At 38.2% G+C, this 114,719-nt stretch overlaps 4 protein-coding genes and 1 non-coding gene across 7 annotated transcripts; all 5 read right to left on the bottom strand.

Moving 5' to 3' along the window:
- Nucleotides 1-4,032: 4,032 nt before the first annotated feature.
- On the bottom strand, nt 4,033-45,922 carry ift172 (intraflagellar transport 172). The gene is made up of 48 exons (XM_008397204.3): nt 45,758-45,922; nt 45,287-45,430; nt 44,358-44,470; nt 43,999-44,038; nt 43,550-43,615; nt 43,224-43,303; nt 42,799-42,886; nt 42,050-42,264; nt 40,994-41,117; nt 40,819-40,914; nt 40,569-40,730; nt 39,814-39,867; nt 39,594-39,697; nt 39,208-39,293; nt 38,199-38,311; nt 35,455-35,622; nt 33,872-34,008; nt 32,119-32,226; nt 31,288-31,372; nt 30,131-30,223; nt 29,832-29,909; nt 27,877-28,125; nt 26,863-26,941; nt 26,664-26,784; nt 24,782-24,926; nt 22,356-22,445; nt 22,132-22,229; nt 21,896-22,031; nt 19,958-20,074; nt 19,227-19,369; nt 19,023-19,116; nt 18,639-18,703; nt 17,740-17,920; nt 17,550-17,659; nt 16,680-16,809; nt 14,011-14,109; nt 12,911-13,020; nt 12,767-12,830; nt 11,948-12,034; nt 11,257-11,373; nt 11,036-11,146; nt 10,828-10,947; nt 9,690-9,785; nt 9,374-9,433; nt 8,556-8,648; nt 7,319-7,472; nt 6,295-6,386; nt 4,033-5,337 (listed from the first exon to the last, which is right to left on the bottom strand). The coding sequence occupies exons 1-48, from the start codon at nt 45,794-45,796 to the stop codon at nt 5,248-5,250; spliced, it is 5,244 nt and encodes a 1,747-aa protein (XP_008395426.1). The 5' UTR covers nt 45,797-45,922; the 3' UTR covers nt 4,033-5,247.
- A 376-nt stretch (nt 45,923-46,298) lies between these two features.
- On the bottom strand, nt 46,299-46,370 carry trnaa-ugc (transfer RNA alanine (anticodon UGC)). The gene has a single exon. It is a non-coding gene; the product is annotated as a tRNA-Ala (tRNA).
- A 1,321-nt stretch (nt 46,371-47,691) lies between these two features.
- On the bottom strand, nt 47,692-66,915 carry dnajc5ga (DnaJ (Hsp40) homolog, subfamily C, member 5 gamma a). 2 transcript variants are annotated; one of them, XM_008397202.3, is made up of 7 exons: nt 66,743-66,915; nt 57,678-57,805; nt 57,264-57,477; nt 56,507-56,663; nt 55,503-55,681; nt 55,020-55,063; nt 47,692-53,106 (listed from the first exon to the last, which is right to left on the bottom strand). In XM_008397202.3, the coding sequence occupies exons 2-5, from the start codon at nt 57,794-57,796 to the stop codon at nt 55,506-55,508; spliced, it is 666 nt and encodes a 221-aa protein (XP_008395424.2). In that variant the 5' UTR covers nt 57,797-57,805; nt 66,743-66,915; the 3' UTR covers nt 47,692-53,106; nt 55,020-55,063; nt 55,503-55,505. The 2 variants fall into 2 exon arrangements, with proteins under 2 accessions (XP_008395424.2, XP_008395425.1); XM_008397203.3 differs by lacking the exon at nt 55,503-55,681 and having other exon boundaries at nt 66,743-66,912.
- A 1,068-nt stretch (nt 66,916-67,983) lies between these two features.
- cad (carbamoyl-phosphate synthetase 2, aspartate transcarbamylase, and dihydroorotase) lies at nt 67,984-94,892 on the bottom strand. The gene is made up of 44 exons (XM_081602381.1): nt 94,493-94,892; nt 92,999-93,138; nt 92,202-92,331; nt 91,948-92,090; nt 91,068-91,209; nt 90,798-90,969; nt 88,773-88,958; nt 88,578-88,687; nt 87,936-88,078; nt 87,061-87,192; nt 86,738-86,971; nt 85,655-85,876; nt 85,388-85,576; nt 85,099-85,223; nt 84,856-84,989; nt 84,080-84,192; nt 83,770-83,934; nt 83,604-83,689; nt 83,278-83,524; nt 82,508-82,606; nt 82,211-82,435; nt 81,954-82,136; nt 81,406-81,624; nt 81,008-81,175; nt 80,743-80,925; nt 80,452-80,556; nt 78,969-79,214; nt 78,804-78,885; nt 77,733-77,899; nt 77,459-77,623; nt 76,495-76,626; nt 76,213-76,414; nt 75,618-75,808; nt 74,433-74,573; nt 74,268-74,357; nt 74,043-74,184; nt 73,310-73,503; nt 73,147-73,221; nt 72,320-72,532; nt 70,007-70,132; nt 69,782-69,937; nt 69,493-69,594; nt 68,731-68,825; nt 67,984-68,641 (listed from the first exon to the last, which is right to left on the bottom strand). Exons 1-44 carry the CDS (start codon nt 94,581-94,583, stop codon nt 68,542-68,544), a joined length of 6,705 nt encoding a protein of 2,234 aa, XP_081458507.1. The 5' UTR covers nt 94,584-94,892; the 3' UTR covers nt 67,984-68,541.
- A 16,343-nt stretch (nt 94,893-111,235) lies between these two features.
- uts1 (urotensin 1) lies at nt 111,236-114,468 on the bottom strand. 2 transcript variants are annotated; one of them, XM_081602213.1, is made up of 2 exons: nt 113,376-114,468; nt 111,236-113,211 (listed from the first exon to the last, which is right to left on the bottom strand). In XM_081602213.1, the coding sequence occupies exon 2, from the start codon at nt 113,206-113,208 to the stop codon at nt 112,765-112,767; it is 444 nt and encodes a 147-aa protein (XP_081458339.1). In that variant the 5' UTR covers nt 113,209-113,211; nt 113,376-114,468; the 3' UTR covers nt 111,236-112,764. The 2 variants fall into 2 exon arrangements, with proteins under 2 accessions (XP_081458339.1, XP_008395422.1); XM_008397200.3 differs by having other exon boundaries at nt 113,409-114,464.
- Between the last annotated feature and the right edge of the window lie 251 nt (nt 114,469-114,719).

Genomic DNA, 114,719 nt, shown 5'->3' with positions numbered 1-114,719 from the left:
TGCTGTATAAGAACGCACATTATGGCTGCTGGATAATGGAGGGTAATGCTCTGAATGTCCGCAGTGCTGCTGCTGCTGCTTAAAGGACCATACCGGCGTTTTTAAACCGGATCTGGCAACATTAAATACACATACCGGGCATGCATTGCATTTAAAAAAAAACGTAATGCATCTTTCCGCTCTGCCAGTAAGCCATTATTAGTTTCCACTGTGGGATCAAAATCAATTTGTAGAGATTTTACACCTGCAGCAGACAGACAATCAATTTCAGAGAGCATTGAATCCATACTGGCAACTCTGGAGCTGCTTTTTTTTTTTGGTTTTGTTTTATTGCATTTAAATGTAAATGCAAATTTTTACAGAAAACAATCATCGTTTTAATCTCTCTAAATGTTAAAAACGTGAGGCACATTGCAGCGTTTTGTTTGACTAAGAATAAAATGAACATTTCATGGATTATTGGGCGATCGGTGAAACTGTTTGGAGGTCAGATCAAAAACACACATTCAAAACGGGAACATTTCAGTTTTTATGTGAACTGTAGAGGTCAGGGTTCATGAGATTAAACCTTTTCAGGGTAATAATGCACCTCAAAGCATTAAATGCATTCAGAGAATCTGAACCTGTGTGACAAGTAGAGCTTGGATCACACAAAAGTATCACCGTTTTATCATAAATCCTTAGAAATGAATGAAAATTATACATTAAAAAAACATTTAGCCAGTATTTTTGGCTTTAGAATCATGACTTATTATAAAAGCTGCATGTGCAAATCAAAAATCTTTGACATGTTGAGGCTGGTTTTGGTTACGGGCGGTCAAGTAAAAATATAAATGTGAGCTGAATGTCCTGGAAATGCTAAATGTTTGCAGAAAACGGTTAAAATTGGCTGAAGTGATGGAGGACTTTGGGTTTTCTCTCCTCGTGTTCACAGCGGACCTTGATTTAAATGTCCATACAATTAAGGCACGCGGTGAATGCCAAGAGAGGGACCAAAAATCAACAATCGCAGAAATATACAAAGTAAAACAACCACTTTAATGCGACAACTGGATGCAGTACCACCCCAAACCACTAGATGGTGTGCTAATTTTACTCAACGGTAGCGTAGATTTTTTTTTAGCGTTTCGCTCATTAATTTAGGGAAAAAACAAAACTTTTAGTTAATTTGAAGGTTAGTCTATTAATAAACAGTGAGGAAGAATAGAGGCAGGGCTCATTTCTGTACTTATAAAATTTGCATATCTAATGAGGAGATGCTGCAGAGAAACATTTAATCAATTAGCAGATACTAAATGTTTTCTTTTAATTCATATTTTGAGGAAATAATTTTTTGGGGGGAAAAGCTTAGCTAACAAAAATCGCAGCCTGTGGAGATGTTTTTTTTCTTCTGTGGTGTTTTACGATCACAGCGCCCTCAAGTGGTCAGTCTGGACAACTGAATTTTATTTTAATGACGGTTTCTTATTTTAATTCAAAACTTAGTGTTGCTTTAAATACTAACAAGTAAATTTAAATATTCTTGCAGGACAAAAACCAAAAAAAATGTTGACAGCAAATATAGAAAATTGCTGTAAATTGTAAAATGTAGCTGCTTTTGTTACTCCGATAAATACAATTTACCTGCAGGAGTTTTCTTACAGTTTGTTCAGCGACAATAATCTGGATAATTTGATGAGAATTAAGAGGCTGGAAAGGGAAAAGAACAAAAGAAAAATTCGTTTTTAGTCGAAAATACACAACTGAATTAAATTATTTGTGAGTTTCGACATTTTTCCTTGTACTTCATGAGATAGTTTAGGTGCAAAGGCAACAAAATGGGAGTAAGAAGTGATGAAAAGGCGACACATCGGCACAAAATGGCGGGAGAAATTTGGTATCATTCAATTGCACATTTTGCCAGAATGTGCAATATATTTCCTCGATGAATCTTTAAATCAATGCAGAGACCTCTAGTCTTTTATGTTTCATGGATTAACTATACTTAACACAGATTAGCACATTGTAACCAGCTGAATTAGGCTGATAGAGGCTAAACGTTGGCAGTCGCTCCGTTTCATGCAGCTTTAAAGTCGGCTTGCCAAACTGGGAAATGCTTGGATTTGAATCCATTTGAGCTGAAAATTGAGGAGTTAAATCCCCTGGTTTGTTGGACTGGAGACATTTAGAGGTAAAACCATGATGGAAACGTCAAGATGGAAACTATTTTTGGTTATTCTGACGGCCAGTGAGGCGACTTAAGTAGAAAAGGACTAAATTAACACTTGTACAGTTAGAGCTGGTTGCCTCATCCGCTCTGCTTTCACATCCGTTCTCCATCAGAACCATCTCTGTTTGGGTTTCTGCTCTGTTGCGTCCCTCTTACATCAGCCTCCTAAATCCAGAGAAATACGGCATAATTCGTCATCCAAGAACGAACTGCAGCCCTGCAGGTCAGCAGAGATTTGCTTAATCGTCTGTAAGCGAGACAAAAAGCTGTGACAAATAACCAACGTAAACTAATTTCTGTCAAAATAAAAATGGAATAAAAACTGCTCAACACAGAGCCGGTTGGATTATGAGCTGCAGGAATCCGTAATAATTCATTTTTTACTTTGCATTCGTGTTTATGATGCTTTTCTTCAGAGCTGCAGGGAATAAAGTTTCCTAATGGAAAAATGACAGACAGTGAAGAGGCTGCAGAAAACTCCAGTTTAAAGGTAATAAATAATAAAATAAACAAAATCATCCATCCATCTTCAGTATTTATGTAAACTATGAGTAGATAGTGAAGAATATGTTTAGTAGGTGGGCAGGAAATCCAAGTTATTACCCTGTAATGCATTTTCCTCAAACACTTGCAGACTTGATTATTGATCGCGGATGTGCAGGAGAGGCTCTGCTGGGAAACGAGGTAAAAACGATTATTATGTTTACATGGGACAATTTACGACTCCACCGTATTACCCTGGGTTCTGTCAGACTATTTGGACAAATTCTGTGCTTGAAACAAGAAATATACTCAAAATATTGATCCTTTATGTTCTTTCTTTGATAAACGTTGCTGCACAAAGCAATTTTACACATTCATGACGCACAAGGAGGATATAAAAAAGTTATTTCACTGTGCATACAAAATAATCAAATTGTTCCATCACCACATTATAAAAACCTGAAGTTACATGTTTATATTTTGAATTTGCAGTTTTCAGATTGATTTCTCTCGTTTTTCTCTGCATGGACTTTATCTCTCAATAAAGCACCAACATGTTATATTTGACTTATAATAAATAAAATGAACAAATCTGAAAACGTGTTTTCTGTCTTTTGTTCTAGTTTCATAAGAGAATTTACTGTTTCATATAAAAACAAACTGATTGTGCAGTTTGGTTTTAGAAAATGTTGTTTACATTTTTACTGTAAGTACAAAAGGAAACCAGACTTTTAAAAGTCCAGATTATTGGATGGCCACAGCTTCTAGTGCAGACGTTAATATGCATCAGTATGTGGATGTTTTATTAGTTTTTACTTTTTATTTGTCCTCTGACAGCTCAAAGCGAACATTTCTGGTTTATGTGGGTTGTGGTAATAATCAATAACAGCTCTCCAAATATTTCCCCTGCATTAGAACAGAATCAGCAGCTAAAATGTTCCTCTGTGTCTGAGCCAAATGACTTGTACTGCCTTCTAATTTATATCAGCATTTTGAATTATCTTCCAACTATCCCAAGTAGCATTAGCTTAGAGACTAATTTTTGTGAAAAAGTGAATCTTTTAGCTGCTTCCATTCCAGTTATTGATATATAAATTATTGGTGATAACTTTTACTAATACTTTGATGTAATTCAACCTTCACAGGTAAAACATTTATTAAACTTTATGCTCAAAAACAACACCCATGACAGTGTGAAAAAGTGGGACTTTTAGCTGCTTCCTTCACTACAGCTATGTATAAAAATCATCTATATATATATCTACATATATATTTTTAGTTCATCCTGTCAAGAGAATCCAGTATTTTGATTTAAGATTGTTACAAAAGATAAAGGCAGAAAAGCTTAAAATCTTTTTTTTATTTTGACATTTTTAGACAAAATACATTCCGTAGGAAACATGCAGTAAAGGCATAACCGGCTTCAAAAACACACATTCACAGAAAAAGGAACATTTCGGTCTGCGTACATCAAATAAAACCGATCTGCACTGATAAGTAAAGCCAAACTGCAGCTTTACAACATAAACAGAACTTTATTTAAATTTAGATGACAACCTTTGGCTTTATCAGCTGTGCCATCCTGAGAGAAAGTCAAAGACACGACAGAAAAGATACAAAGATGTTCAATATTGTGACAAATGAGATGAAACGTATGAAAATATTTAGCAGTACTTCATATTGTTTTTTTTTTATTTTTTACAAATTTCCTAGTGTAAAGAATTCACTTGAATATAAATTATTTTGACAAACTAATGGCTAAATACTGTAAGATATTGCGTAAGAGGAAACTAAATTTGAGCTATACCAAGTTTAACTGTTTAGATCTTTTTGAGGAAAAAATATTTTTGTGCTAGCTTGTTTTTTATTTTTTTTCTTCTTCATAGCAATAACTTTATATTTCAATAAAGATTATCATTGTGCATTTAAAATTCTGCTTTGTCCCAATTAGAAATGGTTAAATAGTAAAAACTAATTAAATCGACACTGTTTATGCATGTAGCTAGAGCTAGCACTGTTAGCTTAGCTTTCATTTGTGTCATGAAATAAATCAGAAACTATAGAAACAGTGAAGTCTGTAGAAAGTTTTGTGTTTGAGGACCAAAAACATTTTTACATTTGTTAAAATAAAATAACAGAATTTAAGTCTGACCAATTAGCTGTTTTCAAAGATTTAGCTAAACTAAGCTAGGCTATGCTAATATATTAGCTTAGCCAAAATAAGATGAGTACAAAAAGAAAGCAAATGAAGATATTTCCCAAAATATCACACTATGAATCTCGTTAAAATGTTTATGTTAATTATTTATTAGCACAATGTTAATGAAACGTAAAGCATGTTAAAATTCTTCTGACATCCATATTTGTCATTTTTTGGTTATTTAATTTCATTTAAAATGTTTATGTTCTTGTAAACAGTACAGTTAAACAACATTTAATTTCAATAAAAAGAATAAATAAATTAAGAAAAAAAAATCTGACTTAGCTGGCAGAGAAACAAAAATCAAAGAGAAAGATTAGCAGCTAAGGAATATGGAAGTATGTACGGAGTCCCATCAGTGGAAAGAGAATCCTGTTGCGGGTAGACCACCGCACCAGTTATTTAGGAATTTTAGGACATCCTGACACTCTGGACTGTGGGTCGTCTGTGGGGATAAATCAACGCAAACAACCAGTCACTAGTATTTTATGTGTCTGATTCTTACAAACCCTGGCAAGGAACTAAAACACAGTATAATCCAGATATTTGGGTATGTGGATACATCAAAATATGGCATCCAAAATTGCATATAATCAATCTGAAATGTACTCTTACTGTGGAAAAAAACAGAACAATTTGGTTTTCTTTGGATGAAAAACTGTTTTCAGCTGAAAATGTGAGGGACACAAAGAAACAATAAATTAAGTCGGTTCCAAAAATGATTTAATTTTATTATTTAAATGTGATTTATTTAAATACATATTATTTATTTAAATAATTATTGTGTTTATAATTTTATGTAATACTTTAAACCACGGTAGCTGTAGTCCAAACATTATTTTGTGAGTTTGCATTAAAGTGTAAAAAATTACAACATGAATTTTAATTTTATGGTATTTTCTTGTAAATCAGACATTTGGTTGAGTTACAAATATGTAGAAATCAAAGTTTGACAAACTCAGAAGAAAACCTTAAAATTCCTTTAATTTTAAGGTTAAATTTAAGTCTTTAAGTTTGTCGCCTCAGAATTTTGAGTTCTGACAACTTTTCTTTTTTTACAGTGCTGTATGGGAAAACATTTTGATCATTAATGAAAAACAGAATATATGAACACAATTTTTTTTTTACCAATTCCTACTATCCATTACACATCTGAAAATTTCTAAAGCGAATTATATGATTTTAAAAACTTTAGGCTTCCAGATTAAAGGGGTGATGCACTGAGCTAACTGCCATCTAGTGGCAAAAGAAAATATTACAGCCAGCTGATAGTAAATCATAGAAAATTGCAAGAAAAGCTCTTGATTAACCCACTGATATTCATAATTTAAAATCAAAGCTGGTACAAGCACGAGTTTTTAACATTAAGAATTAATGTTAGTCAGATTAAGTCTAATCTCACCTTTGTTGCCATTAGAAATTTATTCCAGTCTTCTTTGTTGGCTGCTTTTCCAGCAACTGGAAACTCAATTTTATTCCTCAGCACAGGATAACCTTCAGACACAGACAACACAGGATCAGAGGCAAACTCTGTCCTAAGAGCAAATATCACCAAAAGCAGCAGAATAAAAGCATATTTTGTGGATTATTTAGGCGTTATCCTTAATATGAATAAAATTGGAACTAAACCAGAACTTATTCAAGCGAGGGCTTTTAATGAACATTTCTAATCGACTAAAAGCACAGGAAAGACACTTTCATAACAAATTACTGTCTTGAAAACTGAAGAAAAAGACTAAAAGCTAAGAGTGCAGAAAAACTACCAGCATATTTTGAGGTTTTTAATTTAATCTTGATGTTTCTCCAGCCGCAGTTACTTTCATTTAAAGGGTTAAATGAATTGTGACGATGTTATATTGTCTCTGGTGTTTATTATTTGAAAAAAAAAAAATCAGTTTCATGCTTATTGTACACATAAATAATATGTGTTACAATTAAATCATCCTGGAGAATGTGTGAAAATGATGAGATTATACAAATTACTGCAGCTGAATGAGGCATTATGGGTAGTTTCTTTCTTCTGGGTGAATAAAAAGAAAACACAAATGTGGAAAACTTTTTTGTGAAAACTAAACTCAAGAAAGAGGCCTCCAAAATTCAGACATTTTTTTGTCTCAGAATTCTTAATTTTTCTAAGAATCCTGAATTTAATCTAAAAAATCTGACTTTTAGAATTTTGATTTTAATTTTTGAATTCTCACCAATTCCTGAATTCTGACTATAATCTCCAAACTCTGACTGGAACCTCAGAATTCAAAAAGTCACAATTCATTTATTTTTCCACTGGTCCTAATCCTCTTCCGTATTTTTTGATTTTTTTGCCTCACAGAGGCTACAAACGTTCGGTTTCTTCCTATTTCTTTCCCAACTTCAAATATCTGGTTTTTCAGACTATAAGTCATGTTAAACACGCCGCGGTGCGTTACCGGTGAGGACACACGGCAGCGAGCGAAGGCCGGTGTTGGCGGCCACCAGCGACGCTTCGTACGTGTCCCTTTCGTCCCGAGGCAGAACCTGTTCCAGCCGGTTTTCCACGGACACCATCAGAACCCAGTCACGGATCTGCTCCAGCTGGGCGTCCTGCCATCGAAACAAGAAATAAAACAGGAACGGCTGTAAAACGCTGCAAGCGTAAGACGGTATTATAGAGAAAAAGAAAAGGAGGATAAAATTTCTGCCAAAAAGAATTTAGTTTTAGAAATATTCTTGAAAAAAAAAAAACATGGAATTTTCCGAGTTTGAAAAGTCAAAAGATTGCTAGAAAAAAACCTCAAACATTTTGAGATTAATCTCTGAAATTTTAAAGAAACTATATTGGAGAATGAAAAGTCAAAGATTTACGAGAAACCCCGCCCCAGAAATTTGAAATTCATTTTAAAAATTTTCCAGAGCAAATTTTGAAATTTCTGGAGTTTTAAAAGTCAAAAATTTGCTAGAAAAGTCAGAAATTTTGAAATTCATCTAAAAAAAATTCTAGAAAAAGCCTGGACAATTTCTGTGTGTGAGAAATTAAAAATTTGCGAGAAAAAAAACGAAATTTTGAGATTAATCTGAGGAATTTTCTAGAAAAAATTATGACTTTTAAGTTTCCTTGTTTTCCTTGAAAATTTCCAAAATTAATCTCAAAATATCATTTGTTTTGCAGAAATTTTGTCCTTTTTTAAAACTGACCAAAAACAGTAAAAAATTAAAACATAAAATATTGTCGCGCAGTACAAATATAAACAAATAAAAATTTAGTGAATAAAACATCTTTAAACATCCTTATACCCTCAAATATTCAACTTAAAAAAAAAAATTCCAGTTTCAACAAAAGATGAGCAAAAATGTGATAAATTCTGCGTCCAGAGGTTTCAGTTTTCGCTAAAATCAGCTCGTCCATCATCATCTCTCGTCTCTCGTGCCTCCTGAGTCTGTGGCTAAAAACCAAAAAGTGATGAAATGGATCAATCCGACAGCCGACGTTCGGCTGACAGCGACACTAATGATTTCATAAATCCACGCGAGCCGCATCTATTCTCATTTATTAACAAGACCAGGGAGGAATGTGACACTAACTCCATCAGATCTGATTTGCGGCACGACATCGATATTGTCTCCATCTATCAGGCCGTAATTTCAGCGTGGATCTGAGCCGAGTGGGAGGAGAGATGACTTTCTTACGGTCGCGCAGAGTTTGGTGGGAAGCGGGACCTCGAAGGGAATGTCTGTGTCCAGGAAGTCGGAGTGATCCGGAGCGCGGCCGTCGTCCAGCGCCTGCAGGAAGCGAGGAAGACGGAATAAATACATTTACTTCTCAGGGACTCGTTTCAGAAAACTGAAACTAAAAGGTGGTGAAGATAAACGGAGCTGGAAGAAAGCTGGTAAAATAATCTCAGAAAACAGGATTAATGTAAAAATAAATCACTTACGATGTTTGGAGATAATATATTTTTAAGAAAAAAATCAAACGGATTCCACAAACTTGACAGGGAAAGACAACTGGACTTCTAACAAAGTTATAATCCCAACAGCAATTTCAAGAAAAAAAGTGCAAAAAAAAAAAAAAGTTTTCATTTATGAGAAGGGCATCGCTTTTTAACTCCTCATTTAAAAAAGGAGAAACTTGTTCTTGTTTTTCATTCATTTGTGACACATTTACAGCTTTACAGGAAGTCATTGACTTTCTCCTGATACAAACACAATTTTTGCGAACATTTAAGTTTTTACCAGTAAAATTTTCATTTGATTCCTTGACGTTTTGACTTTTCTCTTGCAAATGTACGACAAAAAGCTAAAATTTTATTTTTTTACTACGTTTTTCTTTCCATTTAAACATTTATTTTGAACACGAGAAAAACAACAAACATAGATAAATGAATAAAATAAACATAACAAAGAAAGAAAAATATATTAACTTTTACATTTTTACCCTAATTTCCCAACTTTTTATCATTTTTATCCATAGTAGTTCTAACGTTTGACTATATAAATATACTTACATCACACAAGTCCACAAAGTGGTTGAAAAAGATAAATGCCATGTTCTCCCAGCCAACAGCCTGACAAATAAACATATTCAGCATTTAAAGATGAAGATAAAACAAAGTTATTTACAAAAAACCTTTTGCAATTTGATCACCGGTAAACGTGGAACCCAAAGGAAGTTTTAATATAATTCATAATATTGTTCTTTTCAGCATAAACTGGGTTAAATAAATAAGAATGAAAACATAAACCAGACAGGAGTAAAAAAAAAAAAAGCTAAATATTTAAGTAACATTCAAATAGGTTTGTGACATTTCCAGATGGACAAACCTTGCAGGCGAGTCCAGCTTCATAGAAAGCTTTATCTGCACGAATCAGCTCAGTGTAACGCAGCAAAGACACAGAAACCTTCGCTGCTACGCTCATCTGAAAATGCAAATAAACCGAAGAAAGAGCGTCAGTGAAAGCAGCATTTGAACAACAGATGCTTTTATGAGTAAAAGCTGCGTTGCTGCAATATGAACTTATTAAATTCCTGCAGAAGACAGACATCAGTCACCGTGTTACGGGTGACGTTTGTAAAGTTACAGTCAAAAACAAACAGCAACAATTTGGGTTATTTAGCCTGGAATATTTAGTAGCTTAGCGAGCTAACTGTATTGTTCTGAAAAAGCTAAATGTTTAGCAAATTAAATATTTAGCTCCAAACTAAATATCTAGTTAGCAAGCTAAATATTTAGTTTCTTATTAAATATTCAGCTTCAAAACAAATATTTAATTTGCATGCTAAATATTTTATTTGTCGCTAAATATTTAGTTTGCAATCTTAGTGAGCAAGCTAGCTATTTAGCTCTGAGCTAGCTAAATATTTAGCTAGCAGGTTAAATATTTATCTTTACACTAAAATATATAGCTAACAAACTCAATATTTAGCTTCAACCTAAATATTTAGTTAGCAAGCAAAATATTTAATTTGTAGCTAAATATTTAGTTTGCAATCTTAGTGAGCAAGCTAGCTATTTAGCTCTGAGCTAGCTAAACACGTAGCTCTGAGCTAGCTTTATTTTAGGAAAAGAAATGATGATAAAAGGGATGACATGACACGACCCATGTCATGATTTTACGAAGAAGTTCACATGAACCAGCTTTTATTTTGGTAATCCACTTCCGCTTACTGGCAAGTGAATTTGCACATTACGAAAGCTAACAAAATATTTAGCTTCAAACTGGACATTTAGCTCGGAGCTAAATAATAAATGAAATATTTGGTTTGATTTGAAACTGACATTTAAAAATGAAATATGAATAATTTGATGAAAATACGACTTGGAAAATTAACCCCCGTGTTTTTATGACAGGCTGAATCACCTGAAATATTGCGATAAATTTTTGACTGCGTAACTTTACAAATGCCACCCCACACCTACCAACTGAAACATTCAGCATTCATGTCAGATCTAAAGTTTACCAGCTGCTCGACTCCTTTAGCGGCGGATCGCGCCGCCAAGTAGTGAGCGATCAGCAGCATCTGCTCAAAATCCTCATGAGCCGGAGAGTTGGCCTCAGCCGACTTGGTCAAGTTCTCACACTGAAACCCAAACCACAAAGACGTCGCATGTTTCACTGCTGTCGTGTCAGAAACGTAAAAGCTTCCCCTTCCGTGCGTTGGGACTCACCAGCTCCAGCAGGAAGTTTCGCAGGTCGGCCCACATGCGGTAGGACTCGGGTCCGGCAGTGTTGGAGAGGTTGATCAGGTCCAGAAACAGACGCTTGTAGATGTTGAAGTTCTTATAGGAAAGAAAAGAAGACTAAATATCCTGAATTAAACAAAACGACATTACAAGCAGAACAAGGTAACTCCGGTAAAACACATGGAAGGTTCTTGAGTATGTTTTACTTGTGGGTTTGGTGGCGCTCCGTGCTGCATGTAGAGCTGCAGCGCCTTCACAGCTTCTTCCTCCTTGATGAGATGAGTCGCGTACAGAGCCACGTACTTATGGAGGATCTTAAAGTTCTGGCAAAAACAAACAAAGAGCACAGAAAAACTGAAACTTATCCATAACCAAAGAGTTTTACTGTACGACATCTATGATGGCGTATTGGGGCCATTACAGAAACAAAACAAAACAAAAAGGAGTAAATTCATGCAAAATAAAACAACAAAAAAACTCTGAAAGGTTGAGATTAATTTAATACGTTTTTGAGGAGACATTAGGACCGTAGAAATTATGACATTCATGTCAGAAATTATCTAGAAAAATTATGAAAATTTCTGAGCTTCAAAAGTCGAATATTTTCACCTTGTGGAAATTTTCTCTTTTAAAAGTGATTTTATTTTATTTTTTTTACTTTTGACGACAAATAAACATGTCAAGAAACATTGAAACATTTTTCTGCCATGCGGATCTCAACAGTTTACTTTAATCCTCGAACACAAGAAGCTGCTCAGGTCAACTGTCTTTGTGTCTATTAAAGTAACAAACACCTCAGGAAAATCAGGCCTGACGCATTTTTAATAACTTTAACTACGAAACAGAGTTCAAGCCTTAGGCATATTTACAGATGAAACAGAAAGTCTGTCTTTGTACCTGCTTGGAAGCCGTTTCCAGACATTTCTCCCACTGGCCTTTCTCTGCGTACAGATCCAGAGCCGCCATGACGTCCACACTGACCAGCTGAGCACAGAGTCACAACAACAGCTCGTCACGGCCGGGAGACACACAGGATCAAACTCCAAACTGAGTGGACCTGATGTAAAATTCACTTCTCGCATGTTTTCTGCACTTGGGGCTCTACTGATTCTAAAAACAGGCCGAGTGCTTAAAATGGCAATGAGCTCATGTTTTGTTGGTGTCTGGAAAACGAGCCATTTCAAAAACCTCCCAGTTGTTAAGTGACATTCCATGGGCGCCGGCAACCCAAGCAGAGTTCCAACACATTTGATCAACTGGTTTTACCGCTGCACAATGGCTGCTGGAAAAGACAAGTGTTTTGTTGTTGACTTACTATCCAGAAACCACTTACTGCATCTTGTTGGTTGTGCAGGAGGCTCCATTTTGCTTTTCAAAGCTGTACGGTAGTATAATTGCTCATCTGTTTGCAGCCATTTTCACAAGCGAGTGTAAATGTTGAGTTTATGGTTTTGTGTAAAAAATGTCAAGAACATGTTCTGCATCGCCCAGCATGAAAGTTCACCTTTAAAAGTGTTTGATGTGAGGAGTTGTAGGGAAATGGTTTGAAATTTTTAGGAATTATCTGTCATAAGAGTTCGTTCTTGCATTTCTTTTCAGTATTTACATTCATTTACTGGGAAATACGGCGACTATCTACACATTGTTTTTCTATCATTTGGTGTTTTTGGGTTAATTTCAAGGTTAACTCAGCAGGAAAAGCAGAGAGACGCTTACAGACTCCACTCTGCCTTGGTTTTTAAGATGCTCCTTGTACTTCTGGTCCACGTAGTTTTCATATCTGTGAAAAAGAGTTGAGGAGGTAAAGCGACAAAACTTTCCCGTTTCTGGGTTCAGAACAGAGGCAGGTGTGTTTTCAACCTCGGCTCCAGCTCCTTGGCGACTCTCTTGGCTTTATTCCACTCTTCGCCATCAATGAAGGTGTCGATCGCCTCTTTGATGAGGTCTATGTTGAGGTAAAGTTCAGCAGCCTTAAAAAACAAAACACAAAGAGATGTGAGTGAGATCACAGCTTAAAAGGCAGATAACCGTTTTTAACCTTTGAGGGACGTTTAAATTGACTATTTAACTTCTTATCTTAAAATGATACACCTTGTAAAACTGAAGTAAAAAAATCAATATCAATTCCTTTCCATTTTCTTTCTTTAACGGTTTCAGACCTTTCCAGAGATATAAAGTATTATAGATTTATTAAATCTGTTATGCCTGCAAAAATGCAGAGTGGGATATTTTTGATGTGGGTGTTTCAGCCTTCACCGGATCAAAAATGAATGATAACATTGTTTTTTTTCCCATAATTATTTTTGGAGCAATGAGTTTAACCCCGTGCAGTCGCTGCCCGCCACGGGGAGTAAAAGCATGTGACGCATTAATAAGGCTTCGTAATAACACAGACGGCATACCAAGTTTTCATTTCAACTCTGTTGGACAGCACGGACTTCAAACTTTATAAAAGTGGTGTTTTTATATTGGTTTTGTGGTTATTTACTTCAAAATAAAGCCAGAAATATGATCGATCATTTCCGCCTTATTTTGTGGGGTCTAAATGTACCACATTTTGTAACAACCAATGAAAACGTGTTGGCGGTCTGTTGCTAGGTAGAACAGAGACATGCGGAGAGAGACGAGGGGGGGGATTTGGATACGGCAAGAGACGAGGGCGCAGCGATGCTGTGGATTTTACTCAGAGTGTTTCGATGGGTTTGTTAGACTCTAAGTGTGTTAGTTAGAGTTCGTGGTGTGTGCCGGGGTAGTAGTAGTTTTGCTAGCGATCGCTGCGTGGCTTCATAGCGAACGCTGACGCACTGAGAAGAGAGACTGGGACGGCCATTTAGACCTCGTCATGAAAGGGTTAAAGAAAAAACTGACACTCATAACCATAAAGTGTGATAAAAATTAATTTGTTTCATCTTTCCTGCATTAATTTTTTTGCTTGCTTCAGCGTTAAGACGCTCACTCACAGCGTTGAACTTCCTCAGCTGTGCGAGTCGCGGCCCGACGGCCTGAACCACCTCTGTGGCTCGGTTCCCACTCAGGAACTTGATGGAAAGTTCTGCTGCCTGGAAACACAAAAAACACTAAATGTAACATTCACCTGAGCTGGAGTTTTAGACCCGGTGACAAAAAGAAAAACACGAAAAACAACAATTTAAAAGCAAAACATGAACATATTTGCTTATTTGGAACTAATGAAACGCCTTCACTGCTGTTGCAGGAATCGATGCGACTAAAGATGGATGAGTTTCTCTACATGCTGCGACGTTGGTCCTTCAATCCTGGGAATATTCTCCAGCTGATAGAAGGCTGATTTTGCAACCGCCTTTATGTGACTCTGAAGGTTCAGCTTTGATAATAGTTGGTATAAACGCTGATGTCCAGCTTTAATCCCAGCATTGATTTTCCCGACCCTTTGACCTTTGCTGAAGCCTCAGCAGGAGGCCCAGAGTTCAATCAGCAAACGGTTGTAACTCCGGACTCGTCCCTCGGGTTGACGCTACGGTTTCTGGGTTAATAAAAATCCCAGCGGAAACAAACCTATTGATCGCCACGACCTTTCCCTTCACAGCAAACATCCACATTTCAAATGATCTCGTCTCTGCAGGCCTCAGGTCAATAACGCACAGAACCAGATGTTTATCTTCACACAACCAGGAGACAGAGATCCACTGATTACCGACACATTCAGCTGCTTTACACTGAAACTTAAAACAAATGCAGTAAAGTCATGCATTTGAATTGGACTAATGTTTATTTCAACTGCAAATCTGATTAATGTAACACAATACACTAAAAAGGTAGATTATAAATTAAAGATGCTACATTTAACCTGATTTTCTTTTATCTAGGGATGCACCAATATGAAGCTTTGAGTTGATATCTAACAATTATTTTACTAATTGATTAATCTGCTGATTAATTCATTAATCCGATTTTTAAAAATCCCCCATTCCACAAATTTAACAATGTGTTATTTTTATACAATATAAAAAAATACATTAAAAGAGACAAATAAACTAATAATTCAGTTCATAAAATAAAATAATAATAATAATAATAATAATAATGGAACAGATTTATAAATTGATCATCAGAAGGCAGGAATGCATGTCCAAATGCGTCCAAATATATAATACATTCTTATAGCGCATTTTTTAATAAATGTCGTATAAATGTTTAAAAAAAATCAGAAAAGTAAACACCTGTTGGGAAATAAAAACAAATAAAAGTAAACATTTTATTACCTAAAATGCAATAAAGCTGCAAAAAACTTAAGGAGTTTTGACCAAAACATACGTTTTTTTCTTTTTTAATAAATACAAAATGTATATATTTTTTCAACAGTTTTGGCTTAATGACTGAATACGTTGTTCTTCCTGCAAATTGCATTTTTTTGAGTTTGTGCACCCTAGTTAACAATTAATCTCTGTCTTCTCTGCATAATGCTCACCATGCAGTAACTATAGATGCTCACTAGAGATGGATAATATAAACTTTAAATGTCATAATCCAGACATAACCTGGCGCTTTAGGCTGCAGAGCGTCGAGAGAAACAGAAACATTCTCCACAAATAAAACTCGCTCTGCCGTTTATTATTCAGCAGTTTACCCAGAGCAAAGATTTCATCTCAGATTTGGATGGATTTTCTGTTTCCACCCAGGGAAAAGAACAAAAAAATGAGAGAGACAGAAGACTTGGCAATCTGCTTCTGTGGCATAAAAAAAACGAAGATCTCTTCAATCAGTTTGTGCCAATTTTCAGTCACAAGCGCTTCTGGTTTATACAAGCACAGCGCCTCTCAAAAAGGGATTGATTTTGTGATGGAAAAGAAAGATAACATTCAAAATAATGTTTCAACTTTTTGCAGATATGATGGGATGAAAAATGTCCTGATCGATTTGGAGAAGTTTTGTAAGGTAAAAGTCAAATACCTGGCAAATATTACGAAGCCGAAATGTGACTTTCCAAAAGATTGTAACAGACTGAATGGTGAAATTAAATCTGAACTATTAGTTAAAAGCAGAGCTCTTCAATCGGAGCGCAACACAAAGAAAAGAAAGAACAAGAACAAATAATAACAGTGAACATTTAACCAGGGCTGCACAGTGGCTCAGTTGGTAGAGCTGCTGCCTTGCAGCAAGAAGGTTCTGGGTTCGATTCCCCGGTCTTTCTGCATGTAGTTTGCATGTTCTCCCTGTGCATGGTGGGTTTTCTCCAGGTACTCCGGTTTCCTCCCACAGTCCAAAAACATGACTGTCAGGTTAATTGGCCTCTCCAAATTGCGCCTAGGTGTGAGTGTGTGTGTGCATGTTTGTGTGTCTCTGTGTTGCCCTGCGACAGACTGGTGACCTGTCCAGGGTGACCCCGCCTCTCGCCTGGAACGTTAGCTGGAGATGCACCAGCACCTCCTGACCCCACTGAGGGACAAGGGTGAAAGAAAATGGATGGAACATTTAACCATCCATTCATTCATCCAGCCTCTGGGGGGCGCTGCTACAAAGTGCATGGATAGAGTGAAGAGATAAAAACTTGGTATGGAGTTAAACATTCAGATTGGTTGGATCTTCTTCTCCAGTCAGAGCATTGAATGTATTTTTAATGATTACTGAATGAGTTTTGCAGGACTTCTACCTTCATCCAGCACTTTTCCATCAGGGTGAGGTTGGACTCGTCCTTCACCTTCAGGTAACAGTCGACGGCATGGGAATATTCTCCGGACTCCTCCCACTCCTTGGCCTGCTCCAGCAAACCATCCACACCCCTAAGCACAGACATTCAGGATTACACGCTTCAGGAAATCCTTCCTCTTATTTCCAAAAATGACTACGGCAAATTAAAAAAAATTAACAGTATGTCTGATTACTAACCCTCAGCGCCACAGCAGCTCCGCAGCGCTCCCTAATGAAAAATGGGGTCGCAAACTATTCAGGAATAATTTTGCGTTTTTTTTTTCCTCACTTTCTTCCGTCTCCACTGGCAACTTTTGATCTTTTCTCCCACGAGCCATTAAAGCATCGGGGGGAAGATGAGAGCTGCATGCTGCTGGTTTGCTTGCTAACGAGCTGTTGGAAGTTTTAGTTTCAGGGGGAAAAACACGAGAGATTTTTAAATAAAGCATCTGACTAACTGTTTGTGGAAGGATTCATTTGGTGAGCTTCAGAGGAAAGGCTGCAAAATCATTGGGTTATGATTCCTCACACAGGTTAGGCGTGTGGGCTAAATAAAACATGCTCACTACATCTTTCGCACAAAATAATTTTTAAATAATCTGATTTTAGTCTGCAGATCTGCCTACACTAAATCAATTCTGCACAGCTTTTCCTGTGTTGATCGATACGGAAACGTCAGATATTGGCACTGAAAGTGAAAAAAGTGGATCAGTGCATCCCTACACAAACAGCCGGGTGACTTTTCGTTTTGGCGCTGGGGCTTTTTCAGTTGCAGTAAAGACTCAAGTAGAAATATAAACGTTTTAGAGCATCAGGGCTAGATTAACTTTACCGGCCCCCCTTCTTGGAGGTTTCCCTCTCGTAGTCCTCCTGCAGAACGGAGAGCTTGCTGGGCAGATACTCCTTACAGATCCGAAACGCATCGCTCCACATGTCTGCATCCTGTCAAACACACATGGGAGAGATAAAAACCACCGACCTCAACGAGGCACATAAAACAATAAAAAATTTAAAACCATCACCTTATAAAACTTAACGGTCAGCTCAGGCCTCTGCGCTCGCAGCAGGAACGCCTCGGCCTTCAGGAAATCCTTCTCCTCGAAGCAGAACCGGGCCTGGCTGACCAGAACCTCAGAGACGCTGTCCGGGTCGTAGCTCTCGGCCACCCGCTGAGCGTCGGCCCAGTCCTTGTTGTGGACATACCTGGGACAGGTTTGGACAAAACTTCAAATTAGACAAACTTTAAAATATAAAAATAAGAGACAACTTAACTAGTCCCCCATATTTATGCACTAATCTGGAGAGTAATTTAAATAAATGTGTAATTTGCACACCTGGCAGAATATTTTTAATTAGAAATCCTGACTTTCATTTAATTCACAGGTGCCAAACTCAAGGCCCGTGGGCCAAATCCGGCCCGCCTTAAGGCTTTATGTGAACCTTGAAAATAATCATCGTATGTTTAAATAATATTTTAGCAAATGAAGGCAGATTTCTATGGAAAAGGATTAGGGTCACTAAAAAAAAGTAATTCTGACTTTTTCTTAGAATTTACCAGAATTATTTTGACTTTAATCTTTTAAAATCAAGAGTCATAATTCTGAGAAAAACAAATTCTGAGAAAATAAAAGTCAAAATTTTGAGGGAAATATAAGTTACATCAATGTAAAATGATGTTCAGGACTTCCATATTAATGAAGTCGCATAAATAACCGGAAGCCGGGCGGTTAACGGCTTTAACAACAAATACAAGTTTGAAATTTAATCTAAAATGGACGGAAAGTGAAAATAACACGATTTGTGAAGTTCTTAGAAAATGACCAGAAATAATTTGGCATTGCATTTTAGAAAGTTAGCAACTTAAATTTAGCTAAAAAGAGTTTTAAAGAAAAACGAAACAACGTCTTCCTCCAGCACTCACATGAACACGGCTTCTTTTGGTTTTCCTGCTTTGATGAACTCAACTTCCGCCTCAGGAAACCTTCCCTGGTTTTCAAAATGAAACATGTCAGAATTAAGGATTAGCAGAACGTATGAGCCGACAGTCGCAGGTAATAATGTCTGCTGCATTAGTGACTGATCAAATTTACAACAATGATAATAAGGGAAGCATGTCAGACTGTTGGAACTTCATTCAGATGGGAACTGACTTCCTCCTTCGCCTAATAAAGAAAAATCCCGGTTTTAATGAGCCGGGCCTCGTTACAAACCGTTGAACGTCGCTTCATAATCGCATCAAGCTTGTAAACAAAATCTTTCCCACTGTGACGGCGGCTTAGATAAATGAGACAGGTGGCTAATTTACCTCGTCCTCCAGGTATATGGCATGCTTCAGGTGGATCTCAGGAATCTTTTCTTTGTAAGACAGGCGAGCCAAGTCAAAGGCAAAGTCAAATTCACTAAAAGTTAGAGGGAAAATCAGTAAATAACACTTGAATCTAAGCAGTAAACTGATAAATCCTGCACTAATCTCTGTTGCTAAGCAGATAATGACGATGATGATGCTCACAACTTATTAGCAGCAGCCTCGATGGCGTAGTCCAGCAGGCCAAACTTGTTGAGCAGCTTGACGGCGGCCTCTCCGCCCAGACTCTTGGCCCACAGGAAGGCCACCTGTTTCTGGGCAGCAGCACCTCCGTGGCTCTTTGCCACCTGACGCAGATCACAGGGATATTTATGCAGAAATCAGTGCAAAGCTCGTACATGTACTGGGGAATTTTCAGCTGATGATACGAGAGAAAAACATGCAAGTTGTTTGAGACGACATAAACATCGTATTTCAATACTTTAACAATTTAGTCCTTTTTTTGGACACATTCACCTTTCCACGTATCTATTTTAATATTTTCTCTTATTTATATCCAAATTGCGGTTCAGGGGACATTTGTGGCCATTGGAATAACTTTGTGTGGCTGAAGAGTTGTCCTAATTTGGACACATTTGGTAAGTGAGTTAAGATGAAAAATGGAAACTTAAAATCCTTTTAAACAGAAAATGCTGAGTGTTAAGTGTTAGCCTTGTTGTTTTATGCTTTTATTTACTTTACAGAGTTGCCATAATAAATGGAACATTGACCCAGTTTGATTAAAGCGATGAGAATGAAACCAAAGTTTCCTAAAAGTTACTTCTGAATTCTGGAAAGTAAACATAAATTCATCTGCAGACCTAATATGTTCGGGTCAGGTTAGAAATAAATGACTATTAATACTGAAAAAGTAACATGTAACGTGACGTGTTTACCCTGTATGCGTCCTCCCACATGTCATGGACTCTGTACATATGGACTGCTGCCTTCCACTCCTCCGCCTCCATTAAGTGATGCTCTGCTTCTGAGAACCGGGACTCGGCCTCCAGCTCCTGCAAAGTAAATAAAAAAGAAATATATTTACCAAATGTACCAGCATGAGTTAAACATCAAACACAGAAAAGCTCCACAACTTAAAGCTTAGCATGAATTATTAGCCTTCTGCCTTCCTGCTCAAATCTGGGACACAGATTATTCGAAGCTCTTACAATTTCACTTTAAAGCAAGATAAAAAAAAGTATTAAACATATTTAGATACATTTATAATATGCAAAAAACTGCCATTGTGATCATTCATGTATGTAGCTGTGAAGCTAACATGACTATGAAAAGATTATTATTTTCTGTGTTGCCACTTGGGCAACACATTTAAATTAGATGCTTTATTACATGTGCAGAAATCAGTCTAAAACTAATTTGTTGCTGAAATAAAAACAGATTAACAAGCATTTTTCTTCATGTTTTCATTCTGTGTTAAATGTACTGTAGATTTGGGCTTTGAGGCCTTTGAGAGTTGATCTTAATTTAAAGGTTCAGTAGTCTGTGTTAGATAATTCATGAGGGAATATTCCAGAGTTGCAGCTCATTTGCTGTGAAATTCACTAACGCTCTTTATAGCGACTACAGTCATCATGACAGGCAACGCAGTCAGCGACAAAAAAATTAAAAATAATTAAATGAGCAGCGTGTCCAACCAGAAAATATAAAAACAAAACTAAAAAAACTGAAATCTGACATTTGCTGTGTTAGAAGAAAGTCATCTGCTTTTCGGTTTCTTTTGGTTTGTCTGAAATGTATATTTAGTTATAAGAACAAGATTTGAGTCACTTTCTTTCAAAATATTTACCAATATTTACTGCTTCTAATTTAGTAAATAAATAGAGACAGTAAAGTCAGTAAAACTCTCCAGATAAATGTATTTCTATTTACTGTAAAGGTCTGGTTGTAAAAAGACAAATAGTTTGTGTTGTATTTAACATTTTCCTTCCTCAGAAAATTATTTTGGCAATATTTTTACCCTCATTACAAATAAAAAATCTCCATCTGCATCAGTTTTGAACTGCAGTTGGGGGCCACACAAACTCAGTCCAAGGGCCACAGATGGCCCTCACACCACACTTTGACACCCCTGGATTAAACAACCTGAAAATAACTGGTCTTAGTTTCTGCTTGTGTTTCACTAAAACTCCAAAAACACAAAGTTCAAATGGAAATATCTTCACAGACTTTAAATGAGGCAGAAAAAAAATTATAAGTAACTTTTCAGCAAGAAATAGGAGCCAATAATTAAGTCAATAATTCCTTAATATGTATTTATATTTGTAAAATTAGAGATCAAATACGACTTAAAAGAAACTAACATTTTCAGAGACATGCCTTTTTATTAAAGGAACAATCTTTACAGATATAACAATCTAAATCTTTGACTTAAAATGAATTTTAAAATTATTACGGCGAAGCGAAACGGTGTTGAATCAGCTGAAGTTTGGTGAATTTTTTATGTATTTGAAATACGTTAACAGGTGCCAGATATTATAAGTTTAGACTTTTTTCTGCTCCTTTTCATTCATGACATCTTTTAGTTGTTACATAAAGTATTCATATTTGTTACTGAGTGAAAAAATTATAAGTACTAGTTCCACTGGAATATTATTTCACTTATAACTAGAACTTTTTCATCAATTTTAAGGAATTAGTGACTTAAAACAAGCTCCTAAATCTTGCTGAAAAGCTAGTTGAACGTTAGTTTTCTTACTTCAGATGTACTCAAATATTTGCACTACAAACTAGACAAAAATACTTGGTGAGATTTTTCTGCAGAGAATGAGGTGGACTGATTCCTCCACAGAGGAGTTTCCCCTCTGCTGCTGCACCTTGGCCAGGTGGAGGTGGGTCTCCGTCAGCAGGTCGGGGTGATGTTTGCCCACCACACGAATGACATCATCAAACATCCGGTTCTTCTTGTACATGGCGACGGTGAGGTCAGGCCGATCCAAGGTGGAAAAAAGCCTGCCGGATAAAAAAAAAAAAAAAGAAGTAAAGAAGAAGTTTTAGTATCTTTGCTTCTTTTTCATGCAGTTTGGAAAGGTGGCAGCTTGAGTTCGATTACCTTTCAGCCTCCTTTAGCTTCCCGTCCTCCTCCAGCTCCTGAGCTCTGCTGATGTACAGATCGCCAACCTCCTCCTTCGTCATGCACTGCACAGCCAGCTGCACACATTTAACAGCAGCAGCAAAGAAATCCGTCACATTCTGGAGAAAATCTTTAAAAAACTGGCATTCTGATGACATGAACAAATAAAACTAACTTTGCTTCTTCAGTGGTTTGTCACTGACCTTGTGAGCTTCCTCCCAGCGCCCCGCTGTGGTGAACATGTCAACTGCATCTTTAATGTGACCGCCCTTCACAAACAGCTGCTGCGCCACCTACAGGCCACAATGGAAAAACACATCCATCAGATGGAAGGATGGAGAAAAATAACATGACGGATGATGGAAAATAAAAAGATGGATGGATGGATGAAGGTTGGATGGTTGATGGATGATGGTTGGATGATTTTTGGATGGATGATGGATGATGGTTGGATGATGGTTGGATGGATGGATGGATGGATGATGGTTGGACGGATGGATGGATGATGGTTGGATGGATGGATGGATGGATGATTTTTGGATGGATGATGGATGATGGTTGGATGATTGATGGATCTTTTGATGGATGGATGGATGATGGTTGGTTGGATGGATGGATGATGGTTGGATGATTGATGATGGTTGGATGGATGATGGTTGGATGGATGGATGATGGTTGATGGATGGATGATGGTTGGATGGATGATGGATGGATGGATGATGGTTGGATGATTGATGGATGGATGGATGATGGATGGATGGATGATGGTTGGATGGATGGATGATGGTTGGATGGATGGATGGATGGATGGATGATGGTTGGATGATTGATGGATGGATGGATGATGGATGGATGGATGATGGATGGATGATGGTTGGATGGATGGATGATGGTTGGATGGATGGATGGATGGATGATGGTTGGATGGATGGTTGGATGATGGATGGATGATGGTTGGATGGATGGATGATGGATGGATGGATGATGGTTGGATGGATGGTTGGATGATGGATGGATGATGGTTGGATGATTGATGATGGTTGGATGGATGATGGTTGGATGGATGGATGATGGTTGATGGATGGATGATGGTTGGATGGATGATGGATGGATGGATGATGGTTGGATGATTGATGGATGGATGGATGATGGATGGATGGATGATGGATGGATGATGGTTGGATGGATGGATGATGGTTGGATGGATGGTTGGATGATGGTTGGATGGATGGATGATGGTTGGATGGATGGATGGATGATGGATGGATGATGGTTGGATGGATGGATGATGGATGGATGGATGATGGATGGATGGAGGGTTGGATGATGGATGGATGATGGTTGGATGATGGTTGGATGGATGGATGATGGTTGGATGATGGATGGATGCTCCACTTCCTGTTGCGTAACTTCTCTGCTCCTTCAGTCAAATTTCTCTTGCTGATAAACGATGGGAACTTTTCTTCCTCTCCATGTAAACACTCAGGTTTCTTCTTCTTCTTCTCCTTCTTCTTCTTACCGAACCTGCAGCAGACCCCTCTTTCCAGACGTTTCCAAAGCGGCGGCGCGGAGCGCTTGTTATCTTAATTACCTTGTGTGAATGTTCCCGCAGAGCGACGCGGCTGCTATTTTCAGCAGCTGACGGCGAGCGGAGGCCGTTTGGCTCAGCTGATCTCATCACAATCAGCGCAACATGCAGAGCGCATCAACACCATCATCAGCTTCCTGTTCCTTTGTGCTTTCCACTTCCTTTATCTCATTATGTCCCCCTTTCCAACAGCTAGACTCCGTAGTTTATTGTGCTGAAGTTACTTTTCATTAAGGCTGAAACGCCCTGAAGCACGCCGTTACGTAAACAGAGAGACGGCAGGACAGTTAAACATGGCGACTGCTGAAACGCTTTATAGGCGCCGCAGAAATTCATTAAAAAAGCTGCAGAGACCCAACAACTCCATGTTCTCCAGCTTAAAATGTGACATTTAACGATTTGGTGGACTATTATATTATGCTAATTATGTTTAAAACGCATAGCAAACGTTTGGCAAAGAAAGATTTATTAAAAGAGACAGAATTTATAATTTGAGAGGATCAGAGATTTTTTTTTTTCTACAGAAAAAGAGGAATTTAAACATTATTTATGTCTGAATTCGTTTTGCCTTGTTTTTTTGTTTTGTGTATGCTAACTGCATGTAAGAAATGGTTAAAAATTCAAGTATAACTTAAACTACATGGATCAAAAAAAGAGTTTCTCGATTTCAAAAAGACTTTTAAAAAGACTGTTGTATAATCATCCCACTATGGATTAAATAATTTAAAAGTCTGATTATTTTGGGGGCTTTAAATTATTCACTGTTCTCTTTAACCTGCTAACTGTGGCTAACGGTCGACCTCAGTTAGGGCGACTGTGGCTCTGTGGGTAGAGTGGTCGTCTTGTAATCGGAAGGTTGCAGGTTCGATTCCAGCTTCCTCCTTCCGAGCTGCGTATCGGTGTATAAATGTGTGAGCGCTTGTGAGTTTGAATGGGTGAATGTGGTTCTAGTGTAAAGCGCCTTGAGTGGTCAAAATGATCGGATAAAGAGCTATATAAGTTCCCTCCATCTGACCCCAACATTTATTTCTCTCCTCTCACCTCGTAGTCCTGAACGGAGGCGTAGTGCTGAGCTATCTTAACGTAATATTTCTCCGCTGATGCGTCTTCCTGCAGCTCCAGGATGTGGACGGCCTTCTTCCACTGGCGAGCTGCGATCGCCGCCTCGATGGCTTTCAGGGAGCAGCTGGGAACAAGACGGCACACGAACTTTATCATGAAAAAACGCGGCGGTTTAACCACCGATATGTTGAATTGCTGGACTGAACATCGCGTGGTGCCTGTTGTAAACGATTATTCTAGTAATCGAGTAATCTATAGATTTTTCTTACGATTAATCGAGTAATCGGATAAAAACAATTATGAAATAAAATATTGGTAAATCTTCCATAACACCAGTGTTACTATCGGATATCAACATCAGTCTATTTTTTCCACATTTGAGCTTCCCTACCAGTTACTTTTTTGTAGACCGGGGGAGCAACACGGGATATTTACGGCTCCTCCGTTCAGAAACTCATCTACCAGCCATGTTCCGCCTCCCGTTTGTTCAGACCGGGATGATATAAGTTTACTGTGCGGTTCGTCCGTAAAGCTGCTCTTACCCTGTAAGCATCAACCCTCAGCAGCCCGCCGTGTTCAGTCTCTCCGCTCACCTCTACAAATCCTCCTCAGCTTCTTCCCGCCGTTCAACCAGCAGCTCCGGAGCAGAAAGGCTGCCGGACTCCCGGCATCGCGCCGGTCATTTTAAGGATGTTTATTGGTCCCACAAAAACGATGAAAACCCGGAATTATCACCAATCAGTAAAATCCCCGCGGGCCGAACTTGAAGATTGGACGTTATGCCGCTAACACGTAGCTTCCGTCAACAACTCAGAGGCGGAAGTCAGAGCTCCGCGCAACGCAAATAATGTTCCGGCTGAAACACGGTGCGCTAAATGATAAAACATAAATTAACGAAGCTTCGAGGCAGGTCAATTTTCCTCGAGGGATTTTAATAATCGAGGTACTCGAATCACTCGAGGAATCGTTTCAGCCCTAGTGGTGCCACACATGCGCCGTTGATGGTAAAGGCAAAAATAACGTAAGAACTCATTCTCAAAGATCAATACATTTAAATTCTAGTGAATATTTAACACTGGAGCTGGAAGACATTTTAAATATCCAAAATAAATAAACAAAACAACAGAAACAACAAATAAATTGCATCCCGAAGTTTCTGTAAACAAAACTGTTCTTGCTAGTTGAGAACAAAACACCACATTGTGGACTTTTATCGCAGGTTGTGCAAATATTCGCAACGATCAAACAGGATAAAATATTTTCTGTCGTTCAATTTGAACAAACTATGGCTCCCGCAAGCGGCAATTATGTTAAATTTAATTATTGTCCAATATAAAAGAGACGTTTTCTCAGTCCTCTCTTTAATCTAAGCGAACTCGCAGGAACTAAACTGTTAATATGAACAAATCAAAACGTCAGCAATTTTCTCAGCTTTAATTGATTTAGCCATATTTTATAGAAATCATATAAGAAATAAAGGCGTTGCAAACATTTATATGAGAGATTTATGCTCAACCCGAACTGGAACAGTTTGGTTTTGTGGATTTATTGCATAGTAACGGCGCCTGCATGTGTGCGTCATTAGCTATAGCTGCTAATCGGCGCTAAAATACACCGACGGGTTCAACTACCCGTTGGTCAAAGCTAAACTTCTTTATTCGCTCAAACTTTCTCTGCTAAATCTATGACTAACTGTCTATATTTAGGGTTTTTGGGCTTATTTTGGGTTAAAAATAATTCCTCTTATCTTTGTAATTGCGTTCTTGGTGAGGATTTAAAAAGGGATTTCTGGCTCCGTCTGCTGTGTTTATTTATCTTCCCTCCTCTCTCCTCTCCACCTGTCCATATCTGCACCACCCACCCTGCTTCAATGAAATGATTGATGGCGGCGTCCATCTGCTTCTGCTGGACGAGGTAGTCTCCCCAGGCCTCCTCCAGATTCACCACCTCGGCAGGGAAAGCAACACGAGCCAGCTCCACCGCTTTGGGAAGACGGACAAAGTTACTTAGGATGAAAACTGCAAAAATATAAATAAAGATATGAAGACGTTTGAAAATACCTTTTCTGAAAGCTCCACCTTTGCAGTAGCACTCCACAGCTCTCTGGTTGTTCCTGACCTTCTCATATAAATCTCCAGCCTGGTCAGAAGAGAAGAACACGAAGATTATGGAAGTTAAATCAACTGTTTTTCCTGTATTTTTTATTTCTAGCATTCATTGCGGACAAATATCAAACGCTTAGTTTCCAGGGATGAAATCTGCAGCTTATTATTACTGGTCAGAAACATCCATCCATCCATTTTCTTGCACCCTTGTCCCTCAGTGGGGTCAGGAGGTGCTGGTGCCTCTCCAGCCAACGTTTTGGGCGAGAGGCGGGGTCACCTGGACAGGTCGCCAGTCTGTCGCAGGGCAACACAGAGACACACAACCATGCACACACACACACACACCTAGGAGCAATTTGGAGAAACCAGTTAACCTGACAGTCATGTTTTTGGGCTGTGTGAGGAAACCGGGGTACCCGGAGAAAACCCACCATGCACAGGGAGAACATGCAAGCTCCATGCAGAAAGACCGGGGCCGGGAATCGAACCCAGAACCTTCTTGCTGCAAGGCAACAGCTCTACCAACTGCGCCACTGTGCAGCCCAGGTCAGAAACATTAGATGAAAAACCAAAGAAGTCTGAAATTCTTCATCAACCTCTACTTGAAAATCCAACATAGCTGCCCCGCGTGTAAAACGTGTTAGAAGTATCTGGACGTTACTCCAGGATCCGAGTTCTGACTCCAGAGTTCGATGTTAAAATAGATGTTTCATTTTCCTTAAATCACTCGCAAAACAAATAAAAAGGTAAATCTTGCACTTCTCTTCACTTTCAGATGTCTAATGAAAGATTTTTTGAGAAGAGTTTTCACACAGACGTAGGGAAACGTGCAGAGAAATCACAGCCGGATGGAGCGCAGCTCAAAATAACAAGCAGAACTTTTGCTGTTGTGCTCAAAGTTTTGCTCTCCTGGCGTCAGTTAGGAGAACAATGCTTCACTACACACAGATAAAAATCAACACCACTCACTCTCTCGTAAAACTCTCCCTTGATGAGGCTGGTAGCGATGCGGCTGACCGTCTCGGTGCTGTTGCAGATCTCCGGCCGGCTGATGGTCAGGCGGGCGGCTTTGGCGGGAAGTCCCGCCCTCAGGTAGAGGTTGACGGCGCCCTGGAAATCTCCTTGGCTCTCCTTCACTTCGCCGGCGCGCTCGTCCTGACCCGTCTCCGTCAGCCACTGGTAGTAGTTCTCACGCAGGCTGTTGAGCTCCGGGTGGCTCTGTTGTTCACCCAGGAAGGAAAAGAAGCGACTGAAGGACTTGGGACTTTCACAAACATCTACATTTACTTCACATGGAACCTGCAACGTTGGGTTTCCATGGCGACAAGCATTGGTGGGCGATGTGGGTTAAAAATAAAATCTTAGTTTTCAGCTCCATGTTCAGATTTAAATAGATTTTTCTCCTGCTGTCTGTTCAAAAACAAAGAAAATATTTTCAAAAAGTTGTTTTTATTTTAATTAGCGCTTCTCTGACATGTATGACTAATTTGTGCAAAAAATCAAAATGCAAGTTCTCTGGTTCAGAAGGCCTCTGTGCAGCTTTTTGTATTGACAAATTCGTAAAATAAGTTTAGGAAATTGTTATATTTGCAATATATTGGAAAAATATTATGAACCGAATTACCTTTTGGGGATTTTTCTTTGCAGTTTTTAGCATTTTATTTAGTTGTTATGGATTAATAACATATACATTGTGAAAGACCTGGATTTAAGAATTGTATTGATGTATTGGTTATTGAAATGCTACAAATAATGGCTGTGCAGCATCCAAAAATGTAAAAAATAAGCTCATGCGAACCTTTATATTTGTAGCCATAAAAGGGTTAATTGCATAAATATAGGCATAAAATTACGAGGAAAAAACCACAATGTTGCCAAAACTTCTTGAAACAGACTCAGTTGTTTGCATTCCTGCTGATAATAATTTGATGCTGATATATTGAAATATGGAATATTTCTTTATCTGTTAAACTGACACCAAAGTACAACTTTACTTTATTCCTCATTTTAAGTTTTTTTTTAAATTATTTTTGTGTTGGAGTTCTCATAAAGTGACTACTTTATACTCGTATTATTTCGACGTTATTGTGGTATTTCTGTGTTTTTTTAGTACTATGACTTTATTCTCGCAATAAAAAAAAATAAAAATCTTAGCCTGACCATATAATCAATCCATCCATCCATCCATCCATTTTCTTGCACCCTTGTCCCTCAGTGGGGTCGGGAGGGGAGCTGGTGCCCATCTCCAGCCAACGTTTTGGGCGAGAGGCGGGGTCACCCTGGACAGGTCGCCAGTCTGTCGCAGGGCAACACAGAGACACACAACCATGCACACACACACTCATACCTAGGGGCAATTTGGAGAGGCCAATTAACCTGACAGTCATGTTTTTGGACTGTGGGAGGAAACCGGAGTACCCGGAGAAAACCCACCATGCACAGGGAGAACATGCAAACTCCATGCAGAAAGACCCCAGGCCGGGAATCGAACCCAGAACCTTCTTGCTGCAAGGCAACAGCTCTACCAACTGCGCCACTGTGCAGCCCCATATAATCAAGATGACCTGAATCAAGATGACCTGAATCATATAATCAAGATGACCTGAATTCAAGATGGCCGCCCCAGAGTGTTGTCATCACTCTGAACTATGGAAACCCAATGAGAGCGTTGGTGAAAACAAAATCCTGATTTGCGAAAAATTTAATCTTCAATAACAAAAAAAAAGATTAATTGATAAAAATCAATTTATCACATTTAAAAGAACCTGCTAGCAATGAACTTCCTCCAAAAAGATGTTTAATTTGTCTTTGGTGAGACTTCAGACCCAGTTATCTAAACAAATCCTCTATATTCAGGTAGAAAAGAAAAACTTGGTGCATTTAAATCTGAACCGTTTGCACGTCCTCCTGTCAGGTAAGTTCACCTTGGCTTCGGCCACGGCGATGCAGTCATCCCACCTGTGGAGCTCCTGGTACATCTCTATGGCCTCATCAATGGCGTTCTGCAGATACACACAAAACATCAAACATTTCAAATGACCTTCGTTAGGAAGCAACACAGGCAGATTGGTTAAAAGCCTTTTTGGTCTGTGAGTAAGTTAGCAATAACTGACCAATAAAACCATCTCAGTTTTGGCAGAATGGATTTGATGGTTTTAATGTGTCTTGCAACTGTTAAAATACTGACTGGTTCAAATGATTTCTGTTAGCCAGTCACACCAACCTGCTCCATGTAATGCATCTCAGCCAGTTTAAAGTTCTTGTCCAACATGGCCATGTGGGCTTGGACCTGGTAAAATGACGTCCCATCTTCTCCCTAATTAGACGACATGCGTTCAAATATGAAAATGCAGAAAGTAAAATTCAGCTAAAATGCTTAGGTTTGCCATTGTGTCACTAGCATGTAAATTATCTTAATCCATTTAGTAGGCAAATAAGCTGATAAAGAAGGCTGGTCCTACACTAACTTTAATTAATATGACTTTCAACAACATTTAATTTTCCTTTGTATTTTAATTTTAATTTAAAAAGTTAAATTTAGCTAAAATGCTAAGGTTAGCTACAATGCTGTCATTAGAATGTTGATTATTGACTTACAAAATAGGAGGAAAACAAAAAGTCTCAGCTAAATTTAGCTAAAATGCTAAGGTTAGCTTCAATTCTGTCAGTAGCGTGTCACTGACTTACTCCATTTAGTAGGCAAACAGCGTATAAACTAAATTTAGCAAAAATGCTAAGGTTTGCCATTGTGTCACTAGCATGTAAATTATCTTAATCCATTTAGTAGGCAAATAAGCTGATAAAGAAGGCTGGTCCTACACTAACTTTAATTAATATGACTTTCAACAACATTTAATTTTCCTTTGTATTTTAATTTTAATTTAAAAAGTTAAATTTAGCTAAAATGCTAAGGTTAGCTACAATGCTGTCATTAGAATGTTGATTATTGACTTACAACATAGGAGGAAAACAAAAAGTCTCAGCTAAATTTAGCGAAAATGCTAAGGTTAGCTTCAATTCTGTCAGTAGCATGTCACTGACTTACTCCATTTAGTACGCAAACAACAGCGTATAAACTAAATTTAGCTAAAATGCTAAGGTTAGCTACAATGCTGTCATTAGAATATTGACTATTGACTTACAACATAGGAGGAAAACAAAAAGTATCAGCTAAATTTAGCTAAAATGCTTCAATTCTGTCAGTAGCGTGTCATTGACTTACTCCATTTAGTAGGCAAACAACAGTGTATAAACTAAATTTAGCAAAAATGCTGTCAGTTGATTATTGACTTATGCTAACATTAGCATTTATATCAAAATAAGCTAAAATGCTTAGCTTAAATCATTAGCTTGAGGGCAGTCAGGCGGTTTAAAACAAACCGTTTCCTGTGAAACTTTGTTTGCGATCTGATTGGTGTGGCGGAGGAACCGGACAGTCGAGACGTCACCCAGAGCAGCAAAACATCTGCAGAATGAGAATTTAAAAAGCAGAGAAGAAGAGAACGATCAAGAGAGATAAGAGGAGCGATGAAACAACAGTAAAGTCTGATCGAAGGCCTGGAAACCTGCAAATTTAATGAACTGAGATAAATAAGAGAATCAGTCTAATGAGCCTTCACATGCACTGCAAGTCTGAGAAACAGAAACCCCTTATAGCATTCGGCTACTTTATTACCAACTCTGTCTGAACAGTTGCATCAGATTAATGAAGAAGTCATAAAGAGAAGTTTAAAAAAAAAGCTCCTTCTTACTGACTCTTCCTCATTAACATCAGTTTCCCTCATTAAGGGCATCCACTCCAGAGTAAAAAGAAAAAAAAAGGTTCCGTTCTCAGATTTTGGGATTTATGCAAATGGAGCCAGACCCTAACGAACAGCATATGCATTATTAATGACAGAGAATTCAGATTTGAGGAGTATTTTTTTTACAACAGAGAGAAATAAAGATGGAGAGAGCGAGAAGGAGAGGATGAGGGAGAATTAAAACCTGTCTGATGATAAATGAATTGGAGGCACCGTCTGCTGTGTGCTTGTGTTTAATTTTGTATATCCGGACATTTCGGGGAATCTAATTATGCATTCTTATAAACAAAATATGTCTTTGTTATGGGGGGAGAATCCAGTTCTCTCATAATATTTTCTCCAGAAGTTGTTAAAGAAAAAGAAAGCGGTTTAAAAACGCGGGTTTGTGCATTTCTGTTGACCTGCTGACCTTTCTGCGATGTGCAGCTGACGCGCCTCCAACGCCAACTTGCTGAGTGTCTTCCACATGGCCTCCGTCTCTGGTGACATCTCCAGAGTCTCCAGAAACGCTGTTGCTCTGGAAACAAGCAGAACAACGACATACGACCTGAAACTCGACAAACAGTCAATTAGGAACGCCCCGAGTCTTTCATCCCCAGCATCAAACACTGAGCTGCTGCTGCAGACGGGTTTTCAGCTCTACTCGCTTCTTGCACTGCAATTTGTAAACAAATCCCGGTGAAGCTGAAATAATTCACATGTAGGAAGAGAATTAGGACTGAAGCGATTAATCGGATTGATCAATGGGCTGGAGATTAATCAGTTTTTATCAACTTTTGGTTTTTAGAAAATCTGGATATTTTTCATCAATCCACTGCTTCTAGTTCAGAGTGACGTCAGGCCGCCATCTTGTTTGACATTCGTGTGATAAAAGGATCAGGTTAAGATTTTTTTTTTTTTTTTACAAAAAATAAAGTCATAATGTTACAAGGATACAGTAATAGTAATATGTAGTAAATCAAAAATAAATGAGACTAAAATATTAAGAGAATGAAGTAGTAATTTTATAAGATAATTATCCAAGCTTTTTTCTAGTTAAAACAATTTTTTTCTTGTAGTTTTAAGACCTTCTTCTGGTAAAATTGCCACTTTATTCTGCTGATATTATGACTATATTCTCTTAATTAAACAAAAATGATCATAGTTTGGCCCTGATACTCAGTTTTAAACCTCACAGCAGGGAGGGCTGAACCGAAAGCCACTTTCTAAAAAAGTGCAAGACGTTTGACCATTTCTGTAAGAAACTGTGAATGTCAGATGGTAAGAGATGGGGGTCGTTGAGGTAAAGCTAATAAAAGTCATTTTTAAAGGGGATCTTTTATACAAAATTCACATTTGTATGCTTCTGTACTTCCATTTGGTTCTTAACTGCTACTAAAAACAGCACAAGTGGTTAAAAAAAAATGCAACCAGTCATTTTTAGGTCAAAGATTTTTGGCGTCTGGAAAATGAGTTTCAAAAATCTCCTGAATGCAACGTGACAAATCAGCAGGAACTATCCCTCATAGTTACCCCAGTTACCCAGCAACATAGAAACCACTTGCTGCATTACTTTTGGTTTTGCAGGAGGCTCTACTAATGCTTTTCAAAGATGTACTGTGGTATAATGTCTGTTTGCAGCCATTTTCACGTGCGAGTGTAAACTTTGAGTTGGGGGATGTGGCCAGCAGCAGCTTATTTGGATTTAAAGTGACAGGAGCCAAAAACAGCTAAAAATAGGCAGAACTGAGACTAAAATCTGCAAAATAATGTAATGAACATGTTTTGCATAATCCGTAGACTTATTCTAACCTGTTCAAGGAAGCATAAAAGGTGATTTTAATGAAACCCAAGAGAGTTATTGTAAAAAATTCAGCTGCTCCTTCTTTGAAATAAGAGGTCAGTTAATTATTTCCTCCGCTCGATGAGGAGCCTTCGGAGGTGTCCAAGTCACGACGTGCTGAGGAGACACATTTCGTCTCCCAGCTGGCCTGAGAGGGCTGCAGAAAAACAAGAGGAGCAGGAGGAAGCGGAGGGATAAAAGGACATCTGGGTTCTTCTGGTCGCCCTGCTGCGCCGCAGTGATTCACACCGAGGGACGGATGGGTGTTTACGCCGCGCCACACTCATCATTAGAGACATCTTCTTCTTTTGTTCTTCCAGGAAGCCAGGACCGGACCTACCTGTCGTAATCTCCGTCGTCGGTGGCGGTACCGAACTCAATAAGGCCTTCGTCCAAAGAGTACCCCACCATGTTGACGCCCTCCGTCACTATGACTTCCGTCTTTCCGTCGGCTCGCATCAGATCCACGATGTCTCCCTGGAAAAAACAGATCAACTTTATTCAGTCTGTGACACAAAAGCAAGAAGTTTGATTTCAGTTCCACTTTGGTCTCAACTGAAGACATTTTAAATGCAAACATGTTCATCTGGATATTTGGCGGATTGACAAAATGCTGGTACTGATACGAAGGCCTGTCACATCCATCCATCCATTTTCTTACACCCTTATCCCTCAGTGGGGTTGGGAGGTGTTGCTGCCTCTCCAGCTAGGGTACCAGGCAAGGGGCGGGGTCACCTGGACAGGTCGCCAGTCTGTCGCAGGGCAACACAGAGACACACAACCATGCACACACACTCACACCTAGGGGCAATTTGGAGAGGCCAATTAACCTGACAGTCATGTTTTTGGACTGTGGGAGGAAACCAGAGTACCTGGAGAAAACCCACCATGCACAGGGAGAACATGGAGACTCCATGCAGAAAGACCGGGGCCGGGAATCGAACCCAGAACCTTCTTGCTGCAAGGCAACAGCTCTACCAACTGCGCCACTGTCACAATAAATCAATTAATCGCACGATAAATTTAAACCAGCTCAGTAATTTCCATTTGCATGATTTATTGTTTTTTCTCTTTCTACCGAAAACTGGATGATAAAATTTGTCAATCTGGTGCTTTGGTCTCAATTAGCTCCTTTTTTGAATAGAATATTGTTTACAGAGACTCATAATTCATTTTATTTATTGTTTCTGTTGTTTTGTTTATTTATTTTGGATATTTAAAATGTCTTCCCATTAAAGTTTATTGATATTTGAGAATATGTTCTTGCCATCACCATTAAATTTCTTGAAAATGTTTTTTTAAAAAAAACTGTATTATCATTTATTGCAATAACTTCTGGGACAATTTGACAGGCCTGCTAATACGACTTAGTCAGATGAGGGTGGAGCACCAAAAAATGTACGCAAGTAAGAGTAAAAACAGAAATATTCAAGAAACTGATCAAAACATTTACTATTTAAAACTTACATCATCAGGTGGACCAAAATGTAAAGTTATGTGGAAATGCTGTCATTTTAGAGACTAAAATGAAAATAATTCATATAAATAACAAAATCAGACAAAAGAAAAATTGTTTTCAATATAAAACATGAAACTGCAACAAAAACCGCAGGCGTGCGAGAGTCTGACATCACTTCACAAGAACCTACAAAATAAAGAAATGCCAGCACGTTAAAGGATTACAGCCGAACATAAAGAGTGACGTTGAGTACAGAAATAAATATTTGGGTAATTCTTAATGAAAAAATGCTTTAAATGATATACACACTAAATATTTAGTCAGATTTAACTAAATTATTCGTGGGCTGAACTTTTGCGCCTCCTGAAAACAGGTGGAATCACGAGGAAAAACGTGAACTAGCATCTCAAAACATCGTCCAGGAAGGTAAAAGCTCATAAATAATAAAGTTTGCGTGCACCCACCCTGATGGGGAACATGGTGATGCTCTCTGGGCTGTCGATGCTGTACCAGATGCAGAGGTTGCCCCGGTTCTGGGAGACCACCACGTCGCTGCCGGGCACCCACTGGACGTACGAGCAGAACGTGAGCAGCGTGGTTTTCACCCGGGACTCGATGTCGTACAGGTTGAGCTGAGGAAGAACGAGAAGACGAAAAGGACAAGATTCATCCTCAGTCAGAGGATTCATCCCTTACTGATGAATCTATACACTGGGACAGTGTATAGTGTACACTGTCCCACTATAAAAATCAAGCACTTTCAAGGTCATGGAAAATGTTATATTTGGAAATGTCTTTGTCACCGATTCTGTTCATTACTTTTATGGACAGAATTTCTAGGCGCAGCCGAGGTGTTGATCCGTTTTGGTGGCCTTAGGACCACATCTCTGCTTTTTGCGGATGATGTGGTCCTGTTGGCTTCATCGGAACGTGATCTGCAGCTCTCACTGAAGCGGTTCGCAGCCGAGTGTGAAGCGGCCGGGATGAGGCTCAGTGCCTCCAAATCCGAGGCCATGGTCTTGAGCCGGAAAAGGGTAGAGTGCCTTCTCCGGGTCAGGGGGGTCGTCCTGCCTCAAGTGGAGGAGTTTAAGTATCTGGGGATCTTGTTCACGAATGAGGGAAGAAGGGAACGGGAGATCGACAGGCGGATTGGGGCAGCGTCTACTGTGAAGCGGGCGCTGTACCGGTCCGTCGTGATGAAGAGAGAGCTGAGCCAAAAAGCAAAGCTCTCGATTTACCGGTCGATCTACGTTCCCACCCTCATCTATGGTCATGAGCTTTGGGTCATGACCGAAAGAACGAGATCACAGATACAAGCGGCCGAAATGGGTTTCCTCCGCAGGGTGGCTGGGCTCTCCCTTAGAGAGAGAAGCTCGGTCATCCGGGAGGGACTCAGAGTAGAGCTGCTGCTCCTCCACGTCGAGAGGAGCCAGTTGAGGCTCGGGCATCTGGTCAGGATGCCTCCTGGACGCCTCCCTGGTGAGGTGTTCCGGTCCCACCGGGAGGAGGCCTCGGGGAAGACCCAGGACACGCTGGAGGGACGATGTCTCTCGGCTGGCCTGGGAACGCCTTGGGGTTCCTGGAGGAGCTGGAAGAAGTGGCTGGGGAGGGAAGTCTGGGCCTCCCTTCTGAAGCTGCTGCCCCCGCGACCCGAAAATAAGCGGAAGCGGATGGATGGATGGATGGATGGATGGATGGATGGATGGATGGATGGATGGATGGATGGATGGATGGATGGATGGATGGATGGATGGATGGATGGATGGATGGATGGATGGATGGATGGAAATGTCTCACTCTCTACACCTGGCTGCTTTGAGAACAAAACATTAATTTAACAAAAAAAAAATCAGGCAATTTCAATAACTTTAACATTCAAAATATAAGACGATCAATGAATCACTGAGGCATTAGGAATAATAAATATTCATTGCCCAGAAACAATCCAAACAAATTGTGCTAAGATAAATTATTGCATTAAACACAAAACAGAAAGTAAGAAAAAAAAACATCTATAAAAAAATGTTTTCTGGCATTTAGCAAATAATTATGGTAATTCTGACCAAAACAAGGAAAGTTTAGTCTCATTTAACTTCAGACGGTGACAATAAAAAAAAAGTCTGTGCTTTTATTAAGTGTATGAAAATATCTGTAAATAACTTTTTCCAAATCCAGGCTTTTAATAAAGGTTTAGATTAGAAAACCGTGCAGTTTGAGCATCAAGCCCTTTCAACGACTTGATACAAAAATCAATCACTTTACAAACACCAAAATGAAATTCAAGCATTTTTATTTATTTAAATCAAACTTATGAACCCCGAACAGGGAAAAATTTAACTAAACTGTCTCACTGCTCCACCCTTAAGACATTTTGTCAGATCAGATCAAATTATTAGATTTAAAAATTTGGCAAAAACAGCGCAGAACGAACAATATTTTTAAAATGGAGACGTAAATGCAGATTTTAGCACTTTTTTTTTTTTTTTGCCAAAACAACCTAGTAAGTCGTTGCTAGGCAACCAAACAGCGAGTGAGTTAGTTGATTCCACCAACTTTGCTCAGCGAGTCATGAGAGGTTGGGCGGCTGAAGCCTTTTCTCTGCCTACATCTCCCAGAATGCTGTGCGATTCTGGATCGAAGTTCAGTGAATATTCTACATATCGCATATTCTCTATCAGATAGACATACAATAAACAGTATTATTTATTGATATCGATGACGTGTCTATATACACGTATTGCATTATTTTTTTTTAATCGCCTCACTAGAATAAGTTTTCCAAATGAAATTACGACATGAGCTAGTTTTTAAGAAATGGCCAACAGCCAAGCAGATCTGCATTCACTGTTTTGCGCTCTAAGAATTTAAATAACCCACTCTTATTCTGCTAGGTGAAAAACAAACTGAATCTAAAACTTGGAATGAAGGAAAGTGGAAAGTGAGCCTCTTCCGAGACGCATAATGGCCAGTTTATCCCAACTGTCCATCCTAATTCCCGGGTGACCAAGCTGCTCCCATGCAGAGCCTCCAGGCATATTGGGGGTGATGGATGCAGCTCTGACAGCAGACAAGCCCCAACTAAGGATGAATGTTTTTTTTTCCTGCTATCTCCGTCTGTCATTTGCCCTCTCTAATTTACTGCCTGCAGCTCTTTATCTCATTGTTTCCAGTCTTTCAGCCTCCCGGGGCGCTGAGGTTTCATTCTCACCCGCAGCTTCTTGTCCCTGAACAGCAGTTTGCGTCCGGTTTCATTGAGCTCCAGCCAGTCAATCTTGGAGTCGTGGCTGATGGTTCCCAGGTTGTAGCCCGCAGTCAAGTCCACTGAGGACGGGAAAAACAAAAACAACCAGCAGATTAACTGAGGGGCAGCCAGACTGCCAGCACAAGGCTAAAAAACACTGGGGTCAGGATTAAAAATCAGCCAGTGGGGGAAACAAACATTAACTGCTCCGTTAGCTTGTTGCTCTGTTAGCATTCAGTTTTTCTTTAATTAAAACGTTGCATTGTTCACAAACTCTGCTTGTCTTGGATTAAAAACTGAATAAATGAAAGTTTCTGAACACTTAAACATTATTATTTTGGGAGTGTTTTAGTAAAAAATGACTCTATGATGTAGTTCTGCTTTGACATAAATGTTTTTTTGGGGATAAAAAGCCAAATTTGATCACCTTAAAAAAGCTGTATATTGCTGTTAATCATAGTGAAAAAATCTTCATGGAATTTTCTGTATTTTTTTTAATTTGACACATTAAACATAATGGACATCAAAAACAAATCTGATATTAATGGACATTTTGATTTTCTTTCTATTGCATTGAAATGGGGCTGCACAGTGGCGCAGTTGGTAGAGCTGCTGCCTTGCAGCAAGAAGGCTCTGGGTTCGATTCCCGGCCCCGGTCTCTCTGCATGGAGTCTCCATGTTCTCCCTGTGCATGGTGGGCTTTCTCTGGGTTCTCCGGTTTCCTCCCACAGTCCAAAAACATGACTCTCAGGTTAATTGGCCTCTCCAAATTGCCCCTAGGTGTGAGTGTGTATGGTTGTGTGTCTCTGTGTTGCCCTGCGACAGACTGGCGACCTGTCCAGGTGAGCCCACCCCTCGCCCGGTACGTTAGCTCGAGATAGGCACCAGCACCCCTCCCGACCCCACCGAGGGACAAGGGTGTCAAGAAGATGGATGCAACAACCTGGTTCTTTTTGACACACTTCCTGTTTCTTACCAATTGCAATGGTCTTTAAGTCGATCAGGTAAGCAAGTTTCTTGTTGTCTTCCACTCCTCTCTGCTTCCTCTCATTGAGACGCACACTGGAGTCAAAAATACTGATCAGTTATCAGTGACTGAATGAAATGAAATCTAGATGCTGATTGTTTGGGTTTCTGCAAAGATCAATATCGCCATCTAGTGGACATCTGTGCAATTACACACCCAAAAAAAAAAACCTGCTGCAACTTAATTCATTTTTTTTTAAATCTTCATACCCAAAATATTCAAATTCTGCTGACAAAACTGCTTGTTTTAGATGTTTAAAATTACTTTTAATCTTCAGTTCTGACTGTTTAATGCGCTGATGTGTGTTTCGGCGCTCAGATCCGTTTCCTGCCCACCTGATGAGGTGTGGATTCATGAACTCGGTTCTGACTGAGCCCAGAATCTCGTTGTTGCTGTACTCCACCAGGCTCAGCTCCCCGGCATTAAAAATCATGCACACCTGGACAAACAGATTTTAACTCAAACAGCAGCACGGCTTTATAAATGTTTCTGTTGTTTCTTTCAGTTTACGTCACCGTAGTTTTTGGATGAATAAAAATATATTTGTAAACTTACAGATTCATTTTCGAAAAAGAACTTTTCATTTCCTCCAGAACCGGGCCAAGGCACCTGAAGAAGGAAACAGAAGGAAATGTTTTAATCTGACACAAAACTGCCCATTGTTCTTTATAATGAGTTTTTAATTTTAATATATTACTTTCTTTCATTAAAAGTGTTATTAATTCATTTATTTTGTAATTAAAAGTGTGCTCCAAGTGTTTTATTCTTATATTTAAAATATTAATTAGAAAAACTGACCCTTTTCTTATTTTAATTTTACTTTGCTGTTTTATTTATTTGTTGCAAATGAGTGCAAGTTTTAATTTCTTAATATATTAAAATATTAAGTAAGTGCCCATCTCTTTTTACTTTATTTTTTATTAAAAATATTACTTTTTTTTCATAAAAAAGTGCCCACCTGTTTGCTATTTTTATATATATTTTGCTTATTTACTTAACTAAAAGGAACTTCTTGTTTATTTTTTAACTTCCCATTTATATTTAAATATTATTTATTTCAATATGTTTATCTGACTTTTATTTTTTGATTTAATTTTGATATTAAAACTTCTTTCATTTTTTCGTTAAGTCTCCTGCCCATTTCTTTTTATTATTTGCCTTAAATACTTTTAGTACTTCTTAAAAAAACAAAAAACAAAAAGAAAACCACCTTGCCTGTTTCTGTCTACCAAACCTGCCATTTTGTCAAAAACCTCAAAAATGTCATCAGAAAAATAAACAATTTGAAAGTCAGCAGACGGGTCCAGCACCTCGCTCAGTTTGCTGGTCAGCAGGTCGCCGAGCAGCAGCGTGTCAGAGGTGTGAGCCACCAGGTAGCGATCTTTCCCCATGATCTTCACTTCTTCCACCTCATAGCCGTAGTAGGACTTCAGCACCACCCGGGTCCCAGAGGACAGGTTCCTAATGATCACCTGGGCGGAACAAGGGAGACAGGAGACAGAGACGCATGCTTCATCTCCATAGCAACAGAAAGGTTTGTGCTGGTCGTCGGGTTTCTACCTGGCTCAGCCCAACGTAGGTCATCTCAAACTTGTTCTTATAAATGGCTCTCCTCAAGCAGCAGTCAAACAGCTCCACTCCGCCGCACAGCGTTCCCTACAAAAACACACAGAGTGTTTCAGAAGAGATCTTCTTCCTTTAGTCATCCAAGTGCAGCGGCGCACAGCAGACTCACAGCACAAAGGCGAGATCCGTCTCTCTTCCAGGCCAAGCTGGTGATGGTGTAGAGGTTGGAGATCTCTTTGGGTTTGGCTTCGTCCCACATGCTTCTCCTGGGAGCCCAGTTGAAGACCCGCAGTCTGCAAGATAATCACCAACAAAAAACTTTGTTTTTTTTCTTTTTGGACATCCATCCATCCATCCATTTTCTTCCGCTTATCCGGGGTCGGGTCGCGGGGGCAGCAGCTTCAGAAGGGAGGCCCAGACTTCCCTCCCCAGCCACTTCTTCCAGCTCCTCCGGGGGAATCCCAAGGCGTTCCCAGGCCAGCCGAGAGACGTAATCCCTCCAGCGTGTCCTGGGTCTTCCCCGAGGCCTCCTCCCGGTGGGACATGAACACCTCACCAGGGAGGCGTCCAGGAGGCATCCTGACCAGATGCCCGAGCCTCAACTGGCTCCTCTCGACGTGGAGGAGCAGCGGCTCTACTCTGAGTCCCTCCCGGATGACCGAGCTTCTCACCCTATCTCTAAGGGAGAGCCCAACCACCCTGCGGAGGAGACCCATTTCGGCCGCTTGTACCCGTGATCTCGTTCTTTTTGGACATTTTTAAAGTTTTTTTTTTTTTTAGATATTCCCCTTTTCAAACTCAGAAATTTCTGTTTTTTCTAGAAAATGTATGAGATTAATTAAAAAATTTTGAGGTTTTTCTTGCAAATTTTCCATTTTTGGAGCTCAGAAATCTTCACATTTTTCAAATAAGTTTCTTCGTTTTTTCTTTTGGAAGTTTTCAAAGTTTTTTCTGGAAAATTTGGTGACATCAACCTCAAAATTTCAGAGTTTTTTTTGTTGTGTGCGTAAATTTTGATTTCCTATCTACAACGGCCCTAATAAACGGTTGTAGAACAGAAAATCCAAATAAGTAGAAATTGTAAACACAGCCGGCAAATAAGATGACGGCTTTACGTGTTGCTGACATCACTCTGAACTACAGACACAGAAGAAGTGAACTGGCGAAAAATAAACTCTAATTCTACGTTTCCATAGCAACACAACAGAAGCCGATCCGAACTGACCGGTCGAAGCTGCCGAACACCACGGACTGGCCGCTGGGGCTGGTGACCGCCACCGTGAACTCCCTCTCCGATCGGTCTCGGCTGTAGTCGAAGTTCTGCAGAACCTGGCCCTCCCTGCTGTACGCCACCACCTTCTTATCGCAGCCGGCCGCCATGATGCTGTTAGCGCCCCAAGCTAGCGCGTACGGAGGGCACGGGTGGGTCAGCAGCTTACCCTGAGGCGCAACAAGACAGACACAGAAACGTGAACACCTCTGAGGAAGTCAAGAAAGTACCAAGGCGTATATAGAAAAAAAGAAAAGATGAGCAAATTTCTGCCAAAAAACTCAGAAATTTTCAAGAAAAAGAAAAACTTCAGTCAAAAATTGGCTAGAAAAAAAAACACCCACATTTTTAGATTAACCTCAGAAATGATCAAGAAAAAAAAAAACTTGGAAATTTCTGAATCTGAAAAGTCAGAAATTTGCTAGAAACAACACACATTTTTAGATTAACCTCAGAAATTTGAGAGAGAAAACTTTTTGAAAATCTAAAATTTTCAACATGTGGGAATTTATAAGTTTTTCTATTGAATTTAATTTTTTTTTAATTTCTGAGGTGAATCAAAAGTAGATTTTTTTCTGGTGAATTTTCAACTTTTGTTTTGGGCAGAAACTTAGTTCTCCTTTTTGTTTTCTATCTAAGGCCCTGATGCAGCGTTGTCAGAAAGTCCAGTAACCGACGAATATGCAGATTTAACCTGAAATCACCTGAGACTCCCCTGAGCCCTGATCATCGAAGAAGTAGCGAACGACCGTCCCATCGGCGTGACCAGACAGGATCCCCTTACCGGAAACACTGACACAAAAAATATTTTTACTTTATCTTTATCCTTTTTTTGAGTCTGTATTTCAACATTCGAATTAAAACACTAAAACCTCTGGTAAAGCTGTGCGAATGTTTAAAGAAAAGATGGCTGACGTGAATTTGAAATTCCCCAACAGCAATTGTTTAATATTTTCACCTCATTTATCACTCAGTGAAATACGAAAGAATAACTTACTAATCAACCCCACTGACACGCCAATTAAAGGTTGAATTTTTCTACATTGATTAAGTGAGATTAAAGGCTTTTTGCACATCTTTACCAGGGTGCTAATAACAGTAGGGGGCGCTGTGGGGATTAGATATTTACTTAGCCGTCAGAGAGACGACGCAGGACTCGGTGGTGTAGATGGTGGAGGATTTATTCGTCTGGGTGTTGGCCACACGGATCTGAGAAGAAAAGAAATCACAACTTCATTATTTTCTTTGTTTTTTGCAAAATGGTAACTTTGGAATATAAATCAAATTTATGGAATATGAGTTGTGCTGAATCGATAAACTAATACTTTATCCGTCTTTCTCGAAGGAGCCAGAAGATTGTGGGTCATTTTTGCACATTCTTGTTTTAATCCAAGTTTAAATATACAAAATTAACGTCATAAATTTTGAAAAGGTGTTAAAATGACAGTGACTTACCTTTCCATCAACTAATCCATAAACGATAACACTTTCTGCAGGCCAAAGAAGGCGAGTCACAGCGCTCTGCAACAGAGTTAAATACTCCTTAGTGTCAGTTTCTCTTTGCTGCAGAATTCAGATTTCAGGACCAAATTCAGATTTATCAGGTTATTGAAAGATAAATACTTTGTGTTGTACCTAATTAGGGATGAACAATATATTAGCATTAATTAGCTTGAATTTTAGTCATATTTTAACACATTGGTCCAGTTTTTTCATGCTGTCAAAAGGGTAGGGAAATAAATATAATATAAATAACAGCAGTTATTAGCTGTAGCAGCAATATTAATATTGGATATCAATATCAGCTCAAACGTTTATATCGGTGCATCCCTGTATTTTATATTTTCCATTGGGAGAAGATTTTGAAATGTTTTCCTATAAAAGCTCAGCTTCTCTTCACTCACCGTCTGAACAAATTTGTTGCAGATGGCTTTCTTGTCCCCCCTATGAAAGACAAAACCTTATAAAAAACTGGTCCACACATTATTCATTACTCATGCAAAAATTAAATACTTTTCCAGAAATACAGAGTTTCACTATGAATCATTTCAAATATTTCTAACGCGTTCAGGATTTAACTTTTTCCTACCACACTCTGTCCTTCCAATAAACTTTCTACACCCATGCTTGGATGCAGCACTCTGAGGATACCTCAGAGTGCTGCATTCACTGTTTCACAAAATATTCTACTTTTGCAAGTTTTCATGTTAAAACATTGCATTTTGATTGATCGGCAAACATAAACCGGGTGGAAGTAACGTACCATTCTTCCCCAATTCTGTAGACGTAGATGATGTTGTCCGACTGGCCGATGGCGATTTTGATGGAGTCCGGCGAGAAGACCATGTCACTGACCACATAGCTCTGTTTTCCATACTGCCAAATCACACAATGCCTACATGTTAATGTGGTGAACTCTAACAAAGCCTGAACAACAACAGAAAACAGAGCAGGGTAACATATAGGTTGGGATTAAATGTCACAGAAAGGATTGTGTTGGACATGTTACAATATAATGCAGTAACTCTCCACACAATTACCATTTTTTGAGATGTTTAATCTCAAAAATGCTAATTTTACATAAGTGTATTAATGATTTATTAAATAGGATCTTTTCCGCACGGGGAGGAGGAATATTTCTGCAATAAGCCTTTGCTGATTTTACATCAGATGTAAAGCGTAGAAATATAAAATTAACTTATTTCCGCTTTCCAAAGACAATCATTCAGGTGCATATTGGGTTTTCATTAGCTGTAAGCCATAATAATCAATTTAAAGAACTATATACTATATAGTATACATGTTTGTTTAAAGCATGTATAAATTGATGTTTGCTGTTGAGCAAAACCATGTATTTCCATGTTTTTAATTTTTTTTGTTTCCTGTTATAATCACATTTATTGATACATTTCCAGTGAAAAGTAAGAAATAGAAGAAGAAGCGTTAACCAAATAGTTTAAATTTGCACTTATATATTTGGAGATAAGATCTATCTTAAAGTGGCAATGTATAAATTCGTGTTAACATTTAAATATGGTTAAAATGGTCATTCCTAATGACAATACCTGCACTTGGGCCTGAATAGAATCTGCTTTTCTGTGTTTAAAGTTGTTGTTTAGGCGAAATACTATCGCCTAAAATGTTAAAACAGTTTGATAAAATTATGTTTTTGAATGTGTTTTCATGCATCACCTTCGGGTCCAGAGGCTTTGTGGAGAACTTGTCTCTCCTTTCTCCATGCTCATCATAGAGCAGCACCACTCTGTCCACAGTGCAAACAGCAAACTTGCTGTTGTTCGGTGCCCAGGCCATGCATGTCACTTTGGCGGCGCCATCCTATGCAAAAGAAATAAAATAATTATTTAAAAAAAGACCCACACAACTACTGAACAATTAAGTTGCTTTTTAAGTGCTAACAGAAATGCTAACTAAACCGGAATATAACAAACCACAATTTTAATCGTTTTCAAATTACTAAATAAACAAATTTTCATCGAAACAAAGAAAAGTCAAATATCTATTCATGTTATGAAAATGCACTCACACGGAGACAATAAGGAGGTTTAAATTATATTTTGTTGCTGTAACGTGTAAGCTAGCCACATTTTAACTAATCTCGAGCATCTGCTAACGATAGCTAACCTGCCCGACTTCAAAACTTACCTGTGGGGTTAAAAGTGTCTTAATATGCTTCAGTTGCATTCTGAAAATAACTACAGGAAGCCAAAAGAGATGTCATTAGTGCCGAAATAATGCTTTAGGACAGAAGCAGCTCCAGGACAGAAACAGAAGCAGCAGCTAGCAAGGACGACATCTTAGTAGTAAACAGAGCTGCGATCTCCTTGGTTACCGCTCTGGGAGAGGAACCGTGGTGCGTTTAAAGCAGGCGGAAATTTAAAAACTTCTCGATGGCTAGGTTTTTTGTTTCCGAAGATATTTATAACAAGTTAATGTTAAAAGATACCGATAATAAAGCTGATTAAAGCAAGCTTTAAATTCTTTAAATTCGTTGTCGAGAAGTCTTCCCTTTTATTCAGAAGACTTAATAAATTACAAAGTCGCAGCCTATAACAGGTAACAGTGTAAATCTTTTCTTCATTCTAACTTATTAGCTATTAATAATACTTAAATATTTAAGTAAAAGAAATTCACTATTAAAATGTATGGGAATGGCTGAAATCTGATGAGGGGAAAAAGAGGCAACTGGAGATGCCGGGGATTGAACCCGGGGCCTCATACATGCAAAGCATGCGCTCTACCACTGAGCTACATCCCCTTCCATGTTCAACCCGACGCCATTACTACTTATATATACACACCACTGTTCACAGTTTTGATCAAGATTTGAGCTTTTGAGACAAACTTAAATTTGAAACAACTCCGAGATCCAATAAGAATCACCGATATTGTCCAAAATAATAAAAAAAAATCAGTTGACATACTTCCAAAGTTTTGTAATACAGAGCGAAAACAGATGAAGATATTTTAAAAACATCCAGTGTTTTTGAAAAATTCTAATTTAAAGACATAAGACATAGTGTTTAAATAATTAAGCTATTTTCCAAAACAGAGCTTTTCCCTTATATGAAATGAGATAAAACAGCAAAATTAAACTCTGGAAGAACTATTAAATGTCAATTCGACTCTATCGCCATCTACTGTTGGTTTGAATGAATCTTCTGTCTTGTTGGAATCAGATGGATTGAATTTCTGTTTAATTCCAAGATATGAAGGTTATGATAAACATAATTCATGCACAAATTAGCAGATTATTTCTACACATTTATAAATAACAGACAATGTTTCATATCTGTCTTCTATCAATACATACAATTTTATAAAGTCTAAGACTTTTATTGTTGTCAGTACCTTGTCGTTATAGACGTTGTAGATGTTTTTATGTTTTCAATCTTTGTATTTAAAAAATTGTAAACGCCAAAACAATTTCTTCTTAACCAATCAGCTTGTGCAAAACTAAATGTGCAAACTTTTCAGTTCCACAACAAGTATTTAACCTGAATAAACGTGTTTATTGCAATGATAATTGTGTCCACAGGATGCCCCAGACACTGTTATTCCTCCATAAACAGTTTTAAATCCTGACAGCCAAAAACACAGAAAGTTTGAGCTAATCAACAGAATGCAGTTGGGTAAGTAGACCGAGCTGCTAATGGGATTACAGGACTATTTATAGACTGCAGAGTAATCTCAACACACAGTTTTACTGATTCATGAGGCTGTTTTAGAGTGCAGAAATGCACAACTTTCAATTTTTTAATTTAAATCTGCAAAATCTGGTTTTATCCTCATATGATGTTTTGAATGCAGACCATTTAAATCGTGGGAAATTAGTTTTCTAACATTCTTTGGCAGTAAATGCTAGATTTTTTTCACAAACTTAAAGAAATCATGATTGAACATTTTTTTAATGTTCATATTGAATATTTACTGTGTGAAAATATTATCACACAATAAATTTCATTGCAATTTGCTTGAGAAAACTGGAGTAAAGTAATCAATTCAGGGTTTATGTGACGATGATTTGCTGGTGAGGAAACTCATAAATATGATTTAATAACAAAGTAACAGACAAGAGGTTAGAAAATCCCCCTTTTTTATTGAGTTGAATTTCATCACAGTCATTATGTACAAGGATGAAACATTTTCTATCATGTTCAGGTCAAGAACGTCTTTTAGCTCTTCATAAGAAATCACTCACATCCGGTAGATTGTTTAACCAGCCAACTAAAAAGAACAAATAAAAAAATAATTTTTCTGGAAGCACATCAGCTCCATGAATATTTTATTTTTTTTAGCGAACAGAGTGGAGATTGACTCACTGAACCCTGATTCAAAGTAAACACACTGACTTCAGTCTAACTTCACCACCATTTGTTGTAGCATAAATAAAAACAAAAGCGCATCTAAAGTAAAATCACTTCATAAACCTTCAATCAGTACCAATACATCATTTTGATTTATCGTTTATGCTTTGTTTGCTTCCTGGCATGTAGAGTTATAAGATTCAGTGGGTCAATGATTATTAATATTAAATCATTTTTCAGTTCTGGCTATTAATAAAAACAAATCCAAGATGACTTCCTGTTTGCAGACGGAGACGCATGATGCAGATATTTTTATCTGACCTGATTTAACGAGACGTTTGCAGCTCTGCGTTAGTTTAACGCACCTGACTGGGAAACATGAAGCCTGAGCTGCTGGGAGGAAACATGAGCTAACAGGATCTAAGGAGAGAAAACGGCAAATACCAAAACTTCACCAAGAAATGTTAGTGTTAGCCAAATGAACTACTTAAAACCTGCTTCTGCATCATTTATGTTTAGTGATTCATCTTTGTTTCCCTTCTCCTGTGCATAAAAACTATTAAATATGAATGCGAGGGTGAAACTAATATTAAAGCACTTTCCAGATAACTATTGAAAATTACAACATTAAAGAAAATACAATGACATGGAAAATTTGAGTAAAACCGTTACACAGCCAAAAACGGCATTTTCTTTCTTATTAAAAGTGATAAGTGGAAGTTTAATAAATAAATGATGTAACTGAAAAATAACATGTTTTCTTTCTCCAACACGGAAACATTGAGTACGACGGAGTATTTGGGCCTCATTAAGAAAAAAAAAATTGAGAGTAAAATCATAATATTACAAAGATAAACTCATATTACCAGAATAAAGTCTTAACAAAATGGCAAAAAGTCGTAGCAGATTAAAGTTGCAATAAAACAAGAATAAAATTGTAATATTAATAAAGTCAGATTATCAGAATGAAGTCCTGCTAAACAAGAATAAAGTTGTAACTTACTATGATAAGGTTGAAATAAAACTAGAATAGGGTCATAATATTAGCAGAATAAAGTCGTATTACTGGAATAAGTTTATAAAAAATTAGAATAAAGTCCTAACATTACTAGAATAAAGTTGGATATCAGAAGAATGAAGAAGTAATTTTATGAGAATTTCTCCACAAAAAATAATAAAATGATCTGATTATACTTTTATGAACAATAAAATACTTAATCTTTTAATTTAACACAACAGCATCAAATCATTATCAGTAGAAGGACTTTGAAATGATTAACGAAGCGACTGCTTCGAACATCAGATCCACCAAAACTTTTTTCTCAATGGAAAAACTAATCCTGTAATCTTACGACTTTCTTCTGCTTATTTTATGATTTTATTCTCGTAATTAAAAAAAAGAAAAACAAAAAACCTTTTAGTCTGGCTCCAATACTCTTGTAGATCTGAATCCGGTCAGAACCCAGATGAACGAGGTTTCTGCCAGCACATAAATGCATCATCACAGCTTGCAGATAAGTGAGAACACATGGATCCAAAAACAAGCAGAATTATACTTCAATTTAAAGTAAATAATTTGTCTCAGTTATCAACTGTTAATCTGGGACTTTAGTGTGATAATTTTTGATCCATAATGACGTGATTAGCTTATTGTTTCCGTACAATTCATGTACAGAAACAGGCTTTTAAAGCTTTGAATAAACCTTTTTTTTTCAAGATTTTATATTTTTCTTTGTTCTCCATTTTGATCGTAATGTAATTCAGTCAAATCGATGTTTTGATCTCACTGTAAAGAGGGATTTTGTCTATAGGTTTTAGCCTATAACTTGAAAGAGGACAATGACTTCCTGCCATCGTCCTCTTTGACGTTTCCGCCAGTAGTAACATCCGGTTGCTGGTCACGTGACTCGTGATGCAAAAAAAGTGATTCCATTGCAATCATAATGTCTGCAAGTTAACTTACAAACTGTAACATTAGCTTAGAAGAATACTACAAACTTGTTCTGCTTCTCAAACAAAGGTCCAGTTTTTACATGCTGGACTGATTCTTCAACAGGAACGGAGCAAAGAAATGAAAAGTTAAATGAAATATTAAATATTTTTCTCTAGAGAAATGGTCTTCAAGTTGCATTAAAGCATCTTTGAGGGAAGTTACTCAACATTTAAAAGATGGGACCAGATACTTGTTGAACAAAATGATGATTTGAAGAAAGGAAGGAAGTCAGTCAGTTTTGATTTTAAAAAATGAGTGGGAGGCCAAAACATAGTCAGGAATCGAAAGGGTTTTCACTTGGTAGCTTTCCAAAACCAAATGGTAATTAATATAACCAAACAATTTTTTAGCTCATCCTATGAGAATAATAAAAAAAATTAATAATTTCCTCTAAATAATAAAAATAAGATAAAGTCTGACTGAGCCTGGAATCAGAAAGCACCAGATAACTCAACAAGAGAATTTAGTGTTTTGTGAAAACTTGATAATCAGGTCAGTCATTGTGGTTTTTCACGACACAAAAGCAGCAGAAAATGTTCAAAACTTCATTCAGTCTAATGATCTAAAATAAAGCTGTGCACGATTGTGTCAGTATATAAAACATATCCAGGGTCTGAATTTATTTTCTAAACTCCCAAACTAAAGCAAGGTTTGCTGCCTGAGCTAACACAAAAGGAGATAAAGCCTTTTTTCTCCTCTGAAATTCTCAGACTGGATTATTTTCTGCAGGAACGTGCTGCAAACGTTCACACCTTAATCCGATTCATCACCGCTACAATTATTCTTCAAGGCACACCACTGTCAGTGTCAAGTCAGCAGGTAAAGGTTTAGATTTCCATCCTGAAGGAAACAAATGATGCAGAACTTAACGGATAAGTCAGACACTTTAAATTGAGTTCAGGTCAAGTCAGCAGCTCCATTTCCATCACAAATGTGGGCAAAACTTTGTCGACGTTCCACAAATGCTGAGATATAAAAAAAACTATTTTGCAATTGCTGTGTTTCCTTTAAATCGGAATGAATTAAAGTCATGCATGAATAAGTTTGTTCATGAGATAAGTCATTAAAAAAACAGCATGCAGCGCCATCATCCTCCTAAAACTTCCTGTCACCGTCCTCTTCAACGTTTCCGCCAGTAGTAACATCCTGTTGTTGGTCACTTGACTCGTGATGCAAAAAAAGTTGTTCCATAGCAGATTTGTGAAATACACAAATTTTGTTACGGCTGAAGAACCTTTAACCTCCTTTTTCAAAACCTCATCAAAAACCTTGTTTATTTTTTGTTTGTAGGAGTTTGATCTGCTAGCTAATAGGTTGTAGCTGTTAACCATAAAACTGCACAAACTGGAATTACGAACATAAATTTACTTAATGAAAACATTCACATTTTCCATTAAGTAAGTTTTTATGTAGGATGAGGTGAATCTTCAGCTGTATCAAAATGTGATCAACAGCCGAATGTTACTATTGGAGGAAAAGAGAAATAAGTCAACAGGCAGTGTTATTTTTATAACTTTTATTTACTCAACTTTATGATCAATGGAAACGCAGCGGTTGAGCTCTACTATGCTGCTACTTTGATATTAGCTGCGTTTCCATAGAATTACGCAAATTGAAATTCCAAAAATAAATTTGCCTAATAGAAACAAATGGTTAACAAATGGTTAACAGCTACAACCTATTAACTAGTAGATCAAACTCCTACAAACAAAAAATAAACAAGGTTTTTGATGAGGTTTTGAAAAAGGAGGTTAAAGGTTCTTCAGCCGAAAGCAAAATTTGTGTATTTCACAAATCTGCTATGGAAACCCTTTTTTTGCATCACGAGTCACGTGACCAACAACCGGATGTTACTTCTGGTGGAAACGTTGAAGAGGACAATGACAGGAAGTTGTAGGAGGACGATGGCGCTGCATGTTTTTTAATGACTTATTTTGTGAACAATCTTATTCACGCACATTTTTAATTTCATTTCTTATTCAATGGAAATACTGCAACTGTGAAATTGTGTTTTTTCAACATTAGCTGAATACCAACAAGGATTTGCACACATGTGTAATTGGAAACGCAGCTACTCTTTGCTCTCGTTCATAATTAGGAAATAAAATGAGAAAATCTACAAAAAGAAACCAAGACAAAACATCAGATTGGACTCTAATCTTAGTGAATCTGGACACAAAGAAGAGGCGGAGCATGAACCCGGCCGGCAGAGGAAACGGCGGACTGTTTGAACCACATGATGTAAAAGAGCGTGACGCTAACTTCAAAGCACTGATTGTAACGTCTCGTCCTGCAGTCCGTCAGAGCGCCACGGTTTGGTGTCGGTCGCTGCTCGTCTCGCTGTGGGTGGGGGTTGTTGTTGTTGGTTTTCTTTAAGCACACAGTGACATCTGGGCTGGTGTGTTTTTGCACTTGATGCGTTTCACCAGAGTATGCAGGGAAAAGCCGAAGAGTTGTTTGGGTTTTCCATGCGGGACAGCGGAAAGGGCGAAAACGACGAGTGCATGCTGATCCCCTCTCCATCTTGGCTCAGACGTTTGGCATCAAACCACGAGACTGCAGCGAGTTTTAGGTGGAAGTCGATGCAACAGTAACCGCTGGGAATTTTTTACAAGAACAAGGGAGGAAGGAAATGAGTCCCCGTGTTAATGCTTTGTTTATGCTGAGCAGCTGGATTTCTACGATGTTTGGCATTGAATTTATCACCAACTTTCTATCCCAAAGTTAGTAAAAGCAAGTTAATGTGGGGGATATGTAAAAAAAACAAAAAAAAAAACAATAATAAAAAAAGTCCTCCATCTGATGATCAACGGTGTCTAAAATAAAAAGGAGGTGAAAAGTAATAAATAATCTGTCCACATCTCCTTTTTATGCCATCCTTAGTGGTTAGAAATGGAATGACCAGAGGAGACTGGGGTGGAGTTTTGGCGTAACACACTTATTCAGTCAGAACCAGCGTCAGATATTTCAGGAGCTAGAAGAGAGGAGGGGGGACGTTGGGAACGTTTGGAGGTCTCCATGTAGGTCCATGGAAGCAGTCTGTAGCGTTAGCTGGGTTAGCATGGGGGGCGTTGGAGTTTGGGGGGCGTCAGGTGGGACAGGAGATCTGGGTTGGCTGGTGACTCTGGGCTGGCTTTTCTCTGGGTTGCTCACAGCGGTCAGATGGAGCTGGATCGAAGGAGAGCCGTGAAACGCTGAGGGAAAATAAAAAACGGAGGCAGGGATCAGATCAAACCTCCAAATTTCAACAACTATAACTGGAGTTTATGCAACAGGCCAAAACACAAAGTAGCATACGATTGTGAAGTAGAAGAATGACCAACAGCTTTCACAGTTTTTCTAAAATTAAAAATCTGAAACTAATAATCAAATAAAAACATTAGATTTTTCATTTAACAACTTAAGTCTGTTTTATAAAATATAGCAAATGAATCAAAAGATACAAAAAAATTTATCTTTTTTTAACTAAATCTCAAAGTACCTTAAAGTTTGTGGTTGTTCAGTTCAGACATGCCTGTCGCAATAAGCAATTAATCAATTAATCAACTAATCAATTAACTGCGTGATCAAATTGATAATTTCCATTCTGATGATTATTCTGATGAAATTTGGTCTACAGAGACATAATTTTATTTTTGGCTTCGGTTGCAACTAGTCCTGTCACGATAACACATTTTGCTGGACGATTGTCTAAAAAATTATTGCGATAAACGATAATATTGTTTCAAGACCTTTTGGCACTGATTTAATGGAAATGACTAATAATACATGCGATTTCCTGATAAATACACATTATTTTCAAAAGAACACGTAAGACTGGAACTGATAAAATAAATAAAACCAAAAACAAAAATAAAATGGATTCTCAGTCTCCATTAACAAAAAACGTACTTGAATAAAAACTAAACAACATAAAGCCAAAGTGGAAATAAATACTGCATTCAACCAAAAGAGTGCAGATTATGAAGTCTGTATACTATATTTCCCTTCAGTAATCACTAGATTTAAATAGAGAAAACGGGCCCATCCCACTACCTAATGCAATAGTTCACACTACACCATTTTTGGCCCCAATTCCCCCTTTATGACAATCCTAGATCGTTGGCCGATCTAACCGATCATCCTGCGGTGTGTGGTGTGTTACGGTAGATCGTCGTGGCCGCTCCGATCTAAATCAGGGGATTTCCCCGACTGGGAGCTTAAAGCTGAATGTGGCAGGTAGCCAATCAGAAAGCGTGGATTCTCCTCCTGCTTTCTGAGGGAAAATTACGGAGGGGAATCTCAAACAGCTGACACAGCGCAACAGAAGTCCAGAGGACATCGGAGATGATTTGTGGAAACAACATTAATGTTTATTCAACATTTCGTGCAAAGAATATAGAAATGATAAGGAGAGGAGTTGGAGCCAAATTGCTACCGCAGTTGATAAACCTGGTAAGTTTTCAGCTGTTCTTTGTTAACGTGACATAAATAGGTTATAATGATTTTCATTCAGTCAGGACTTCTGAATCTAGCCACATGCATCACAGGTAGATTCTAGTAAAGCATTGATTAATGCCTGATTTTAAAATCAGTTGACTGGACTTGTAGCCATTATTTTGTGCCCATGTGGCTGGACACCACATGGCACGGCGAACCCGATAGAACCGTTATACCCAGGATTTCTGTTGGCTAATGTGTCTCAGGGTTTGAAAATGGGCGACAACTGGTGTACTGTGCGCTGGACATTAGACTAAGGAAATGAGGAAGGGAGGCTCAGTGGAGAGCACCGGAGCTGAGCCGTTTTTCATTCAAGAGAAAGAAAGGCCGGAAGAGACGATAAAGACGATAATTAAAAAGAGGTTGATAGGTTTAATTTATCCTCCGATTAATTGATTTATCGTTTATTGTGACAGGCCTAGTTGCAAGCGGTTTTTATTTTGGTTCTATTTCTTGTTTTTGGTTGTTTTATTTTGGAAATTTAGAATGTTTTCCACTTCCAGTGCCGAGTTTATTTGTCTTTGAGTCGGCAAACTTACATTATTATGTTATTATCAATATAGTACTTGAGAATAGGACAAGATTACTGCTGAGGCTTTTAATCTGAAAAACAAAAACCTCATCTTACCTTCCTGCGTCAGCTAGTTGACACTTAATCACATGATCACTTTCCTGTAAAAAACAATACAAGACGTAAAATTACTTACATATCAGCATGGATTAAAGAGGTTTAAAAAATAGAAACAAGTAGCAGCTCAGGTTTTATAAAGCAAACAAAATGGATAAAATGTTAGAGTGCTGAGCAATGCAAGCACTTCATTTTTCATTCCAGTGAGTATTTGGTTCAGATCAGTGGACGACATCTGGACCTCTCATGCATCGTAACGCAGACACACACACAGGTAACGTGTTGATGATGAACGGGGCATGCATGTAGAAACCAACATGAGGAGGATTGTTGGGGTTAAATGGAAAACTGGAGGGTTTTGTTAGCCAAGTAGCAGAAGCCACAAAATACAGCTGACGTGTAAAATAACAAAAATCAACAAAAACAAAAAAAACAAAACGACGGGAAGAGGACGGGACACAGATCATTGGAGGCGGCTCTTACGAGTCATTTAGACTCTTGTAAGCTGTCTCTGGGGTTTTCTTCCCCCGCTGTGTTGGCTGATGGAGGCGACTGGGGCTCAGGTGGAGGCATGGGCATGGGCATGGGGATGGGCTTACTTTGCTCCTCTGGGGTTTCTGGACCCAGATCGGATGCTGGCTGGATTATGATTACAGTGGTACCTGTTGGATTGGAACAGGGAAATCCTGAGGGTTGAGTCCATTTTAAATCCTCTGCTGATGCAAACCAGTGAAGCTGCTTAATGCAGTTTAATACGACCACTAGAATGTAGCAAACTGCTGCTGCTGGGTTTTACTTCTGAGGATGTGAGAATTTTATATTTTTCAAATCATAACAGTGACCCAAAAAAGAAGTTTTTGTCATATTGTATTCTGTATGACATCAAAAACCTTTAACTGCTTCTGCAGTTTGAGCTTAATCAATCTTTTATCAACAAATTCATTTCCCTGTTGATTTTGCATCAATTTGACATAAAATGCCCTTAATGTACAAAGACAGCTGCAACCCAAACACTGTTTGTTGGGCAATAAACTAATGAATAAAATGAGCTCAATAATTTCCATTTGCATGATTTATCATTCTTCTTTTTTCTCCCAAAAAGTGGATAAGAAAAGTCTCCAGCCTGGCGCTTTGGTCTCAACCAGCCGCACTTTTGATGGAAAATTTTGTTCACAAAGACTTCATAATTAATTTGGTTGTTTCTGTTTTGTTCATTTATTTCAGATATTTAAAATGTCTTCTAGTTCCAGTGGTAGATCTTCATTAGAACGTAAAGCTTATGGATCTTTCAGAGAGTGAACTTGCATCATTATCACTTGAAAACGGTCTCAAAACAACAATAACAGTTTATCACAATTACTTCTGGAACACAATATCGTCCAGTAAAATTTGTTTTTGTGACAGACCAACTGGCTGTATTAATACAAACAAAACTATCACTCATCAAAATAAATCTGCATAAACCGGAGTGACCCAGCAGGACTTGCCTCCGTCCTGATCCGCTCTGATTTGGGCCTCCAGGTCTTCAGGATCAACATATTGGTAGTTTTCCTCGTCGTCGGGGGGTTTGCACTTCCCGCAGCAGAAACAGCAACAGCAGCAGCAGCAGCAGCAGGTGAAAAGTGTGCAGCACAGCACCAGACTCTGCAGGGAGTTACATGCAAACAGGTTGTTCTTAGTCGTATGACGGTGGACAGAATTTAATCTTCATCTCTAAACAGTTGAATCATCAGATTACATGCGATTCTGAACAGTTCTGCACAGCAGCCGGAACATTTAGGTACTCTGAATTCATTTGCCATCTAAGAAAATAATCCCAAAAAGACTGGAGATTTAGTAATTTGCCTCTGATACAAGATAAAATATGTTTTACGTCACAATATTTACAGCAAAAGACCCGAAAACAACCACAGCAACATAATCAGGAGCCAAATCACTTCTGACAACATCAACAGAAGCGCAGCATCATATCTGTTTACATTGTGTGGTGCTACACTGCAGAAGCTGCTGATCCATGTCGGCTTTAATCTACATTCCTGGCAGGAGGACAAACGTCTATGATTGCATCATGAGGATGAACCAAAGGTCAGCGTTAGGCTTTACCGAGCTGTGTTTGCAGATTCATTAAATATGTGTTTATTTGGCTAATTACCTATCCTCTCGCTAAAAGAAGTTGCTGCTCAGTTGCTGTGAAAACAATAGAACATTTTGTTAAATGTGAGAAATGCCCCCGGCGTTACTAACCTTAAACCACCACTTGGACATGAGGAAGTAGTATTTAACACTTTCCTCTCCAAACTGTTCGGATACGTAAAGGCCCATGGAGCCGTACTCGTCGTAAATCCTTCTTTTGTTCTCATCGTTTAAAATAGAATTGGCGTTGTTAATCTCCTTAAACTTCTCCGCTGCGTCTGGGTTGTCTGGGTTCTTGTCTGGGTGATACTTCAGCGCTAGTTTTCTGAAAAGAGTTCAGAGGGGATCAGAGGCAGACAATCAGCTTTGGCCTTCAAGAATAATCGTTTTATGAAAACGACTTCCAGGGTCACAAACTTCAGCATGAAGTTCATGGAAATAAGTACAGAGTGAGTGTTTGTACAGAGCTGAGACTCTGTAGAAACAGGTTAATGACTCAGATTAGCACACATCCAGTCAGCTCACCTGTATGCTTTCTTAATTTCCTCAGCGGAAGCGCCTTTCTCCAGGCCTAACACTTTATACACGGTCTCCCCGGAGGTGGACATCTTCCTCTGAGGACGGGCAGGATTCTGTTCAGCCATGGCTCACCTCTACGAATAAAAAACAAACAATAAATGATTGTTTCATGTTACAAAAGCACAAAAAACGCATAAAAACCTCATAGTTGTAGCGTCATATCTGAGCGTGCAGTGAGGCTGATGTGAGCTAACAATTTGCTTTGTGTCAAACTTAAATCTCACACAATATAAACTCTCGCGCTCAATTCTTGATGAAAGATTAAATTTGTTTTTTCAATAATCGTATTGTAGTTTTATTGATAGTATTTATTGATCAAATTTAAAAAGGTGATAATAAATGTAAATTTATTGTCGCCTTGCTTTTATAACCTTGAATAATTTACTTATAAGGACATGTAGCTTTGCTTTGTTGAGGGGTTCATAAATAATAAAATACCAGCATCAACTGCTCCAAACAGAGTTCATAACCACAAGCAGAGGAGATAATGCTTTAATATAAAAGTTTCTCAGACACAAGTGAGATCTGAGCATTTTTACAATATTTACTCACTTATATTGCCGAAGTAGGAAGAGGAAAAAAGTGATACATGGGTAAAAACATGGATACAAAATGAAAGAAGGCTGGGACAAATTATTCAGTATTACCCCAACAATCAAAAATTAATTATTTGTATTTGTTAAATGAAATTAATTACTGGAGATGTAAGTGGAATCACTGGTTTGCAGATGCTACTTCATCTGTCCAATGGTTTTCCCTTTCCACACTACATTTAACTGGAAAAGGTAAATAACTGAAAGCACATAAACATTTCGACACAGGAAAAATCTTTAACAAAAGACTTTTTACTGAACTACACAGACGGATTCCTGGTGAACCACGGCAACTGTACAAACCGAGCACATCCATTACTCAGCCATACAAATAATGCCACAGCGGTCATCGACTAAAGAAGATTACATTTTGCTGATCTAACAGATTACCCATCCAAGTCTACGTCAGAGAGGGCCAGCGTCCCGGTCAGAGTCTGACTGGACCGCGTTAGACGGACCAAACACAACAAAACCGCTCATCCACACACAGACGCCACGGGGAAAACAAAACAAGCTGGCAGGGGGAAATGTTCTTCTGCCAAAGGCTAATCAATCAATCAATGTACTGATTGGACAAATGGTACAAAGTTACTTATGGGATCTTTACGGAAAACCCTGATTTGGAAGAAAAACAAAAAACAAATCTAAGATTTATCTCGGCCAAAAAGAAATGTAATGGAAGTTTTATGAACTTAATGAACTCAGAGAGAAACAGATAGTTAGATCTCCAATGACCTGTTTTTATTTAGCCTGACATTGATCACAGCTTATATATCATGACATTTAAAACAAGAATCTATAAAAAAATTAAATGCAAAAACAACAATTATTTCTACTGTTGAAACAGTTTTGCAAATGTCATCTTTAACTTTTATTTTCATGTACAGACATAAACTTATTCCTCTGAACGTTTTGCTTAAAAGACAACATTACTTTAATGAAAAGGAGAGGCGATCTTTTAGCTTGTGCATCATAATCAAAAATATTTCCAAATTTGCTTAATTTCCTAATTTGTTTAATTCAAATTTAAAATACAGCACCAAGTAATTAACTACTCTGTTAAATAAACAAATGTCCCTACAAAATAATAACAAAAAAGTTTTACTTATTTATTTCATAATTTTTTTCATAGTGGTGTTTTATTTTCTGACTTTTATTTTGAAAAGCTCCTTTACGTAAGTCAGGGAATTTTATTTTTTCCTTTGATTTTTATTTCAAGCTCATTTTAATAAAAATAAAAAGCAAACAGAAAAATGTTTATTTCATGGGGACAGTTATTTATTTGATGGAGTATTTATTATATATTCATTAATATTTCATTTTAAATAAAACTGCTCTCCATATCCTTACACACAGAATCTTTTTTCAGCCAGCTATCAGGCAATGCACAGCAAAGGGTGGGTGAAGATTTCTAAACTGAAAAACAGTTTAAGCAGTTTGGATACTATAACTTCCTAATAATTAATTACGTCACAAATTTGGTACAAATAAAAATAAAACTTGTCTCTCAACCATCAGCAACACAAATTAATGTTTGCACCATTTCTGACTGTTTAATAAGCAGCAGCTAAAATGCATGGTCACCACGTTCAGTTTTAATGAGTGCAGCAAAGAAAAATGTAGTTTTTTGCAAACTAACTTGTTTGAATTCACTGCAAAAAAAAAATGCAGTTATTTAAAGCTGATTGGTTTCAGTTCTGCAGAATAAGGCATTTCATTTTCCTGCAACAATTATTGCAGTACATTAATTTTGGACACATAAGCCTTTCTTACTTTTACTGGAATTAAACTACCAGCTTTGGAATCGCTTTCAAAGAGAAACTGATCCAGCTGATCCTGAACCAGGCCTTAAAGCCGAGCAGTATTTCTGGTCGGAGGAGCTAATGGCTGCCCTATTTATCAGTTTTTCTACAATGAGATCAGTTACACATTTACTGGGAAAAATCCTCTGAATGATTCCATCTCCAGCGCAGCAGAAAGCCGCTTTGCTTCTATTGTCTCTCATCTAATTAGTTAAGAGCCTCACGCTGCTTACATCCCTTTCACAACTGCACCAGATGGTACTTTCACTCAGTAGTTTCACATTCTGACTCTTAAAATGGGTCACTGGCAAAGATTAAAGTCACTTCCTGGTTTTACAAACACAGAAAACCTCAAAGCATCAACATTTCATGTCAAACTGTTGTTACACATTCATGAACTGAAAAAAGGAAACGGCTGATAATGACACATTTACTGCATTAGAAGTGATTCTGTTTTAAGGGTGAAGTGATTAATCGTGATCAATCGATTATTCAAATAATCTTCAACTAATTTAGTAACTGATTAGTTATTAATCAATTACAGGAGTACAGAACTCTAAAAATGGTTATTTGCTGAAAGAACAGCACATTTGAAGCAGTAAACTCACTAATGATGTACAAAAAGATACGGTACAAATATTTTGCATTTAAGATAAAAAAAAATTTTAAAAACATTTTTTTATAAATCCGTTCTACCCAGAACTCCTGAGGTGGCAAAGTTTTAGCTTCACCTGGTTGAAATTCTGGAAAACCAATCTTTTATTGCTATCCAATAATTAACGCAAAGCATAAATTGGTAGACTGATGCATCGTTAGCTACAAATGACCAAGCATACGTTAAAGGTTTCCTCCTGTTGCTGCATTTTAAGCAATAAAATGTTCATTTTTTTATTAAAAAATAATTATTTGCTTTAGTTTTTATGCATTTCTAATATTGTGTAAAAAAGGTTTAAGTGGTTAATTGAAAAATTTGCAGAAAGCACCAGTTTTTAAAATCTGATTAATCGGTTAATCATCAGAATAATCGATTAATAAAATAATCGTTTCCTGCAGCCCTATAATATTCGGTCTGCAATAATTTTGGTTTGGAAGAATAAAATATATGAAAGCATATCATCCGTCAGCCTGGGCTGCTGCAGAAATACTGCCAGTTACATAAGAAACGCCGCCTTTAACAGGAACATACGTTGTTTATACTGAGTTTCTACTCACTGGAGCTGAAAGACTTTAATCAAGTCATCACACATTTCAGTTTCTGTAAATAAATATCTGAAAACAGACAGCAATGTGATCTCAACCTGCAGTCTAACAACTATGATGAAAGAGAAGAAGCCAAGTCAGGTTCTGGACTGAAATAAATCTTGCATAAAGATCACACAGACGTGTTTTGTCCAAAAATGTTAGAAACGCCACAGGTCCAGATGGCGTTCCTGCTGGAGCCAAGATGGCTGCTGTAAATACGACCCTAACCGGGTTCAGGCTGGCAGAACTGGAGACATAAAGTTCAGCTTTTCTTTGGAACATAAACATTTTTGATTACTGATCCAGCCGCCACTACAGCCATCGATCGGGTATCAGTGAGCCAGGCCTATTAGGTTAATGGAGCAACTGCAGTCTTTGTGATTCAGGCTCTGCAAACAGGCCTGTTGTTTTCATAATGCTGTTTCATTATGAAACTATTTTTTTTTAAATATCTACAAACTTGTTCAATATTTTTTGTATAGGAGTAAATATCCTGTATTTCTTGTCATTTTTGATGATTCTGGCTCGCAGTTAAGCCTGTTGTAAAAAACAATTAATGAGCTTGATCATTTTCATTTTGATAATTTAGATTTTTTAAAGGGAAATTTCATCCAGAGACTACGTAATTTATTCTTTTTATGTTTTTGGTTGTGTGTGGCTTTTATTTCTGATTTATTTATCATTTTTGGCTGTTGTGTTTTATTTTGTAGATTTAAAATATCTTCCAGCTCCAAATGTTAAATATACTTTACAAAAAAAAAAAAAAAAAAAGGTTTTGTGGTATTTGAGAGGGTGAACATTCACTATTATGCAGTTTTCAATATATTATTTCAAAATTGTCTCAAAACAATATTGCAATAATTTCTGGAACAATTTATCGTCCAGTAAAATGTATCATGACATGTCAGCCTACGCAGTTCACAGAAAATTTGAATAAGATCAATAAAAAGGAGATTTCAGGCATTTTAAAATCTATAATCATTAAAATTAAAAGAAACAAAAGCTTGAAATATTTCACTTTGTGTGTAATGAAACTGTGAGTCACTTTCTGAACTTTTCATAATATGTACATGTATCTTAAAACAACCTGATCATTTCTATTCTGTCTATACTTTTCTATATGATTCTGTATTATAACTTTGTAAGAAATGTAAAATAAAGAAAGAAAAAGGAATCTACACGTGATATTTAGTCGACCCGAGTAAAACAACTGAATCACTGTAATCGACAGAGAACAGTTTATTTAAAAAAAAAGCTATTAATAGCAGAAAAACCTTAAAGCATTTGCAACTCAAAGAGTCTAGTCAAAAACACCAACCGAGGAAAAATCATGTGAAGACCGCAGGCAACCGCTCTTAATAAGATCCGACTCTGTGAAAACATCATTTCAGGACAGCTTAGTCCAAAAATAATAATCAGTTAGAAAATATCTCTGGACGATGAACAGGAAGTGAACTGTGACACCAACAATCAGCAGCAATAAGCTGGACAACTAATGTAGTCAAATTAAACTAAAATTAACAACTTTTTATCTCAATTGTTCAGCAAAATGGTGCTTTCATGAAAGAAATCTGAAGAAATATATAAATCACTAGTAAAGCTGAATAACCAAATATAATGTAGGGTAAGCTGCTAACGGTGAAAAAACAAATTGTGAAAAATCTTTGTGTTTAATCAGCACTTTGATCAACAACCAAACATCTAGAAAGAACAAAAGAAAATGGGAGTAACAGGTAGGATGACAAATATCTGTAATCGGATAAGTGAACATCAGAGGAAGATTGGCTGAATTTGGGGTTGAAGTCAGGTGAATCCGGTCGGTCAAATAAATCAATTTAGAAATGACCAGATTATCTTATATAAGCCACATGGTCCATTAAATGTAACCCTACTGCTTATTACAGCACTACGGTTACACACATGTTGGAATATAGCAACTCTTCAAACATTTTCACCACCAAAACTTTAAAAACAAAACAGTTTACATCCAATATTAATATCCGTATTGATCCCGATATTGAAAAAATTCTAGATCGGGCCCATGAGGGCAGATCTATTCAGTCTAATTCTATGCGTTCACATATGCGTTACATTAAATTTATATTTCAGTAAAAATGTACGTTGATGCATCCTTAGTGAGTAAATAAAATAAATGGTTTGAAAGGAAACACCTTTGGCTTAATTTAAGGATATTTGTGCTGAATTATAAAAACTAGGTAAAAGTTAGCTGTACTGGTTGTGACCTAATTCCTGCAGGATCAAACGTTCCCACCAGCTCCACCAGTCGCTCTAAATGCTGCCCAAAGCAAACAAAGAAAATCAATCAGCCCTTCCATGCACAACTTTATACAGCAACAAATATCTTTATACTTTCCTTCCAAGCAGTTGGACCGTTTCAATTAGGCTTTGCAAAAGTTTTTTCAGTCTAAGATAATTCAACATTGTTCATCATGCATTTTCTCAGAGCATGTCTTCTGCATTTCTTATAAATCATCTTGCAGTCGTCTGCTGCATTCATGTTAGCAAAACGTCCATCCATCCATCCATCCATCCATCCATCCATCCATTCATTTTCTTGCACCCTTGTCCCTCAGTGGGGTCGGGAGGGTTGCTGGTGCCTCTCTAGCTGGCGTTCCGGGCGAGAGGCGGGGTCACCTGGACAGGTCGCCAGTCTGTCGCAGGGCAACACAGAGGCAAACAACCATGCACACACACACTCACACCTAGGGACAATTTGGAGAAGCCAATTAACCTAACAGTCATGTTTTTGGACTGTGGGAGGAAACCGGGGTACCTGGAGAAAACCCACCATGCACAGGGAGAACATGGAGACTCCATGCAGAAAGACCGGGGCCGGGAATTGAACCCAGAACCTTCTTGCTGCAAGGCAACAGCTCTACCAACTGCGCCACTGTGCAGCCCCATTTCAATGCAATAGAAAGAAAATCAAAATGTCCATTCATGTTAGCAAAACGTCACAATGGAAACAGGATATGGGCAAAACAAATAGTCAGCAGACAATCAGCAGCATGAATATTTACTCAGTGTTTATGGTGAATAAAGTGATGAAATTGCAGCTACTGCAAAACAACACTTAGGAAAATGCAACTGTGCTTCACTGCAAAACCGGCACCGCTCAACTTTATTTTCATCTTTTTGTGGAAAAAGGATTTTTTCTGAAATATCTGCCTCATGTTGCTACTTTTGTACTTTTTATGATAGTGAAAAACTCTGCAGTTACATCAGGATACCAAACTTTTTTTTATATTTTGTGAAGTAATTCAAAGTACTGAACGTTTGCTTTGCTTCACAAATACTTTACTGCGAATTGTCTGCAATTTTCAAAAGAACTAAAAAAAGTACGTAGACAGGAAGAATCTCCCGAAGCCGACTGTGAAGAATCTGAAAATGTTTTTGACAGAGAGGGAAAGATTTTCAACAATATTCTACGCTGCCAACTAGATTTCCTGTCAGTTTTGTTTTCATTAGTAACATTTAATAGCTTCATATGTTTTAGGTGTATATTTTTCACATGTAAAAGTGAAAAATTCTCTGAGCTAGCCAACAAAGATGTTTGTTTAAAAATTTCTTATGAGTCAACGCCTGCAGAAAACTGTTAATACCCGAAATATCAAAAACATACAGGAGACTATGGAAGATTTTCCCTGCCAAGTATTAGTTTGTACTATTCTCCTGCTGTGTGTGTAAACGCCACTCCCAAAGCAAACATTTGTTTTTTTGTTTTGTTTGTTTTACATATTTGGATCCGCATAAAACTTTGAGTGGAGTCTCACGCAGGCTTTAAAGAGTCAAAGAAAAGTAAAATAATCTGTTACAGTATATTTCTTTACTACAGAGAACTATTAGGGCCACTGAAAAATAAAAAATAAAATAAATATCTGACTGTAATGCAGAAGGACAGCTGGGAGTAGCAGCTTCAATGCGAGTCACGCAGGAGAACTAACTTTCTGGAAAAACATGGTGGACTTTTAATGCCTATCTAAATTCTGATCTTGGAGCTAAAATCCTGTTGCTATGGAGTTGCTATGACAACAATAAACCAGACACAAGCTTAGAACTAGCTCTCACCTTGTTACGGCATTAGCACACTACAAGTATTACTGGATTACAATTGTTAAGCATGCCAAGCTTTCTTTTTGTTCAAATTCAAAAATACTTTATTAATCCCAAAGGGAAATTAAATGTTGTTGTAACTCATTTAGATTCTTCAAAGAGTTATTCAAGATGATGATGGCTGTTGGCAGGAAAGATCTCCTGTAGCAGTCTGTACTGCACTGCATCTGAAGAAGCCTCTGACTGAAGATGCAGATGTTTAAGCTATGGTCCATCTATGCTTTGCAGTGCGCAAGCAAAGTACAACGCACTTCTAGTTCAGACTTTTGGAAACTATGTATTCTGAGAGAAAAGAGAGAATAATTAGTGGAAAAAAAGTCAAAATTTTAAGAGGGCAAAAAGTCAGAATTCTTAAAATCTCATTTTTTTGTGAAGTATAGTCAGAATCCTAAGGGAAAAAGAAAATTCAGAACAAAGAATTCTGAGAAAAAATTCGGAATTCTGAGTTTTAAATCGGAGTTCTTAGGGAGAAGGTAGAATTCCGAGTAATTTATTCTGTACAACTTGACAAACAACCAACCTAAATGTTACCAACTGTAGAAATGGCTAAATATTAAGGGGAAAAAAAGAAAAACATAATCTCTCCTACAAATCTTAACCACTGCAACAGCTGCAGAAAAAAAGGTTTATATGTCAAAAATGTCATACAAAGACTTATGAGTGGAGTAATAATCCTCAACATCATTAGACACAGCTAAAATAAAGATTATAAAGGTTCATGAACTGGACTGTGACACATTCTGGACTGGGGTTGATTTGTTCCGCATCACTCAGCGATCATGTGGTATAAATAATATTAAGATCTTGGTGCTGTTTTGGAATAATGAAGGAAGATTTCCGCCTGTTTGTCCTTGTGCAGCTCTAATCCTTTGCTAATCCTCCCTGCAAAGGGACAACTCCTTCCCATTTTACACCTCGCCATTCATAAATGTACCATTTTGAACAGCGTAACCTCAGCAGCCGTTTCTACTCATTTTGCACATTTTAATCGGGTTTCTAACGCATCTGAAGCGGCTCGATACACCGACTCGAGCCGTTAACAGATGTAACTTTAACACGCCAATGCCCACGTATTTCTTCGATTTTAATGTGTGTATTTTAAAAAAACAGACTATTCAGTTAAAGAATACATTAAAAAAATCTTTTAAATCCATTCAGGCTTCGATAGTTTGAGCCGTTAGCTAACGTTAAGCTAGCTGGTAACGTCCAAGCAGAAATAATAATTAAAAAAAAGCCTCACCTTGAGTAAACTGAACACCGTGAATCTCGCTGTAAGGTTAACTGGACCATAGAGGCATCCGGTTTAATGTCATATACGGCAGTTAACGGGTCACACAGTTCCGTTATCCCGGTGGCAAGGTAGTGAGTGATACACCCGCTACTTGCTGCGCTTGCCGGGTCGCTCCTCCTTCCAGGAAATAAAGGATGCGGAGTGATGCGTTCAAGGCCCAAATCCGCTTATCAGGAAAAGGAAAAGTTGACCGTGTAATAAACTGAGGTACTCCAGGTAACCGTCCAAACAAATACTTTTTACTTAATTTTGTCTCCAATTTAATGCCGAAAAATGTCAAAACAATAAAAAAAAATGTATGCAAAAACTTTGGTAATTGAAAGACTAATATGAAAAAATGTGAAACTGAGTTGACTGTTGAACTGGGCTGTTCATACTTGTTCTTCTCCTCTCCCTGAAGGATAAGCCCCTTTTTGCTACATTGTTTTGCTTGCTTATCTTCCACTGGAGCTTTGGATGTGCTCTGCACAGCAGCTCATATTACCGTGCCGTGCCTACCGCAGCCACCAGCTAGGTACTTTTTGTCCACGTAAGAAAGATTTCCACACACATTATCAAATATATGTCGTTAAAAAAAAAATCTAAACTTTATAATGAACTTGTGTGTTTTTGTTAATATAATGACAGAAATTATTACAAAAAAAAACAAAGAAGAAGAATCAGTTCCACTTAGGGGGCCTGGGACCCTAAGCAACCGCTTAGTTTGCTTTTGCCTTGGGCCAGACTTGCTTTTCACAATAAAAGTTTATTTCCGCTGAGTCACAATGGACAGCTGCACAGTAGGAGTTTAGTTCCCCCCCCCCAACAGTTCTGAATGCTGCATTGCATCCTGTTTTTTAACCCAGTTGTTACCAAAGTGTGGGTCAGAAAAAAGTTTTTAAAAATGTTATGTAATAAGATAGATTAATGGTTGTTGACTATCTTCTATAAACCTTTAATTCGTCTAGTTGTTAGTAATGTTTGCTTTCTTTCTAAGCCTTCACAAAACCTCATTTGCATTTCAGTTATTTTATTTATTGAACTATTTGTTTTTGTGGAACTGTAAATGCATTTAAATTAAATCCAATGAACAAAGATGCAACCTGAAATAGGATAATTTGTAAATATATATTTTTTTCCTGTTTGAAGTCTTTATTTTAAACATTGCTACCCATGTGCGGTTCAAATTATTCTGACTCCAATTTTTAAAATAGCTTTGGATATTTTTTATTTCAGGTTTAACAACACTTCTTCTGATATACATTTGGACTAAAAAACTTTTTTTTTTAAGTAGTTACAGAACAAGAAACCATAGACAGTAACAGTTGATACTTATGAACAGGCAGTGGTTAAGGAACACCTGTGTTTTTCTATTTCCACTGGTCAAGTTTTAAGGAATATTCTAGCAGAAAATGTGCATTTTCCCCAACAGCAGGTATCGTGATTCATCAGAGCAGAACCAGTATTAGTAGGACTTTAACTGGTCCCACGAGCCAACAGAATATGCATTTCATAAGCATAAAGGAATAATTTCTTCTCAAATTCCTTTAAGAATCCCACCAGCACCCACCAAATGGCTTCAAATAGGAAAACAACACGTAGAAGTGAAATATTAAAACAGCATCTTAGAAACTAACTCTAAAACTAATCTACAATGTGTTCTGTCATCTTGCTAATAATTTACAGATTTTCAGGAAAAAACATAGAAATACTGCGATGTAGCGCTCCAAACTTTCACTCGTTGTGGTACAAATAATTAGAATATAGATTTATTTGCCAAGTACGGTGGCCAGGAGGGCCATTCTGATATACATGCCGTTCTCAGCTTGCCGGAAATATGCAGCCCTGGGGTCTGTATCCACCTCCGGACTGACGAGACAAAAGAAAAAGTTAAGTTACTCTGGAAAGTTTTTGTTTTTTTAAACGAGTTTCGCTGCACAGTAAAAAAAGGAACTCACCTGATTTCGTTGACCCTGGGCAGTGGATGCATCACCACCATTTTCTTTTTGGCAACAGTCATGATGTGAGGAGTGAGGATGAACTGACCAAAACACTAATAAAAACACAAGAAATTAAGGATCTTCATAACTGGAATGGAACGATTTATCGTGATGAATCAATATTAAAATAATCAACAACTAATTTAGTAGTTTATTAATCGCTAACCTGAGTTTAGAGACTCAAAAAAAAAAAGCCATTTGGTGGAAAAAACACAACCAAATTTTCTCAGGCGGTATAGTTTCAGCTTCAGTTAATTCAGATTTACTAACAGCATGTTATTGCACATTAGGCAATATAATGTTACTTAATGGATTATTGGAATAATCATTAACTAATTTAGTAATTATTAATCACAAAAACCCCAAACAAAAGAGAAAAAACTGTACAAAGAATGTAAATTTTACATTTAAAATAAAAAGCACATTATATTGCCTGTAAATCTGCTTTAGCGTCTCACGTGGTAATTTTAGCTTCACTTGGTTCTAATTTACTAGAGGAATGTTACAGTATTGGGCTATAATAACATGTTAATTATTAGTTTGTCATATCTTTTTATGTATTTCTAATAAATGGTTCAATAAAAAACTGCAGAACGTGCCATTTTTCATTCTTATTAATCGTCAGAATAATTGATAGATTAATCAATTTCAACAATAATCATTAGTTGCAGCTCTACTTCATAATTTTCTCTAAATGTTTAAAACTAAAACCCAACTTACAGCTTTGTACTCATCCTCAGATCCGAATCTCTCCTTCTGGATCCTCGTCATGTAGAGGACGTCCGTCTCAGGCAGAGCTTCCTCAATGCTGTCAAACTCTTCCTGTTACAAAAGTAAAACTAATCAGTTTAATATGCTGGAAGCCATTTTTACACCCTGGGTTCATCTGTGCACTGCAAAAACACAAAATCTTAAAGTATTTTGGTTAAAAATGTATTTTAAGTTAGTTTCAATACATCTGCACCAGAAACTAAACAAAAAACACTAGATTGGCAATGTGTTTACTCACCTGCTTGATTCCCTTCGAAGCCACATAGCTGATGATCTCTGCAGGCATGTGGAGGTTTTTAGGCGCTACGTAGCGCAGAGTGATGCGGTACTGAGTCAGCAGCTTGGCCAGAGAGTGAACGGTGCGGCCATGTTTCAGGTCTCCAACCATCGTGATCTAGCAGAAAACAAACCGTAAGTGTTGTGCTCCTGATCCAGATCAGGATCTGAGTTTCCCGGGTTTTACCGTCATCCCGTTGACCGTCCCAAGCTCCTCCCTGATGGTGAAGACGTCCAGCAGGGCCTGGGTGGGATGTTCCCCCACGCCATCGCCGGCATTTATCACTGGTTTACGGCAGTGACGGGATGCATTCTGCAGATAAAATATAACAATTAAAATATTAAACTGGTTCACAAATCAAGCAGCTAGAAAGTGACCTGCAGAGGACTGGTCTAGGTTTCTGTCTAACTTGTAATCTAGATCATTTTCATAGTAATTTCCAAAGATTCCAAAAATATTTGCATTTTGCTGTAAAATGAGCGTTTAGGTTAAAATCATGCTTGTTTTAAAGTTTTAGTCACAGCAAGCAAATGCCACCCAAATCTGATTCTTTTTTGTCCCGTATTTGACTTCCAAAAAACATTTTCTGTGCTACTTCCATAAGTGGCATCAAGAAGACATTCACACCAGCCCTGTTCAGTGAGCTTTAATTGAACTCTAGTTTGTTTGCCTAGAAAGTCTGAGTTGACTGTGGAGGTGTGAATGTACAATCGAACTCTGGTCTGCCTACAAACCTCGGTTTCGGTTTGGTTGAAGTGAACTGATGTGCTGCAAATGCATACGTGAACACCAAGCAGACAGGAGACTACTACAAAAGCAGGAAGCGGAAGACACCGCCAGGCATTCTGGGTAAATTCAATCAAAACAAATGCAAAAGAAGTGGCTTGTGGTCTTTTACCAAAGACACAAAAGAAATCTTACTACCGCTACTAAATCTGACCCCACGAGCTTCACAAAATCTGCTTCCATTTGGTGAAGAAGAAAGTTTCACTCAGTGTCTTCTTCAGAGGTTTTTGTATAGTTTCCTTCGAAGTTCTTGATGCAGCGCCCCCACAGGTGAGGAGGGGAACAGGTTGCTCAAAGGGTTTAGTTGGTTTGACATGGTGCAGCGTGAAAGAGAATCGCACCAGCTGAAAATCTAACAATGGTTGTATCTTTGGTTCTCTTAACAGGTGTATAAATACCCTAAATCAGATACGAATCCGATAGTTTTCTAAGTGTTTGTTGCATTTAAATGTTTAGAAAAGCAAGAGCTACAAAAATCTGTTTGTATGTCTGATGTCTGGCAGACTTGGGAAGAATCAAGATCAGCACTGACAGGTATATCTCTTCTGCTCTTTTAGACTGACCTAAACCATAAAACTTCAAAAATAGAAGCACGAACCTCTAATCTAAACATTTAAAAGCAAATTAATGAGAAACAGGCAGTGATCTGTCAGAGCAACTGCAGGTTATGTTTTGCCGATAGGCGGCCGTCTGCCCTTGGCTTCGAGATGACAGATAGCAAGAATTGAGTTATCGTGCTATATCAACAAGAAAAACACACAAAGCCAAAGACAAAAGCTTTCCAGCAGTTCTATGTTAAACGTCTTGGTACAAATTAATAAATGTCAGTGGAAAAAACTGCAGGTAATGTTAGCGTTTGACAATTTAAGAGCAAAGCACTCAGCCAAAGCTTCTTCCACTTAAATCTTTGATTTAAAAAAACTCCTTACCGCCTGAATGTTGAAGACTTCCCATCCACACTGATCTACTGAACTAGAGTAAGAAAATAAAACCTAAGAAACTAATTGATTGGGGAAGTTAAGTTTTTCCAGATATGACATAAAACGAGCAGACATGTTTAATTTTCATCTGCAAAAACTTCTCAGTTTGTCATTGTTTTATGAAAATGTGTCTTCAGCCTGATCTGCACAAAAAGGTTCTTCCAGACTGTCAACACCAACAGCTGATCAAAACTCATTCAAATGCAATACAAACAACTAAATGTATTCATGAAATATTTATGTTATAAACAAACAAAAAAAGAGCCAAAACGAAAAAAAAAGGAAAAAATATTTAGAATAAGTGTTTGATTTTGGCAGGATGGTTAACAGCAGCTCTAAAAGGACAATTATCTTTTCTTTGCATTTAACCAAATAACTACAGGAGGAAATTAATTGCTTATTTATTTATATTGAGACAATGTACATTTCATTAACCTTTTAAAAAGGAGAGAGGTGTGATTCCAGTTTATGGCAAAAAAAAAATTATTTTCACCTTTAGTCCCAACTACTTGTAACTCTCCTTCACAAAATGTAAAATGTTCCTTTACATTGAAAATATAAACAAAATATGTTCTTAAATGTTCAGAATCCATGTGGCTAAACTTGCTTCTCTTGTTTTCATGTTTTAAATTGGAATAAAGTTAAACTTAATGATTATAAAATGTAATTTAAAACCTTGAAAGTGCCGTCTTGTCTGACGTTTTTAAGAATGTGTGTTGATCCAGAAACCCACCTCCACAGCTCCGGGAGTCGGGTGTCGCAGCACCAGGACGTCAGCGTAGCAGCACATGGTCTGAACAGAGTCTGCCAGCGACTCGCCCTTCTGGGAGGAAGACGTGGAGTCGCTGAAATGCACGACGGAGCCGCCTAGACGCTGCATGGCTGCTGCAAAGGAGCTGCTGGTTCGAGTGCTGACCTCGTAGAACATGGACGCCATGACTTTACCCTGATAGTGGAGGGTAGAACAACAATTAGACAGAAGATATAAACGTTAAAGGTGATCTTTAATTATTCTTCGGACATGTTAGGATAGGTCAATGGCTATTAGATTTTAGTCTGTTGAGTTGTTTGGGGGTCTCTGTCACTTAAGCTGCTGCTGGCCTCGTCCCCCAAACTCAACGTTTACAATCACATGTGAAAATGGCTGCAAACAGATGCGCAATTATACAGCTGTACGTCTTTCAAAAGCAGAAGTGGAACCTCCTGCACAGTCAACAAGAACACAGAAAGTGGTTTCTGGATGGTAAGTCAGCAACAAAACTCCTGGCTTTTCCATCAGCCATTGTACAGCACATGCAAATCTGATTTTATATCTTATTTATTTCATATTTAAGTTATGGAACAATTTTCCATTAAATATTAGAAGTCTCCACTTTCAAAAGTCTTAACATTTTCATTCTTTGGCTTTTAACACATGTTGAGACCAAAAAACATTAATTTATGGCAAGAAAACGACTAGATGTTTGTTTTTTCATGCTTGGGCTGTTTGTAGAAGCACAAACGAAAGGTCAAAAACGTGAAAAATGTGAATTCTGCATAACACGTCCTAAGATAAGTTACCTTTAAGATTTCCAGGCTTCTCTCTTTCTGAACCAACAACCGCAAAGTGTGAGCAACATTAAAAAGGTGGGACATCTGAAGGAGACAAAAAGGAAATTTGATTGTGATTTAACAGAACTACAGTCATATTCATGTCCTGCATGAGTTTTTGTCATGGAGGTACCTGCTCTTTACTGAACTGGCTGACAGTCAGGATGTGCTGGCCCACCAGTGGGTGAAGCAGGGGAGACGTCTGGAAGTGGGGCACCTGGGAAGGAGTCACCTGTTTGGACTCGGACAGAGGGGAGAGCAGCCTGGACAGAGGCGGAGGATGACTGTAGGCGTCACCAGCACTGGAAGGCAGGACCATGGTCAGGTCTACAGGAGTCAGTAAAACACAAGCAGCAGTCCATGAACAAAGCCGTTCCTCTGGAACAACTCACAGTAACTGTATTCCCATCAAAAAACGTTTTTGTGCAGGTTTAAGTTGGGTTTGTTTTTTGTTTTTACAAAAAGAGTTGATGCATTTCTGTCTCCTATGTCGGCATTAAGCCTGTTGCAATGATCAATAAAATAATTGCATGATAAATTAAAACAAGCTTCATAATTTCCATTTGCATAAGTGTTTATTTTTCCCATGTCTCTTTCTACCAAGCACTGACACAAGGCTTCAGTTTGGTGCTTTGGTCTCACCTAGCTTCATTTTTGAAGGGCACATTTGTTTACAGACTTCAGTATTAATTTCATTTGTCGTTTCAGTTGTTTTCCCCCATTTGTTTTGGATATTTAAAATGTCTCCTAGTTCAAGTGTTAAACGTTCACTAAAAATGACAGCTTTTTGAAATCAAAATTAATATACGGACAGATCTATTGACAGCAGGTTTGACCGTGTTGAGGCATGATGGGTATTGTAGTACCTGGTGGCAGACCAGGATCAGAGGAACGGTGGAGTCTTGGCGGCAGCAGGAAACGGGACTCTCCCGGAGCGCGTCTGGGACTCGGAGGTCTGGCCCGGACGTGTCCTTCACGAGGAGGAGTCGGACGCAGTCGCTCCGGAGACTGATGGAACAGGAAACAAACTTTCTGAATAAAAATAATCTCAAGAAACTTATTTTTTTCTTCTAGGGTTTCAGGTTGAATACCAGTGGGATGTCTTTAACTGGTTCAGCTGAGTGTATGGACGCAGTAGGCCAGGTCTTCACATCCTCACCGTAACCAGGAGGCACCAGAACCTGGAGAACACAGATATTTTACTTTAAACTCAATAAAACATTCATGACACAGACGATGTGGAGCAAGAAGCCGACCTGTCCGTCGATGTAGGCCACCTCTCCTCGCAGGACAACGCGCAGAACTTTACCCTTCACCTTCAGGCCTTGGAACGGAGTCCACTTGGACTTGGTAAACTGCATGGACTGAGGAATAACCCACTCTTGCTCCAAATCTACCTGAAATTAAAAAAAACAAGAAAATATTTAAAGTAGAATTACTTCAGATTATTATTTCAGTCATTTTTTAACCTTTTAATACACAATAAAACACAAACAAAATGAAATAAGTATTCCAACTTGTTGTACGTATCCGTTTTTCTTTCCAAGACAAAACTAATAAAGAAATAAACAATGTTTAAATTTCTGTTAATGGCAAGAAAACAAAGTGTGTACTGAAAAAAGTATTTGTTGTACATCCAAAATAGCAGAATCTTTCCTGTATATTTTATATCCAAGTAATTCCAGTTGAGTCTGTAGACAAACGCGTAAAAGAATATAAACAATCATAATCAAAATTTATTGTATTTGTTTAGCAAATAATTTTAATTAAAGAGTGAAAAACAGTTTCAGCCCCTTACAAATTATTCCACACCTGAAGAACTTAAGAACAATTGCTTTTAATATTCACCCAAACATTCAGCTTATTTTTATTTTTTTTTACAAACCGTTCTCAGTTTTTTTTCTTTCATTCTGAACCATGTCTGTATAAAACTTGGAAGATTATTAGAAAAAAATATGTAGTCAATGCACTCCTGCACTCTACAAAGGCATACAGTTGTATAATTGTAAGAAATATTTAATTAGTTGGATGGAAATCTGGTTAAGTTATAAAGTGGATAACTTTCTCCTGATGCATGTAGACAGGTTATGTTGGCTTTATAACCTGTCTACATGCATCAGATCTCCACACAATAATTCAAATATTTTTTATTTTATTCAATGTTACAATGGTGTTTGACTTTTTAAGTTTTTACATTATTAATATGAAAAAAAAAAATCAGATTTCATACACTTAATCTATGTCAATACATTTGATCATGAGCAACATATATTTTACATTATCTTGTTACTACTTATTAAAATTTTAGCTTGCCACAATTTTGTTTATTATTATTTTTGTCACACCATTTCTTTAATATGTGTAATTCTCCTTCTTTTACAGTTCCTGTGGGAATCTTCAAGATTCTTGGTAAGAAAAGAGCCACAGCCTTAATGACGTACCTCTATGTAGGTGTTTTCCTGGACAGGCAGGTTGAAAATCTTGCGGGGGTTGTCATAGAGACGTCTGATGATGTCATCTAGAGTGAGGCGGCCATCGCTGACGGCGGTCAGCAGGAGCGGCAGCATCGTTTCCAGGCCGGGGTAACCGGGAGGAGGACGCTCGGCGCTCTTCTCCTCTACGGAGTGAGGAGCTGTCGACAAAAGGAAATAAAACTAAAGGTGACCTGTTGTGCTTCCTTAGAATAGGTCTATAGGCTCTACAAAATATGTTCACTATACGTTCACTAATTGATACCTATTGAAACCCTCATTGAACAAACAGTGGAGAAAACTAATCCCAACAACACGGATAGCTGTGAGCGATTTTAAGCAGCATTGATTGTAATTTATGGTAAAAGCAATAAATCTAAATTAATAAAATTGCAATAAATGGTAAACGATACAATAAATGCCCACCCCTGGCGCTTGGGGTGTTTTTAGAAGCAGTTGAGACTAAAATGGAAGTATAAAAATGTGCAAAATATGAATTTTGCAGAATAGATCCCCTTAAAAAATACTTTCTTTGTGAAACAGCCTAAAATTGGCGCTCACTAACCGTGATCCGTAGCGAAGCAGTCTATAACGTCCAGGTTTTCCCACAGCGCCTCCATGTCTTCGCGGGCTCCCAGCATGGGTCGGACCTGCGCTCGCCCCTCTCCGATCTCCGTCACGTTTTCCTCGCACAGGAAGAGGTGATGAGGGGCCACCTCACACGTCACCTGGATGCCCTTCTGCTTAGCGGCTCGGATGACCAGGATCTACAAAACAACGCATCGATGATGGCAAATTTATAGATGTTAGGTCTGCACCGTCCAGCTGGATTTGAACGGTGACTTACCTCCTCCTTTTTGGCCACGTGGCAGATGTGGACGGGACGCTGGTAGAGCTGCGCCACCATCAGGATGGCAGCAACAGTTTGCTTCTCAGCGTGAGCGACGATGGGCATCTGCTTGGGCCAGTTCTCAAAGTGCTGCAAAGAATGATCAAGTAACTATTTTAATTTCAGTTCTTATAAAAATGCTGCTCATCAAATATGACTTGAAAGAAATTTGATTTTATAACTTAGAGCCTTTGGCTCTTTAAAATTGATGCTCTTTCAGAAACTCTGACTTCAGGAAGTCATGACAACAATGGCTCCTCTATTAACCCATTATCAAAGTTTTTACCAGTGTTTCACTGATAAGTAGCTCCTGTAATGAGCTCAGCAGAAGCACAGTTCCACCAGATGCTTGCTAATGACTGCTGACTAGTCTGAAGGAGCTGAGAGAGGGAGACATAGGGAAGAGCTGCTCTGTGAGGCGGAAGCTCAAAAAATGTTTTTGATAAGGGAAAAACATTATTATATATATATATATTTTTTTTTTTTAACATCCCCCTTTAAGAAAGTAAAAATGTGCCTTTAAAGGATTTTAATACAATAATTTCATTCTTTTGTAAAATACTTAAAATAACTAGAACATATTAAAGAAATGTAAATAGTTTGCATCTTTTCAAACTAAATTTAAAAGAAGCAGTTATGAAAAGCAAAACTAAGGTTTCATGTTTTCATTTACCAAAATGCGGATAAAGCGAATAAAGTTTTGAGATGCATCACTCCTCTTAAAATTATACTTTCCATAAGGGACTGTGTTGCAAGAAAGTACAAAAATAACAATTTAAAGATGGTCTCTCATATAAATTCTTTGAACAAAAATGTGAAAAAATAAACTATTTTTTCTAACAGTCTCTGGTGCAGAGCTTTGAGGTGAAAACTCTCAGAAAACATCTGCACTTTTTGGATGATATGATTTGATTTAACCAACCTCCATCCACAGAGAGACGTTGTCCATCTTGAGGGTGGAGTAGGTGTCGTTCAGGTACATCTTCAGACCTGCAGTCTGGGCAGCGACGGATGGCAGGGTGGTAGCGTTGCCTGAAGCAGCGCCAACATACAGGGCGTAGTCACAGCGGCAGCCCGCTTTGGCAAGCTGATGACACATTACACATTCAACTGATCAAATACTCCTAGTTTTGGTTATACAAAAGACTTTTTACAGATGTTTATCTACTCCAAATGATTTTTGTCTGGAGGCGTACCTTCTGTGCCAGCGCCAGAGTGCTGGCGTCTGTGATGGCAGGCGACGTGTTGGGCATGGCACACACCAGAGTGACGCCTCCTGCTAGAGCGGCGGCCGTGCCGGAGGAGAAATCCTCCTTATGGGTGGCACCGGGTTCCCGGAGGTGAACATGGACATCGATTAGACCTGGAGATCAACAGCAAATTGGTCATTTTATGGTGCATTAATAGGCTAACAGGTAATAATTTCTACAGAAAATTTATTTATATTAGAGCTGGGCTTTAAATCAATTTTATCAATTAATTGTATTTGCTGTTTATAAGATTTAACATTTGGAAAATCTGTGTTTATTTGTACTTTAACTTAAGTTTAGTGCCCAGAAGTTAATGCGACAAACAATAATAATATTATTTTTGACACTATTTTCAAGTAAAATATTGTGAATGGCAAAAATAATTAAAGAACACATTCTCAAAGATCAACAAACTTTAAATTCTTGAAAAGAAATTAACACTGGAACTGGAAGAACTGTTAAATATTCAAAATAAATAAAACAACAAAAACACCAAATTAAATGAATTAAGTTCCTGGAAACAAAAATATCTTTAAAAAAGGGGGCTAGTTGAGACCAAAGAACCCGACTGAAGACTTTTATCATCCAGTTTTTGGTGAAAAGAAAAAAACAATAAATATTCCAAATGGAAATTATCGAGTTAATTTTAATTAATCATAGATTTATTGCTTATTGTTGGGCGACAGGCCAGCAGTGTTTATTATTTCTCCTTCACTGGAAGTGCCAGAGCTGCATTTAAAGAGACAGGCTGCTCTCAGACACACCTCAGTACAAAGGTCAAAATGTGGAGACACAGACCAAAACATTGAAGCTCCACTTTATACAAAACACAACAGAAAGATTTAAAAGTGAAAAGGAATGATTTAAAATGTAATGTGTTGACTTTAAAAGGAAATAATAAAATAAAATGTATGGATAGTCCGTTTAAATCAGCTGAGACAGAGAACAAAACAAAAATATTCGACACTTTTTATATTCACGCTGCAGGCAATCTGAGGGTATTCAGTAGCAACTCACCAGGCAGACGGACGAGTGTTTGGGAAGTCATGCAGTCGATGTGAGTTTTCACAGGCGGCGATCGACCGATCTGACGCAGAGCCTGCAAACAAATCCGTCACGTGAATATTTTCAGATCCCGCCCAGCAGGTTTTACAAGCATCGCCTGGAAACGTGCCAGGTTACCTGAACAAAGAGCTTGGTGCATTTGATGTCAATGATGAGCGGGACAGAGTAGTCCACGGCCATCCGCCTGGTCCGGTAACCCTTGGTGACGAAGGAGGACAGGCGCCGGCCGCCGCTGTTCCTCATGGAGAGGTTGATGACCAGTTCGAAGTGGTTCTCCTCCAGGTAGTTCATGATGCTGCGCTGCCGCTCTTTGGTGGGGCCTTCGCTCTCATCCTCCTCAAACGGCCAATCCACCGCAGTCACCTGGAGAGGAGGCGGCGAGGGTCACACAGACTGACCTTTAGTCTAGTAAACAATTATTCTGATAATTAACTGGATAAAGAAATACTGGCACATTATTCAGATTTTTCATTTTTATACATTAGAAAAATACAAGCGCAAAATAATTTGCTTCCTTTTTTAAATGAGAAAATAAACGTTTTATTGCCTAAAATGCAATAATATAACATTACTGTGGTGAACGCTTGATCATTTGTAGCACAGGATGCATCTGCAGATAAAAATATATTTGTTGTTTATCGTTTTTTGGATTATGAGAGGAAAGCAAAAGTTGATTAATAGATTTTTTTAACCTGTTGGAGCTAAAACTGCGAGTTGAGAACTTCAGGGTAGAAGTAGGCTCGTAGCAATAAGCAATTAATCACATGATAAATTAAAACAAGCTCAATAATTTCCATCAGTTTTCTCTTTTCTCTCTTTCTACAAAAACTGGATGATAAACGTCTCCAGTCTGTTGCTCTGGTCTCAACTAGCCCCTTTTTTGAAGGACATTTTTGTTTACAGAAACTTCACAGTTCATTTTATTTGTCGTTTCTGCTTTATTTATTTTGAGTATTTAAATTGTCTTCCAGTTCCAGTGTTAAACGTTGATTAGAATTTACATTTTTTGATCTCTGAGAATGTGTCTTTGCATTATTATGCCATTAGTCATATTACTTGAAAATGTTCTCAAAATAATATTTATCGCAAAAATGTCAGGGGCAATTAATCATTCATAGAAATCTGCATATTTTTTTTTTTTTTTTTTTACAGTTTTGGTTTAATTATCATCATCAGTGTATTGTTCTTTCAGCAAATATCCAGTTAATTAATCTGATAATTTCACTTAATTAATCGCTTCAGCATATGCATCTATATATGAAAAAGTTCATTAACAGTGCAATACTGCCACCTGCTGATTAATACTTATATCTGCAGTGTTGTATTTTAAATCTCAGTTTTAGATTCTTTAGAAAATGCTGACATACAAATTTTACTTCATAAACTGTATGGAATATCAAGTTCTTTATTCCATCTACACATCAACCACTTTCTAGGCTATTTTTGACAATTTTTTTAATAAGAGTAAATATGCATATATCCATCTGGTTGCTCCGTTATGCATTTATCAGAGAGCGTGTGCTTAGATGCAGTTTTTTTTTTTGTTATTTTAACTCCTTCAGCTGTTGTATTAAAGAAAAACGGAGTTTGAGAGTCCTACCTTGATTCCATGCTCTGTGTAGAAGTCGGCAGTTCCCAGACTGGCGTACAGGTCGTAACCCAGAGACTCCAGAGCCTTCACAGTGGGCAGCAGCTCGCTCTTGTTCTGACGCCACACAATTCAAGAATCAGTAAAAGGAAGTCAATCTCACACCGTTCCAGTTTTAACTCCAACACTAAGCTATTCTATTACTGGTAAAACATTTTATTTTAGCTTTATTTACAGCTTTATATGACAGGTTTGTTCACATTGTCACAAAAACGTCTGTTAAACTCAAAGCATGTTAAAAACCTTGTAGCTGCCGATGGAGAGCAGGATGTTCTTCTTGGGGATCTTGAATCCTGTGGAGAGCATGGCTTTGAGGTACGCCTCGTATCTGTTCTCCCCGAAGCAGGCCACTTCCCCGGTGCTGGTCATCTCCACCCCGAGCACCACATCGGCCCCAGCGAGGCGAGAGAAGGAGAACTGGGGAACCTGGAGGATGGAAGACACACGGTTATCGTTTTAACAGAAGAAGGAGAGGAGAAGCATGTCGGGTTTGAGTCGGATTATTTACCTTAACTCCCACAATCCCTTTTCCACGCATTAGACCGACTGGCTCTACCTCGACTCCCATGATGACTTGAGTTGCCAGGGCAACAAGATCCACTCCCAGCGTCTTTGATACGAAAGGGAAGGAGCGGGAAACTCGGACATTGCATTCGATCACCTTCAGCAGGTCGTCCTTTAGAGAAGGGAAGAGTTTAACACTGATAAATAAAAAAAACACTGAAATTATTAAATATTGTGTCCAGTAATTGGTATGAAATGTACCACATAATCCAAAGTTATTTAATTCCTTTAATATAAGATGAATAATTTTCTTAATTAAGTACTTATAAGAGCTAATAATGTCAAATTGTCAAAGGCCGCAAATTTAAAGCCCGATGGATTTAAAGCCCAAGTCTGGCTCACCTTGGCGATCAGCTGCAGGTTAAAAGGTCCGGTAACCTGCAGCTCCTGGCCGATGGCGTGAACGATCATCATAATCCTTTCGATGGTTTTCTGGTTGAGATCCTGCGGAGGCGTCACCAGGGTGGCATCGCCGGAGTGCACACCAGCGTTCTCCACGTGTTCAGAAATCGCAATGGCCGTCACGACCCCGTCACAGGCAACGGCGTCCACATCTATCTCCTGGTAAACACCAAAAAATAAGAGAATTTCATTGCCGTAAACCGAGGCAATGTTTTTCACAAGTGTGTAATTATTGTATAGTTCATCATACAATAATTGGAAGGATTTTCAAGAGCAGTATTTGCATTGATGGAGATATAATTTCTGTTTCAATTACAAACTTTGTCAATATTCTGCTAATGTTTCCATTAAGCCGATTTATTTCTGAAACGTCAAAATGCGTAATGGAGACACAGCTAGTGTGATACAGTTCAAACTTATTGTTATCACAAGGGTACGGCAAAATAATGTGATAAAACTTTAAGTCAATAGCTGTAGCTTTAACTCACCTTTGCTTCCTGTATGAATTTAGAGATGACGACAGGATGTTCTTTGGATACCGCCACGGCGCTGCTCAGGTATTTCTCAAGGTCGCTGTCGCTGTACGCCACGTTCATGGCTGCACCGCTGAGAACATAGGAGGGTCGGACCAGGCAGGGATAACCCACCGTCTCACAAAACTTCACAGCAGACTGCAGGAGGAGAGGAAGAAGAATTAAAAAACTGAGCAAGGCACTGAAGTGATTGTCCCTCCGGCTTGCCGTACCTCTGTGTCTGACAGCTCCTTCCACTGAGGCTGGCTGATCCCGATGGTGTCCAGCATTCTGGAGAACTTGAATCTGTTCTCTGCGCTGTCAATGAACTCGGGTGACGTTCCCAGGATGCGGCACTGCTGGCGGTGCAGTGACATGGCGATGTTGTTGGGCAGCTGACCCCCCATGGAGAGGATGACCCCCTCTGGGTTTTCACTCTCGTAGATATCCATCACCACCTAAACAAAGTAAAAGAAACTTCCTAATATCTGAGAGTTTCTTTTAGAGATCTGCTTCAACAGGCGACTCACCTCAAAGGAGATTTCATCAAAGTAAAGTCGGTCACACATGTCGTAGTCCGTACTGACCGTCTCAGGGTTGTAGTTCACCATGATGGTCTTATAACCCATCTGTAAATAAGTTCACAACATAATAACTTGAATTCAGTTGAATTTGTTTTTAAACTACCTGGTGGGAAATTCTCCTGTATCTCTGAGGAAGAAAATAATTATAAAGCTGCTCAGGTTTAGAAAAACTGAAATTCTGAAATAAAGTATATAACTTTGGTAACATCATGCAGTTTACCTCTCTTATCTTGTTTATAGTCAAAGTGGTTTGTGCGATTTCAGCAAAGGATTCAAAAATGACAAACTTGCAAGAGCATTACACACACATTCGCTGCAGACTTTTAAATTTTAGTTTAATTTTGTATTTTTCTCAGATGAAACAACAAATCCATAAAGCAGAAAAAGTTTTAATGGATCTAAACCCCAGTTTAAAAATGATTAAACTGGGGAAAAGCCATTTCCTGTTTGCTTACCCTCGCAACTATTTCATAGAGGAAAATAAATAAAAATAAAAAGTGTTTTGAAGTTATATATTTGTTTGGTCAAATCCAATAAAAAAATTTTTTTTAAAGTATCGTCTGTGATGTTATTGACTGTTATCTTCTTGGCAATATCGTGCGCCTCTTGCTCAGCTTATTGTTGACTGTCAATAAATTCATCCGATCTTTCAGTCTTACTGTGAAGCCGTTCTTTTAAAAACTGCACCATATTTCGACCATTTCCAGTGACGGTACCTTGCGGAGCTCCGTGATGCAGCCGACGGCGCACCAGTCGAACTCCACACTGCTGCCGATGCGGTAAACGCCCGAGCCGATGACCATGACGTGCGGCTCGTTGAAGCTCAGGTCGTTCTCAGTGCCGTGGTAGGTCAGGTAGAGGTAGTTTGTATGCGCCGGCCACTCGGCCGCCACCGTGTCGATCTGCTTCACCACCGGCAGGATGGAGTAATCGTGACGCAACTTTCTAACCGCAAGCTCCGTACTACAGGAAGGGAAAACTGATTTAAAGAAAAACAGAAACACAACGACCAAATTGGATCCAAGGCTTGATTCCTGCCCACCTCTGAATAGCCAGAGCGATCTGCTTGTCCGAGAAGCCCAGCTGCTTCGCCTTACGCATCACCTCTAGAGGTATGGTGCTCTCCACCTGGATTTAGCAGGAAGAAGAAGAAAATTCAGAGTGCAATCAGTTTTTAAAGATAAACTCATAATGATCCAACAGTTTACCTGGTTGTACTTCTCAAGCAGTCGCTCGTGATCTGCAATGTTTTTCATTTTGTGCAGGAACCAACGGTCGATCTTTGTGAGCTCATACAGCTGATCCACTGAGTAGCCGGCTTTGAACGCAGACGCCAAAACAAAGATTCGCTTATCGGTGGGAGTTTGCAGCTCCTGCAGAAAAGAGAAGGATGGAAAGATACGACCTGACTCAAATAAATACAGCTCAACTTTTCATTAATCTATTCATTTATAAAAGTTGGTAAGAGTCTGTAAATCAATAAAGAAATGTGAGGAAATCCAGGCAGGATTCACAAACCTTCTCGGAGACGGGTTTGATGGTGTGGTCGAAGCCGACACAGTTTTCATCCACCATCCTGAGAGCTTTCTGAAAGGCCTCCTCAAAGCTGCGGCCGATGGCCATCACCTCCCCTGTGGAGAAAATTAAATTTAAATAATCTTCAAACTCAATGAAAAGAATATGACTGGACAAAAATGCCTGCAGCTATTTGAGTTTAAATAAGACAAAAAAAGGATTCTACGAAAATGTGTTTTTTTTGTCTTCTTTAAAATATAAATACGCAAATAATGCGAAGTTAGGGCATATTTGCAGTGCAAGAGGTTTAAATTTGGAATGTGCAAACACAAATGGGAGGGAAAGAACGGCTGGACAGATAAACAGATGAGTGAACAAACAAGCATATGGATGAATGGACAGACAGATGCATGAAAGGATTGAAGGGTGAACAAGAAGATAGAGGGTCAAACAAGCAGACGGATGACTGTCAGATATGGGATGGAAAATAGTCTGAAAATCCAAATAACTTTTTTTTTTCCACACAACAGATCTGGGAAACTGAGATAGCAGTAAGATAAACTTATGAACTCATGGATGCAAATCATGCTCATTATTTTTTTCACCTTTTTTAAAAACGCAAAATCATTTTTAGATGAGATTTTAGTCAGAATGAGTTGATTTCTGACTAAAATATCACTGGCAACGCTTCCCAACTCAAGGTTTACACTCACACATGAAAATGGTTGCAAACATATGCACAATTATAGGAAAACATTGAAAAATTGATGCTCTCTTACCAACGCTCTTCATCGAACTGCCGATCTTGGTGGAAACCCTCAGGAACTTGCTGAGATCCCATCGAGGCACCTTCACCACACAGTAGTCCAAACTCGGCTCAAAGTTTGCTGTGGTTGAGTTGGTGACCGAATTTCTAAAAGATGAAGCAAAAATCACATCAGACGCAGCAATAATATCAAGAAAAAGATTACATTTTAAATGTAATCTGTGAAATTAGAGGATTTGTTGGTTGAAATACATACTTGAGTTGGGGCAGCGGTATTCCCAGGCCCAGTTTAGCTGCTACATATGCCAAAGGGTAACCAGTTGCCTTACTGGCCAGAGCAGAGCTCCGCGACAGGCGAGCATTCACCTCTATGATGTAGTACTGCAGACAGAGTATTCAGGATTACAGCAATGCACACGTTTACAGGTAGAGATGCAATTAATGAGCTAATATAAAGCTGATTGATCCTATTGATAAGCAGCCATTTTGTTAAAAACCAGAGTTTTTTTTTCATAAACGTCTTGTGTTTGCATCTTGTGGTGTACCTGATCGGATTCAGGGCTCAGAGCATACTGGATGTTGCACTCTCCCACGATGCCGAGGTGTCGGATCACTTTGATGGCCGTGTTTCTCAGCATGTTGTACTCGTGGTCGTTTAGTGTCTGACTGGGAGCCACAACGATGGATTCCCCTGTGTGGATGCCCAGCGGGTCGATGTTCTCCATGTTGCACACCTGAACAGCAGCAGGAAGAGACAGTTAAAGTAAAAACAAGGTCTTACAGGTAGAATAAATCTGACACAAGGTACTCACGGTGATGCAGTTGTCGTAGGCGTCTCGGACCACCTCGTACTCGATCTCCTTCCACCCTTTGAGGGATTTGTCTACAAGGACCTGAGAGGTGTGAGCGAAGGCTGACGTCACCAAGGAGATGAGCTCTTCTCTGTTGTTGGCGAATCCGGAGCCCAGACCGCCGAGAGCGAACGCAGAGCGGACCAGGACGGGGAATCCCAGGCGCTCTGCAGCAGCAATCGCCTAGAAGAAAAATTCAAAGTGACCTAGGGCTGGATAATTATATCTTAAAAATAAAATCTCAGGTTATTTCCATTCCAGACACAATTTTAATAAGCTTTTCGTGTTCGTTTATTTCCTAAAATTGAAATGACAAATGACAGAAATAGAGGATTATTTTAAAAAAGTGGCTATCATCCTTTCTGTGAGTTGTAAGGCAGAGTATTAGAGCAAAGCTTTAAGAATTTTTAATTATGAGGATAGTCATAATATTAACAGACTAAGATGCAACTTTACCAGAAAAAAAACATTTAAAAATTATGAGAAAAAAAAAAGTAGTTTTAATCAGAAAAAAGCTACTAAGATCTGAAGTCACCAGGTCAATCAACTTTAAGATAAAAGCAAAAAGATCTTAGTTTGGCCCTAATATTCTGTCATAGAATTGACCTGAATTCAAAGTGAAATAAACAGATTAAAAAAAAAAATCATTTTCAAAAACCAAACATCTGATCAAATTGATTTATCGTCAAACCCCGACCATAATTACACAATCATCTCATTTTAAAAAACAAAAACATCTCCAGATTCATGTTTTTGCAGTTTCTTAGTCGTCTTTTGCACATTTTAAGTATAAATTAAGTTTAAATGTGACATTTCTGTATAGATCAGTTTCTAAATGTATAATCTGCATAAACAGAAATGGAAAGAGTGGATTAATGTTAAATTGAGAAAGGAAAATATGAATGAGTGATTGGATTGATGAATAATGGAGCGAGAACAAAATATGGAAACGACTTTTAGATGACAGGATATTACACTTAGTCTGGAAAAAACTGTGCAGGTACACAAATATTAACGTGAAACAAAGTTACATTTTTAACTCACCTGCTCTACTGAAAGAGCCGCCTCACTGGGAGCAACATGCTCATTGATCTCCTCCATTTTCTCCACAAAGATCTTCCTGTCCTCCGTCATCTCGATGGAGGCGACCGGCGTTCCCAGAACCCTCACTTTGTACTTTTCCAGGACACCCATCTTGGTCAGCTCCACGCCGCAGTTCAGCGCGGTCTGACCGCCGAACGTCAGCAGGACGCCGTCCGGACGCTCGTTCTTTATCACCTGGAGACGGGACACAGCGTTTAATGTCGCTGCTTTCCCTCCAATTACGTGATTATTTGGTGTATCGAAGGGAAACGATGAATCCGCACCTGAGTGACGTAATCTGGTGTGATTGGCAGGAAGTAAACTTTGTCAGCGAGACCTTTGGATGTCTGCACAGTGGCAATGTTGGGGTTGATCAACACAGTCTGGATGTTCTCCTCCTTCAGAGCCTTTATAGCCTGCAAAGAAAAATAGTGAGTTAAAATGAGAAATAGACATAAATACTTAAATTTACACGGTTAGTAAATTTTTCCCACAGTAAAATTCAAGCATTTTCAGGCTAAGTTTTCAAATTCTTCCAGGATCAGAGAAAAACAGTACAATACAAACTTAAAAAAGAAAAAAAAAGTTTCAGTTCATTATTATATGACCTAATTTATATTTTTGTGGCTGTATTCTACATTCTACACCAAAACATAGAACAATTTTACATTTGAAATGTCTCCGTCTCACACAAAGTTCTAATTTAATAAAATAATCTCCCAATTTTAATAACTTTGTCCGATGTACAATATATAAGATGATCAATAAATCATCAAGTCATTAGAAATAGTAAATATTCATTACATTTAAACAATCCAAGCAAATTGTGGGTAAATAAAGTTCCTGCTCAAATTACTTAAACACAATATACAATAAAAATGAGGGGAACAAATTTGTAGTCAGATTTAACTTTACACTGAATAAAAATATGTCTCTTTTTATTAGATGTGTGAAAATCCGTGGTTTTGATTGTAAATAACGTTTTACTAATTTAGGCTTTTAATCAAACATTAGATTGGACTTTTTTTCTAATCTGTGCTTTAAAAAACACCATCAAGGATTTAAAGCAAATGTACAAACCCAGGATGTAAAAAATAAGCGTACATTTATTTGGATGTATTATAATGATCTTAAAGGGAACCGTTCTTTAATGTCGGACCTGAGATCCGGAGTAGTCGAACTCTCCGGCTTGTCCGATGGAGAGCCCCCCAGAACCCAGGATGAGGACTTTCTTGGGCCTGACGACCTCATCGGGCTTTGGGGTACCCGAGTATGTGAGGTGGTCCATCAAACGCTGCTTCACTGGAAACAAAACACATAAATTATGAGGGTGCAACTAACGATTATTTCAGTAATTAATTTAATCGGATAAAACAAAACGGTCACATTCTACTGAGTTTTCATGCAAGACATTTTAAATAATTAAATGTAAATAATTACATTTTATAATAATAGTAATAAACATTTTATTGCCTAAAATAGCATTCCATTTAGTAAATTTGAAGCTAAAATTAGGCAACCTGAGGAATCTTGGCTAAAATACATTTGTAAAAGTTTTTGTACATTGGGGTTTAATTACTGAATATATTTTTCTCAGCAAGATGCCTTTTTCTTTTTTTGAGTCTATTCTCCAGTTAATGATAATCGATTACTAAGTTAGCTGAGGACTTATCATAATTAATCGCAATTAATCCAATTAATAATTTCAGTCTTATTTGCTTTTACATAATTGAAATAAAATAGTAAAAATCAAGTAATGTTGTATAAATTAGACTGTATAATGCAGGGATAATGTAAATACCAGATTTTCCTGCACTGCCCTCTTTGAAGTCTTTGACTGTGTCCAGAAAAACATCAAACAAGCTGACCAGATCTGTGGGGCCGGCCTTGTGCTCGGGGTGGAACTGAACGCTGGGAGACGAGAACATTTTCTCATTTCATTCACATCAAGTCTCTGCTGTGAGTCTTCAGTTGGGGTTTTGGGTCAAACATTTACCTGAATAAAGGTTTGGAGTTGTGCACGATGCCCTCGCTGGTGTGGTCGTTGGCGTTGGTGAACAGAACGTCCCAGTCGTTGGGCAGGGTGTCGGGGTCGACGGCGAAGCCGTGGTTCTGGCTGGTGATGAAGCAGCGGTCGGTTCCGTTATGGAGGCACGGCTGGTTGTGGCCACGGTTACCATACCTGAGATTATAAGCAGGAAAAGTTACAAATTTATTATTATAATAATAATAATTGTTATCATACATAGCATTGATTTTTCCTAACCCTTCTCCGGGTCAGGGGGGTCATCCTGCCTCAAGTGGAGGAGTTTAAGTATCTGGGGATCTTGTTCACGAATGAGGGAAGAAGGGAGCGGGAGATCGACAGGCGGATTGGGGCAGCGTCTGCCGTGAAGCGGGCGCTGTACCGGTCCGTCGTGGTGAAGAGAGAGCTGAGCCAAAAAGCGAAGCTCTCGATTTACCGGTCGATCTACGTTCCCACCCTCATCTATGGTCATGAGCTTTGGGTCATGACCAAAAGAACGAGATCACGGATACAAGCGGCCAAAATGGGTTTCCTCCGCAGGGTGGCTGGGCTCTCCCTTAGAGATAGGATGAGAAGCTCGGTCATCCGGGAGGGACTCAGAGTAGAGCCGCTGCTCCTCCACGTCGAGAGGAGCCAGTTGAGGCTCGGGCATCTGGTAAGGATGCCTCCTGGTGAGGTGTTCGGGGCACGTCCCACCGGGAGGAGGCCTCGGGGAAGACCCAGGACACGCTGGAGGGACTATGTCTCTTGGCTGGCCTGGGAACGCCTTGGGGTTCCTGGAGGAGCTGGAAGAAGTGGCTGGGGAGGGAAGTCTGGGCCTCCCTTCTGAAGCTGCTGCCCCCGCGACCCGACCCCGGATAAGAGGAAGAAAATGGACGGATGGAGCATTGATTTTGCTATTAGTCTGCTATTATTTTTTTAATTTTGCTTTAATTCAAGAACTTAAATGATTGAGAATTTTGCTACTAGTTATACTCTTATAATTGCATTATAATAAGTAATAACTTAATTACAACTTATTATATTATCATTTTAATAGTATTAATTTTTCTATTATATCTTGAATAAACTGCATGCACATTATTATCTCTCATAGGTACGACTTCTACTGTTTTTTATTATTTTACTTTTTCAAGTTTGCTTCAATGTATAGAAATATTTCATAAATCAAATGCAACTACTATCTTTTTTTTATTTTTCAAAACCTTACATAAGCATTTTCCACAGCTATAAGAAATGAGTATAAACTGATATAATTACTGTCTAATGTACGTTTGATGAAAACATGAAATGTAACTAAACTGTAGAGCATAAAAAGCAAAAACACATGAACTTCAAGTTGAGCATCAAAAGTGATTTCCTTATTTTCCAATAGCTGAGACTTATTTTCGTTAGAAATTAGCAAAATTGAAAGGGAAAAAATTAAATTTCTACCCTGAGAAAGTACTTTACAGTTTTTCTACCATTTTGAACCCCTTTAAACTCTCATTTCAGAATTATATTTTTAAAAAGTTAATCAAATGGTTTAAAAAAGGGAAGAAAACATCTGCATAGCTGTAGTTTGTAACAATGAGTCCAAACAAACTGTGAGGAGTTGAGCAACATTCCCCTGAGTAGTGGGAACGCTCGCTGTCCTGATAAAAGCTGCCCAACAGGCTGTCTAATCTCTGCTCGCTGGGCTTTGAGGCTCAGGGTCGCTGGGTTTATGCTGCAGCTTCTGACCGGTCCAAATCTCCAGAGCTCATTCAGGAGACACCAAACTGCTGAGGACAGCAGAATCTGCTTTTCACAGCTCAAAGAGTGAAAGCGCCAAAGCTGGAGGATTCTGGGAAAATCGGGTTACTTTATCTGAAGGCTCATAATTTAATCTGGTGTGACTGTGAGACGTAAAGCTGTTATCTTTCCAACAACACTGATCTTTTCTTCAGAGTTTAGTAGAGCGTTATGATTTGAATAACACTCTACTTGCTCTTTTCTTCAACGGAGAAAACTCACTTCATCTTGTAGGTTTTTGCTCCAATCACCAAGGAGAGCAGCTGATGTCCGAGGCAGATCCCAAAAACAGGCTTTGGCTGATCCACACAGACCAGCTTCCTCACGTTGCTGATGGTGGCCTGGCAGAACTGGGGGTCGCCGGGGCCGTTGCTGATGAACAAACCATCAAAATCTGTGGAAAACGATGAAACGAAATGTTCCAAAACCTCAACATTAAACAACTGGTGGTCCAATCTAACCAGAAACAGCTTTACAGTGTGAAGTACTGACCGTTAGCGTCCAGCGGATGGTCCCACGGTACGACAGTAACGCGGGCTCCTCTTTGAGCCAGGCACCGGATCTGGTTGTACTTGATGCCACAGTCGACTGCCGTGATTCGCAAACTACCACTTGGGTTGAACACTCTTGGCTCCTGGAGGCAGAAATTACATTAACTGTGTCATCAGTAGCTAAAATCAGGAGATTAGCAAAATACCAGGCAGAGTAGATGATAGATATGTTACAAAAGAGTAACAAAAATCACAGAATTTATGCTATATGACAATTAATTTATGCATATCCTGTTAAAATTCATGACAGAATCAATAGTTTGCCTCATAGAGTTAACGAATGTGACATATTTAGTCTTTTTGGTCAACCGTGAACGAACAAAGTAAGTCTGAAAGTACCATGCCGCACTGATAGGGGGCAGTGCTGAGCGCCTTATGCACAACTGGCAACAGGTGCTCTTCATCTACACATTTAAATGAGTGACAATAAATCAGAAAAAAACATAAAAACAGGGTTGGAATAATATATGTGACTAGGTTTCCTGCTGAACTTATTGGCATCTCTGGTTAAACTAGTTTTTCTGGAACTCAGAAAAACTCTTGGCAAATACTTTTTAGACTCCTTTTCTCCCAACTCAGAAAAGGAATAAGACCAGAGGATACTTACGCTACCAACCCTGAATAGGAGTATCCAGAGATTACTCACTTATACTTATCTAGCAACCCTGAATAGGGGTATCTAGTTTATTTACTTTGGATCAACATTATTAGCTTTTTCTTCTTTTGCTCTTTCTTTTGTTTGTATTTCTTTTTAAACCCTGTAAAGCACTTTGTATTGCCTTGTTGCTCAAAATGTGCTACATAAATAAAATTACCTTTACCTTCATAGACACTTCCTGGACGAGGTTCCTCTGATCTGGGTTATCAAAGGGGACGCTGTCCTCTGGAGTCCCATCTACAACCAGTTTCCCCAACATGGTGCCCTTCTCTCTGATCTTTTTAGTCAGACAGCGAGTGTCAACACCTGGAAAGAAGGAAAACGACTTTAAAAGCCTCAGTTTATCAGTGTTGCTGAATAAAAGGAAAACATGCATCTCATATTGAATGAATTTGCTTAAACATAGATTTTCCTGACCTTGCAACCCGGGAATGCCATGCTCTCTGAGCCACTGGTCGAGTGATTTTACTGAACTCCAGTGACTGGGATCCTCAGACAACTCTCCGATGATCAGAGCTGCAGCGTGAATCTTGGAAGATTCAAACCACTGAGGAGAGCAACATGAAAACAGGGTTGAAACAAATTATCCCAATAAACCGAAATAATTGTCAACCTATTGTGCTTTTTGCAATCCAATTAACTGATTAAGAAAATAAAATTGGCTTTACATTGTATTGATGTTAACTAAAGCAAAAAGGGTTGAACTTTTTGCATATTAGAAGTATTTTTTATCTGCAGAATGCATTTTAGGCAATAAAATGGTTATTTTCTTATTTAAAAAGGAGTAGATTTTTTTGATTATTCACATTACTTAATGTATTATTAATAATGCAGAAAATAGACTTGAGTAGTTAAATAAAAAATCTGCAGAATGTATACTTTTTAAATCCGATGACGCCATTAATCATCAGAATAATCAAATGCAAAAATAATCTTCAGTTCCCGTCCTACATAAAAGCAAAAATTACAAAAATTCACATGTTGTGTTTTCAGCCTATTAATCAATTAAGTTCATTTGTACATCATGTTTTAGCAACAAGGCAGTTAAAAGACACCAAAGTGTCAACAATTTAGAAAACCAGAAAAACATTATATTTTTGTTATATTAGTGCCATTATCAAAATCATTAAAACACAGCAAATAATCTCCAAATTAAAACTCCATTTCACTTCGTTCACCTTATCCCACCCTGATTTTTCAGTAACTGTTGCTACCTGGCTAAGTCCAAACTCTCCCTCCGTGTCGTTTGGTACTCCATAGTTGCCGATGAGAGGGTAAGTGAGAGTGAGCAGCTGGCAGCGGTAGGAGGGGTCCGTCAGAGCCTCAGGGTAACCCACCATGCCGGTCTGGAATACTAAACACACAAAACATTCCTCAGTGCAACACAAAACAACATCCGTTTATGTTTTTATTTAATATGTAAAATTTATTTTTTCCAATTTTCTAAGACGGTGCAAAGTTCGTCTTTGGACTTTATGCTTTCTGATGACTTTAGAAGTAGTGTTTAAAGTTTTAACAATATATTTTGTGGTTCTATTGTAATACAGACATGGTAAGAACTATTCATTCCTTCTTTTTAGGGTAACTGGTTGGCTGTGACTGCATCATACAGCAATCATAACCCCACAAACACTGACCTTGAAAAACATTTGAAATGTACTTCTTTAAGACACCTGTCACAATGGGAAGTGTTATTTATATCGCTAAAATGCACACAGTAACTGTACTTAATCATATTTTCAAATTTATTGATACTTTCATTCAACAAACGGTGAAGAAAATAGTAAAACCAAATCCTGACTACATGGAAAGTTTTGGGTGGTTTTATCCATCAATTAGAATTTATCGTGACAATGGCAAATCAAAATACTTATAATTTATCACAATAAATCATAAACAATACAGTAAATGCTCACCCCTACTGTTAAATATAGATTTTTATTTTAGAAAATTAAGCAAAACTAATTGAAATTGAAAACAAATGAACATACTCAGGTCCAAAGAAAAGTGCAAGAAAGGTAATTTAAGAAATGTATAAGTTGTCCATATTTGTGCATAGAAAACATTAATAGGCAGTTTAAACAATTTAAAAAGATATAAGTCTGTTCTAAGCAGTGATGGTTAGAAAATCTTACTGCTGCTTGGAGGAAGAATCTGTGATAAAGCTCCTTTGTGCAACTAGGATGGTATTATAACTCAAAACTGATCATACTTACTGATACAAGGATCCAGTTCTCATTGATAATCAAGTTAAAACTTGAGTGTGGAGTTGAATACAATCTATTGACCTAATTAATTCACTGAAAACCTGAAATATTTGTCAAGCTGGTTGCACTGTAGCACATTTTGGCAATCAAGACTCGCTAACTTGCTAATCAGTTTTCACGGACGCTTGGAATTTGGTTCTATGGAAGTAGTTTTTTTTACGAGCTGACAAGAAATGGCATGTTTGGGAAGAATTTCAGCTTATATTGACCGGATGAATGGAATCCGGCAACACAACTACGCTGTAGATAACAAAGGACAAGTTAGCAGAGTTTGGTACGAAACTGATCTGTGACTCCAAATTCACAGATCAGGGTACAAAAAAATTAAAATAAATAAAAAAGGATCAGTCTGAAGGTAGCGAGATATCCAATATATTTACTACAGACAAGGAAGTTAATATACATTAAATATAATATAGCTAACATTTTCATAATACTTACCAACTTCTCCCGAAACAGACAGATTCGCACCAAAAAGTCGGCCCCTAAATCTTTCTCCATCTTCCAGAATCAAAGTAGCTAAAGTTGCCATTTTTTCCTATCAAAAAGCTAAAGCTAACAGGCTTGCCGTTTAAAGAACGGTCCCCACGTGAACCTTGCGCCACACAGCGCGCGAGATGCACAGGATGAATAAAATAGAGATAAAGACGAGCTTTAAGAGTTAAAAAGGGTTAGCTAGAAGCGGTACTGTATGTTGCGTCAATGAAAGGAAAACAGAGGTGAAAGAAAGCGAAATTGGAGAGTTTGGCGGTTAGACGAGCAGGAGATGTCAGAAAAGTGTTCCACACGCGCCGCCAGCAGCGTGGAAGTCGGCCCGCGGTGAGTAGCCGAATGTTTGACGCAAAATGAAATTTGAGCTTCCGGGAAGAATTTTCAAACTAAAATCAAAGATATGAACGAGCTAAGCCAAATTGAGCTGAAAAATAAAATAAAATGTATTTAAATTGGTGTTGACAAATTGCAGTAAGTAAAAAGAAAGGATGTACCAAGTATTTTGTTCGTTGATAAATTTGAAGTTAAATTGTCAGAGAAATGTGTGTTTTTGTTGTTATACTGTGGCAACAATAAGACAGACAAATAGTAAATAAACAATTAAGTTCGAGATTATTTTTCTGTGTAAGGTATTAAAGAAGTCATAAGTGGTTGATTTATCTCATGAATATAAAATGTTAGATCATTTTTAAGAACAGAGAAGCCCTTTTACCTTAGGTTTTTTAGCACGATTTTTAGCACCACTTAGATTTGAGAGTAAACTGTTGTAAACAATGCTTAAATAAATACATACAAATAAGTAGTGTTTCCCACCCTGTCTAGCAGCTTTAATATTTAAACACTTTAAAATAGTTATAGTTGCTTGACAAGTATCAGATTAACTAAATAATCTAATTTCATAAATAGAACATTAATGTTAATACTATAGAAAAAAGTTGCTATACCACTGAACTTTTAATTTGAAAGTAAAGTTCGTTCGTTTCCATGTTGACGTCATACGGTAGGCTGTTTTTTAAACACCTATTTTTCATTGATTTTTTTTCAGTGCGTGTTGTAAAGTTGTCTTAAAATGCCACGTTTGTCAAATAGCTAATCTGCTAAAAACACTTTAGACACTTTTTAAATGACAGCTGATTTGTTTTTGTGTGTTTTGTACAATGTCGGATTTATTTATTTATTTATTTATTTATTTATTGGACAGAATCATTTTCCGTACAAACTATTAATTTAAGCAAATTATAAAATTAATTTTAAAAATGCAAATGAAAGATCACATTTTCCCATTCCCTCTATTAACATCCCATCAGATGTTTGTCTTGGCATATTACGTCATGTTTTTAATATATTTTAACAAGAAATATATTAATTTAAAATTAAAATTAATTTCAAATAAAAAACGTTTTAGTTATATTTATTTTTTTTTACAGAAATTAGATAGATACATCGCAGTACATAGTCATTTATTTAAAAAATTTCAGTTATTTTTATTCTTTTCTGTTTCCTATTATTTTTGGGAAATCATTGGACAATTTATATTTTAAGGCTTTTTTTGTTGCAGTTGTTGTTTTACTCATGTTTAAACTTATAGAAGTGGATGGCGCTGGTAGCGTTTTGGTGCCAGAAGAGGGCAGTGTTACTTTATTTTACTGCAGATCTGAACTCTGCTGACTTGCAAGTGTTTGCAGAGATCTTGATCAAGAAAATGCTAAAATGCAAAATAACAAATGCTTATGATGCCTTTTGATTAAATGTAATATGATGTCGGATTATAAGACCATCGAATTGCTGTGATATTCTTATAGCTGATATGGGGCATTAACAAGCCTGCGTTTCAGCAATTATTTCTTTTTTGTAAAAAATATTTGCCTGCAATAATTTAGTCTATTCCTAAAAGATGTATTTGTATGTATCCAAAATAAAGCCTGTTCATTCACTTAGATTACTTAATTAATCTTCATTAAGCAGACCAAAAATTCACAAAAGCTGTAAAATTATAGCAATATTTTTTAAAAGAAACAGCACCACATCTGGGACTTTTACTACTAATTTGTAAATTCCCCTCCTTTTTGACACAAAAATCATAATTTTCAGTAAAGATGGCTGATTTCAAACAGATGGAAAAGTAAAGAAAAAAGCAACTAACAACACTGAAGGTGTTGTGTGGTTATTATCTCCAATATTACGTTTTTCTAAACATTAAGATTGATTTGTTCATTGTTTCTAGCAAATGTTGCACATTTTCAGCTAAATTATTACAGATTAAAATATCCACTTTTTTCATTCGAAATACTTTCATATCTTTTCTTGAAGAAACGTCTCAGAATGATCAGACACCAGTCATTTCAGTCATCATCTGTGTAAATTCGTCACTTTCATTAAATAACATGAGAATGACTCACTGTGAGAGAGAAAAACCAGAGAAGTTGGCACAAAACACAAGAATCTCCCTAATTATCTCTGCGGGCTAAAATAGATGGGATTGTTCGCGAATGTTCTTTTGATTTGTAATTTCTCATCTTTTTTCATCCTCTGATTAACATTTATTAGATAAAATTCAATTTAATTGCGGTGACTTAGAGCAAAAGTATCTTCTGAGTGAGTTTGTGTGTCACATTATTTACTCCAAGTGGCAAAAATAAAACCGTCGTCTCAGCCAAACTTTTCATGAAATTCCTCCATCATCTGCTGACGTTAAACGACGTCAGTGAGAACAGAAGTAAGCTAAGCCGGTTGAATAATGCAGAACATTTAGCCAAGTCCTGCTGCCAGGGACTGCGGATGCTTCGCAGACAACAACAGGCAATTAAATTAAGAGCTGGACCAAATTTCCTGTCAGATTCCCGAGAAGAGGAGACACAGAGGGGGAAAAAGTGAAAGATATTTAAGGGGGAAATGAGTCTCCGTACATTGACACCTGCGTGCTCTTGTTGTCATTAGCAACGGTTGAGTTGACCGTTGGGCTCCTGTGAGTCATTTGTGCTTATGGAGCTGAAAGGTGTAATGGCCGACAGCCTGAGATGTCTCTAACTTTTCAGTTTGAATGAATTCTCTTTTCTAGAATGTAACAAAATAAGGAGATAAATGTGCTTTTTAAAAGGGGGTTAGCTAGAAGACGCGCGTGATAAGTTTATACGTTTACTCAATTACATCTACTTGAGTAATCTTTTTGAAAAAACTACTTAAGTAATTTCTTGGAGAAAAAAATATATTCAAGTAGTTCTACTCTTACTTGAGTACAATTTATTGTACTCAAGTAAAATAAAAATTGCTAAAACTATCACCATGTTGTGACATTATGATATGAGACATATAATTTGTGAAAATATCGATGTTGCTACTGCCATATGAAGAAATGCACTGCGCCTGATCAAAAACAGCCAATCAGAGCCAGGGGGAGGGTCTTAACGCTGTCAGTCGATGTCGTCAACTCACTTTTACAGGAAAACCGTTTATCCACCATGCTAACTAACCTTAGCTTTCAAGACAGGTTCTGCTTTAAAGGTGGGGAGCAACGCACACAAAGATTGATTGACAGCACTAAGGCCCGCCTCCTGGCTCTGATTGGTTGCTTTTAATTAGAAATGGGAGCACTGGGAGAAGGCTGAGTAGCTGTCAACACAGTGACAGTTTCAACAAATATGCAAAAAATATTTTTTTGTAATTTTTTTTTATAAAATAATCTAAAAAAAAAAAATCTAAAAATGTGTAACAAACAGTTCATACGATAGGTTTAGTGGTTTAATGCTATTGACACAGAGCCAGGTTAGTTTGGACGCCTTCTTTTCTCTCAACAAAAAACTAAATCATCAATTGAAAACTGAAATTTGGATATAAAAATTTGTGAAATCTGAAACATTAAAGTGTGACAAAAAAAAACCCCAACTAAAATCAACGTGAAAGGGGGAAAGTATTTTTCACAAAACCTCTGGTGGATACATATGAACTCCAAATACTTCAATAAATTAAAATGTTATAAATGACCTCCTAATTATCTAGATATATTTTGTTAGTTACATAATTTCTATACAAGTTCACAATAAAGAAAAACACAAATTCAATCTGTTTTGTCTCTACATTTTGGTTGTTTTAAAAAACAACCAAAATTGTTGGTTGATTTAAACCAACAATTTTTTCTTTTGTAACTTTTTCCTTTTTTTATTTAAAGTTCTACCTCATATATAACTGAACTTTTGCAAACTTCAACATAAAGTGTTCCATGTTGTGATTATGGGTTTGTTTTTATCCTTTTGAATTATGCAAAAAAGACATTTTACCCCCTCAAAACTCTGAATAACAGGTTTGATTAACCATCTGATTTTAATAACCCCAATCTGTGGCTCTTCAGAGCATCTGTGGTGAGTCTCAGCAGTGATTGTATAAATAATTTGACTGGAAAAGAAAAGATTTCTCAGTTTTTTCTTATTCAAAAGAGTGCAGAATCTGTGGAGACTTTCAGAAGGACATATGTTTGTTAGGATGTGGTATCAACTGGGGGCTGCACAGTGGCACAGTTGGTAGAGCTGTTGCCTTGCAGCAAGAAGGTTCTGGGTTCGATTCCCGGCCTGGGGTCTTTCTGCATGGAGTTTGCATGTTCTCCCTGTGCATGGTGGGTTTTCTCCAGGTACTCCGGTTTCCTCCCACAGTCCAAAAACATGACTGTCAGGTTAATTGGCCTCTCCAAATTGCCCCTAGGTGTGAGTGTGTGTGTGCATGGTTGTGTGTCCTGTGTGTCTCTGTGTTGCCCTGCGACAGACTGGCGACCTGTCCAGGGTGACCCCGCCTCTCGCCCGAAACGTTGGCTGGAGATGGGCACCAGCACCCCTCCCGACCCCACTGAGGGAAAAAGGGTGCAAGAAAATGGATGGATGGCATCAACTGGATAAATGCTGCATTGCATTTTTTGACCATATTTCTTTACCTGTTTTCTGTCTTCTGTTTGTCCACTTTGCTAAATTTTGAGCCTAAAGGACAGATGCAAGAATTGGGGAAGAAAATACAAATTTGACATTTAAAACTGTGATTAGCATCCTACATTAGCGATTAGCACTGCTAGCATTAAAAAAGCAATACTTGGTAGAGAAAGTAGATCCTAAGTCTTGATTTTTAGATTTCCAGAATGCTGCCAACATTTCCAAATCCAGCATGAACTGCAACAAAGGTTGTAAGTTTAAATGGATAAACACAGCAACCTTATTCTGTTTAGTCTTCCTGTTATCTGCTGAATGTTTTGCTCTCTCTCACTCTCATGCAGCCTGAATGAACCACACATGTCTCAGAAATTAGTAGAAAATTCACATAAATTTTAAGTAGCTTTTCACATATTTTATTTTTCATTCTGTTAGCTTCTTAGTTTCCATAAACATTAAAAATAGAAAGTTTCTTTGTTTTATTGACAGTTTGATGTTTTTGTTTGATAAAAACTGTAGTTTAAATCAACTCTACTGGTCAGATATCAACCCAGAATTATGCTGAAGACTAAAAATTCAACTTGCTGAGTGATAATTAGCCAAATATTGGTAAACGTATGTATAAGTTTGAGCCTGTGTGAATAATTTGGATATGTGAAGATCAGAGAAAATCCACGATAAAGTGAAAGCCATTTTCTGTTTTTGTATAATTATTCCTCCCCTGGAAAAACAAAAGTTTAAATAAATAAGTCCAAGAGCCAAAATGGATGACGTGCATGACGATGATGGCCGCATGGCATCTTCACGCTGAGGTGTGAAGATGGTGAAGAGAGGATCAACATCCTCCACCTGCTGCAGGTGTTTCTCTGTTCAGACACACAGACCGAACTCCAAAGAGCCGCGGAGAGCGACATGTTAGCGCTGAAGCTAGCTCTAAAGGTTAAAATGGCAGAAGAGGTTTTAGTTTGGGATGGTGACCTTTATCTTCCTGTCCTCCTCCTTCCTGTCCTGTTTGCACAATCACAACACAAGCAGAGATCATCCTTCAACAAAGTGCAAGCAGAGCTTGCTTCCACATCAGAAACAACAGAGTCCAGTTCTGGTTCTGGTTCTGGTGGGATACAGAAAAGGACAGAAGTGCATTGCATTCACCTAAGAAAAAAAAAATCAAAATATCTCATAATTCTTAGAAAATATGTCATAATTACAAGATCTTATCTCCTAATTATGGCATGTTTTTTCAAAATCTTATCTTGTAATTATAAGATCTTTTCTAGTAATTATGAGTTCCGATCTTGTAATTATGGCATCTTATCTCAATTATGAGATTTTATATATTATATATATTATATTATTTGATATTTTCTCATAATTACGGGATGTTGTCTTGTAATTATGAGTAAATGTTTCATAATTATGGGACAAGATGTAATTACAAGAAAATATTTCATAATTAGTAGAACAGATCTCATTATTAAAAGCTCATGTCTCATAATTATCTCATCTTATGTTGTAATTATGATATTTATTCTTGTACTTATGAGATACATCTTAAGATCTCATAATTAAGGCATATTTTCTTGTAATTACAAAATAAAGTCTCATTATTATATAACTTATATCTTAATTATTAGATTATTTCTTGTATTTTCTTAGCTCATAATTACATCATCTTATTTCTCAATTACTAAAAGTTTTTCTTGTAATGAAATATTAACTCGTGATGATCAGATTTTGATGTGGTAATTATGAGATGACTATATTTTTTCTTTTTTTTTTGGTGAATGCTGCAGCAGACCCAGAAGTGCAGCAGTTCTGTCTGCTGCAGCATCAGCAGCGACGCTGTGTTGACGGTTTTCTCCATCTCTCACTCTGCATCTGAATCACTCATCTAAAATTCAAACGAGGCTCAGGAAAGGTGACGAGGAAAAACTAGCAACAAAAGTTTTGTTGATTTCATTTGGCCGGTGCAGAGGTGTGAATGTTTCTCCGGTCGCTTCGGCCGCAGATTAGCTGTAAGAGACGCTCATGATGTCAGGAGACGCTGGAAGCAGAAGCACAGTGTGGTGTGTCATGCTGTGGGCCAGGAATTACTCAGAGTGCATTCCTCCAACAGAAACGAACTTCAGCTTTAATAAAAACTTCTGTCAGGATTCCTTCAGAGCCTGGAAGAGCCTGGAAGATCCAGGAAAGTCTGGAAGAGCCTGGAAAGTCTGGAAGATCCTGGAAAGTCTGGAAGAGCCTGGAAGATCCAGGAAAGTCTGGAAGAGCCTGGAAAGTCTGGAAGAGTCTAGGAAATCTGCCATCTTGATTCAAGACCCTTCCTTCCTTCCTTCCTTCCTTCCTTCCTTCCTTCCTTCCTTCCTTCCTTCCTTCCTTCCTTCCTTCCTTCCTTCCTTCCTTCCTTCCTTCCTTCCTTCCTTCCTTCCTTCCTTCCTTCCTTCCTTCCTTCCTTCCTTCCTTCCTTCCTTCCTTCCTTCCTTCCTTCCTTCCTTCCTTCCTTCCTTCCTTCCTTCCTTCCTTCCTTCCTTCCTTCCTTCCTTCCTTCCTTCCTTCCTTCCTTCCTTCCTTCCTTCCTTCCTTCCTTCCTTCCTTCCTTCCTTCCTTCCTTCCTTCCTTCCTTCCTTCCTTCCTTCACTCTGTGAAGTATCCATCCATCCATCCATTTTCTTGCACCCTTTTTCCCTCAGTGGGGTCGGGAGGGTTGCTGGTGCCTCTCCAGCTAACGTTCTGGGTGAGAGGCGGGTTCACCCTGGACAGGTCGCCAGTCTGTCGCAGGGCAGCACAGAGACACACAGGACACACAACCATGCACACACACACTCACACCTAGGGACAATTTGGAGAGGCCAATTAACCTGACAGCCATGTTTTTGGACTGTGGGAGGAAACCAGAGTACCTGGAGAAAACCCACCATGCACAGGGAGAACATGGAGACTCCATGCAGAAAGACCCCAGGCCGGGAATCGAACCCAGAACCTTCTTGCTGCAAGGCAACAGCTCTACCAACTGCCCCCTCTGTGAAGTAAAAAACAAAATATTAATCAACGGTTTTCAAATAAAAATCTCTAAAATCTCTAAATGTTTAAATGTCTCCAGCCTACAGTTCGATTAGAATAAATAAATAAAAACTAGATGATTTAATCGTTCTGTATTTTTTTTTCTCCAAAGCTGCTTTTGATTTCCTGAACTAAATGCTATTTAAGAATAAAACTCTCAGTTGAAATAAATGTGTTCTGGTTGAGGCTTGTGGAGGTTCTGCACTGGGTGAACCGGTCCAGTCATCGCCTCTCTGTCAGACCATGTGTCGCCTCTCATGAATTATTAAACAGATGATCCAACTGTTGACATTAGAAACCAAACAAATCTGTTCTGCCATCACTGTCCGCCGTACGCGGATCAGTGTGTGTGTTTGGTTTGCTGATGGATCGGGTCAATGTTGGCCTTTTGTACTGATTTAATATTTATTGCTACAACTTTGGTTGGAAATTAGAGGAAATTAAACAAGGAGGAAAGTCTGGATGGGAACGTGTTTGGTTTTCTTTAGAGCTAATCGCTAAAACTGATTGATTTATTTAACAGACGTGACACAAAACAAAAAACAAGGAACAAAAATATCTTCATTTTCTGAAAAAAATGCAAGAATTAACCCTTTTAAAGACAGTTAGCTCCAGTAATTTAGTAATGTTTAGGTTTTTTTAGAACATAAATTTAAAACCTTGCTTCTAATTTTAGTTTTAAAAGCTGACAGTTATACTTTAGTCTTAGACATCATAATATTGTTTTTAATTCTTTTATATTACAACAGACCTGCAAGGAAAAATTATTTGCTTGTTATGATGATGGATGGATCAATAAAGACGTTTTTCTCTACATGAATAAAAGGTTTTATTGAATAGAATAGAATAGAATAGAATAGAATAGAATAGAATAGAATAGAATAGGTTAATTTTAGGTGAAATTTAGGTCCAAGATCAGCAAAGTGACATCAAGTGACGTAGATTCACACAATGACAAAAATATTAAAATAAACACAAGGCAAATCAAAGTAACTAAATTAAGAATAATATACGCTAGAGAAAGTTCTAAATTACAGCATAACATGTGTTAGTTAGAAAAATATCAAGTTTACAATCCCAGTCATGGCCTCGCACTTCAATTTTAGTTTTGCCAAACTAAAGGACACAAATTCAGAAATGAAGTATTTAAACTTGTGTGCATTTGCAAACTAATCTGTGTTTTTCTGCTGGGTTTAGAGTTATGGCTTCTTCCTTGCTGGGCGGCCGTCCAGCCTGTTGGTATGGGACTCGTTTAAATGTGGATTACCATAATTTCCACTTTCAGTTTTTTGTTCTGTATGTTTTAAACAAAAATACTTTCATTTCTGGGATTTGGAAGAAGCTGGAGTATTGGAAAACGTTGTTTGGTTTCATTCATCCTAATTTCACCCACAGCTAAAACCCATTAGAGGTTATAGACGATAAGGTTGGCGTGAGAGTGCTTGGACTAGGACAAAACACTCCAGGTGAGAGAAACTACAACATTTCTCATTAGGAAACCAAAACAGTAAAACGTTTCTAAGAAAAGCTTAGAATCAGCAGAAGCTCATTATTACAAAGAGGGAAAGTGTGAAATCGTCTCCAATTGGACCAGTTATGTAAAGTGAGCTGCAGTGTGAAGAACTCCCTGGACTCGAACAGGAAGCAGCAGTTTGTTGGTGCTGATTCGGTCAAAGTGGCACCTCCGTGCAGCAGCATGGCGGATTGCTTGGCAGTGTTTCCTCACACTCATCTTTTCTTCTCCACACAAAGCGTGGAAGAGGAAAAGTCAGAAACTTATGGACATTTAACATAAGAAATTCTAGATATTCCTGTTTGTGTTTTCTTGTTACTATTTGCTTTCCAGACATTTGCAATTTAGTTTGCACAAGTTGAATCATCTACCATCAAGAACACATTTAAAGGGTCAGCATTATGTGTTTTTCTGCCACAAAGTGCTAATTTTATAGCACAACCAAGAAATTATGTTGCCATCAGTTATTATATCATCACAACACGGCTCCTCTATTTACCCTTTACCAGCGTTTCACTGACGAGGTGTTTGCTAATTGCTGCTGGCTAGTCTGAAGGAGCTGAGTGAGGGAAGGCGGCTCTGTAATGCAGAAGCTCGAAAGCTTGGAAACTGCAGCTCAGAGGAGCAGCTTCATCCTCTGTCCCACCAAGTGTTTTGCACAGCTGAATGGTTGCCATGGAGATAAAAGGATTTCTTAAACATGCACGAAAGAATCAAAGCAACACAAGTATATTTTTGAGGAAGTAAAACCATTATAGCTAAAAAAAAAAGTCAATTTTACATAAGAAGTCTTTAATCATGATGTTTTTTTAAATCTTTAATTTGAATTGTGATTTTAGTCAGAAAAAATGTGAGATCTCTGAAGTCATAGTTTAATTGCTGATATCTTAAATATATGTTTCAGATAGTAATTCATTGTAGATATCGTGAATTGAAACTTCCATCCATCCATCCATTTTCTTGCACCCTTTTTCCCTCAGTGGGGTCAGGAGGTGCTGGTGCCCATCTCCAGCCAACGTTTCGGGCGAGGGGCGGGGTACACCCTGGACAGGTCGCCAGTCTGTCGCAGGGCAACACAGAGACACACAACCATGCACACACACACTCACACCTAGGGGCAATTTGGAGAGGCCAATTAACCTGACAGTTATGTTTTTGGACTGTGGGAGGAAACCGGAGTACCAATCAATCAATCAATCAATCAATCAAATTTTATTTGTATAGCACATTTCAGCAGCAAGGCATTTCAAAGTGCTTTACATAATTAAAATAAAAACAGAAATAATCAGTGAGAAAGAGAGAGATTTAAAAAAAATAAAAAAAACAAAATAAAAATAAAAACATAAAAAAACAAAAAACATGACATCATTAAAACGTCGAAAAGAAAGAAGAAAAAATTAAAAACATTAAAGACATAAAAACATGGAAGACATCAAAACCCACTCTAATCCTAATTTAGCCATAAGCAACTCTAAACAGGTGAGTTTTAAGTTGAGATTTAAAGGCTCTCAGTGTTTCAGCTGTTTTACAGTTTTCTGGAAGTTTGTTCCAAATCTGTGGTGCGTAGAAACTGAATGCTGCTTCTCCTCGTCTGGTTCTGGTTCTGGGGATGCAGAGCAGAACCAGAACCAGAACCTGAGGGGTCTAGACGGTTGGTACAGCAATAACAGATCTTTAATGTATTGTGGTGCTAAACCGTTCAGAGATTTATAAACTAACATCAGTATTTTAAAGTCTATTCTCTGAGCTACAGGGAGCCAGTGTAGGGACTTTAAAACTGGTGTTATGTGCTCTATCTTCCTGGTTTTAGTGAGAACCCGAGCAGCAGCGTTCTGGATCAGCTGCAGCTGTTTGATTGATTTATTAGTCAGACCTGTGAAGACGCTGTTGCAGTAATCAATGCGGCTAAAGATAAACGCATGGATGAGTTTCTCTAGATCGCGCTGAGACATAAGTCCTCTAATCCTGGAGATGTTCTTCAGGTGATAGAAGGCCGACTTTGTGACTGTCTTAATGTGGCTCTGAAGGTTCAGGTCAGAGTCCATCACTACTCCCAGGTTTCGGGCCTGATCGCTGGTTTTAGTTGTAATAACTGAAGCTGTGCATTGATTCTGGTTCGTTCCTCTTTAGGTCCAAAGATAATAACTTCAGTTTTGTTTCTGTTCAGCTGGAGAAAGTTTTGGCACATCCACACATTGATCTGTTCTAAGCATCTATTCAGTGATTGGATGGGTTCAGAGTCACCTGGTGACATCGTGATGTAGAGCTGTGTATCATCCGCATAATTGTGGTAGCTAATCCTATGTCCTGTTATAATCTTTGCCAGTGGGAGCATATAAATATTGAAAAGAAGGGGTCCTAGGATTGAACCTTGGGGTACCCCACATGTGACCTTTGACCTCTCTGATGAGAAGTTTCCGATTGAAACAAAGAAATCCCTGTTCTTTTTGTAAGATTCAAACCAGTTGAGCACTGGACCGGAGAGTCCGATCCAAGTCTCCAGCCGGTTCAGTAAAATGTCATGGTCAACAGTGTCGAAAGCTGCACTGAGGTCCAACAGAACCAGCACTGTGGTTCTCCCACAGTCTGTATTTATGTGGATGTCATTGAACACTTTTACAAGGGCCGTCTCCGTGCTGTGGTGAGCACGAAAACCAGACTGGAAGGAGTCAAAGCGATTCATTATTGTTAGGAAGATATTTAATTGTTTAAAAACAGCTTTTTCAATAATTTTGCTGATGAATGGGAGGTTGGAGATCGGCCTGTAATTCTGCAGTAGGGATTTGTCTAGATTGTTCTTTTTTATAAGTGGTTTGATAACTGCTGTTTTCAAAGCCTGGGGGAAAACACCTGAAGAGAGCGATGAGTTTACTATTTGGATCAGATCATTAGCAACAACAGGCAGGACTTTCTTAAAGAAATGTGTGGGCAGGACATCCAGACAGCAGGAACTGGAGCTTAATTGACTTATAATTTCTTCTAGGGTTTTATAATTTAGTAGTAGAAATTGGGTCATTTTTCCTGCATTTGTTTTGTTTGGGCACAGCATTGGTACTGGGTTTGGAGTGGATGTGCAGATTAATCCTCTGATCTTTTGAATTTTCTCTGAAAAGAAACTAGAAAACTTGTTGCAGGCGGCAATAGATTGAAGTTCAGGTGGTAACGTCATCGGAGGATTTGTGAGCCTGTCAACAGTAGCAAATAAAGCTCGAGCATTGTTAATGTTTTTGTTTATGACATCTGCAAAGAAAGCTTCTCTCGCATGTTTCAGTGTTGTGTGATAGTTACGTAGTCTTTCCTTGTAGATGTCATAATAAACGTGCAGTTGACCTTTACGCCATTTCCGTTCGGCCCTACGGCAGAGTTGTCTTGCAGATTGAACTACTTGTGCATTTCTCCATGGAGATTTCTTCCTACCAGTCACAACCTTCACTTTAGTGGGGGCAATGTAATCAATGATATCTGAAAGTTTGCACTGAAAATCATCCACCAACTTATCTACGTCACTATAACTTAAGAGTGAGGAAGAAGAGTAGATTTGATTAAATGTTTCTGCTGTGTTTTCTGTGAAAGTACGTTTTGTGATAGTAGCTGTTTGTTCAAGTGGGTTAACGGATAAAGAACTGTCAAAGAAAACAGCAAAATGATCAGACAGGGCAATATCAGTTACAGAGACATTGGAAATATTCACACCCTTACTGATAACCAGGTCCAGTGTGTGTCCCTGAGTGTGTGTTGCTTGTTTGACATGTTGTGTTAAACCAAAACTCTCTAATATATTACAGAGCTTTTTAGCCCCTCGGTCTTGGGGGTTGTCAACATGAATGTTGAAATCACCGACAATTATCAAACAATCGTAATCAATACATATGAGAGATAGAAGCTCATTCAAGTCCGCAAAGAAATTTTCCACATATGTTGGTGTTTTGTATAGAGTTAGTGTCAAAGTTCGTTTGAGGCCTTTTACCTCGATTCCAAGATATTCAAAAGACATAAAATTACCCAAAGAGATTTTACTACAGTTTATGGTATTCTTAAATATTGAAGCCACGCCTCCGCCTTTTTTGTGTTTTCTATTTTCACTTAAAAAATTGTACGTAGGAGGCGTTGATTCAATTAGTACGATTGCTTCATTATTGTCATTCAGCCATGTTTCTGTCAGAAATAAAACATCAATATTATGCTCAGTGATGAAATCATTAATTAATAGAGCTTTAGCACAGAGAGATCTGGTATTTAAAAGAGCCAGTGACTCGGAGGCTGAAAGCTCTTCAGTCTGAGGTTCCTTTAGATAGGGGATCAGTCTGAGGTTTGAATTAAGACCACTGTTTTTTGTATTTCTGTTTTTTGTAACTGTTCTTGTAGTGATCCGGACAGGTATTGTCCTGCTATGCAATGTTGGGGGGCCAGACACATTCTGGAGGAAGACGGGTGTAAGGATAATATCTGGACCCCGGTCTCAGACCTCAGAAATGCGGAGTGCTGGATCTTCAGGGAGGTCAGAGGCAGGTGGCTTAGATGAAGTGAGAGTTGTGCCGAGGCGAACCTGTTGATCCATACTATCCAGCTGGGATGAGAAAGAGTCCGTCCGTCTACCAGGAGAAAACCCACCATGCACAGGGAGAACATGGAGACTCCATGCAGAAAGACCCCAGGCCGGGAATCGAACCCAGAACCTTCTTGCTCTGACATCATTACTCAAAATGTAATCCAAGATATCTCAGATACATCTTTGGTGTAGTCAAAATATAATTACATATATCTTAATTAACTCATATATCTAATCTTAAAGTTATTTCAGACACCTGGAATGTAAGTGTGGTGGAGACAATTTTATGTCAAAACGGCCTGCCATACGATTCGTCCGTTGGGGAAACCTCCAGAACCTCAGATGGCCAACGAGCCTCTGAATGAGTCCAGCCACAGCAAAGAGTCACAACTGATTCTGTACAGTTCAGAGATGATCCATCTGGAGAAACAAAGATGCAGGAATCACTTTGAGTTTCTTTGCCTCCCACGTTTCAGAACCAGGAAGCTGCTGCTTTGTGTAGAAAATACATCTGTCTACTTATAACTCCCAGGATGAATGCAGTGGGTTTAAGACGGCATTCTGGGCTGTGGGTGGAGAAGTGGAAACGATTGTGTTCCTCAGCATGGAAGCTTTGCAAAGCTGTCAGTTTAGTTACTAATTTAAGATGTTATGTAAATAATGTTTTAAAAAAAAACTGTGTGAGGGGATTAAGACCAAGAAGACAGAAAAAAAAAGAAGAGAAATAACTTTTATTGTCCCAAAGGGAAACAGAAAAAGTGACGGCAAAATGGAAGAATCCAGATTCACACAAAGGTTCAAATGTGAGCTAATAATACTGGAGAGTAAGAGAAATAATACATCACTTTTAAAGAAATGTCATCTGAGGAACTTTCTCAGGATCCAGAAAAAGAAAAATCTTCTCATCATGAGTTGAAACTTTGTGTGGTAAGTTTGACAGCAGCATCACTCAGGACTCGTCTGTTGGCTGAACTGGGTCAAAACGGACCAGCACAGCCAGATTAATGACGTCCTGCAGTTGCCAATAGATTGATTTCTGAAACAAATAAGCAAAAGAAAGATTACGTTTTCAATTTTTCAGGCTTAAAAACGTCCTATTGATCTGTTTACCTGCTGTTTCTGGAGAACTTGGAGGCTTTTTGGACTCTGAGGCGTATAGACACAGAAATGTTTGTTTCTTCTTATTTACTTGTAATTAAGCTGATATTTTGACTCATAAAGTATTTAGTCTTAATCTTTCATAATCATATTGATGATAATGATTAAAGATACTGACAACAGAGTAAGTACTGATCACAAAGATAATGAAAACATGATCAACATTATTTAAAAGTGTTTTCAGGCTCGGTGTTTATTTTAATGATTGATTGCTGTGGTAGATTAGCCTGCGCTGCTATTAGCTGATCTGACACAGCAGTGGCTGAGAAGCTGATTTAAACATCCATCCATCCATTTTCTTACACCCTTGTCCCTCAGTGGGGTCAGGAGGTGCTGGTGCCTCTCCAGCTGGCGTACCGGGCGAGAGGCGGGGTCACCTGGACAGGTCGCCAGTCTGTCGCAGGGCAACACAGAGACACACAACCATACACACACACACCTAGGGGCAATTTAGACAGACCAATTAACTTGACAGTCATGTTTTTGGACTGAGGAAACCGGAGTACCAGGAGAAAACCCACCATGCACAGGGAGAACATGGAGACTCCATGCAGAAAGACCGGGGCCGGGAATCGAACCCAGAACCTTCTTGCTGCAAGGCAACAGCTCTACCAACTGCGCCACTGTGCAGCCCTAATTTAAACATCTGATGATCATATTTATATATTTCAAAGTGAGTCACAGAAACACAGGAGCCCGGAAGCCAATTTTCCTTCTGCGTTTGTTTTCATCTCTCTTTCTCTTATCGTTTGTTCTCAACAAGTCGCTCATGACTCCATCAGCTGTCACTCCTCATTGGACTTCATGGATCTTTAGCAAGACTCTCATCAACAAGATGAGACGGAGCAGATGACATGAAAGTGATGACACATTTCTCTCTAGTTTATTGGTCGCTCTCCAGCTAATCCGATGCTCTAATTTCACAGCTTGACTTTTGTTTAAGTTGCAACATTTCTGGCAAGATGTGTAACTGTGCAGAGAACAAGGAGCTCTAAACCAGTGACTGATACTTTGGCTTCCAGTTGGTGTGTGAGTACGACTTCAAATGTGGATAAAACAACAACAACAACATAAGGAAAACAGGCAGAAGTTGTTTATGGACGTGTTAGAAACGGATCTGGGTTCATTTCAAATGTGATGGAAAGAAAGAAAATAAAGAGAAAACTTTAAAGAAGTCTGTTTCTACACCTGCAGAAAGAGAGAAAACACAGAGAAACTTAAAAAGTACACAATGCTAATTAAATCAAATTATATTTAGTGGCAACTGCAGCCCAAGACGGAACCTAAACACCTGGATCCAAATGTAGTTTTAACATTTCTCAGCTTATCAGGTCAAATTTTCCAACAAATGCTTGAACTGTGAGGACTGATGGATCTTTATGGGGCCCAAAGCCGCAGCAAAAGGAAAAATAAGTTCTGGTTTTGGGTTAGAGATTAAATTTAGGACTGAGTTGAAGTTAGGTTTAGAGTATTGCTTTGAAAATGAATGAACAATGAATTGAATATATAGGTACAATAACAATGGTTAAATATTATTTAGTCCATTTTTTTTGGACAAATGTGTAAAGATGTTTAAAGTTGTTACAATTTAAGATGTACTAATTAAGCAAATTTAGCATTTAATGGGTTTCATCAATACAAATACATTCTGCCACAGATGAAAATGAGTTTGATCCGCCGTCACAAAGCTTGAAGTTTTCTCCATCACGGCTGCAGAATATTTAAGAAAATGGGTTTAAATTAAAGTGATTTGAATGTTTGATTTAATCTGCAGTTCTTACAGTTTTAAGATGATATTTCTAAAAAACACAGCACAATGACAAATAAACTAATATTTACAAGAGAAGTGAAAACACACCATTTTTTCAGTAATCTTTTTTATTACAAAATATAAATGACAAAAAGCTTTTTGAAACTGTTGCTAAAACAAAGACAGATGTGAGAGACATGAACGAAACTAAGCTTTTTTTTTGTTCTTTTTTCAGTTTACATGCTACAGTTCATACAGGTGAGCTGCTCCTGCTCAGGTAGAAACTTAAAGACAACGTGAGCGGAAATGAAAACGTCGTAACAGAACATCAGTCAAACACGACGTTTGCTCCAGCACACAAACAGATTCTCTTTTTGTTCAGATAAATTGTTCCACAGTTCTGAACTGTAAGTAGTGACGGATTATTCTGACAATTAATCAATTAATCGGATAAAAAATTGGCACGTTCTATAGATTTTTAATTTAGCCACTTAAAACTTTTTTATATATTAGAAATACACCAAGAGATGCAAATAGTTACATTTATTTTTTAAATTTTATTCCCTAAAATGCAATAAGTTTCTTTAGTGAATTTGATTTGGGTGAAGCTGATAGCAGCCACTTGAGGAGTTTGGGCAAAAACATATTTGCAGACAGAAATGTTTTCACCTTCAAAGCAAATATTATTTGTATTTGATACCGTTTTTGCCTGATTGCTGCTCTGAATATGTTGCTTTTTAAGCAAATAGCCTACTCCAATTAACGATTAATCGATCAGTTGACGGTTATTTCAATAACAGATTCAACACGATTAATAGTTTCATCCCCAATCAGAAGTGGTTTCATTTAAATAAGTTAAAAGTATTTATGTTTCTTAGTTTTATTTAGTAAATTTTGAAATGTGAATCTTTTCCAGACAGTTTTGTTTGGACAGAAAATAAAAACGGTTCCTGGAACTATTAGTGGTACCATTCACGCCCTCATTCATCAGTCACGGATTTAAAGAGCAGCTGATTTCCAAATGACAACATTGAAAACAGACAGAAGGGCGTCGGGTGGTTTCCACTTTATAAGCAGATCCACTACAGTTCAGTTTAGCGGGGATTGATGGGAATGAGGGGGTCTGAGAAGATCCGTGTTTTCCGTCACCGCTCTTCGATGAAAACAAACAAAAAACACATGCGTAAAATGGCACCATGTGTGCGTAAAGTGTTGCCAGTGGGGAAGGCAGGCGCATCATGCCAGAGGTTTTGGACTCTGCCATGGAGGAATCCCCGGGAAGCTTCACTTCCCCACCTCGTCGAGCACCTTGCGGTTGAGCTGAGCCTGCTCCCGCTGGCTCTCCATCTTGGCCATCTGGATCATATTCCTCAGCAGGTGGAAGGTCAGGTCGATGGAGAGCGGCGGCTCCTCGCTGCGCTTCAGCAGCTGCTCCGCGGTCCTCAGCGCCTCGTCCTCCTCCGTCTCCGCGCCGTCAACTTCCGGCAGCAGCAGGTGGAGGCGGTCCGGGTCCCTCCGCTGGAGCAGCCGCAGCAGGTGGTCACCCACCAGATCCGAGGCGGCGCCTTCCGTGGCCGCCCTGAGGAGAACATCGTCCACCTGCTGCGTCTGGAGGCGGCTGGTGCCATCCAGCCAGCCGGGGAGAGAGCGCGGTCTGCCGGCGGCGGGGCGGGGGTGTGACGAGAGGAGGACCGAGGAGAGGAGCAGCAGGAGGGGGACCGGCTTCATGTCCTGCAACCGAAAGGAAATTACGATTTTTTTAAATTAGTTTTGAAACTTAAAACATTTGACAGTGTAAACATTTTGGCAAAAATAAAGTAAATATATATTTTTTTGCATGACATTTATAAAAAAAACTCCTGAAGAGATTTGTCCCAGTTAAAGACAACTATGACCTTTAGATGGATGTAAAAAGCTGCAGAACTCACTTGATTTTCGTCAGTGGATGCAGCTGAACTTTTCAGAGATGTCTGGTCTGATTCTGGAAAGTCCTGTGAGCCGCGGCTCCAGAGGTCTGAGGGTTTTATACATCCAGCCCGCTCCTTTTTGACGTCAATGCAACAACATGCCGCCGTCTTGGAAAGCGGGCAGCTCTAAAAGACGCACAACGATGCGGCAGCTGGCGGAGCGAGAATATGAGCAGCAGCTTTTACAGCTTTGTTTGTTTTCCATCTTCTTTTACAAGATGAAGGAAGAAAACGCCAGAATCTCCACTGGCTCCTTTTATTTGGGTTTAACAGCTAAAAAATAAAGAAAAGAGAGAAAAAAAACGGGATTTATTTGATAAATTTTGCTCCTTCCTTATGCTTTTTGAAGTTTGGTCAAAACATTTGTTTAGCATCCCAAACTATGAATTATTTTTCATTTATGATTTTCAAAAGCTGGCATGAAAATTTCAATTCAAAGTTTAAACCCAACAATGAAGCAAAGAGAGAAAATTAAACTAGAAAAACATTTTTTCTTCTGTTGATTGAACCTGAGCAGTGAGCTGTCCATGGTGCTGAACCTGCTTCCACTTTTTTAACATTAGATTTCACATAACAAAAAGGAATATTTTAAATATCATAAGATAATTTCACACAAGTTTATTATAAATCACAGAAACATGAACCACTGCCTCCATTTGGCCACTTGAAATACAACTAAGACTCAATAATTCTGCAGGTTGGCATAAATGTTTTTACGTCCAATAATTAGGTATGAAATCACTGCAAAAACAAAACTTTTATGCAGGTTTCGCCAAACTTACTGACTTGAAGTGAGAGAAAATTAAATATGTTAATTCAGAACATGAATGTGGAAAAAAGTTGATTTTGTGTCTGTTCGACCTTTTCTGTCTAAATTTGGCCACAGAGTTCAAAGTTGAGCCTTAAAAGGTTTTCAGTCTCTGATGTCCTGCCATCTACACTGCAAAAACACTAAATCTTATCAAGATTATTTGTTCTTGTTTGTAGTGCAAATATCTTAAACACTTGAAATAATATCAAACCAAGGAGAAGCTTTTAATGTATGTGGAAAAATAGTTAAGTGAAAAAATCTCCCCGATTATTTCTAGTATTTTTTGCCAATAAATTAAAATTTGCTGCCATTTCTCACTGAAAAGTTACTAGTAAGTTAGTTTTGCATCATTTAAAGTGTACTAAGACATTTCCACTAGAAATGAGTCTAAAATAATTGATAAGATTTTGTGTTTTTGCAGTTTAGAGCTGGACCAATATGTTTTTCTTGATTAAATGTAC

This window comes from Poecilia reticulata, chromosome 21 (genome assembly GCF_904066995.2).
Source record: "Poecilia reticulata chromosome 21, P_reticulata-male-v2, whole genome shotgun sequence".
NCBI classification, from domain to species: Eukaryota; Metazoa; Chordata; class Actinopteri; order Cyprinodontiformes; family Poeciliidae; genus Poecilia; species Poecilia reticulata.
Note: the sequence above shows the minus strand (reverse complement) of the source record. Positions and strands in the feature narration are given on the sequence as shown.

What these genes read in the sequence shown, in the direction of transcription:
- ift172 (XM_008397204.3), bottom strand. Translation starts at nt 45,796, where the DNA reads ATGCAACTGAAGCATATTAAGACACTTTTAACCCCACAG. An exon ending in ACGGATCTCGCCTTTGTGCT is followed by an intron (nt 40,915 to 40,993) that starts GTGAGTCTGCTG and finishes GTGTTTTTGTAG; the next exon opens with GGAACGCTGTGCGGCGGAGT. An exon ending in ACAAAGTTTCACAGGAAACG is followed by an intron (nt 30,224 to 31,287) that starts GTTTGTTTTAAA and finishes TCGTCTAATTAG; the next exon opens with GGAGAAGATGGGACGTCATT.
- cad (XM_081602381.1), bottom strand. Translation starts at nt 94,583, where the DNA reads ATGGCAACTTTAGCTACTTTGATTCTGGAAGATGGAGAAAGATTTAGG. An exon ending in GCAAAAACCTACAAGATGAA is followed by an intron (nt 88,959 to 90,797) that starts GTGAGTTTTCTC and finishes TTATAATCTCAG; the next exon opens with GTATGGTAACCGTGGCCACA. An exon ending in AAGGGATTGTGGGAGTTAAG is followed by an intron (nt 80,926 to 81,007) that starts GTAAATAATCCG and finishes TCCATCCTCCAG; the next exon opens with GTTCCCCAGTTCTCCTTCTC.
- dnajc5ga (XM_008397202.3), bottom strand. Translation starts at nt 57,796, where the DNA reads ATGGCTGAACAGAATCCTGCCCGTCCTCAGAGGAAGATGTCCACCTCC. An exon ending in GAAATTAAGAAAGCATACAG is followed by an intron (nt 57,478 to 57,677) that starts GTGAGCTGACTG and finishes AACTCTTTTCAG; the next exon opens with AAAACTAGCGCTGAAGTATC. An exon ending in CAGAGCGGATCAGGACGGAG is followed by an intron (nt 55,682 to 56,506) that starts GCAAGTCCTGCT and finishes CCAATCCAACAG; the next exon opens with GTACCACTGTAATCATAATC.
- uts1 (XM_081602213.1), bottom strand. Translation starts at nt 113,208, where the DNA reads ATGAAGCCGGTCCCCCTCCTGCTGCTCCTCTCCTCGGTCCTCCTCTCG.